Raw genomic sequence first — 144179 nt, forward strand, 5'->3', positions numbered from 1 at the left:
GTATACTATAATGTTTCTCATTTTTTTCATTATCACCTCTGACATGGAGATTTCTAAAATATTTATTTCTCTTTTAAACATTTTTCCCAATTACTCCCCATTATATTTCAGTTCTGCAGCTATATTATATTTGTTATGTAATGCATGGATATTTGTGCTTTATAAATGTTCGAAAAGTAAGATTTCTCCTCTTTCCCCTGAGAACAAATTTCATTCTCTTGGGAGTGATATTGTACCATTAAGAATACATGACATACCTCATTGAAAGCAAACAATGTGTGATACTGTGGTGAAATAGTGTTATTAAGAAGGCTGCTAACATTCGTCTGTATCCATAACAGTGTTTTCTAAGGAGCCAAGTCCCTTTAGAGGCATTTAGAGTATACCTTGATCACAGTATGCTAGAAAATAATAAAGACCAAAGCAGAGCTGTTTCCTGACTTGGATCTGACTTGGATTTTGGATTTTTTTTTTTTTTTTTTAAGTGCAGTGCACTCCATGAGCTGGTATCTGGGCCAATTCTTCCTCCCTTCCAACCCCCCCCCCCCACCAAAGATTTATTAATTTATTTGAAAGACAGAGTTACAGAGAGGCAGAGGCAAAGAGAGAGAGAGGTCTTCCACTGTTGATTCACTCCCCAGATTATCACAACTGCTGGAGCTGTGCCCATTCAAGGCAGGAGCCAGGAGCCAGGAGCCAGGAGCTTCTTCCGGGTCTCTCAGGTATGTGCAGGGGCCCAAGCACTTGGGCCATCTTCTACTGCTTTCCCAGGCCACAGCAGAGAGCTGGATCAGAAGAGGAACAGCCGGGATTTGAACCAGCACCCAAATGGAATGCTAGCACTGCAGGCGGTTTTACCCGCTGTGCCATAGCACCAGCCCCTGGATATGTTGTTTTACGTATTTCTTGAATCTGATGTATAACTGAAATGGAAAATGTTAAAAATCTAACCATATTTGCAGTTTAAACACATAATTATATATACCTTTTATAAACATGAGAGGTCTAAAATAAAAGAAGCAATTAATTTGGCCAAAAATTATCAAGCATTAAGGATTCTTTATGGGCCAAAATAAAAACAAATCCGACCTCAGAGAAACTATTCTATAACATCTGAAAGAATCATCCAAATCAGCCTACTAGAGGCCACACTGAATAGCACAGGAAACTCCGAAGATTTGAATTGAAAATGTCCACAGGCAAAGCAGCTGGCACAAGGGACAGTTGGCAAACTGTAACAAGTCTATGGGCATGACAGATTTTGGATCCTGGGGTACCAGAAGTAAAGAGATGCAGGCCTAAAATCTGTTCCATGTAGGGGAACAGTTGGCAAATGTCACACTAGAGCAGCAAGTAGTGAAGATTCCAACAAGGCAGCCTGGATATCATATCAGTTTTCGTTTTCTTAAGGGGCAAAGACAGGGGAACCAGGACTAGTATGTGAAAGAGAAATGAATCAAGCCACAGCTTGACAACTAAGGCATTTGATCCAGGCAAATAAACCTAAACTAATAGATATTGGGACCTAAAGGAAAAGAGCTTAGGTATCGGATGTCTACAAACTAATGACACACGAGAGACAAAAAGGAAACATACATGTAGCATTAACAACAGCATAACAACCACCGATAGAGGATTACAGAGCTTCTTCCCTCACTTTTTGTTTTATGTTCTCTGGAACATTGCACCCACGAACAGCGATAGAGTGACAGATAACCTGAAAGGTAGACAGTTGATTATGGATTTTTACTTTAGAAGAAAACTTTCCAGGGACTCCAAAATTCAGTTTCTTTTCATTCCCCATCGCTGAGTCATTTCTTTTGTTTTCTCTGTATTTTCTCTTAAGTCAAACAGAATTGTTGGACAAATTCCATTTGCCCCAGATATAATAAATTCCTTTATTTCCTTGCTCCCCACATATAAGTCAGTCTACAGTGAGAAACTCATTCAGATTCTCCAGAGTACCCTGTTATTTCACAGTTTTGTTATAATCTAGCAAACACATCATGTCTGCCTTCTCCAATGAATTATTAGCCTCTTGAGGATGGGAACAGCATCTCCTGGTTCCACTACTCCCCCAATGCCTAGTAGAATACCTGGAGCACACAAATAATTACTTTGGAGTGACAGAGTGTACAAAACTACAAGAAACAAACTTTGGGGGAAGGAGGAAAAGAGCCTGAAGAAAGGGAGGAGAGAAGGAGAAAAGAAGTTTCATTTGTTCCTCACAGTTGGTGGCTAAAGGAGCTATTCTCAGCTGAGGTTTCAAATAGAAACATGTTAAAGTAAATATTTGTACTAATTTATTTTTATTATTTTTTAAAAGATTATTTATTTTATTTGAGAGGTAGAGTTACAGACAGTGAGAGAGAGAGACAGAGAGAGATCTTCCTTCTGTTGTTTTACTCCCCAATTGGCCACAAAAGTCAGAGCTGGGCCTATTGGAAGCTAGGGGCCAGGAGCTTCTTCCAGGTCTCCCACATGAGTACAGGGGCCCAAGGATGTGGGCATCTTCCATTGCTTTCCCAGGCCATAGCAGTGAGCTGGATTGGAAGTGGATCAGCTGGGACTAGAACCTGTGCACATATGGGATGCTGGCACTGCAGGCGGAGGATTAACCTGCGCCATGGCACCAGCCCACTAATTTATTTTTATGCATTCTACATTTTCTATTTGGAGATCTGCATTACAAAGAATGAGTTATTTTATCATATCAGCACATGGAAAAACTATTAGAAAATTACGGAGGGCCGGCACCGCGGCTCACTAGGCTAATCCTCTGCCTTGTGGTGCCGGCACACCCGGTTCTATTCCCGGTCGGGGCGCCGGATTCTGTCCCGGTTGCCCCTCTTCCAGGCCAGCTCTCTGCTGTGGCCAGGGAGTGCAGTGGAGGATGGCCCAAGTCCTTGGACCCTGCACCCCATGGGAGACCAGGATAAGTACCTGGCTCCTGCCATCGGATCAGCGCAGTGCGCCGGCCGTGGCGGCCATTGGAGGATGAACCAACGGCAAAGGAAGACCTTTCTTTCCGTCTCTTTCTTACTGTCCACTCTGCCTGTCAAAAAAAAAAAAAAAAAAAAAGAATTACGGAAAACATTTGGACAGATGTTATGGTTTTCTTCTCAATTTTAAAGATCTTATGAAACATTCCCAAGTATATAATGATTTAATGAACATAAGAAACTTCCAAAGCAGTGTTTGATGCTATTGCAAAAAACTAAATAATACAAAACCAAAATTAAAATATCTCTAAGAACACCTAAAGGAGAATAAACATCTGATTGGAGAAGAATCAATTAAATAGTAATGTTTCTGGATTATAATCCTAGTGAATAAGACTATTCCAGATATTTTAGTTAAATTATTTATAAAATGTTATAAATATATTTTTTTCTACAAAGAAAGCTAACTTTAATAAACTGTTGGATGGGGGGAGGCATGTTGTGGCCCAGGGACACCGGCATCTCATATTGGCCTGCTGGTTCAAGCCTGGCTGTTCCACTTCTGATCCAGTCCCCTACTCATGTACCAAGGACAACAGAAGAAGATGGCCTAACTACTTGGGCCCTGCCAACCACGTGGGAGACAGGGAATGAGTTCTGGGCTCCAGGCATTAGCCTGGACCTGCTCTGGCCATTGTGGCCAATTTTGGACTGAACCAGAGGATAGAAAACCTCTCTCTGTCTTTCCCAATCTCTCTGGCACTCAGCCTGCCAAATAAATAAATACATCTTAAACAAACAAAATACCTCTTGAAGGATTCATCGTGCTTGATTTTGTTAAAGACCCCAACCTACCCCGGCTCACCATCACTACAACAAGCAGGATCCAGTGCTTCATTTTAACTTCAGTTAAACTTCAGCATCCTTTCTTGGAACTTAGAATAAAGTTCTACCATACAAAAATAGCTGGTAGATTAAACCTATACATTAATCAATACAGTATTTCAAGTATTTTAGGAGGTATTCTTGGATAAACTTTGCCACATGAATCACTATTACCTATTTTGAGAAATATATACAGAGTTACAATGATCAATCTACAATGAATTTTTGGCAGAAAACTGCGTGTCAACTGAGCTATATGCATAGTTTCCTAAAATACATATTTCTTCACATGTTGCTTACAAGCAGCCTTGTTAAACCTAAGCATACTACTGCTACTTCAAAGAAGACTGATTCTCTCAGTGATTTTGCAATGGCTTTTCGGAGTTCTAAAGCAGCTAGCAAAGCCTGAAAAGAGTACACATATCTATGCTTGGGAAGCTTTAACTTAGATCCCTTAAACTTGTTTCAGACTATTTATTCTGCTCTGACTCAGAGTGCACTTAGCAAGAAACAAAATCCCTGGTTGAGTCTGGGCATCACTGTTTTAGAGTTTCCTTCTTTAGCCATCCTATCAATCTCTACGATATCCAGGTGCTTTCATGAGTGCTTCACACAAAAGGTTTTAGAAAAGTGTTACTAGCCTTACCAGTTTTTTATAGGACACCATCTGCCTTTATGTTTTGTTTTTATTGGCCTGGTTGATAACACTTTCTAAAAACAAATAAGTAACCTCTTTTACATGTAGTTTTATGAGGGAAGGGAAACGAAGAGCAGACGTAATAGTCTGATTATCCTTTAGGAACATGAAGCAATGTTTTCACCTGTGGTATGAACAAACATAATACACTGGTCACTTTTCTTTAAGCGTTACTTTTTTTTTTTTTTAAAGATTTGTTTATTTATTTGAGAGATAGAGTTACAGACAGAGAGAGGGAGAGACAGAGAGAAAGGTCTTCCATCCACTGGTTCACTCAGCAAATGGCCAGTCCGAAGCCAGGAGTCCGCGCTGATCCGATGGCAGGAGCCCTCAAACATTACTTTAACATAAAATTGTGCCTATCATAGAAACAAATGTTAGAAACTGAAAATCTAATGGATGCCATTATTTTTATGCATTTTTGATTATAAAACAGTTCACAACATTTCTGGTAAATTTGCTTAAGGACAAAGCTATTTTTAAAATTTAACCTTAAATTTTAAGAGAAAATATGAAGTCTGAATTAGGGGAACTCAGATTATATAACAATCATGTTTTATGTGATGTCCAAATATTTCTAAATGTTTACCATAAATGACAGAAATCCGATGGTCTTTTGTTTAAGAAAATGTCAGAAATTCCTTATAAATATATTATTAGAGAATGTGCCTAGATAAAAAAACTAGAAATGGATTAACAGTATTATAGCTCTAGATCAACAGTATTATACTTGGTATAACTCTTTGGTATGATAAATTCCCTTTGAAACCTACAATTAGGAAGGATAAAAATGGTTGTATATATTTAAATATGCAACTGTTGGTACCAAGAGGTGGTGCTGGTGAATAAAATGAGCCTTGGGCTGACATTCAGTTGTTGCTTGTCATGGCCAGCATCCCATATAGAAGTGCTTGTTGAAGTCCTAGCTGCTCTATTTCTTTTTAAAACAACAAAAAACTTTTATTTAATAAATACAAAGTATAACTTTTGGATTATAGCGGCTTTTCCCCCCATAACCTCCCTCCCACCCATAACCACCCCATCTCCCACTTCCTCTTCCATCCCATTCTTCATCATGATTCATTTTCAATTATCTTTATATACAGAAGATCAACTTGTATAAAATAAGTAAAGATTTCAACAGTTTGCACCAACAAAGACAGATAAAGTATAGAGTACTGTTTGAGTAGTAGCTTTACCATTGATTCGCATAGTACAACACATTAAGGACAGAGATCCTATATGAGTAGCAACTGTATAGTGACTCCCATTGTTGATTTACCAATTACAACTCTTATTTATGATGTCAGTAATCACCTGAGACTCTTGTCATGAGTTGCCAAGGTTATGGAAGCCTCTTGAGTTCATAAACTCCAACCTTATTTAGACAAGGCCATGATCAAAGTGGAAGTTCTCTCCTCCCTTCAGAGAAAGGTGCCTCCTTCTTTGATGGCCCATTCTTTCCGCTAGGATCACACTCACAGTGATCTTTCATTTAGGTCATTTTTTTTTTTTGGACAGTGTCTTGGCTTTCCATGCCTGTGAAACTATCATGGGCTTTTTAGCTGGATCCGAATGTCTTTTGGGTTGATTCTGAGGCCAGAGTGCTGTTTAGGCCATCTGCCATTCTATGAGTCTGCTGTGTATCCCACTTCCCATGTAGAATCATTCTCTCCTTTTTAATTCTATCAGTTAGTATTAGCAGACACTAGTCTTGTTTATGTGATCCCTTTGACACTTAATCCTATCATTATGATCAATTCTGAACTGAAACTGATCACTTTGACTAGTGGGATAGCATTGGTACATGCCACCTTGATGGGATTGATTTGGAATCTCCTGGCACGTTTCTAGCTCTACCATTAGGGGTAAATCTGAGTGAGCATGTGCTGAACTATACATCTCCTCCCTCTCTTATTCCCACTCTTATATTTAACAGGGATCACTTTTCAGTTAAATTTCAACACCTAAGAATAATTGTGTGTTAATTAAAGAGTTTAACAAATGATATTAAGTAGAACAAAAAATACTAAAAGGAATAGAATAGTAAGTTGTTTCTTGACAGTCAGGACAAGGGCTTATCAAGTCATTGTTTCTCATAGTGTCTATTTCACTTCTACAGGTTTCCTTTTATGTGCACAGTTGCTGTCACAGATCAGGGAGAACATATGATATTTGTCCCTTCGGGACTGGCTTATGTCACTCAGCATGATGTTTTCCAGATTCCTCCATTGTGTTGCAAATGACCGGATTTCATTTTTTTTTACTGCTGTATAGTATTCTATAGAGTACATATCCCATAATTTCTTTATCCAGTCTAGTGTTGATGGGCATTTAGGTTGATTCCAGGTCTTAGCTATTGTGAATTGAGCTGCAATAAACATTAAGGTGCAGACTGTTTTTTTGTTTGCCAATTTAATTTCCTTTGGGTAAATTCCAAGGAGTGGGATGGCTGGGTTGTATGGTAGGGCTATATTCAGGTTTCTGAGGAATCTCCAAACTGTCTTCCATAGTGGCTTTACCAGTTTTCATTCCCACCAACAGTGGATTAGTGAGTCTTTTTCCCCACATCCTTGCCAGCATCTGTTGTTATTTGATTTCTATATGTAAGCCATTCTAACTGTGGTGAGGTGAAACCTCATTGTGGTTTTGATTTGCATTTTCCTGATGGCTAGTATCCTGAACATTTTTTCATATGTCTGTTGGCCATTTGGTTTTCCTTTTTTGAAAAATGTCTATTGAGGTCCTTGGCCCATCTCTTAAATATGTTGTTTGTTTTGTTGTTGTGGAGTTTCTTGATCTCTTTGTAGATTCTGGTTATTAATCCTTTATCAGTTACATAATTTGCAAATATTTTTCCCATTCTGTCGGTTGTCTCTTCACTCTCCTGACTGTTTCTTTTGCAGTACAGAAACTTCTCAATTTGATGCATTCCCAATTGTTAATTTTGACTTTGACTGCTAGTGCTTCTGGGGTCTTTTCCAAGAAGTCTTTGCCTGTGCCTATATCTTGCTGGGTTTCTCTGATGTTCTCTAATAATTTGATGGTATTGGGTCATAGGCTTAGATCTTTAATCCATGTTGAGTGGATGTTTGTGTAAGGTGTAAGTTAGGGGTCTTGCTTCATGCTTCTGCATGTGAAAATCCAATTTTCCCAGCACCATTTGTTGAATAGACTGTCCTTGCTCCAGGAGTTGGTTTTAGATCCTTGATCAAGTATAAGTTGGCTGTAGACATTTGGGTTGATTTCTGGTGTTTCTATTCTGTTCCATTGGTCTATCCATCTGTTTGTTTTTGTTTTTGTTTTTGTTTTTGTTTTGTTTCGTTTGGACAGGCAGAGTTAGTGGGAGAGAGAGACAGAGAGAAAAAAGTCTTCTTTTTTCCGTTGGTTCACCTCCCAAGTGGCCACTACGGCCGGCATGTTGTGGTCGGTGTGCTGCACCAATCCAAAGCCAGGAACCAGGTGCTTCCTCCTGGTCTCACATGTGGGTGCAGGGCCCAAGGACCTGTGCCACCCTCCACTGTCCTACTAGGCACAGCAGAGAGCTGGACTGCAAGAGGAGCAACCCGGACAGAATCCGGTGCCCCAACTGGGTTTAAAACCCGGGGTGCCGGCGCCTCAGGTGGAGGATTAACCTAGTGAGCCATGACGCCAGCCCCATATGTTTTTGTACCATTACCATGCTGTTTAATTATAACTTCCCTGTAGTAAGTCTTGAAATCTGATATTGTAATGTCTCCGCCTTTGTTTTTGTTGTACAGTATTGCTTTAGCTATTCTAGGTCTCCTGTGCCTCCATATGAATTTCAGCATCATTTTTTCTAGCTCTGAGACTGGCTGCTCCACTTCTGATCCAGCTTCCTGCTAATGTACCTGGGAAAGCTGTTGTAGGTGATTCAAGTACTTGTGCCTCAGTCACTCTTTTGGGAACTTTCATTGAGTTCTTGCCCCTGTCTTCACCCTTGCCCAAACTTGTTTTGATCAGTGAATTAGCAGAAGAAAGATCTTTCTCCGTCTCTCCCTTTCTCTGTCACTATGATTTTCAAATAAATAGATAAATAAATAGACCCTTTAAAATGAGTTTTAATTGTGGAATACTCTGCATTTATGTCTAATCACTGCATAAGTTTTTAAATTTTAATTTCCATATCTATATAATGTTCTTCATGATTTATTACAAACTGATTGAGAGGTGTCATTTGAAACAACCAACACTAGTGATGCCTCTGATTAATGTGGAGTAAATGCTAGCCTCCAATTTCTGCTGAAATTGTTAACTCATTTGTTATCATGCTGTGTATATTAATTTGCTAGTAGTAAACTGCAAGCCAAGGAAATTTTATTTGCTTGTTCATGTATACATCCTCTCTAAGCAGTTACAGGAATTCCCATTCCTTGTTACAGTGTTGGGAATGATGTTCACCTTATGTTCCTCATTGTGTGTTCTTTCTTACCCAGAGAAACAATAATTTCTTAATTTTAACTTAGTGATTCATCAAATGAAGAAATTAACTTCATCTCTAGCTTCCATACATTTTGAATGCTATTAGTGTTCAAATGTAGGAGGAAGAATTGTGGCCATTATTTTATATTGGACTTGTTGAAATATCCTGATGTGTTTGAAATAAGGATGGATAGTACTTTGAGATTTCTATTGCCCAATTTTATCAAATTTTGGAGTTGCATCTGGTAAGCAATAACAAAGAAATTTTTGTACTAGAAAACTAGGTGATAAATGGCCATAGAAGATGTGATATACTTATTAAGGCAATAAGTGATCATACAGTCTGCTTTATGAATTGCTTTTATAGGACTATAAAAGATTGCTTCCCAGAGCCGTGACTTTGTGTGTGTGTGTGTGTGTGTGTATGCCTCTTCATGGTTCTATTGACATCATGGCGCTCAGGCCTTGACCCCGTGCTTCTGCAGAGGGTCTCCTTCCTGCTCCTTCCACAGCTGTTGCTTGGTCTTCAAGTTTTCCTCATGCTTGTTGAGCCGGTGAATCATGGTGTGTCTTCTTGGACCACAAGACCAGGGGCTCATACTTCTTGCTTGTGTAGAATTTCCGGAGGTGTTCTATCTGGATCTGGTTAGGGTTGGTGGAACATGACCGTGGATTTGCGAGAAGCTCGGTTCTTGGAGAGCTCAGAGTCTGTACCACCTGTTAACTGGGACAACTCCACCTTCAGGCCGTCCAGTGTTTCAGCAGCCCCTCTTTCTTGCTATTACGGTTCTAAGCCTTGATTTTAGCGATTACTGCTCAAGTCCTGTCCCCATGACTACTTGGTCCCTGACCTTTTAAGGTGTACCATATATTAAAAAAAAAAAAACTTTCCTAAAATATGCATTTAGGAAATTTAAGAAGCATATCAAATTTAACATGTACTTCATCTGAATTGGTTTGCCCTGACACAGAATTCAGAGGGGAAATTTTTGAAGGCAGCAGTGGCTTAAGGAAGTGTGAATGGACTTTACTCAAACAGAATCCTTGACATGGAGAGGGTTAGTCAAGGAGGGGATTGACAGTCTATGCCTTGAGAAACTTCAGATCTAATATCTAAAAATGAGGAGGACAACTGAACTAGAGTAATCATAGTGTGAAAGTTTTCCAGTTTAGATCATGATATATGCGCAGTAGCTCAGTAGTGCTAACTTTTGTGAAGCTACTTATTCTAAAGTTCTGTGAAAAGTCTGCACACCAGCCTTTTATTTATTTTTATTTTTTAAAAAAGATTTATTTATTTGAAAGTCAAAGTTACACAGAGAGAGGAGAGGTAGAGAGAGAGAAAGAGAAAGAAAGAGAGAGAGGTCTTCCATCCATTGGTTCACTCCCCAGTTGGCTGCAACTGCTGGAGCTGCGCCAATCCGAAGACAAGAGCCAGGAGCTTCTTCTGGGTCACCCATGTGGGTGCAGGGGCCCAAAGACTTGGGCCATCTTCTACTGCTTTCCCAGGCTGTAGCTGAGAGCTGGATTGGAAGTGGAGCAGCCGGGTCTCGAACCGGTGCCCATATGGGATGCCAGCGCTTTAGGCTAGGGCATTAACCCGCTGCGCCACAGCGATGGCCCCCATCCTTTTATTCTTAAAATATTCATTAATTGGGTGATTTTGAATAAAGAAAGACATTAAGGGCAAAGTGAACATACATATGACAGAATAAGGCATTTTATGAAGAAACTAAGAACAAAGGATAAACTATCTAGCATACATCAGTAATACATACAAAGAAAAAATAACGAGAAAACTCAATACAAAAATGAACAGCAGATACATGTTTTGAATCCTATGTAAAGTTTTTTTTAATAATATACATGTTGATGTATTTCTTTATGAACTCACATATGCATGAATTTTAACATTTTAGGACCAAAATGAAGTTTTAATTCTATTTTCAAGAGACTTTTTAAAATTTCACTTATTTGCTAGATGGAAAGAGAGAGACAGGTAAAGAGATATCATCCACCAGTTCATCACCTGTATACCTCTAACAGCCCAGCTATGGCTGAAGATGGGAGCCCGGAACTGAATCCAGGTCTCCCACATGGTAGGTAGCAGGAGCCAAACTATTTGAGCCATCACTGCTGCCTACTAGAGTCTGTGCTAGAAGAAACTTAGCGTCAGCACCTGGGGCCAGGAATCAAAACCAGGCACTTCAATGTAGGAAGCAGGCATCCTACCTGGCATTTTAAACACTGGACCAAAAGCCTGCACCTCCATGAACTTTTGGAAATAACTTTGAATATTCAGAAAACAAACTCAAAAGTCCGATTAGCATAGGATGTGGTGTATAAACACACATTGAGGATGCAAATTAATCTGATATATGATTTTATACCTGTTGGTCTGGAAATATATTTAAACTAGAATATGCAAACAATCAAGGAATATTTGCTGGTGGAAGTGCAAAATTGCAAAATGCTGCTAATTAGTCAAACCAAATATACATGAACAGAGTGGACTTATTGAATACTAATAATGTACTACTTGTGTCATTTTATATTTAAAGATATATATAATAATGCATACATATGCATATATATATGTCATTAGTTTGAGGATGAAGAGGGAAGGCCTTGTTTTTTCTTGAGAATATTTTGACTACTGATTTCCTGTCTCACCTTTATACTTTTATCTGTCCTGCCACTTGGTAGCTACATGTATAATTATACTATGTGTAATTCTTGAACATACATCCTGAAAAATATTTTCTTGTTCTGTTCACTGCTTGTCACATGTCCTTCAGATAGAGATGATTATCTTATTTCAAATCTCTGCTCTAACATGACACCCTGCCTAGGTAATCTCAATAGCTAGTGACCTGCGTTTAGTCATGTGTTGATGGCTATAGCATTATTTATTGGGAACATACAAAGAGACTGTACATAAGTACATTCATATGAGTGACTCAGACCAGGGTTGCCTATTTGGAATCATCAGCTTAGAGTTGCAGCCATAAATTATAAAACAAGACATGGCAATCAAGTGAGATGTCAATATGCTATAACTCTACCACTTCTGTGAAGTATAAATGAATTATAAATGAATAGAAGAAGTTCCAGGTTTAAGAAGCCAAATATTGAAAATTCTGGTTGCTTTCTTTAAAAAAAAGGACATAAAATTCAAGAACACATAGTACCTGACTTAGATTTGTTTAATTTACAATATTTCAACTTGATAACTATACAAAAGTGATATACATTCAGTAGAAATTGTATTTCAAAATTTGAATTTTAATTTTTCTTCCATGATAGCAAAATGAGCTTGTAATCCTGGACAATGGAAGTGAGCCATAGTTCCCAGTCAGCCATGAGAACTCCATAGCAGATAACTGATAGTCCACAGTGTCCTGTGTTGCTTAAATAATATGCTCACTGGGTTAAGTGCCTTACAGGTATTTTCAACTTGTGATATTTTCACTTTGACATATGTATCATGAGATAACCCCATTGTAAGTCAAGGAGTATCTCTAAGCTACTGTATATCAGGGAAAACATCAGAAGAGTAAAGACATGACCTATAGGCTGAGAGAGAGTATTTTCAGGGTACACATCTAATAAGTGGTTAATAATCAGAATATTATAAGTAACTCAATAGATTAAATTGCACTTTAAAAAAAAAAACTAAGTAATCTAAACAGATACTTCTTGAAGAAATACATATAAATAGCCAGCAGGTACATGGAAAGAATGCCCAACATCACTATACTTCAGGGAAATGCAAATAAAAACTACAATGACATATCATCTCCCATTAAATTGGCTATGATCAAAACGGCAAAAGATACAACATATTGGCAAGGAGGTGGAGAAAACACAGCACTGGTATACTGCTGTTGGGAATGTAAATTAGTACATACGTTATGGAAAACAGTAAGGAGGCTCATAAAAAAACTAAAATAGACCACATTATAATTAAACAACCCCACATGTAGTTATATATTCAAGGGAAATGAAATAATTATTTTGAACAGATATCTGCACTTCCATGTTTATTAAAGCATTGTAAACAATAACCAAGGAGTATAAACAAATTAAGCATCCGAACCCTGATGAATGGATATAGAAAAACACAGTACTCATCACAGTGAGGTATTATCCAGTCCTAAAAAAGGATGCAATTGCAAGTCAATATATTGAGAAATAAACAAGGCAAAAAAAAAGACAAGTACCATATGGCCTTACTCATATGTGGACCCTTAAAAAATTGATCCTTGGAAAGTGAGAGTATGATGTCTGTGATGCTGTGGAGAGATGGAAGAAAGAAGGAATGAGGAAAGGTTGATGAATAGATTTTAAGTATCATTGGATAAGAGAAAGAAAATCTGTCATAGTAAAGTAACTATCAATAATTACAATATTACATTTATTTTTCTTAACAAAAAAGAAGGAAAGATTATGAATGTTTACACCATAATATTTGAGCAGACAGATATGTGTACCTGAATTTGCATATCACATAATGTATATATGTATGAAAACGTTACATGTTATCCATAAATCTGTATATTTTTAATGTATCAGTTAAACATAATTTGTTAAAAAATGAATGAAATGGTAAAAAATAGCTATGTATCAGTTTTTTTTTAAAAAGTGTATCTACCAGAAACTTTAAAATATTCAGAAAAATAGCATAATGTTTGAAATAGTTAACTGCTTAACACCACTCAAACACTTTTTTTCCCTAAAGGTTTGGATGCTTGATGTTTGATCACTTCCTCAAATATTCTTGACAGGAGAGAACTTCTGATCTGGGTATACTTTAAAGAGAACCAAGTCTTCTTGCTCTTTTATGCAAGTGATTACTGAATGAATATCCCAAAGACTAGCTTCTGGCTTTGCACAAAAATCAAGATTTTTTTAAGCTCATATATTTAAATTTGGGTACAACAGAACACTTTTATATTTAGTAGAATCTCTGACTAGAGATTCTAAGCTATCTCTTAAATCTTTGTATTTATCCAAATTGCTGTCTCTGTTTTTGGTGACCCCTAGGAAATCAATATATGCCACAACCCCTCAGTACCATGAAACATGGAAAGAAGAAGCTAGATCCTTTAGAGATAGATGGAAATCTGGGGTATTTCTTCTGTTCTCATGGTGAAACTGAAAGCAGGCATATTCTCATTTTGTCTGCACTAAAATAAGGAGAGGATCTGTGGCAGATGTCTGCTCTCATGTTCAGATTGCACATTCTAATCTCAGAAAAAGACCCACTGGAACTGGCCTGATCTATGTACTCCTTTTTGTGTTTTGTGATCTTAAGAGTCTCAGGAATGCATAGGCCCATTAGATCCAGACCTTAGGTGGTAAAGGAAGCAGTCCATTGGGTATAAGCAATGGAACTTGTAACACTTATTGTATGAAGAAGCCACTTCCAGGAAGACTGGGTAGACCTGGATTGTCACTGGAGGGGGCCAAGAATGAAGGCTTGAGACCTGCCAAGCTCTGGTTCAGATTGACAGATGTGGCCTGTTAATCTGCTAATACAAGATAGTTAGAAACCAAACCTGGTAAAACCACTATAGAAGTCTGTCTGGAGATTCCTCAGAAACCTGAATATAACCCTACCATACAACCCAGCCATCCCACTCCTTGGAATTTATCCAAAGGAAATTAAATTGGGAAACAAAAAAATGGTCTGCACCTTAATGTTTATTGCAGCTCAATTCACAATCGCTAAGACCTGGAATCAACCTAAATGCCCATCAACACTAGACTGGATAAAGAAATTATGGGATATGTACTCTATAGAATACTATACAGCAGTAAAAAAAAAAATGAAATCCGGTCATTTGCAACACAATGGAGGAATCTGGAACACATCATGCTGAGTGAAATAAGCGAGTCCCAAAGGGACAAATATCATATGTTCTCCCTGATTGGTGGCAACTGACTGAACACCAAAAAGGAAACCTGTTAAAGTGAAATGAACACTATGAGAAATGGTGACTTGATCAGCCCTTGCCCTGACTGTTGATGAACAACTTAATAACTTATCCTTCTTAGTATTTTTTTGTTTGTTCTACTTAATACTATTGGTTGAATTCTGTAATTAATAAACAGTTATTCTTAGATGTTGAAACTTAACTGAATACTGATCCCTGTTAAAGATAAGAGTGGGAATAAGAGAGGGAAGAGATGTACAATTTGGGACATGTTCAAGCTGACTTGCCCCAAATGGTAGAGTTAGAAACATACCAGGGGATTCCAAATCAATCCCATCAAGGTGGCATGTACCAATGCCATCTCACTAGTCCCAGTGATCAATTTCTGTTCACAATTGATCATAATGATAGGACTAAGAACCAAAGGGATCACATAAACAAGACTAGTGTCAGCAAATACTAATTGATAGAATCAAAAAGGGAGAGAATGATCCAACATGGGAAGCGAGATACACAGCAGACCCATGGCAGATGTCCTAAACAGCACTCTGGCCTCAGAATCAGCCTTAAAGGCATTCAGATCTGGCTGAAAAGCCCATGAGAGTATTTCAGGCCTGGAAAGCCAAGACACTCTGTCCAAAAAAAAAAAATGATCTAAATGAAAGATCTCTGCTAGTGAGATCCCAGTGGAAAGAACAGGTCATCTAAGAAGGAGGTACCTTTCTCTGAAGGGAGGAGAGAACTTCCACTTTGACTATGACCTTGTCTAAATATGATCAGAGTCAGTGAACTCAAAAGGCTTCCATAGCCTTGGCAACTCATGACAAGAGCCTAGGGTGATTACTGATGCCATAAATAAGAGTGTCAATTTGTTAAGTCAACAACAGGAGTCACTGTGCACTTACTCCTCATGTAGGATCTCTGTCCTTAATGTGCTGTACATTGTGATTTAATGCTATAATGAGTACTCAAACAGTATTTTTCACTTTGTGTTTCTATGTGGGTTCAAACTGTTGAAATCTTTATTTAATATATGCTAAACTGATCTGCTGTATATAAAGTGAATTGAAAATGAATCTTGATGTGAATGGAAGGGAAGAGGGAGCGGGAAAGGGGAGGGTTGCGGGTGGGAGGGAAGCTATGGGGGGGAAGCCATTGTAATCCATAAGCTGTACTTTGGAAATTTATATTCATTAAATAAAAGTTCAAAAAAAAAAAAAAAAAAAGAAACCAAGCCTTCAAGTAGCCACTGCAGGAGTATGCAGTAAGCCTTTTCCAGAGAGAAACACAAACTGCAGTCTAGACCTGCCCTTTCTGCACTGCTCTCGAGAGATAGAGGCCTTGGAAGTATTTGCACATTTGTTTACAATCACCTATCTTTTCTGTAGTCTAATAACCAAAATACATAGTAACATAAACAACCCAATAGCATGATTGAAACAATCTATTTAAAAACAGGCAGACAGCTTAAATAGACATTTCTCTAAAGAAGACATAAGTCATAAAGTCATTAAATAAAATTATGCATAAAAATGCTCAGAAATGCCCAACAGCACTTAATCAGGGTAATCCAAATGAAAACCACAATGAAGTATTAAACAATCTATTAAAATGACTGTTATCAAACAGACAAATGGAAAAAGTATTGATGAAGATGTGGAGAAAAGGAAAACTTTGTATATTGTTGGTGAACATGTAAATTAGTATAGCCATTATTATAAATTAGTACAGCCATTCCTCAAAAAAAGCAGAATGCTATATTCATATTATACAGCTATCCTATTTCTGATTTATAACCAAAGGGTTTAAAATCTCACGTTCCTTGCAGCATTATTTATTATCAACAAGATAGAAAAATAATTAAATATCCTGTCAAAGTATCAATGGGATGAAAAAGGCTATATATTTTAAGCTTTTAAGCATGATCTCAGGTATATTTGAAGAACTAACAATTTTCTTAAATACCCTTAAAAATGGATGAATAAACAAGGCATATCCTTTATCTTTTGCAAGATTATTTCTTCTTTTTCTGATCATACAGGATATACATTTCCACTGCAGAATAATTCATGACATAGAAATAAGTATAAAGAATCATCTTTTATACATCAACCCTATCCTTTGTTTTTAATTCTTCCCATAATAAAGGAATTTTTTTTTTAAATTTCGGTATCAAGATGGTCATTTCTTCTAAACTTTGCATCCCTTAATTTCTTGCTTCCCTAGTAAATTTAGGCTATCAGTTAGTCTTGGATCTTTAAATCTTTGTATCACTTGTTTTCTTTTCACTAGGAAATGACACTGGCTGAACCAGATAAATGGGCATCAGAGACACTGATAAAGTTAAATCAATCATTTATTGATCCATTTAGATAAAATAACAAAAGCTCATTTTTCTTTTATTTGGCTGTTATTGTTTATCTTGCTGCAATTATTTGAATAATTTCAGGAATGGTACAGGTCTGAAAGAACCTGAAGGTTCCTTAAATTTCATTCTTCTATTTTCAAGCAGGATGGCTTCAATGTCCCTCCAGAAGGACAGGATTCCTGGTTATCATTGTCATTCACCAGGAGTTTCAGTCAAAATACTCATTTTTGCACAACTAAATGTTAGAAACTTCTATTGTATAAGTATATATAGATACTAATAAAGAAATAGAAGACAAAATCTTGAAATCTATAGTTTTATCATGTGATTTTATGAACACTTTGAAGATATATCATGTATTTTTCTATCTCCATTTGGTTTATCTGAAAAACCTTGAGTAATATAGCAAAGCAGCTGCATTTTATTTTATTAAAATATTTCTTAAGTTATAACTATAAAGGAGGCACTGTGCTCCATATTTTAAATATAAAGATAGATAGGTAAAATTTATAGTATTTAAACAGCTCATAACAATCATGGTGTCCGGTGCCGCGGCTCACTTGGCCACCTGCAGCGCCAGCACTCCAGGTTCTAGTCCCGGTTGGGGCGCCGGATTCTGTCCTGGTTGCTCTTCTTCCAGTCCAGGTCTCTGCTGTGGCCCGGGAGTGCAGTGGAGGATGGCCCACCCTGCACCCACATGGGAGACCAGGAAAAGCACCTGGCTCCTGGCTTTGGATCGGCACAGTGCGCCAGCCGTAGCGGCCATTTGAGGGGTGAACCAATGGAAAAGGAAGACCTTTCTCTCTGTGTCTCTCTCTCTAACTCTGCCTGTCAAAAAAAAAAAAAAAATGATGGGGAAGCGTGTAAAAATAATTTGAAGAATGTACTTTAATGCTACCAAAGAAGATTGCACATAAAACCGGAGCACTACCAAAAGGGAAATAACTTTAATTTGGAATAAATGAAAAGGGGCAGGTAGTATTCCAGAGTAGTATTAAATAACAGCCTATGTTTAAAAATATTATTGGAAACTACCTAGAGAATTCTACCTCATCTTGTGGTTATGAGTAGGCTCTAGAGTCATGCTGTTTGACCTCCAATTCTGGCTTATTCAAAGGTAGTCAAGCTAAGAGGAGGTTAGCGCCCACCAAGATGGTGGGGGTGCTAATGGTTAAAAATTAGTTAATTAGCATATTAACTACCTTGCCAAAGGTCATCCAGTTAGGATATGACAGAACCAATATTTGATCATAATCTTTTCAATTATTCTGAAGAAGAAAAGCAAAAATCAATTAAAGCAGGAGAAACAGGATTGTATCATTTCTCAGAGGGAGTTAGACACATCGAATTAATTTTACTTTATACTGTGGCTTGGAGGAATACGAATATTTTTGGAAAATGATGTGTTGAAAATTATACAAGAAAAGATTAATTTTGTGGAAGGATCCAGTACAAATGGATTTGCAAACAATGGGTTTATCAATGACATCCCTGGAAGAAACAGAAGGCACACCCTGGAGAGAAGAGTAAAATGGTACAGCTATCGGAAGAGCTTTGTTTGTAGGGGCAGAGACACAGCCAGCCAATGACAACCTCAGGGAGAGAACTCAGAGAATGAATATCCTCTCTCACACTCCTTCCTTTCTCAGATCTCCTTCCCAGTTGGCAGAACTGAATCTAAAGGACAAGACAGCCAATGAGGTCTTGTTCCTATAGCCTCGTGAATTAGGGAGTGGACTCTATGAGGCTCACCTCATATGGATATACTGCAGTTGTCCAGATAGAAATAATACTGTAGTTGTAGAAGTGACACCATAACTAGAGTGAAAGAACTGGTATAAAAATGGTCTGGACAGTTCTTGAATATGATATAAAATTCAGGATGAAAAGGAGATGAAATGTAGGATTAACACCAAAGTGACTTGAAAAACATGCTTTTTAAAAAGGTTTTTCCTTCTTTGTTTTTCAGTATTCTCTGTTTTTTAAATTTTATTTAACTTACAGAAGTTTCGTGTATTTCATATACACAGATCTAGGTACACAGTGATAACCCCCAACCCTAGCCCACCCATGCTCCAAACCTTCTCCCACCTCCTTCTGCCATTCCCATTCTTAATTTTTTCAGAGATCTATTTTCAGTTTACCTAACACTCACATGGTTAACTGTACACTATGTAAAGAGTTCAACAAATAGTATAAAGAAAAAAACACTGTTCCTCAACAGAAGAGACAAGGACTGTAAACAAAAATCAAATTTCAAAATGTCCTTTTCACTCAAACATTACATTTTAGGTATGCTATTAGTTAACCCAGATCGGGGAAAACATAAGTCTTTTTGGGACTAACTTATTTCCCTAATTATAATGGTTTCCAGTTGCATCCATTTTGTTGCAAAAAAAAAATTAAGCTTCCTTCCTTCCTTCCTTCCTTCCTTTTTTTTCTGCTGAGTAGCACTCCATGGTGTATATATAGTTTAATTTCTTTATCCAGTCATCAGTGGATGGAAATCTGGGTTGATTCCATATATTAGCTATTGTGAGTTGAAGTGCAGTGAACATGGGGATACAGATTACACTTTCACATGCCAACTTCTTTTCATTTGGGTAAATTCCCAGGAGTGGGATGGTTGGGTCATACAGTAGGTCTATATTCAAATTTCTGAGGTATCTCCATACTGTCTTCCACAGTGGCTGCACTATTTCACATACCCACCAACAGAGGATTAGGGTACCTTTTTCCCCAAATTCTTGCCAGCATATGTTGTTTGTTGATTTCTGTATGAGAACTATTTTAACTGCGATGAGGGAAAAACATATGATTTTTTATGGCCTGGGAAACCAGCAGAGGATGGCCCAAGTCCTTGGGCCCCTGCACTTGCATGGAAGACCAGGAAGAAGCTCCTGGCTCCTGGCTTTGGATGGGCTCAGCTCCAGCCATTGCAGCCATTTAGGGAGTGAATCAACAGATGGAAGACCTTTCTCTTTCTCTTTCTCTTTCTCTGTCTCTGTCTCTTTCTCTGTCTCTCTCTCTCTGCAACTATATCTCTCAAAATTAAAAAAAAAAAAAGTTCTTAGACTTTTTTAAGTCCACACAAAGGCCCACAATCTCTATTTTAAGAATCCTTATCAGGAATGATACTAAAGAAGATTGGGGCTAGGTACTGATTTATGGTTAACTTGTATTAAATATGAAACAAATTTCTGTGACTGAAATGGATGAATGCATCAAACAATTTGGTTAGGTTCTGATTTCAGTAGGGCATGAAATTCAATCTCTCTATAGCTCAAAAGTCAAAAGACCCAGGCCATATTTATATTGCACTAAGAATGTCAGAGGGTCTCCTTGTTGATTAACTGAATAGATGGTAGAAAGTATTAAGAAGAAAGGAGGGGCTGATGCTGTGGCAAAGTGGGTAAGGTTGCCACCTGCCATGCTAGCATCCCATATGGGCCCTGATTCAAATCCTGGCTGCTCCACTTCTAATGCAGCTCTCTGTTATGGCCTGGGAAAGCAGTGGAACATACTTGTGCCCATACACCCACGCAGAGACCTGGAAGAGGCTCCCAGCTCCTTGCCTTGGATCAGCCCAGCTTTGGCCATTGCAGTCATTTGGGGAGTGAGCCAGCAGATTGAAGACCCCTCTCTTTCTCTTTGCCTTTGCCTCTCTCTATAAAGAAAAAAAAATATTCATTAAAATATAGTGGCTCTAAATCATTACATAACAAAATTCAGGATCTTTGAATAGAAATGGGTACAGGAGGTCAAATATTCTACCAGGTACATTTTAGATGCGTTATTTTTAAATGTTGTTGTATTGATTTCCCTTCAAATAAATATAACCCGTTTTGAAAAATATTCATAGAAAATTAACTGAAACTGCCATATAATTTTTCCAAAAATTCAGTGCTACAAACATGATTTCATTTAAAAGGACTTAAATTGTTTTAAATCACAGAGAAAAGAATAAATATAGAATCACTAGACTTCACAAATTACAATTAGGAGGCTACCTAGAAACTTAAAATAGATTTTATGTCAAATATAATTTAAGCCAATTTACAATATTCTAGACATGGAACTCATTACCAAGAAAAGCAGTATAGTCTGAGCGTGGAGCAGGCAGGGTGGGAGCATGGGCCGGAGGGAGGGCAGGGTGGGAAGTATCATTATACTCTTAAATCTGTATATATGAACTACATGACATTTTTTTACCTTATATAAATTTTAAAAAATTAAAAAAAAAAAAACAGTTTGCTATGTGTCCAAGGTAGGGAGCATTTAAAATGGTAATGGATGGTCTCTTTATTTGGGAGGCTTGGTACACAATGCCATCACATGAATTTAGAATCATTGTGAGAAATGTTTAGCAAAATACTTTCTGCACACACAATTAAAACTAATATGACAAATTTAATGCCATTCATATGCCACATTTGCCCTTTCTTATATTATTTTTTAACGTGCTATCATTACAGTAGAATTGAAATGGCATTATGAACAACTGATACACAATGTCTTTAGGGGCAGTGGCAGGATTTTAATGTAAATTTGCCAATGGTTACTTGAGTACTTAATTTACTCTTTATCCGCTATCGATGCCTCTATAACAGTAATTAGTAGGTTCTTGTGAAATGCCTTTATGAATCTTGGATAAGATTATATAAAAATAAAAACAACTGGGCTCAATTTTGTTCCTCCAGTCTTTTAAAATTTCCAAAACCTCTGCTCAGTATTTCTTCCTATCAGCTACTGTGTTAGCTCTCTCTCTCTCTCTCTCTTTTTTTTTTTTTTTTGACAATTTTCATCATTCTTACATTTCTTGAGATTTCCTGTTTGCTAGCATTGGAATTTTGAATCATTATTCCTTTGAGAGCTATTGAAAGTCATCCAAGAGATTTTGTTTAAAAATTCTGTACAGCTAAAATCATTCTCAGTATTAGGACTGGTCTTCAAAAATCTTGTCATCTATTAATAAAAATCAGCATTTGTTTTTTTAGATTTACTTGCTTGTAGATAATGCATAATTGTGTTTAGAAACCAGTTAGACTTTTATCTTCCTCTATATATTTCTGGTCTCAAGGAGCTTGTAGTTTTTGAAATTTCATAAGTTTATCAGTTCAACTTGTTTTTTTGGAGAAAAAAACTGGTCTGCATATCATTTAAATGAATTTCTCTCCAGTCCTACTTTGATATCATCAAAAATTGATATGATTATGTTCTCAGAGTAGAAGTAGACTCCAGTGAAGAGACACAACTAAGGAGATAATTACAGTGTTGACATATTAGAGTGAGCTGGCAATCTGCTATTACATGGTTTACATATTGGAGTGAGCTGGTGATCCACTGTCACATGGTCATTTTCTGGAAGTATGTAACTGTGGGTGCTATACCCAGAACACTGTCATTTGATACTGTAAGCATAAGTAATTTGGAGGAAAGGACTTTACAGATAGAAAACCAAACTCAGTATGGATAATTATTATTATAATTATATTGTTATATTATTTTGATTTTGTTATATTTATTTTAATTTATTAATTTAAATTGATTTAATTTATTAATTTATTTAATTATATTATTATAATTATTTTGAAAAGAAATTCCAATGTACTTTATAAATACTTAATATGTCAAATTTATTTGCTTAGATTTATCTTACTGCACCTTGAATAAAACTGGTATTTATCCAGATATTTTTACCTTGAAGGGAAACACATGGAATTCATAAAATCATTGCATATGGTTGGTTGTGAAACAAAAATAAGAGTGATATCTATTTTTAAAATTTTGGTTTAAAATAGCCCCCTGATCTTTAAAGTGGTATTTATAAGTATTTTCCGTGGCTTATTCTGATAAATTAATTTCAGTTGATTATATTACTTAAGGCTTGACCTATATTTTGAATTTGCAATGAATAAATAAAAATAAAATATGAATAACTGAGTGACATTAGATATAATACAGCAAATTAAAATGAATTTATGGCCACTGGATGTATATGCTGGAGTATTCTCACTTCCTACACAGGTCATACTCAGCCTTGTTGCCCAGAAAATCACTATACATAAAGCCTTTTGGGTGGAAACACAAACTTCTGGGTATCTAGGTCTCTTCCTCTTAATCCAGCTGGGAGGCTTTTTATGCCTAGGTTGTTTCCTTAAAATAATATGTAATGTTGTATGTAGGGCGAGATTGCAAGCTGATGATAGTTATAACTACGTAAGTAGTGCAAAGTGAGGGAAAAAGACTGTGGTGTCGTAATAAGAACTCAAGTTGTATAGATTAGCATTGGTCTTCATGTTACCAAATGGTTCTTTCTCTTAATTTTAGTGCTTTTCAGATGTCCTGCTAGGAGAGATTTAACTAATATTGGCCTTATCTGTGGGGAGAGACAACATTTGAAGTAGAGTAATAAATAATCCTTGGAGCATTAACTTATAAACATGAAACAAATTCTCTTCATTATGTCTAAAATTTTCTTTGGGAATTTATTTTTCTTGATTTACAAAAATGTACGCATGAATGTACACATATAGCTTTCTTCATATTCATTGTCTTTATTCCATCATTCAACTTAATAATGGTCAGCTTTAATTTGAATGGAAAAATCTTTGGCATCTAAAAATTGGACAACTCTATCAAGTGCGTAAATGGAAAACACTTGGATTTTGTTATGATAAAGGCTTGTGAAAGCACTTTAATATACAGCTACAGTAGAAATTTAAAATTCTATGCTGGTGTAAAGGTTTAATATAATTTCCACTTCTCTACATGCCTAAAGTTTTCCTAAATTGTAAGAAAATCTCAAAAAAGTTTATAAATGTTGAGCTGATATTTTATTTTTTTGGAAGGTGACTATAGATAACATCATTTTATGTATATTTCTCTGTTAAAAGATTGGAGAGAGCAGTTTGAAAGCTTTCACCATAAAGAAATCTTAATTTATTTAAAATTTATTTTATGTATGAATTTATGTATATATGTATATATGTAAGGGAGCACCAGGGATAAAAAGATGTAGCAGACAGGGCTCCCATGTCCTGGATTACATTTGAAATACGTACCAAGGCCTTGAATCATGGATGAAGCCAGGAGCCATAACTACATCTACATCTCCCACATGGATAACTGGAACATAAACACGGGAGCCATCACTACTGCCTCCCAGGGTCTGCACTGTGAAGAAGCTGGAGTCAGGAGCTGGATGTAGGTATCAAACTCCATCCTGACTTTTATTGTTTCTTGTTTTTTTTTTTTTTATTTTGGATGTGGGGAGTGTTTAAAATAATTTTTTTAGAGACAGAGGGAAACGCTCTCATTCCACAGGTTCCCTCCTAAATGCCTGCAATGACTAAGGATGGGCCAACTTCAAAGCTGGGACCTGGGAACTCCGTCTAGGTCTCCCAGGTGAGTGGCCAGTAATTGGATCATTTCAGCCATTGCTGCTGTATCCCTGGGTGTGGTTTAGTAGGAACAGAGTCAAGAATCAGAACACAAACAAACAAAAACAAAAAATAAAATTAATGTATATGATTAGATTATTGTTTACAGTCCTTGTTTATATTCCTGTGGAATATTAAAAAGTCTTGCTACTTCTTACTTGTTGAACATATGGTTAGTGGTTCATTAAGCCTGTGATTATAAAGTAAATTGAAAATATGTTTTTGCAAACCTTAAAGGAGAAAAGGAAGGAAGGAAGGAGGGGGAATTTAGGGAGTAGGGAGAGAAGGAGGAATGTATGGTTATCTTCTTAGTATTACATCTATGAAATATATGAAATTTTTTATATTAATAAAATTTTGTTTTGTTTTGCTTTTTAGTGGCCCATATGGGGATCAAACCTGTGGCAATTTTTTTTTAAAAAAGCCAGAGCATCGAACCCAGACATTTCTATATGAAATGCAGATATCTTAACCACTAGGCCAAACACCTAGCCTCACATCATAATGCTCTTCAGTTTAAATTGAGATCAGCTACTTTTTTTTAACTTTCACATATGAAAGTGTGTCTGTGTCTGTGTCTGTGTCTGTGTCTGTGTCTGACTTACATCACTTAACATAATGATCTCCAGTGCCATCCATTTTCTGCAAATATCACCTGTTGAGAGACCCAGATTGAATTCTGACTCACTCCCTTCTCCCTGTCCTGGCTATGTCTATTGCAGATATTTGGGGAGTACACCAGTGGAAGAAGGATCTCTCTGTTTGTATTTGTCTCTTTCTCTGTGTCTCTGCTTTTCAAATAAATGAAAAAATGAGATACACAATGTGACAATAAATAAATTCTCTCTTTTTTTTTTTTTTTTTTTTGACAGGCAGAGTTAGACAGTGAGAGAGAGAGACAGAGAGAAAGGTCTTCCTTTTTCCGTTGGTTCACCCCTGAAATGGCCGCTATGGCTGGCGTGCTGCGCCGACCCGAAGCCAGGAGCCAGGTGCTCCTCCTGGTCTCCCATGCGGGTGCAGGGCCCAAGCACTTGGGCCATCCTCCACTGCCCTCCGGGGCTACAGCAGAGAGCTCGACTGGAAGAGGAGCAACCGTGACAGAATCTGGCGCCCACCCAGGACTAGAATCCGGGGTGCTGGCGCCACAGGCCAAGGATTAGCCTAGTGAGCCGTGGCTCCTGCAATAAATACTCTTGAAACCTGTCAGGATTTTATTCTTTTTCTGGCTGAAAAATGTTTTCCTTATCCACTCATCCATAGACGGACACATAGGTTGATTTCATATCTTGTGAAGAATTTTGCAGTGAACGTGGGATAGCTGTTATCTCATTCACATGCTGATTTCATTTCCTTCAAATATATATACAGAAGTGGTCTAGCTAAGTAATAGAGATCTTCATGACGTATGAATGGGAGCTTATAGTAAAAGTAATATTTGTTTCAGTTACTCTTACTTCTGACACCATGGTAATAAACTTTGGACTTTGCTTTCTTTCTAGAAAACCTGTCTAATATGTGAGTGGAGTTTACAATATATGCAATAGTGGTTAGATAGATAAGAGATAGATACATGAGTAATATGTCTATGATTTTGTATTCATACAAATTTTTGAATATTATGTATTCAAGGAATATGTACCTTGTATGTATATATGTGGGAGCTTGTAGTAGATTACTAGTCAAAAAACCTACCTTCACTTTTTCTTTCATCTATTTGGAAAATATAAATTAAAAATGTAATGTTAGATGATTCATAAGCCTGATGAACTTATTCACTGTTGTTATTTTCAACTGTCATAAAATATAGATAATTTATCACTGATTAAGTTTCCAGTTGGCAACAGGTTTTGATTTAGAACAACAAAATGGAACCAGCAGATGCAAACTCATTGATTTTTGGCAGCTGAAAGTTGCACAGCTGAAAGACATGACATTTTGAAACACGGAAAGAATGGCAAGGGTACCTGGCATATCCTGAACAGTTTATAACAGCATTATTGCTCTCCGGGTCACTAGCGCATAGTATAATCACAATATTAGGGTTAGTGGTGGACAAAAAAAAGCTATTTTCAATGTTAACCTTGGAGTTTAAATTCAACATCTCACAAAATCATAGACTATTTGAGTGTGCCTTCTAAATGAATTTTAGAACTTGAATAAAAAAGTGCAATCCCATATGGGCGTCAGGTTCTAGTCCCAAGTTGCTCCTCTTCCAGTCCAACTCTCTGCTGTGGCGGAGGAAGGCAGTGAGGATGGCTTAAGTACTTGGGCCCCTGTACCTGCATGGGAGACTGGGAGGAGCCATGGTACCGGCCCCAGGTGCTAATATTTATTTAGCAATAATTTGTTGCATATAGTGGAAAAGAATGTTAGTAGCCTCACCTATTTTACAGTTTGGGATAAGGTACATACCTGTGTATATGAATGTGTTCATATGTGCATACATTTGTACAATGTGCATGTGTGTTAATTAGATGAAAGTATAAATTTCAGTAGAGGAATAAGTAAATATAATAACACAGATAAATTAGGATACTTCTGAATAGGGGCCAGAGTAAATAAAAGTTATTATGACTTGCAAAAAAAAATGATTAAAATGCTCCAGCCATTGCAGAATCTGGGGAGTGAACCAGCAGATGGAAGTCCTCTCTCTCTGCCTCTGCCTCTGCCTCTGCCTCTGTAACTCTGATTTCAAATAAATAAATCTTTAAAAAAATGTATTTTCTTTTTAAATCACTTTCCTAACAACATCTGGGTAAATCTGCCCACCCCCCCTATGAGAAAAAGTGAGATTATTAAGTTATTCTCTAATTTCTTGCCTAAACATCCATTAATATTTTTACTAGCAGAGGCCAACACCCGTGACTCTAAAATCACATTGAATTTCATTATGCTTTTATTTATTTTAGCTTTTTAATTTTTTTTTTAATTTAGCCTTTATGGGTATGCTTGGAGCATTATACAAACTTCAGCTTTGTGTGTGTTGTACGTTTGCATTTTTTTCTTTTAAGATACTGCCTCACCAATCTGTCTAAGACACTGTAATATTTTACCATTAGATGGCAATCCTGGTCACCCTAAGGACTGGGGCTTAGAAACCAATATTTCACCAAGGCCACGTAAAGATAATCCATTTTAGGTTTAAACATTAATGCATTTCAATTCTTTCTAAAATAAAGTCATATCAATCATCTTTTCTGTCACCTTCCTCACTCCATTTAGCTTCATATTGCCATGCACAATTATTTTCCTTTTCTGACATCCATCTTTTGATGCTTGCTTTTTCCTCTCTTTGAGAGCAATGTCTAACTGAAGGCCATTAAGCGTGCTTTTGTGTAGTGAACCAAAGTGCTCATCCAAGGGAGAATATATTGGTAGGCCTAAGATCCACCCTTCACTGAGCCATTTGCTTTTTCTATCAGTTTCTACCAAAATGGCATACTTTGGAGTTTACTCTAAAGGTATTTTAAGATTTTCACGGAGGCCCTGTATGTGTTAATGGCCCCGACCTGTTCAAACCTCTGACTTCTGGCTTGCACCTCACGGCTCCTTCAAGACCACTTCAGTGCCTGGCAAAGTACTTAGAGTGTTTAGTTAAGTGAATGAGATAATTATATTGGCTCCTGATGTGCTTTAGCTATATGTTATTATAAGTAAGGAAATAGTTGATGCAATGTGAAAATAATGTATTTGAAATCCTTGAATTTATTATTCCATTTCCACCATTTAACAACTGTGTGACCCCAGGGAAATTACTTGACATCTCTGATTTTCAGTTCCATCATCTGTTAAATGGGGAGTTGAATAGTAATTATTCCATATAATAACTTTGGGAATTAAATGAGTTGTAACATATAATGTGCTTGGGACAATGCTTGGCACATAAGAATGTTTTTTAAATGTTGGCTAGTATTTTTGCTGTCAGAGACTTGGTAAATTTCACTGTTTCCTTGAAGAGTGTTGTAAATCGCATCTTTCAAAAATAACCTGACCTTTTCTAAAGGGGGGATTTTCCCAGGTATCTGTTCTGGCAACAGTGTTGCTTCTCCTCAGAAATGAGTTGCTTGCTGTTGATCATGCTCCTGACATTGTATTGCTGCTTGCATATTCACGGTGAAACATGCCACCTACTCTGTAATAAACTAATAAAACTTAGAACATGCTACACATGCTGACTTACATGGTTCTGTTGTAGAACTCAAAACATAGATGTGTTCACTGACATGCACTGACCCCATCACTGACATTGAAGTAGCTATTTTTTTTTTTTTTTTTTTATCAAAGCAAAGAGTAAGGAGTATGGGCAAGTATCACTTAATTCCAGGACTCCCTGAGAGAGAAAAGATAGTGAGTCTTGTAGATTATACTTGAAATTAAATAATGCATTATCAGCTCCTGTGTTTATTTCTGGTTGGTCTATAGAACTCACGGAATTGTTCAGGGATAAGATAGTTTGCATGTTCTTCTGAGAATACTTGTGATGACAAGTTGGTCTCTAGTCTGTATTAGAGTAGATTGTTACTACTTTCTTTGATCAGGGCCTGGAGTTCTTATGAAATACCTCAAAATAGGGTCTAGTGTTAAGATGTTAATTATAGAAGTGATAATTGAATGACATTTCTTGTTAATTGGGATTCTGTGGGGACCTGCCCGACTCCATGCATTTCTCTTTTATTTAGTGAAGAGTTGACTTGCATTCATCAAAGTGCAGACAGAAGTACTGCAAGCTAAGGCAGAAACACTGAAGTGGGATAAAGACTACACTAAAATATTAGGGTTAAGAATTAGGTTTCAAGTCTTGTTTATATTTCACCTTCAAGTTGAGCTTTTTATCACCTCAAATCAATTTAGGAAATTGATGTTTGATATCAAATAACCAATTAGCAAAACATGAGAAAAGAAAATGACCTTCAGTTTGTATGTAATTATCAGAAGTCTCTTCATTATTTAGTATAGTTTCCACTTTTATCTTCCTAATAGAATAAATTTTTCTCATTTTCAGATATGAAAATACAAAATATTTTGCATAATATGCTGTCTGCATGTGAAATGTTTTCATTTAAATTTTTATTCCCAGAGAATTCTATAATAGGTATATCAAAAGATGATTAATTTAGTTCCATTTATATGCTTCCATAAAGTGTTTAATTTCATACTGTGTCTCTTTGAATACATTTTCTGGAGGAGAAATTATTTATTTATATGAAAGGAAAAGATTTCCTATCTATAATTTTAAGAATGTAATGATAATTCCCACCTTCCCTCCCTTCCTCCTTCTTCCTATCTTATTTTTCTTTTAATTTTTGCAATGACATATTTTCAACTTACTTGATAATCACAAGCTTAATCCTCCACTAAAAAGAGAATTCAACATGTTTTAAGTAGAAAGTCCACTATTCCTCAGGAGAATAGTCAAGGGCTGTAAACAATACTCAAATATCAAGGTGTCAGTTTTACTCATATATATTATATTTATAAACAGTAGAAGAATGAAATTAGATTCAAATGGTATATATTAATAAAATAAACACTGTTCTGAGGTTAAAAAAGCATAAAAACATTCATGACTATTCTACAACTACATTGAACTCTTAAATATTTGATTCAATATCAGAAACACTTATATCAACTAGAGATGTTGTTCCGGACTGTCATTAGGTGGGAACTGGAATAATTGCTACTTCCCTGGTTCTTAAACAATTGCTTAATCTTCTTTTTAAACAACCTCTAATTCACAATGATTTAAATATATTTTTGACGGGGTTCTGATACAATTGTGATATGAGTTACAAATGCAGTGCTTAAAAATTCTGAATTTGAAATTTTATTTTAATTAGGTTAGAAAATTATGATTCTAAGAGACATACTTTGGATTTTTCCATTCAATTATATGACTTCAAAATTAGCCCTCAGTACAAAATTGTCTTAAAGACAAATACTTATGCCGTTATATTTTTCAGAAATTTCTAGAGAAATGCCATATGAGATTGATATTAATCATTTTAAAGTAAATTTACCCAAGAGATCTTAAAGTCCTTCCAGAATGCTTGTATTAGACAGTGAGGGTTATAAACTTTGCTCTTTACTACCATATATTATCAAAAATGCTCACACAGATATCCACAGGCAATAGTCAAAATAACACTTTAATGACCCAGACAACTAGAACACAAGATAAAGTGCTTGAAGGAGTAGCCATTAAATCATTTTCCCCCCAAAACCTTCTAAGAAAAAAGTAACAAACCCCCTGAAAGTATTGTAGAAACAATATACCTGATGCTATAACTTCCTAAATCTTCAGATTTATTAGAGAAAAATGACCAAAAAGAAAATATATATGCTGCCAAGTCCCTTTGCCAAAGGAACAGGAAGTTGCTTCTCCAATTGATTGACCAAATAACTGTTATTGTAGACTACATGGTTGGCCCAAGGTCACAAAGCTAGTTATATTTAAAGTTTCATAATAAGAATGTGACATCCTTTCCTCTTACACAGATGATGGCATTTCTCTGCAAGTGATTTGGACAGATATTCCAGTTAGCTAGGTTAAGTGACTATTCTCAGAGTTTGGAATTAGTGAAACCCTCCAATATGCAAAGTGAAAGAATCTGGTTTAAATCCTAAAATGGATATGGTGATGAGAGGATGAATGGAGAGAACAGACTAATGAAGAGGCTATTATCCAGGAGGGAACTTGAAAATTTCTCCCATGATAGTTGAGGGTAATTTTGATATAGTTTAAAATGAGAGATCCGTATTCATTTGGGAAATGAAAGCCATGGTTTGTGAAGAAGTACAAAGCCTTGAGAATGCTACTGAAGACCTTCTGTCCGGTTTGAAAAGAAATGACCATAAAGGCTGTCCTTGATATCCTTAGCATCTCCCCAAGTTCTGCTCAACTTCGAACAGTCTTCCTTCTGCGTCCACTGTCAGCACACCATACAGAATCCAGAAAGATTGACCACAGAATTCTGTGCCCTCTCCCTTTGCTCAGAGCACTTATTTTTGTCAACTTGTAATTGTAACCTCTTTATCTAATCCTTCAGATGTAAATAATTTTTAAAGCATTGCCATCTCACAGACCCAAGATAGTCTTTCTTCAGGACCTGGGAATATTCTCTCTGAAATGTAATCATCAAGGAACTTAGTGCCACTATCTCTAGTTCTTTTGGGAGCACAGAAATATAACCTTCGGTGGTGGTGTCTTGCTCCAAATTACACAACCCCTTGTGTAATAAAAACAAGAAATGTTTATTTTCCTCTGGATGCTGTCAGTTAGCTAACATAGTCACCCAAGTTGTTAGATTTTGATTTTGTTCTTTCCTTTCTCTCAGTTCTACCTTGACATTAACAACTCTTAAATTGATTTTTATCTCTAGATTACAGCATGAACTAACAACTTAGTCAAAATATTTCTTTGGGGGAATTCAGTTAGGTCTAACTGTTCCATAAATCCTTGTCTTCTCAACATCAGCATCTAACTGGTTATGTAGCACAAACACTTTTAATTTGAATGGGAAATTTTATTGGTTTCCTAAGGCTATGTAACAAGATACCTCAAACTGGGTGACTTAAAAACAACTGAAATATATTTCTTACAGGTTTGTAGGCCAGAAGGCAGCAGGGCTTTCTGAATCCCTACTAGAAGAATCTTCCCTTGCCTCTTCTAGCTTCTGTTGTTTGCCAGTTTCTAGCTTCTTAATATTCCTTGGCTTGCAGATACATCACTCCAGTCGCTGCCTTTATCTTCATATAGCCATCCTTTTCTTAAGTATCTTCACATCATCTTCTGTCTGTGCCCAAATTCTCCTCTTTTCATAAGGACAACACTCATATGGAGTCAGGGACCACTCAATTCCAATATGACCTCATTTTAACTAATTATATCTACAAAGACTCTATTTCTAAGTAAAGTCATATTCTGAGGTTCTGAGGATTAGGAATTTAACATGTTTTTTTAAGGGACAGATTTCAACCCTCAATAGGGATTAAGGGAGAGAATAAGATACCATGCTTTCAAATTCAAAGCCATTAATAATGCTTTCCAATCTTAATCACCTTAAGTTTATCTTGGCTATTTAGAAACTTGATGGAATTTCAATCAAATGAATTGGGAAGTATGAATATCAAATCCTTTTTATCACAGACAATTCTTACTATGAGAATTTTCAGGAAGGCATGTATTATGAACTACTCCCATTTTAATTTCACAACTGCTCTGATGATTTCTATCAAAGATGATATAAGTGGTATACTGTGAAAATATAACGGAGTCCTGCAATGCAATTCAGAAGCTACCACTTGGTGGCAAGATAATGCTGCTATTAATGTGCCTAAAAATGACCTAAATATTTACTCTCTTGAATTATAAATCCTTGATAAAATTGAAATAGCTTTGTAAAGGGCGTCAAGCTAAATTACTGATATTCATTTAAAAATATTTAATTTACATAATAAAAGTGACTCCAGTAAAACACACATGTAAAATCCAATTCAAACAATGAGTTAATTCTTCTACTGCCTATCATTAGTAAAATACTACAATGAAACATGGAACTGAATGAGAAAATAGTTATTCAGTAGATATATGGGATTTTATGTCTGTATGTTTCTTTAAAAATCCTAGCCTGAGGTGTACTGTAATAAAGCTTTTTTCTCAGTTCTAACCCATTTATTTGAGCATGACTATTTAATGTAATATTTACATTTATTTCCTGGTAGAACTTGAGAAAAATGTCTCCCTGTGTTATTGAACTGCTGTTCCTTTTATAAGAATTAATGAAGCTTCTGGCAGAGCAAATGGATTCCTTACTTACCTTATCACTGGAGTGGTATCAACAGTGAAATGCTTAGAAAATATGTAGGATTTGCCTAATGAATCCATGTTCGTTCTAAAACACCAAAGGAATTAAAATGCTTCCAAAGATTTTCTGTTTGAGAGGAAATGCCATAACAATAGGAAATACCTTCTTATATTTGTGAATGAAAAAGGAAAATGAACATTAAAAGTAAGTTTGCAGGAAGAAAACTCTCTGGTTGTAAAGAATTCCCAAGATTTAATGTTATTTTTGAGCAAGGTGTTTGATATAAATTAGCTAAATGATTCCTTCTGTAACAATTAACTTCTTTCAGTACTTAAACCAGGTTTGTCATAGTAGTCATTCTAGGGAAATTTGAAGTAAAGAGTAGTTTCTCATTGACATGAGACATTTATGGGTTTGAATTGTATTTTGGTGTTATTCTGAAGCAACATACTATAATAGGTAGGAATGCAAGCTTTGACATTGGGTTACTTAGTTTGAGCTCCATCTCTATAATCTATTAGTTATATAATCTTGACCAAGTAGTTGACTTCCTTTCACCTCAGTTTTATCATTTGTAAATGAAGAAAAATAATAGTATCCCCTTTATAGTGTTAGTGTGAGAATAAGACAGATTATACATTTTAGTACTTGACATTGTACCTCTTACACAGTAAACACAGTCCTTGGCTTACTATTTTCCCCAGGCATCCGTGGATAAACATTTCTCTGATAGTTGATGAACAATGAGACTCCTGGAAGAATTTCAGGAAAGAGGATTCTACCAGGTTCCTCTTTTCCCAAGACTTTTCACAGCTTACTAACAATTTTCAAGTAGGGAAAGATTATGGGGTCATTTTGGTTGCTGACAGAAGATCAATTTTTCTTGCTCTCTCTGGCCTTTGGTGCTCTACTTTGGCTGGCAATCTGAAATCAAAGAGTGCCTCGAGGTGTCGCATTTTCTGGGAAAGTGCTAGAGCCCTGTAGTGTAATGCTGACTGCAGCTCAAGATGAGATTTTCAAACTTCAATGCTATGCCCTTTAATGAATATTGCCAAAGGCTGCAACTTCTAAACTTTTCTTTATGCTTAGATCTTTTACTCTCTTAACATATTCCCAAAGCTGATAGAGAGGCACTGCAAAGTCACTGAGGGTACTGAAGGAGTCCACTCCATGTTTATTGTCATTGGCAAATGGATAGGACTATAACTAAGCAATATACTTTATCATTCAACTGATATAAATGTGTCATGCCATTTTGATCTTAGAGGAATGCTTCTTAGTTCTGTTGGTTGTCTATTAATTTAACAATATACTATTACCATAAACAATCAAGGAATGCATAAGTAAGTCACCTGAGGAAGTTAAATTTAAATCTCAAGAAATAATATTTTATAGAAATATCTAGCATTTTAGGACTTCAAAGTTTGTTTGCATATGTTTATAGATTTTATATTAGTGAAAGATCTTTTAAAAATAATTTTTACAAAGTCACCTCCTATCACAAACAGTGTCAGCAAAAGATGGAGGGAACCGAAGAGCATAGAAACCTTTCTAAAAAACATAAAGACACGTAAGAATTAGACACTATTTTGGGGATCCAGAACAGCACTTCTTTACCTCTTTCAATTCTATACACACAAAAGTGGAAAACCATGGTGATGCTTAGCTGTTGGTTCTTGTAGTTGAAACAGGCACATTTCAACTTCATAAAAATAAAATAAAATAATTTGAAAATAGTAAAGGTATAGATTAGAATATCATGGAAAATGAAAAATTTATAGTTTTCTATTGTATCTTGAGGTATCTTCTCATAGTTTCTAGAAAAAGTACCCCCAAGAATCAATAAAGCAAATAAGCAATGGGCAGCCTGGTTTATCAAACATGGTAGTTCATTTCCCTTTCCTGTGCAAACCTTTATATGTCACTTGTCATCAGTATTTAATAGGTAAATAACCATACCATAAATGAATTTTTCATTAAAACAAAATAAACAGAGGTGAAAGCCAAAAATATTTGACATGAAGCACCAAAACCTTAAGTCATATGATAATAGAGATAGTTTCAATCATTATTTAGATAATAGAGAACACTTTTATTTGCAACTAGGGTGACAGAGATTGCATCCCATGGATGATTAAAATTTTGTCATTTCCAAAAAAAAGAGAAATTTGAGATATTTTAGAGGAATATGTGCATAGAAAAAATGTAAGATTTCTAGGGGGCATAGACTTGCTACAGAAAAGGAGGTGGATTATTGACTTGGCACCATATGTGTCTCATTTGCATATGATATGGATGTAAATATATAACCTTGAATTATTTGACTCATTTTATTTATCTACTTATATCTGAGTATTCTATTTCGAATTCCATCAAAACAAATATCTTGGGATTTCTTTGTATTTACTACCCTCTCCTTTGCACAGGATAAGTTGCATTAAATTTATGACCACAGAGCTTCCTAGTACTGTGTGCCAAATGTCATATCTTTGGCATATAAGGTTGAAGTAAATTCAGGGATATTCCATAGCCCATAACATGTTTGTTGTAGAGATATAGAGTGAAAAATTGGCTGGCCTTTTCTACATGGCTTATTAGGATAGAAGTAATTAGCCATATGTCTCAAAGTATCATTGTCATCAATAAAAGCAAAAACAACTGAACTTCTTAACGCAGCTTGAATGCCAAGAGGAAAACACCAGTCACATCCAACTAGTTAAAATCATAGAATAATTATGGATACATTTAACGATCAATATGCTAAGTTTTCATTAGATAATGTACCCTTAGAATTACTGAAATGTTGCTCTATATTTAGGAAATCTCATTTCTATAACTGAAATAGTTTTAGTGATCCATGTAGCTTTTAAAAATGAAGTACGACTTTTTAGGTAAAATGAGCCAACTATATCTCATAACAGAAGAAGAGGCCACCACCTCAAACTGCACGATTTTGGATACTGTCATATTGTCATTCTGTTATCTCCCTGTTTTCTAAGTGTTTCAGTTCAACATCTTTGCTGTAGAAACATGATATTTTTCAAATATAGTAAGTAGTACCATTGGCTACATTAAGGCTTCCTTCTTATCCAATTACCTTTGATTGGCCACTAAGGATTAATGCTTTCTGTTTTCAACAAGTAGATTTCCATTCTTGTCTTTATAGTTTTACATGCAGGTCTTATCCTTCTGTTCGTTTTTCAATTTTTCTCTTTTTTTTTTTTAAATAAAGATGTTGAGGCATATCCCTGTAATTTGCTTTGTCTATGCTAATTATGAATGTTTAGGAAGTTACTTACTTAAAAGAAACTATAATAAGACTTTAAATGAATTATAAAAGATATGAAATTTTAAGAGCTAGAAGTAAATCAGAAATGCATATGTTTAGGAATGCACCAAAACTAAAAAGTAATGAAGTAATTAACATTGTGAGGAAAATTTTTATCATGTTTTCTCATCAGATGTTAATAACATGAGGGAATAACCTTCATAATGTGATATGTATGGCTTTCTTATTGTTATTTAGGATTTTATAAAGCTTCACTATTGTAAAGACGTTAGTCAATGACTATTGTAAAGATGTTAGTCAATGACAAAAAAATACACTTAGATTGAATAATTTCAAGAGATCTGGTGCTATAGCACAGTGACTATGGTTAATAGTGATATATTTTATTCTTGAAAAATAGATACCTTACCACACACACAAAAAATGATTATATATGTGGTAATGAATGCTAATTTGTTTGATTTAGCCACTTACAATGTATATATACGTCAATATATCATGTTGCACACAATAAATAGATATTATTTTATCTGCAAGTTAAAAATTGAATTAATGCCTAATATTAAAAATCTTACTATTAAATCATCAATATCAAAAAATAATGACTTTTTCTCATCAATTCAGACAGAGATAAATTATCAGTGTAATTTTGTATTTTCATGACATTTTAGAAATAAAATGAAACTTTACTAAAACATGGTTCCTATGTGAGCCCATGTAAATTACAGAAATCAATATATACATTTTACCCATGCTTTGAAATTATAAAATGATAGCATGGAGATTTTAGGAATGATTCATTTCTAAATAGAGGAAGGCTGTGAATGAATAACATAGATTTTATTGTTTCAGACAGAGATATAAAAAGGGCTAAAAAATTTATACTGTTATATTTGTTGAATGTCTACTTTTTTCCTCAAAAACTCTAGAGAGAAATCTATGAATGCATTATATGCCTCAATATGGATAAAATCCTGGTCTGAATGACAAGAAATTTGGGAAAAGCTGTGTTATCTCTGAAAAATAAAATTATCCTGGAGTTTAATACAATCAGCCATTATTGGGTCTTTTTTTTAAAGATTTATTTATTTTTATTTGAAAATCAGAGTTACAGAGAGAAGAGAGGCAAAGAGAGACAGAGAGGTCTTCCATCTGATGGTTCACTCCCCAGATGGCCGCAAGGGCCAGAGAGGCACCAATACAAAGCCAAATGCAATAGAACTGAATGACACTCATTAGAACTAAATTATTATTGATTTTAAAATACTATACATGAGATGGCATGAGAATCAAATTGATGATAACCACAACAAAATCATTATCAATAACAGGAAATATAAATTGTTAAATCACCAGTATGTAGTACTTTACATGTTTTTAAAGATACTTCTAAAACCTCAAAAAAGTTAGCATTGTTATTTTTATACATATCTATTACTTTACTTGTATTCCTTAATTACAGAGGCCTTATCCAAATATTGAATAGAATTTTCCTTGAAGATTTTATAAATTGACTTAATTTTTCTGATCCATAAAATAATAAATGAGATGCCTTAAATAATTTTCCTTCTCTATTCTCCCTTGCTCTGCTTAGCTAGCATAACAGCAAGTATATTTTCAAATGTGTCTGTTTGATTTTCCTATATCTATTTCACACATGAATATCTTGAGAGGTACTAGTGGCAAGTAGATTCAGCACTAATGCTATATTTATGATTTTTATTTATTTATTTATTTATTTATTTATTTTTTTTTTTTGATAGGCAGAGTGGACAGTGAGAGAGAGAGACAGAGAGAGAAAGGTCTTCCTTTGCCATTGGTTCACCCTCCAATGGCCGCCGCTGCAGCCGGCGCACCGCGCTGATCCGATGGCAGGAGCCAGGAGCCAGGTGCTTTTCCTGGTCTCCCATGGGGTGCAGGGCCCAAGCACCTGGGCCATCCTCCACTGCACTCCCTGGCCATAGCAGAGAGCTGGCCTGGAAGAGGGGCTACCGGGACAGAATCCGGTGCCCCGACGGGGACTAGAACCCGGTGTGCCGGCGCTGCAAGGTGGAGGATTAGCCTATTGAGCCACGGCGCCGGCTCTATATTTATGATTTTTAAAAGGAAATGAAGCACCATACAGAAATAGTGCTATATACTGAATCCACTTATCTATTTAGAAAATAGTCGAAACATAATAAACATTCTAACTAACTCTCCATAACTTCTTCTAGAATTGGAATTTATGTAAGCTAAAAATAGATGCTTCCATTTTCAAACTTTTTTTCTCTTGTATTTACTTCATTATGTGATCTCACATAGTTTTTAAGTTTATATGAAAACATCAGAATGTGTCTAATAGAAAAATCAATATTTAAACTTGAACATTAGCTAAAGCATGTACACTCTTAATACTGCCTCATTTTTATAGGAAATTTTATTTATACTTAAAGGATTTACTAGTTGGTGACGTAAAGACCTTCATTGCCTATGTTAGGGTAAGCTAATTTATTCAGCCCCCCCAAAATAAAACTACAAAGAACTGAGGCTTCTAAAATAAATGAAAATATATCACTGTAGACTCAAAGTATTCCAGTAAAATGTCTTCAAGGAAAACTTGAACTTTAGAATATAATTTAAAAAATTGTCAAAGAACCTGAGAAACAAGCACCATTGGTTTAACTCACTTTTTAAAAACTATACACAGGGACCGGTGCTGTGGCCTAGTGGGTAAAGCCGCCACCTGCAGTGCTGGTAACCCATATGGATGCTGGTTTGAGTCCGGTCTGCTCCATTCCTGATCCAGATCTCTGCTATGGCCTGGGAAAGCAGTAGAAGATGGCGCAAGCCCTCAGGCACCTGTACCTGCATGGGAGACCCAGAAGAAGCTCCTGGCTCCTGGCTCCGGATCTACGCAGCTCCGGCCGTTGCAGCCAGTTGGGAAGTGAACCAGTGGATGGAAGACCTCTCTCTCTCTCTTTCTTTCTCTCTCTCTCTGCCTCTCCTTTTCTCTCTGTGTAACTCTGACTTTCAAATAAATAAATCATAAAAAAGTAGTCATAGATGTGCCAATTCTTACATATCAGAATTATCAGATACAAAGAAAAAAACTCTGCTCTCTTTGATCAAATCTTCTTTCAAAAAATCTTTGAAAGGTCTATAGAACATAGAAACCATACTCATTGACTTAGCAGATTTAAAATAAAAAGTGAACAGAAATTGAATATTTTAATACAGAATAATCTTAAATATAGGCTAACTAAATACAGTTAGTACATGAAAGGAGCAGGAGATAGAATAGCAAAAACATTCAAGATACAACACATGGTAACAAAGACAGGAAAGGTAGAGAAGTTAAGCAACACCGTCAATAGAGCAAGACATTCTAGTTGTGATTCCAAAAGGAGGGCAGCAAGAATGGGCTTCAGGCAACACTGAAGATACAGCAGATGAGCATTTTCAGAATGGGAGGGCACAAGTCACAGATCCAAAATGTCCAAGGAAATTGAAAGAGAAAAATGGAAGAAACATATACCTAAGCAATGAACAAAATCAAAACTTTAAAACCAATTAGAGGAGGAAAAAAAAAATCAAATGAAAAAGAGTAACTTATGGTAAGGACAGTAACCATGGAAGCCATGATAATGAGTAAAAAATTCAGCCTAGAAATCTGTATCCTAAAAGGTGGGTTCAGACCTATAGAGTTTGCTATTATTAAAAGTGATTTGGAAGGATATAATCATTAGAGTTTTATAAATCAAATAAATATCTTGTCACCATTGTATATTTGTTAACTGTGGAAATATGTAAATGTATTTTCTATTTTAAAAATTGTGTTAATCTCTTCCCACACACAAAAACAAAGATAATAATAAATGCTAGAGAATCCATAATGTGTGATTAGTCCTACTAGATAAATTCTCTCATCTAGGGATATTTGTTTAGTCCTTGAGGAGCAAATATAAAAATAAATGTTTCCTTGAATATATATCACCTATTTTCTTCAAAAAATTGTATGCAAACAAAAGAAAGTACATTTGAGTAATGATTAAACATTTTAAAAACTGATCTATAATTACAGTTTTTAGTCTTCTATTGTTAGTGATGAATTATGAGCTTATATGCAATTATAAGCAAAGCATTAGATGTGTGTGACTACATATGAAAAAATTTCAAAATAATTAAAAAAAGCATTTCTCTAATAGAAGATAAAAAGTCTAAAATAGTCTATTAGTATATAGTACTTATAATTTTTATTCATTTTATCATAATGCTAAAATAATAAATTTGCTCACAATGGCCTAAATCATGAGAAATTAATGTCAGATTTACTATATGTTATTAATAGAAATAAGAATCTTTTCTTTTTGAAATTAAAACTGATTATAGCTTCCTCTGCCTTGTAATGATAGTGTATGGTTAATTTACATAGAAGATATTTTGTTTCCTTCCACTAATGATTAGTAGAGAAAATCAGTGAAATCTTGAATACATGATCATCCACTTGGGAAAATGTGAGTATGACGTTTGGTTATTTTCAGGGAAACTAAGAACTGCTCTAAAGGAGAATTGATGAAGGGGTCCACAGGGATGGGCTGAGGGGAGAGAGAGGGAGGTGGAGAGGCAGAGCTACAGGGAGAGGCAGTCACGAGGGAGAGGGAGCGTTTAAATGCATTTGGAGAGTTAAATCCATTTGGCTCAAGTTAGGAAGCACAATTCAAACCTGCAAACATAACTATGTCAAATGAGAAGCTCAACATTTTTAATCTTACCAACCAGCCTACACAAATTTTAAGGATATTTCCAAAAAGAATTTTTAGAAAAAAATTTTAAAAAGATTTTTTTAAAATTCTATGAAAATCAAATTTCTCTCTCCTCCATTTCCTCTTTCCTCTTATTTTTATTTCTTTTACCTCATTATTCCAGTCCAGGGTCAAGGGACGGCATCAGTGATGATGACCCTCCTGGCTAGCAGAGTCCTGAGGCAACACAGAGATCATTGGGTGAGGCAGGGAGCACACAAGAGATGTAGCCAACCTGGCCATGCTGTATGCATTTGTTCGATATCTAAGTTATCTCTGAACCATTATTATATGAGTGGAACAGAAGCAGTGAAGAGAGGCATATTCAATATGTACTTTAAAGTCAGACCGGTCTTTAAAGTGGTTCATGCTCCTCTTTGAATAATCTTGAGTATATTACTTAATTTCACTTACCTGCAGCTTATCTGTAAAATACACATATAATATACCAGAATAGAAAAACTAATTCAAATAACAATCGTGAAAAGTAAAAACAAATGATTACTTGGTGTATACTTATAGGCATATTTCCTTTCCTGTGTGTTCATGGAGTTAAAAAAAATAAAGTAATAGGTGCATCACAATGATTGCTGAAATAATACAGACTTTAGAGTCCTTTGGCAGGTTCTGCTTTAACCCACGTTGTCTCTCGCCACATGTCCCCACTGATTTTCATTGGTGCTTCATGAGCTTGGTGTGCACAGTTGGCACAGTAACTAATACACATTAATTATGTAGGAATTTATTAAGCAGTGGCTATGTGTTCAGCATTACAATGCGCTATAGGAAGAATGCTGAATAAGCTCTTCTGTTATTTTTCTATTCCTCAGAGTACTAAAAAAAAAAAAAAAACTGCAGGGGCTCAGGAAATACTTTAATTATAGAACAAATTAGAATCTGATTACATTACAAAGGTGATGACATCCTCTGCTTCATTCTACTTCCATTTGGCTCAAGTTAGAAAGCTGCACAATTTTAACCTGCAAACATAAATATTTTGAATGAGAAGCTCAAAGTTTTTGGTTATACCAACTTGCCTACAAAATTTTTAAGGATATTTCCAAAACTATTTTTTCAAATTTTCTGAGTTATTTTTATAATGAACTTTTCTTCTAGTTTCTAGAAATGTAGATGAATAAAATTAAAGGAAAAAGGAAGAGAGTATTGAGATTAATGACAGAGGCTGTGTGTTGGGACTGTGATTCTTCTGCTAATGACTGCTGTGTATTAGAGAGTAAACTATCGGGAGCAAAACAAATCAGGAAGTAAGTCTGGCAAATAAAATTTAGTATGAGCAATTATTTTCCTAGTAACAATATAATTTACTTTTTTAGCAAAAAGCTGAGTTTTATGTGCATCTAGGATGTTTTAATGTATTTTACTCAGATTATTTATTTGTAGTTTGTAACCATAAGTCAAATTATAAGAGTATTGAACAAATGACTGATTTTTTTTAAAGATATTTATTTGAAATGCAGAGTTACAGAAATAGGGAGAGAGGGAGAGAGAGAGATCAATCTGATCTTCCATCCACTGGTTCCCTCCCCAAGTGGGGAAGCCAGGAGCCTGGCACTCCATGCAGATTATTTTCTTGAGTGGCAGGGCCTGAAGCAGTTGGGCCATCTTCCGCTGCTTTTCCAGTCACATTAGCAGGGAGCTGAATAAAAATAGAGCAGCCCAGACTCCAACTGGTGCTCATATGGGATGCCAACATCACAATGCTGCCCCAGAGTGATACTTTTACATAGGGCCTGAAGGGCCTGTGAAAACACAGTGGTGGTTGCTTGAGCATTTGGCCTTGCAGCCAATATGCTGGTTAGGATACCTGTGTCCCACATTGAAATACCAGAGTTCCATGCCAACATCTTGCTCCTAACTTTGCTGACCTAACTCAGATGCTGGAAAGCAGCAGTAATGGTTTAAGTAATGGGATTCCTGCCACACACATGGGAAACCTGGTTTGAGTTTCTGGATCTGTGCTTTGACTTCATCCTTTGGCATAGTTATTGTGGACACTTTGTAAGTGAATGAACCGGTAGATGGGAGTATTCTCTGTATTTCTTCTAAGAGAGAAAGAGAGAGAGAGAAATGAACCCAATAGGCAGTGATTGTTTGTATTCCTGTACTGGATTTTGAAATAAAGCAGTTTAGTATGCCTTTGTATGGTGATGGTGAGGTTCTGTGTCTACATTAATACAGAGATAAGTAGCATAGCCCATATATTGGTAACCAACATGGCGGGGGTTTATTGGAACATTACATGGAAATTATTGTATAAATGAGTAAAACATAAGATAGTTGAAGTATTTAGGAACGAATTCATAGAGCGCCTTTACATCTAAGCTAAGGGATTTTGTCTTAATTTGATAAATCAGTAATTCTCATAGGGACATAGTATTTTGCACTATTTTTTGTCATAGATTTCTGGGAATTCTGCTACCATCAACTCTTTTCATTCTGATTCATTTGGTTTGATGGAAGACTCAGAATTTGCACTTTAAAGTTTTTCATGGGGAGAAACTGTTTCAGACATTGGAAACAACTATAAGACTCTTCGCAGAGAACTGATATTGTCAGATTTCTAGTTTTCAGTGATAATTTGAGAGAAATAAGCCCAGAATGACTAGTTAGAAAGCTGTCAGAAAAGTAACCGTGTATAGTGATGAAAGTATTGAAATATACAGAATTGGAGAGAGGAGCTGGCAGGTTCCAAACAGAGGGAAAAGATAAGGAAATGGAAAAGCCAGTTGCTGCATTTGATCAGTTTTCACTGTATACATGTGAGCCATATTGCCCTGTACCCATAAACAATGTACAAGTCATGTGTGTGTGTGTGTGTGTGTGTGTGTGTGTGTGTATGGCAAAGCAGCTATGCAGTTCATTGGGAAATGAAGGTCTTTTCAATAAATGGTTACAATAACAAAAAAGTCAATAATTGAACTTCTTTCATATTCAAAAAATATTTCACATAACATACACAGTATTCCAAGGTGTTAAAACAAACTAAATATCATAAGTAGAACAATAAATATTTAGAAAAGGCAAGTTTATAACTTTGGCTTAAGTATAATTTTTAAAATATTTATTTATTTATTTATTTGAAAAGCAGATTGATAGGAAGACACACAGAGAGAAAACATTCATCTACTGGTTCACTCCCCAAATGCCCTCAAGAGCCAGAGCTAAGCCAGGCTGAAGCCAGGAGTCAAGAACTCTAGGCTGGTTTCCCCTGTGGGTGGCAGGGACTCAGGCACTTGGACCATCACTCTGCTTCCCCACATGCATCAGCAGGAAGCTGGATAGTAATCTAAGCAGCTATGATTCATATTGACACTCAGATATGGAATGTTGGCATTCTTATGCCACAATGCTGGCTCTAGTTTAAGGGTATTTTTAAAATAGAAAATAAAAAACTTGGATGAAAAAAAATATTTAACAACACTAATAATTCTTATTCATCCAAGATAATACTTAAAATGATAAGACAACTCATAGAATACATATACCCAGGATATGTAAAGAATTCTTAGAAGGGCTAGCATTGTGGCATAGAGAGTAAAGACTCCACCTGTGATACCAGCATCCCATAATGTCACTGGTAAATATCCTGGTTTCTGCACATGTTCTCATCTATCGATGTATATGAAACCATGATAGGATAAAATCATCATAAACTCAGGTACTGGGAATTATAAATTGGCCGAGGTCACAATAGGGGTGGATTATCATTATTCATAACTTGGATCTCAGCTGGGAAGACATGAATGGTTGGGACCCAAAAGCTTCTGAAAAGTTCTTTTCTGGGATATTTGATGTCTGACTGCAATTACTCATTTGGAATATTTGTATGTAACTTGGGCTTCTCTGAGCCATTTAGCTGCATTTTTAGAAGGGAGAGTCCTGAGAGAGAGCATCTGAAGATTGAATCGTTAAGGAACCAAGGTTAAAGCTTTGGAGCTTCCTTTGACTTAGCCTTAGAAGTCACAAGTCACATCCTATTTGTTAAGTCACATCCTATTGATTACAAGAAAGTCATGCTGCTCAGCATGATTCAAGGGGAGAGAAATTGGATTCTATGTCTAGGAAGTGGCAAAGTAAATTTGCAGAAGATAATGTAGTCTGGGAGATACTGTTGTACCCATTTTTGGAAATTTTTTCTACCACAAAATGCATTGATGTGACTGACAACTATACCTATTGATATAAATTAATTTCTCAAACATATTGTTCAATTAAAGAAGACACATAGAATGTATATGCAAATATTAAAATTAGCAATGCCAATCTTTGTTGTTGAATTTAGGATGGTGATTACCTGTTGGGATAGGGACTGAAGACAGCTGCAGTATTGTTTCTGTTATTATTTATGTTATGCTTCTTTAATAACAGTTAAAAAGTGTATAAGCATGTAAAAATTTGTCTATCGTCCAATTTTGGCATATATTTTTTTTCTGTGTACCTATTACTATTCAATAAGAAGTTGAAGTAGGAAGAAAAAAAGCCTTTCAATTTACTTATACTTAATGTATGTGATCCTTATTGAGTATTTTAAGATATTTTCTAATTTTTCTCAGATTTTCTTCACTGATTGCTCTGCAGTGCCTGCGTTTCAATTATTATACATTCACACATGGCTATTACAAAGATGCACATCTTGTGTTGGGAAATAATACTTGCAAAAGTAATGCTGATGTGGCAATTTATTGTTACCTAACACAAAATAATTTCCTTCCTAAGAAAACATTCATCTCACCACTACAGTGGGGTGACTATAGTTCATAGTAACCTGTTACATATTTTATGAGCAAATAGAGGATGAACTCTGAGGCTCCGATGATAAGGTAATGTTAAAGAAGGGGAAATATTGATTATCTTTATTTGATCAATATGCATTGTATACACCATATTGACATGTCATAGGGTAGCCCATTAATAAGTAAAATTACTGTTAATAATTTTTAAAATGTTAGAGCCAACATTTGGCAAAGCAGTTAAAAAAGATATTGCCTGGGGCCGGTGTCGTGGCTCAATAGGTGGCTCAATAGGCTAATTCTCCGCCTGTGGCGCCGGCACCCTGGGTTCTATTCCCACTCAGGGTGCCGGATTCTGTCCGGGTTGCTTCTCTTCAAGTCCAGTTCTCTGCTGTGTCCCAGGAAGGCAGTGGAGGATGGCCCAAGTGCTTGGGCCCTGGACCCGCATGGGAGACCATGGGAAGCACGTGGTTCCTGGCTTTGGATCAGCGCAGTGCACTAGCCGCAGCAGCCATTGGGGGGGTGAACCAAGGGAAGGAAGACCTTTCTCTCTGTCTCTCTCTCTCACTGTCCACTGTCCACTCTGCCTGTTAAAAAAAAAAAAAATATTGCCTGGGCACCTGTATACCATACTGAATTGCCTGGGTTCAGGTCCCAGCTCTGCTTCTGATTCCAGATTCATTCTTAACTAAGTGAGCCTTAGATCATGAGGGCACTTTACCTGTGTCTGTGTGCCCCAGGACTTTTGCACTTTCTATATTCTCTTTAAAAAAACAAGCTTCTGGACTCATTGCTTTTTGTCTGGTTTTTAACTTTCATGTTTAAACTTGAATGACATATCAGCGAATTTCTTGTCTTTCTTATGTTCATTCTCCAACAAATAGGCCTTCTACCATTTATTTATTGCCTATCATATTTCAGCCTATTTCATAGGTCTTTAATATCATGTAGTTAATTGTTTATTTAATTATTAAATTGTTTGCCTTCCCAACTGTCATATATTAGCATTAAGTAAACAACTTCATTAGAGAATGAATGTGTGATAATGTTTGTCGAGCAAATTTTCACTGGACATTTTTTGACATTCTCTTTATAGATAAAGCCTATATCTGTCTTTTGAGTATAATTTTTGATCGTCTAAGTAATGACAGCTGACAACTAGGGTTTGTTTCATAATATCTTTTTCAAAATATCACTTTTTTTTTTACATTTCTACTTTGGAATTACTATTATTATCCCAAATAATATTACTATTATTTCGAAGGGTACCATATTTCTTTTATGGAATAACAGCTTACTTCATCCACAAGTCCAACGAGGAGTCTGGTAAGTTTTATGATAATCCTTAAGCCAATTAACTACAGAAGTCCTTTTGGATCCAGGATTGGGAAATAGTGGACCCTGATGCAAAAAGGTGAAAGAGAAGTTTGCTGGGGAAAAAAGAAAAATGTTTTTTGTTTCCTAAATAAAACCACCAAGAGATATTATTTTTCATCTTTATGATTTTGTCCTCTGTGATTTTTGTTCTCATGAGGGAGGTTTCCTTAGGGATAAAAACAGAGGAATTCACAGTCAGAGAAATTGTAAAGACAGAAACCAGAGTCACTGGATTTTACTAGATTGAATCAGACATAACACAGAACTTTAGTTGTGTGAGCAAATACACTTATAGATTTTACCCATTACAATTGGCTTTTCTTTATTTGCAGCCAAAACCAGCATCCATCAAGTCCTGAGTTTGATTCTTTTATTTATTGCGACAGTACTTCCTGCTGTTGTTCTCAAACGGAGGATTGTACATATCATCCATTATTTCCTGCGTGTATTAATTTGCATACCACCCTACTTCCTGGAGAGAAATCTAATGGTAGAGTGCTCATGTTTATTATCTCATGTCAGTTTAAATACAAGTAATATTTGGTAGTGAGTTTCCAAACAGAAGACCTAGTTTTTGCCATTATTTCCATTATTGATTAGTTTAGTGTCTTCTAAACAACTAAAATCAATTGCAAGTCAAAGGTAATGCCATTTTATTCTTCATTCTGCAGACTATACACTGATGGGAGTTCCTTTCAGGTAGTAAGAGAGCAATTTCAGACTTTGTCTGCTTCTTTCAAAGTTGTGTAATCTTTCAACAGTAAATATTGATTCACTTTCAGTCAGGTTGGAAATGTTTTAGAGTAACTCTCAGTACAACTAACCAGTCCTACCAGTCAGTCGCATCTACACTTTTTTGACAGTATATTGTGTAAGTTATTTGAAATTGAATATTGCATAATTTTAATAGGGAAATTAGTAATATTTCCTTCTTCAATAAAGTAGCAGGTAAAATATGTCATAATTTCACCATAATTTCATTGTATGTCCAGTTTATTTCCTAGGAACCTGTGAAACTTGTGAATATATGGAATGATATCTTTCTTTTACTTATTTTTCTTTTGTTTCAGAACAGCAAAATTCCTATTTTTCTGATTTTAGGTTACAAAGTGATAAAATTGTAATTAAAATTTAGTGTCTGGTATTTTATTTATGGAAAAATTTTTTTCCTGATAGCTTTTTTTTAAAGATTTATTTATTTATTTGAAAGTCAGAGTTACACAGAGAGAAGGAGAGGCAGAGAGAGAGAGAGGTCTTCCATCTGCTGGTTCACTTCCTAATTGGCCGCAATGGCTGGAGCTGGGCCAATCCGAAGCCAGGAGCCAGGAGCTTCTTCCGGATCTCCTAAGCAAGTCCAGGGGCCAAGGACTTGAGCCATCTTCCACTGCTTTCCCAGGCCATAGCAGAGAGCTGGGTCAGAAGTGGAGCAGACAGAAAACAAACTGGCACACATATGGGATGCCAGCACTGCAGGCAGCAGCTTTACCCGCTACCCCACAGCACTGGCCCCTCAATTGCTTTTTTTTAAAGATTTATGTATTTATTTGAAAGGCAGAGTTACAGAGAAGCAGAGGGAGAGAGAGAGAGAGAGAGAGGGAGAGAGAGAGAGGTCTTCCAGACGCTAGTTTACTCCTTAGATAGCTGCAATGGCCGGAGCTGTACCTATCTGAAGCCAGGAATCAGAATCTTCATCCAGGTCCCCACTCCAGTGCAGGGTCCCTAGCACTCCATCTTCTGCTTTCCCAGGACATAACAGAGAGCTAGACAGGAAGTGGAACAGCCAGTACTTGAACCAGTGCCCATAAGGGATGTAGGCACTGCAGGTGGCGATTTTACCCCCTACACCACAGCACCAGCACCCCACCATGACATTTTTCAAATGTTGAACTCACCTGATATTCAATTATCTCTTAAAAAGAATAATAAATAATTTGTTAAGTCAACAACAGGAGTCACTGTGCACTTACTCCTCATGTAGGATCTTTGTCCTTAGTGTGCTGTACATTGAGATTTAATGCTATAACTAGTACTCAAACAGTATTTTTCACTTTATGTTTCTGTGTAGGAGCAAGCTGTTGAAATCTTTACTTAATGTATGCTAAACTGATCTTCTGTATATAAAGAGAATCAAAAATGAATCTTGATGTGAATGGAAGGGGAGAGGGAGTGGGAAAGGGGAGGGTTGCGGGTTGGAGGGACATTATGGGGGGGAAGCCATTGTAATCCATAAGCTGTAGTTTGGAAATTTATATTCATTAAATAAGAGTTAAAAAAAAAGAATAATAAATAGAATAATGAATTCAGAAAATTTCATACTTTAAGATGTTACTCAAGAGCTAGAATTTCAAATGAGCAATATGATAATCCTGTTGAACTTAATTTTTATTGACATGTTTTTCCTGGTAATTGGTAGATTACCTAGAAAGTCAATGATGGGTCCGGTGCCATGGCTTACTTGGTTAATCCTCTGCCTGTGGTGCCGGCATCCCATGTGGGTGCTGGGTTCTAGTCCTGGTTGCTCCTCTTCTAGTCCAGCTCTCTGCTGTGGCCCGGGAGGGCAGTGGAGGATGGCCCAAGTGCTTGGGCCCTGCACCCACATGGGAGACCAGGAGGAGGCACCAGGCTCCTGGCTTCGGATTGGCACAGTGCCAGCCGTAGCAGTCATTTTGGGAGTGAACCAACAGAAGGAAGACCTTTCTCTCTGTCTCTTTCTCTCACTGTCTATAACTCTACCTGACAAATAAATAAATAAAAAAGTAATTACAAAAAAAAAAGAAAGTCCATGAACGAGAGGTTTCTGATCTTCATCTCTGTCTCAGTTTTAAAATGTGAGCTTCGTAGTCCCCTCCTTGCTGATGTCTTACAATCCAGAACTCCCTGCTGCTCTGACCCCAGTTCGCCTGTTTCCAGAGGTCCTGTCCTAATCCTTCTCAAAAAATTTATTTTTGTTTAATTAGAAGGCAACGAAATACATACTGAGAGAAAGACACAGAGCTATCTGCTGTTTCATTCCCCAAATGTGTGCAAAAGCAAAGACTGGACTAGGCAGAAGCCAGGAGCTGAGAACTCAGTCTGGGTCTCCATGTGGATAGCAGGGAGCCTAAATACTTGAGCTATCACCTGCTGCCTTCTAGGTTGCGCATTTAGCAGGAAGCTGGAATCAGATGTGGAGTTGGGACTTGAGCCCAGGCTCTCCAATGCGAGATGCAGCTATCTGAACCATGTTTTAACTGCTGCATTCATGCCTACCTCATGTGCTTATATTTCCAAAGAGGCAGATATCTTCTGGTTAAAATAAAGTCAGAACGAATGGAACTTAGAGGTTTGAGGAGAGTAGATATCATCACTGTGCTAAGTCAAGGGTGAATTGAGTAGTAGAAATTAATAAAAAATGTCAGGAAATATTTGTGTTCCTTTTGAAATTGTTTTTTTTGTTTGTTTGTTTAATGTCTATTTTTATTTTGAAACTCAGAGTTACACAGAGAAAGAGAGATCTTCCATCCGCTGGTTCTACCCAGGTGGCCACAAACAGCCAGTGTTGGCCCGGCCATATTTATCATATATATATTTCTTTATATATATATAATTTCTTTCTAATAATATGTCTACTACTGTAGGCATAGTTCATTCAAAAGTGAGGAAGTCCTAAGTCTGCAGACAGACTAGGAGATGAGCATGTGCAAACTGCAGAGTAAGCAGGATTTCCTTCCTTTTTACTTCTGAGTAGCATTCCACAGTGTATATATGCCATATTTTCTTTATCCAGTCACTGGTTGATGGGCATCTGAGTTGATTCCATATCTTAGCTATTGAGAATTGAGCTGCAATAAACATGGGGATTCAGATAACTTTTTTCATATGCTGATTTCGTTTTCTTTGAATAAATTCCCAGGAGTGGGACTGGTGTGTCTTATGGTAGATCTATTTTCTGGTTTCTGAGAAAGCTCCATGCTGTCTCCCACAATGGCTGGACTACTTTACATTCCCACTAACAGCGGATTAGGGTTCCTTTTTCCCCACATCTTCACCCAGTGTTTATTGTTTTTTGAGTTTTGGATGATAGCTGTTCTAACTGGGGTGAGATGAAACCTCAACATGGGCAATTATGATGTATAACAGGGTAAACACACACACTCAATATGGTATGGGTAAATCAAACTAATTAGCATGTGAATTATTTCACATGCATTTTGTAGTGATAACACACCTATTAAATCTCTTAAGATATGATGAAGTTTTATAGATCTGCATAGCACACATCTGTGTGCTTACTTGTCAAATACATCTTCTTAATCTCTCTTTAGAAGTAAGCACTATCACCAATAAGTAGTAACCATCTCCTTTGTATGTTTTCATAGTAATATTAATGAATGAATATCTTAAAAATATTTGATTGTGTTTTATGCTACTTCTATATTAAGATATATGTATTTAATTTCAACATTTTTTCACTTGTTCATGTGAGATTTATCCATGTCTATTTCTAAAAATTGGCAGAGTGTGAAAGATTTATTGCTGTACCAGTGGGTGAATTATTCCTATCCTGTTGATGTCACAAATGGTCATGAGATTTGTTTTAGGCAATGAAATCTACAGAAAGGGATGGATGTCAATAGTCTATACTTGTGATTCCTTCTCTTCCATAAAGACTGGTGGACTATGTAGAGGGATCTTTTCCATTTATTTCTAGACTGTAAAGGTAATAGAAGAGATTAGAGGCTAACCTATGATATACCATTTGAGAATAATAAATTTTCTTGCAGAAAGCAACCAGGAATATTTGTTACCATACAATAGTTTGAATTATTTTCATTTTATTGCTATTGAGGACAGCACATAATGTGAAAAGAAAATTAAGATTAAATGAGGTCAGAAGTCATGGTCCTAGTCCAATATAAATGATGTGCATATAAGAGAAGTTACCTAGGATCTTATGTGCAAAGTAAAACTCATAGGAGGACACAGGGTGAAGGCAGCTATTTGCTAGTCAAGTAGAGAAACCGCAGGAGAAACCAAACCTGCCAACACATTGATCTACCAACCTCAAGAATTGTGAGAAAATAAATTATTGTTTAAGCCTCCTGTATGCTATTTTGTTATAGCAGCTGTACCAAACTAATGCACTAGTAGTGAGTAGTGCTTTGAATTATTTTCCAGTATAATCACTGGTATAAAGAATGTACTGTTTTGTACACAATTTTCAAAATTTCTCTATCATTTAGGCAAGGAGTGAAAACACCAGATCAATAGAAGCTGTATCTTCATTAGATTTTGATGTTTGTTGCTTTACACTCTTACCAGATTATAGGAGAATCCCCATGTTCACATCACTTCTGTAATCTAGACTATGGGTAACGCTTCACAAATTTGAGGTGATTTTGTGAATGTAGTTAAGCTCATTTACGGTCGCTTATGTGACAGATATCATTGTTTCACTCATAACACATAAGTAATCAACTTTTTGGTGTATCTATATCTCTATCTATTTATCTATCTTTTCTATTCTGTGAGAAAAACAGTAACATGTTATTATTGTTAAACTGAATAAAAGGAAAAAACAAGGAAGGCGAGGGGATTGAGGAGGAAAGAAGGGAAGAAAGTATGGTTATCTTCTTAGAATTTTATGTATGGAATGCATGAAATCTGATCTCTATATTAATAAAAATTAAAAATAAGGAAAAAAACAACAGAAAACTGAATGTGAGCAGATAATAACTACCAGATGGAGTTTGACTAACTCTCAGATTAACTAATTACTAAAATGAATTCAACCCTGACTATTCTATATTTTATTCCAAAACTATGTATTTAAGGGATAGAGGAGATTGATGCTAGGAATTTACAATTATGTACTTTAATAAATGTTAACCCTTGATTATCAACAAAAATACCTTGTTTTCTGAGTAGTATGCATATACTTACCATTCTATTCAAAACATAGCAATCATATAATCCCAGTGTAAAATGAAAATTGCTGACCTTATATGGTGCACACTAGGAGTAATGTGCTTATTCTTTTTAAGTAGATGGTTACTTTAGAAGGACTGTTGATTGTGCCAGTAAAAATTTTTGATTAAAGTTTCATTACAGAAGTAATGAAAAGGTCTAAGAAAATTCTTTTTTCCTACATTATTACTCAAGACCTTAAAATGCAAGAATAATTCCCTGGAGGCTAGATCAGGTGATTTCAGCACTGTGCTGGTTTGGTACTTAGTGATCTGAAACTTAATGTGCATCAGACAGTGCTCCTAAAATCTGTTCAGTTCCAGGTCTCTGCCTTCCTGTTGTTTAGTGTGAGCAGAAAAGCCCAAACTGGCATATCAGGCAAATCTATGCCATTTAGATATACTAAGTAAAAAGTGATTTTCAATATATAGCATTTTATAAGTGTAAAAGTATAATTTAAATCACAGATTTAAATAACAACATGTTTTAAAGTAAACTTTCCATTACAGAAATAATGGAAAATCAGAGAAAAAGGGGCAATTGTGTTCTGAATATAAAATGCTTTGTGCAATCCCAGATGACTAATGCATTTTTTTTAACTATTATATTCTGAATAACATAAATTGGAGAATTGGCAAAAGTTAACATTTACAAATTGAAAGACGGAAGTAAAATTTAACAAAGCTGAACTAATTTAGCACTTGACTAAAAATCTCAAGTCAAAATTTCCTTCTAGTTTCCCATCTAACCATTATTTGTAGTTGTTACAAAACCTAGGAAGTACAGTAAGTACAGTTTCAGATACAAAATCACCATGGAACACTTTAACCCAACTGTTGCTAGCCAGCAACACTTCATCAGCTTATAGAATTAGGAATGAATTGTTGAGACCTAATGAAAAGGAAACTGTTAAATAATCTGTTGTTATTCTAATGGAAATATAAACAAGTTAATTCTAATGAAATCTATGTAATAATAATTATTTTAAACTAATATAGTCTCATATGATAAAAAAGGAGCATGCTTTATGGTCTTTTTTATTAAGTTAAATTTCTTAGTCAAAATATGGGAGAAAGAAAAAGTGATATTTCAAACAGAAGGAATGATAAGGCAAATGGAACATTTTACACTATCTGCACACTGTTTTGTTATTTTAACTAAATCAAAGGTGAGAATCAATGTATGTACTAGTATTTTGATTTTGTTGATGAAAATGCCTGTATTATTTCTCTAGTTAAGGAAAACGGAACAAACAAAATTATGTTTCATAATTTTGCTTAAAGTATTACCAATAATCATTCCTTTATCTAAAGTATAAGACAGATACTAAATTTTTGAGGATATAAAATGAAATCTAAACCTGGTCCATACACGCAAAGCCTTGAAAATATAGTTAACAACATAATATGCAAATATTTACATACAAATTTGACTAAATTCTAAAAAATATAGTATGAACTATAAGTATTTTTCCCAAAGTAAACTAAGTTAATTTCCAAAAATCTGTAATCTGGATTATAGATAAATTTCTGTTTATTGCAGAAGAAGGAGAATATAGACATGAAAATCATTTATAAAATTTCAGATTATGGACATGTGAGAGGAGAGCCATGGAATAGATTGATGAGAATGCCTGGTATAAGCAAGATTTCATTTAATTAGAGAAACAATCAACAGAAATTGTAAGGAAAACCTTTGAGGATAAAAACTATAATAAAAGATCACTTGATTTTCCTACTTGAGTTGGTATTAATAATATAAACAAGTATAATCTCATCAAGCTGATTCAATCAACAAAACAACAAATATCCCTTTCATTTCTCTAAGCTTAACCTATCATTAAAAATTCACAAAAAAATCAATGCATCATCATGAGAAATTCATCCTTTCAGAATATATTTGATTAAAATTACTTTTAGTATTAGGCAAACCTTAAAATGTTGAACAACATTTGAAAGTTTTAGAAAGAATTTCGGGACTGAAGCCTTGGGGAGAGATTTAGACTTAGAAGTCACATATAAAGCAATTTATAGAAAATTAGAGGTAAGCAAAGTTATAGGGAGGATTATAGTTGTTTAAAAGAGATACAAAGTCTTTGGACAAATGAAGATCTGAAATTGGATTCAGGGGTCATTATTTGCTTCTCACATAACAGTTTCAGTGGCCCATGGGGGGTTCAAATGAAATTACAGAAAGGTATACAAAAATAGAAGACCGTTTTTTTATGGAATTTGTTCACTTTTCAGTAATATCTGGGCATGAATGTAATTATCAATATTATGTTACCTTTTGTAAATATACATTGAATAGAACTTTTAAAAGTCTAGTAGAATATAACCTTAGAACAAATCCTCCATGCTAAATGCTTCATCTAGAAACTGGATTACTAACTATCCCTTTTTCTTTTTTAGTCATTCTCCCCCAGGATTACTAACGATCCCTTTTTCTTTTTTAGTCATTCTCCCCCATAAAATATAACTCTAAGTGATAAGGTTTTGTCTATCACTTCATCCATATTTACCCAGTAACAAATACATGTTGCCACGAAATTGTAGTATTTTGAATAAAGGAACTACAAATTCTATGATATGTTGGTAATAATACATTCCTATTCTCCAATGTTTTCCTTAAATAATTTCATAATCATTGAATATGTAATAATTATATGAAGTGAAATAAGCCAGGCACATGAACACAAATGCAACATGATCTCATACGGAATTTAAAAGGTAATTCATGGAAATAAAAAATTGGATGGTGGTTAGTAAGGTTGTGGGAAAACTATTCATCGAAAAGTACATCATTTCAGTTATATAAGATGAATTAATTAAAATTATCTACTGTACCACACAGTGGCTGTAGTTAATAAGAATGTATTGTATTCTTAAAAACTAGAAACAAAGTAGATTTCAAGCTTTCTTAAACACAGAAAGTGCCCAGGGAAACCATGGCTGGTAACCTGAAGCTGGGGGCCTAGAACGCTATCTGTGTCTCTCATGTAGGTGGTCAAGTCCCCAAGTACCTGAATTGTGGATATTGCAGGTGGCATCATAGTTGCCCACCCTGAATTTTGATTTTTTTTTAAATTAAACAAGGTCCAATGTTGTCACTTGCAGAGCCTGAGCCACATATCTGAGGGCTGCTTTGAGTCCTTGCTATTCTGATTCCAATCCAACTCCCTGCCAATGTGCCTAAGAAAGGCACAATGGATGATGGTCCAAGTACTTAGGCCCCTGCCACCCATGGTGGAGACCAGGAATGGAATTCCCGGCTACTAGCTTCAGCCTGGTCCAGCAATACTTGTTGTGACCATTTGGGGATGAATTAGCATATGGAGATCAATCTCTGTTACTTTCTCTTTCAAATAAATTAAATATTTTAAAAGACCTAAACCACTATTGAAAGACATTAAATACAAGTATGAAAACACAGTAACTATTAAAATCATTTATGCACTTCTTTCCAGATTTTTATATTATTCTGCATCTAAAATAGAATTTATCTCTCTCTGAATCAATGAGATTATACTAAATGATGAAATATTAACCAATGTATTAATCAATGGTCAAATTGCCAATTCCTTACCATAGTGGAGTATGTTGATTTAAGTCCATTCAAATTGTGTGTGTGTATGCGCTAGACTGGCAGGATGACTGTTCTCATTGTTGCTTCATATAAACATACACATCTGGTGTTACTATAATAGAGCAGAAGAGATAGAACTCACACACTGGCTGTTAAACCTCCCACCTGCAACTGACACAGCACCTGCCAAGTTGCTTTCATTCACCTTTTCTTCGCCAAAGCAAGATTGTGGGTGTAACTACTTCATTTGTTATCTTTTTTTTTTTTTTTTTTTTTTTTTTTTTTACCAAAATGAAATGTCTTTGATGAGCTAGTGAGGAAGGAAAGAGATGTTCATTTGACTCAAAGTTTTAGAGGCTAGATGTCCAAATGGCATAATGCAGGTTCTGGTGAAGGTCCCAAGACAGATGACAAAGCATCTGCACAGGAAGGCTGGAATGATGTCAGGAAGCAGAGAGAACCTGGGGGGGGTGGGTAATAAATACCAACTTTCCTGTCAACCCTCTGGTGAGAACTTCCTTCCAAAGCACTGCCACATGACCTAAGGCTCCTGCCAGGAGCCTTATATGTTCCACGACCTCCCAACAGTGCCACCCTGGAGACCAAGGCTTTAACCATGGGTCTTCAGGGGACATTCAACATACAAACCACAGCAACTACCTTCTCAAAAAGGTGAGGACGTGCTATCCTACCATTTTTCTGGAACATGAAGTCCTAAAATTATTTAGTAAACAGTAGTACTGAGTGCCTTGAACTTTCAGCTCACCACATGTGGAATTTATCCTAATCACAGAAAATGGACATTAAATTGATATTTACTTTTACACATCTACTTTTTATATTATCATCCATCTATGGATTTAACAGATAAATGCTTCAAATTCCAATTTTCAGGGAATATTTTATTATAGATCTTTCAATATCAATAAAATGAATTCTGATGTCATTTATCAGAAATTAGAATCAAATCCACTCATTCTATTATTTATACACTATTTATACATAATAACCCCAGCTATCATTGTAATTCATGCTTTCTAAAGTCTTCATTAAAATCTTCAAATGTTGAGAAAATCTTTAAAGAAAATATTTCAAATGCTTAATGAAAACGCTGTTTAATGTTTAAATAGTAATACTTTTTATATGACAGATTTTTTTAAAGTAGACCTGTTACAGATTTTTATGTAGGAACAAATTGTATTATACTGATTAATTTGCTTAAATAAAATTTTTGCAAGATATTCTAAATAAATTAATAATGAGGAGTCAAAGATATTCTTCATTATAATATACTTATTCAAAATCATCAGTAGTGTAAATAATGTCAAAGATGATTATAAAAGTATTCAACGTCTTAAATAAAGTTTTATTTTTTACCTAGCAAATACAATAATATATTTCCTTGATTTGACATACAAAATGAAAGTGGAGTTTACATTTCATATCTCAAGAGGGTTACACTTGCCAGCACCACAGCTCACTAGGCTAATCCTCTGCCTGCGGTGCCAGCATGGCGGGTTCTAGTCCCGGTTGCTCCTCTTTCAGTCCAGCTCTCTGCTGTGGCCCCGGGAAGGCAGTGGAGGATGGTCCAAGTGCTTGGGCCCTGCATCCACATGGGAGACCAGGAAGAGGTACCTGGCTCCTGGCTTCAGATCAGCACAGCGCACCGGCCATAGCAGCCATTTGGGGGGTGAACCAAAGGAAGGAAGACCTTTCTCTCTGTCTCTCTCTCTCACTGTCTAACTCTGCCTGTCCAAAAAAAAAAAAAAAAAAAAAAGAGGGTTACACTGTATTTAGCAGATATTTTCAGTTACTTCTATTGTTTAGCCTATGGCTAGTTTGATATTTTACTATACATCTGAGAGACAAATAGTTAATATCTCCCTCCAAGATATATTTACATACTTATTAAAAATACTCAAATATGAATACATCAAATTTACATGACATATAAATAAATCAAGGTTACTGATTTGATATTATTCTGAAAATATAGGATAATTTGTTTGTTCATGAGAAGTTCCTCTTTCTCTATATGCTATCTGAATTCCATTACTTATAAATCATATTGGACGATACATAACTTGAATTCTGAACTGCATGTTATAAACATTCTTTTTCATTAAAAATGAAAATATTTTAGTTTTCTCAGTGGTAACATGATGATTACATAGAACAGTATGTTTTTGAAAGCTCTAAATGTCATACATTTGATAATCAGTTATTAGTTCAGATAGCTAAATACAACGGATGAATTATCCACTTAGGTAAAATATGAATGTAGTGAATGTAATTGCATTTGCAGTTAAGGCCTTTTTAAAGAGGTAATTAAGGGACAGGTGTTTGGTCTGATTATCAAAATTCTGGTTAAGGTGCTGTATCTCACATCAAAAATCCCACCCCTTTTCAATATCTGGCTCTGATTCCTGACTCCAGCTTCCTGATAATGCAGATCATGGGAGGCAGCAATGATGGTGCAGGTAGTTGGGTTCTTGCCACTAAGTGGGAGGCCTGGTTCGAATTTCCAGCTCTCAGCTTCAGCCTGGTCCAGCCTAGCTGTTGAAGGCTTTTGGGGACTGAATCCATGGATAGAAACTCTCTTCTTGTATGTTTCACTCTTTCTATCTCTCTGCCTTTCATATAAATAAACAGAAATGTTTTCAAAAGACAAAGTAAAATATCATTGTTGTCTATTTCATATTCTTCCTCCTACTTTGATCTCTTATGCTACCTCCAAAAATCCAATAGTAATGTTATAGGTACTTTCCTTTTGTTTGCTTATTTGTATTTTTCCTGAATTATTCATTTACCTGTTTCCACAATTATTTAAAATAAATAGAATCAATAGATTCACATGATTTTTTCTGCTTCTTCAACATTACAATTGATAGATTATCAGAAAATTATTAATCTTACCATCTTTTAGTAATTTTACTCCAAAACATCTAAAGATCTTCTAGTTTTCAAGAAATATTACATGATATTTTATCAATAGACTTTTGATAAGAATGACTGAGACAAGAATGATTTAGAAACTACAGTTTCTACACTTGTAACATGACTATGATAACTGACAGCTATGAAGTTTCAGGGAAATTTTATCTGAATTAGATGGATGATGTCAGGAAAGTTAATATGAATAGATTACTTTCAGCAATTTACAAATTGAGTAAAATGTGGTTTATAGCTACTATCTTGAATTTTTGTGAAATGTTAATTTCTTCTATCACATAATAGGTGTTAGTCTATTAATCTACACAATTTCAAGTAAAATATATGAGTAGAATAAAAGGAAAATAGCAGTTGTTTTAAAATTCTCAGATTAAACCAATAAGAAAATATTAGCTTACTGTAAATATAATAAAATGAGATTTTAAAGAGTTTAAGATATGTGCTTACAGTTAAAAAGTTACAAGGTGGTAACTGTTCATACTGTTTAATGTTTAAACTTAGTAATGATTTTGAAGTTACTCTAAGGTGTATAAATCCTCCTTATTTCCTTACATATCACCTGTTTATCACAGATACAGATGATCTTTTTGGAACAGAGTTCCATTAAAAAAAAAAAAAACTTGAATTTGTAGACCTTATAATTATAGTCCCCATAGCAATCATGAAAAATTACTCTCAGTGATTAGTTCACTAACAAATTTAGATTCCCTTTTCCACTATGCTAAAGCAGCAAATTTGACAAGGAGATTTGGTGCCTAGACATTAAACTCATTAACTTTCTCAGTTTGGGCAAAATATTTAGAAAAACAAAGCTCTATAACATCTACAAGAGGCTCATAATTTTACTTTCCAGTCTTTTATGTCAAGCAGTAATTTTCAACAAGGGAAGATTTTGCAGCCTTGGGGATATTTTGTCACGTCTGAGGATGGTTTTGGTTATCACTACTGGAGAGAGGGTGTGGCAAGGAAATTGTGCTACTGATATCTTGTGGGTAGAAGCCATGATGTCACTAAATGTTAAGAACATTGCCCCCAGTAAAATATTATGTGGCTCATATTTTCATTTATACAGATTTTAAAAAACCTTGATTTAGAGACATCTTATAGATAAATCAAATAAATTTTATTTTATAAAAAATAAATTGAGTAATCCATTGGATGTTATTAAATCTAATATAATAATTATATTTAAATTATTGAGTAAACAATTGGATGTTATTTAATATATTTAGTAATGTAATAAAAAGTAATACATATTTAAGTAAAATTGAAAAATTTTGGTACATTTCTAAGCACTATTAATAAGAAAGGAAATGTAAGGAGAAAAGGACACTTAAGAATCATAACACATAACTTAGTTATTTTATTTCATAACAAAAAATGAATAACTTACACTTAAAACAGAATTGGAAGAGCATGATTAGTTGTAATTAACAAAACATGCCTTTATAACATGGTGGGAATTATGTCATTGATTGTATTTTTGGAAATCATACAAATATGCAACTGAGAAGCAACTGGCTCAAGAATATTCACCAAAATGTTTGTTGTTTCTAAGACTGAAGAAAGTATGTATACTCAACTTCACTTCAAGTTTATCTTTTGCAGCATGTAATTGGTATGTTACAAAGTTAATTATTCTATTTATTCGATAGATCGATGATAGACACACACTACATAAACACTTGTAGGCAAACAGAAAGTCATGATATTATGCTAGGAATTTGTCATATGAGTACAATTATTGCAAAGCCTTCAATAACTCTGATGCTGTTTGGCTTTCTCAGGGCAGTGCCATAAGGGCAATATTTACTTAGTCAATGGAAAATGGGCAGATAAAATATTTACACTGAAATATTCATCACTTTTGCAGCCTTCTGTAACAAAATATCTGAATTCAGAAAATACCAGTGTGACTTGGAAAATCTGTTGTTATAATTTTCCATGACTAAAATTATCTCTGAGTTAGGGAAAGATAGGGTGTCCTAGTTGGAATGTGGTGTATTGATCAAAGAAAGCTTTATGAATAGCAATATTTCAAATTGTCTTTTTCCTTGCTGGTTTGAAAGTTTTAACACTATGCAATGTTACTAAAATTCACGATTCATAAAAATATTTTTAAGTGGAAGAGGAAAAGTTAAAAACTTCATGATTTCTCAATGGAACATACGTGTTTGATGGATTGGTTTCAGGAAGAGAATTCACGCAAGTTGTGGATACAGCAAATAAATATTTTGAGGTTGTTAATGTAATTTTCATATGTGGAATGAATGTACATCTATAATTTTAACTGTGTCTATAGTAGTTTTGACCCTCTTTTTCTCTCCCTGAGAATTGTCTCTTCATATGTCTTCCATGGTAGATGTCCTGCTTTCTTTTTCTTGTAGACTTTCCAATGAAATGTAAGAAGATTAAGAAAAATGAAAACATCAAAATGATTAGCTGGGAAGGGGCAGGAGTTTATCCTAGTAATTAAAATGCCAGTTAAGACACTTGCATCTCATGTAATAGTAGCTGGATCTCATTCTCAGCTCTGGTTCCTTCTGGTGCTGACCCTGGCAGACAGCTATGATGGGTCAAGTGCTTGGGTTCCTCCCATTCACATGGACACCTGGACAGAGTTTATAACTTCCTGCTCAGCCCTGCTCTTCGGGGAGTGAACTGATATATGGAAGTGCTCCTTCACTCTCTTTCCCTCCCTCCCTTCAATCCTCCCTCTTCCTGTCTTTTTGAAATGGGTAACTATACACATTTCCACATAAATGTAAGGAGCATAAAAAAAGAATATTATATTCTTGTATATTATAGCATACAAGAAGGTATATGCCTTCATTAAATTTAAGTTCTTTCTACTGATTTTCAGTTTTCTTTTCTAATTTATGCAATGAAAAAGTTTTATAAATATTTTGTGAATTTGTTTCTAGCTATTTGATGATTTCTTGATGTTATTTTTCTGCTACTAGTATATAGGAATAAAAATGAGTTTTATTTCTTTATCCATCATCTTGTCTTATTCATCTGTAAATGCTATTGTTATGTAGATTCTTTTAGATTTCTTACATGTACATCATACTGTATAATCTTTGATGAGTAGGAAGAAAAGCCCAAAGATAATATTCAAATGAACCGTGAAGAGACAAAATAGTGGAAAATACAAGAGATGGAGGAGGTAATGTGGAGAAAGTGAAAATTTCTGACATAATTATACTTGAAGTTAAACATGAATAGGCAGGAGAACAATGGGAAAAAGCACTTACACATTTTGGTAAAAACTACATTTAATAAAAGGCAGTAAAATTATCATAGAAACATCCAAGGGGAAAAATAAAGTGACACTAGTTACGTTTGTTAAAGTGTCACCAATGGGGCAGGTGTTCGCTGTAGTGGTTAAGACAGCGCAATAGGATGTTCACATCCCATGTCAACGTGATGTGCATTCCTGAGACAGCAGATTATGACCCAAGTGCTTGTGTCTCTGTCACAAGAGAGAGCACTTATCTCCCAGGGTGCACATTAATGGGAAGTTAGAATGGGTATTGGACCTGGGCCTTGAGCCCTGGCACTCCATATGGGATACTTTTGTACCAAGTGGTGCCTTTACTGCAACACCTCCCCAATGTTTTCATCTTGACTTAAGATATGAAGAGTGCTCATACAAGAAGGTTCTAGTAAAGAACATATAATCTTTTACCATAGCCAAATATTATCGGTTTGCAGAGGTGGACTTGGATTATAACAGATGAATTCGTATTTCTCATATACCAGATACACGTCAGGAACACAAATATCAAATACTGAGATAAAGATGTGTGGGCTCCACCCATGAGGCCTGTGCACTGCTGAGATGGTGAGGCGAAGGCGTTCTTCAGCAAGAAGCAGCAGAGACAAGTTTCGGGGAACATGTCCATTTATTAACGAGCAAGCACACCTTTTAAAGGTCGGGCAGAGGGGGCAAAGGTCAGGCAGAAGGGGCATAACTAATTCAGGGCAACACTAATTCTATAGGATAGAACCAATTTTGGTGTTGCTTTGCTTCTCCAATCAGCTTGAAAGTCAGGTAGCTAGGATAGCGTTCCAGGTGGTCCTACTGGGCCTGGGACACACCCAGGAGAACTTTACCGGATTGGCAGTTACAGGACCCTTTAATTGGGGGTGGGGAGATCGGCCTGGGGCTCCCGCTGGCTGCCAGCAGTCAGGTTGCGGGGTCCTTCCCGGGAGGCATGGTATGCCATGCCCTCTCAGCTTCCTGCATGGGCAGGGCAGGCAGACTCACCACCATGTACAGGATCACCCACAAAGGTGTATGAAGGATTTTGAAATTTACTCATACAAAACCAGCATGTGAGTAGGAACTCTCACAATAACATTCCAAACCTTATTCATAACTTCAAAGTTCACCTCAGGACAACCAGAGGATACCAAAATGATACCTAGCTCTTCCTTTGCAGTATTTAAAATTTGGGACAATATGAAGGGTTTCTCCATGTCAAGGATGCTAAAACTGTGAAATTTCCTAGTTGTAAGAGAAATCAAAGTGGTTGATGATTTGATTATTTCTTAAATAAAGAGTTAAAATTTCCTGGGGAAAGGATCAGTTTGGGATCACAATGAGGGAAGAGTTGAAAGGATGACAAGACATATGCAACACACATGATATAACCAGACTCAAAGACAAAGGTATTAATGCCTGCAAATTAAATTTCATGCTTGATGAGAATTTATTCTTCACAATTCTAGGGACTGAAATCCAGGATCGAATCTCTGGTAGATTCAGTGTCTAGTGATGATCTGCTTCCTTGTTTGAACATATCAATTTCTCACTCTGTCCTCACCTGGTGGTGAGGACACCAGTCTCTTCTCTCAGAGCACTCATACCATTTATGAACGCCCCATCCTCTTGACTTAATAAGCCACTTAAATGCCCACCTTCTGTTAACATTCTACATTTATTTCAAGATGCAACTTTAGAAGGAGACAAACATTTAGCACATAATAAGATCAACTAAATCACTTAACTGACCTGGTTATAGTCCCACCTACATTTTCAACCGTTTCCCTTTGGAACCTTCAATTGTCAATTTGTTTTTCTGGCAATTACCCTTATCTATCCTACTTTACAGCAAGATATTTTGTAGGAATTGTTTGAATGTGCACTATCCATTTTCTAGTCATATTTCCACCAATGTAATCTGATTTTTGCTCCTTCAGTGCTACCTAAATTGTGCTCTTTTTTTTTAAAAGATCAATGCTGAATATATTCAGTGCGATAGCTGCCAGCTCATTAAGATTCCCTTAGTAAAAATTTTTTTGTATCCTTCTGATTTCTCCTGGCCAGACTGATTAAAATACATGCAGAGTCAGCTAAATCAAAGTGAACCACTCATAAATCTTTAAAAAGGATTTAAATACTTAAGTAATAAACTAGAAAAAACTAAAATTTTTTATTGATCAGTACTCCTCCAGAGAATATCTGAGATTCTGCTGCTGCAAACCTTGGAGCAACGTGTGTTCCTATCATTTTAGTTTTAGATAGAATGCTCTCATTGTACTTTGACAGATACTTTCATTGGCAGAAGACATTGTATAAACAGGACATTTTTCAGAGTTAATGGAGAGACTGTTAATCATTATGTTAAGACCACATATGTTATTAAGGCGGCTGTAGCAAACAAGAAAATATGATCGCCTTCCTTTCTTGCTTAAGTTCATTCATTTTCTGTTGTATATGACCAAAAAATCTGTTTGAATCAATTACAGCATCTTTCATGTTGCTAAATATAATGTATACTTCAGTCATCAACAGGCTTGGTTTCTCAACACCATTTGCAACCACTCTGATTGCTTTTGACTAATAGTTAACACTCTCTTACCAGAGTCTAAATTTGTTTTGTTTTTCGTCATTTCTCTTATTGCCCTTTCTTTGGAGTTTTGTATTGCTGAGAAACAGTTCCTCATGGGTTTTTCACATAGATGCACATCTTACACTTACCTGGGCTCTGTTTTGCTTTACCTTTTCAAGCATGTCTGTATGGCATATGGGTTTCGAAGATCGGGATGATGTCTCATTCTGAAACAAAGGAAAGGTATGCTTATTGCCCCATATAATAAAGATAATGTCTGTCTCCTTAACAAAGGCTGGGATGGCTTACTGCCTTTTATAAAAGACTCAGGTTCCTTAATTTCAGGGTTCTTATCCTGTAACAGGCATCCAACTAGACCCATTTGCAGTGACTGATCTGTGAGACTTTGGAGGCGTGGGGGAACGGTCACTAATAGATTCATGCTGATTGCAAAGCATGAGTAATGAAGTCTGTGATCTCCGATCTAGGAATCAGAGTCCTATTCTTCTGTTAATAAATCTGTGGCAGACTAACATTGTAGCTGCAAATACGATAAAATCTCAGATCTTTATGATTTTTTTTTCAGATTCTTTCTTTCTAAATTCATTATAGTAAGGTAGGTCAAGTTCCATTCTTCTCTCATTATGTGAATCCCTGAGTGATCCCATTCACTCATAAACCACAAAGTCTTTTCGTAATATGGACTCCCAGATTCAAATAACTCACTTTCATTCTCTTCCAAGTTCCAATGCATGTATTTATATTAAACATGGGATATTTATGAATTAATTCTTGGGTATCTTAATAAAGGTTATCTTAACCTTTATGCCCAGGTTTCTCTACACATACTTATTATAGTATTCCAAATGGTTCTTTCATCCATAGGTGTATGCCTTTGTCTCACTGTTGGAAAGATTGACTATGCCCTATATATCCTTAATGTTTTCTTGGAGAAAAACTTCCCTAATTTTCCTATATAAATCAGCTCTTTCATTTTTCACTCAGGAATTTCTCTTCATAGAATTTGTTCTTTTGTCATTACATATTTATTTGTGTGGGGAAAAAGTGTTACAGTCACCAAGCCTTCTGTCTGAATCCAGAAAATTTTCTTTCTGATTCTCTTATTTATTCTCAGGGCCAAGTAAAAATGTTTGATATATTCTAGTTATTAAATGTTTGTTGAATGAATACAAGCAATGACTCTTTACTTCATAGATGGTCTTCTGTATCAGTTTATTCTGCTTTATTTACAGAAGATGGCTCTATTGTCTAATTTGTTGCCTAATTTAAAAAGCATTTTTGTTTTATTTTCGTTGTGTGAAAGCTAGTTTTTTAATTCATAAGACTTTTTAAATAGAAAAGAAGCAAAGAAAGGCAAGCAACCTTTTCTATTTATTCAGAATGCGTATTCCTACAGATCATCACACTAAAATATGATGTATACATGTTTATAGAGTCACTGCATATCTGTATCCTTAAGATCAAAGTAAAATCACTTTAATAACAATATTAAAGTAGACATATTCATAATTTGTTTAATAAACATGTGTTATTAGAGAGTTTTTCTTTTATAATTTAAATGAACAGTTAGACTGGTAAATATTTATTTAAACCTTCAATTAGACACTTAGAGTAGTCATGAAAAATATGGTCCTAAAAAAGTTTATCTATGTCATTTTCTTTAGCAGGACAGAATAGGTCATGTAAAATAATAATATAATTCATCCATTTGTGTGCCAAGGCAGCTTATTATCTCAGTGAAACTGCATCTTAGCAAGTGCATCCCATGTTCTGTACAGTATAGGGATGTGTTCATTGAAAACTGCATTCATATTCTTAAAATTTCTGTTAAAAAAGCATCAGATACCCATTTCTGCTTGATAGCCATTACCCTGAGCAACTTACATAATTACCCCTGGTTTATAAACTTTTTAGGATGGTGAGAAAAAAGAAGAATATTTAGCAAGAGTCCTAATCATTCCAAAATTTCACTGTTATCAACTCTGCATTAATCCCACTTTTCAGAATATTACTCTGATGTGAACCTAATTACTTTCTGATGTCTCCGTTTTTATTGTGTACCTTCAAAACTCTTTTTGCCTTTGCTATCCACTCAGCCCAGAATTAACTTCCTTCATTCTCACCTATTGAAATGCCTCTCATTCCATTTCTACTTTGAAATGCTATTTCACTTGATAACCATTCTTAATTTCCCAGTCTCATTGGAGTCACAATTAAAGACTTCCTTTTATTTGGGGTTTTCACATCTTGTTCTTTCTGCAGCTCGGTAACACTTCAGAGAGCCTTGACTTGCTAGTCATTCATCTTTTATTCTCTTCTACTAGAATTAGGAACTGAATTTTATTCCTCACATAGCACAGTGAAATGAGAAGGCACAGAGTAAACATTAATTGAATCAGATCGAATAGTAATAGAAGTTACACTAAAAACTTTTTATGTGAGCTTAACCATTTAGCATTTGCTAATATTTTATTTTGACCTACAAAAATGTAACTTTCTATGGTCCAACTTCATATTTAACAGTGTTCCTATACTAGCATTAGAACTTAGTAGATCTTTAATAAAATTTTATATTTATTCTTCAAAGTTGAGAGGAGAATTGTAGTGGCTAAAGCAAAATATTTCAAAATTCAAAGTGAATAATTTGCTCATCATTACTACATTCCCTAAACTTAAATTAGATATAAATAATTAGTTGTCATAGAAATTATTAACCACTAAAATAAAAAAAAAATCCAGATATAATCAGGGCAAAATCTACACAATAAGAAATATTTTGTGTTGTCCCTGTCATTCACTTGTTATAACTGAGTATGTCTATTTGAGACATTATCTCATTTTTTGGATTACCTGATGATACCATATGTAAATTACATATTTTACATCTACAGCATTAAAGGTCTCCTATATATAGACAATAATGTGTATATTCAAAATGAAAAAACCATTATTTTTATTAATGTGTTATTTTCTCCTGCATATTTTTTATTTCTTTTTTTAAAGCAAATAAAACATAGTGTATCTGTCTTACATGGTCTAATGGATTAAATTAGTATACGTAAAAGCAAATATTTTTAGATACTTTTGCCAAACCAGACAAAATTCTACAGACTATAAAGCCATTATATGCAACCCTGTACTATTAGAGTCACAAATTGCAATTGCTTTGAAAGACGAAAAATGTGAAGATCTTATGTTACATGATTGCTCTACTCTTACACTTTCGTGAAGATTGAAAAATTAAAAACTACAAATCAGTTTAGGCTCTTAAAAGCAGATGATGTATAAGAATCACTTCAGTTGCAGAAGTGCTACCTGTCATTATATCTCCCACACCACTGAGAGAAATTAGGTGTTTGAAAAGCTGTAATGTGCATTTTACTTGGAATGCTCAGGCTTTAATTTCCTCTCTGTGGAGCAGCTCTGATGTGAATGTACCTGTCTCTGTTTAATCTGAATATGATACACTTTCTTACAAAAGCAACGTATAAAACCCAAAGAAATCTCTTTTTTTCAATTAACATTTATGCTGTTCATTAAAAATATAACACTTCCAACCATTTTCATTACACAAAAATATGCTAGCTTCCTGTATTTTAAATCTTTGCAACAGAACATTAAAAAAGACTTATTCTTTCTGTGTCTATAGAAATGTCAGTGAAACAGATTTAGACACCAAGATGGTTGTGAAACCAATTTGCATATGGAGTTTTTAGAGAAAATGATCCACCTCTTTTAAATAGTAGCACCTCCACCAAGAATATTAAAAAAAAGATGAAAATTTAGGTAGAGTTTGTAAAATAATTGTATAAAACCATTACAGCAGTAATATACTCCGAGAAAATATTAGGATATGTAAATATATTTGTGGAAATATAGACCAAAAACTCATATCAGAGAAATGTCTTAAAAAGCTATTTTGGGGGCTGGAACTGTGGTGTGGCAGGTAAGGCCACTACCTATGGGGCTGGCATCCCATATGAGCACCAGTTTGGGTCCCAGCTGCTCCAGTTCTGATCCAGCTCTCTGTTATGGCCTGGGAAAGCAATGGGGGATGGTCCAAGTGCCCAGGCCCCTGCATCCACTTGGGAGACCCAGAAGAAGCTCCTGGGTCCTGGCTTCGGAACTGCTCAGCTCCTCCCATTGTGACCATTTGAGAGTGGACCAGTGAATGGAAGATTCTCTCTCTCTATCTGCCTCTGCCTCTGCCTCTCTGTAACTCTGCCTTTCAAATAAACAAATAATTCTTTTTTAAAAAGGTTTATTTATTTATTTGAAAGTCAGATTTACACAGAGAGAGAAGGAGAGGCAGAGAGAGAAAGCACTCTTCCATCCACTAGTTCACTCCCCAATTGTTCACAATGGCTGGAGTTGTGCCGATCGGAAGCCAGGAACCATGAGCTTCTTCCAGGTCTCCAACACGGGTGCAGGGGCCAAAGGACCTGGGCCATTGCTTGCTGCTTTCCTAGGCCATCACAGAGAGCTGGATTGGAAGTGGAGCAGCCAGGACTAGAACTGGTGCTCATATGGGATGCTGGCACTGCAGGGGGCAGCTTTACCCTCTACGCCACAGCAACAGCCCCACAAATAATTCTTTTAAAAACAAAAGCTCTTCTGGAATCGTGGATGGAGATCTGAGTGTCACCCTTAAACCCATTTCCTCTGGAATTCTACAGAGGAAAAGAAATTATGTCAGGCCTACTGTTGTAGGGTTAGAGTCCTGATTGATTCCAGTGTTCCTTTGATTAATAATTGTTTTCAGTGGCTCTTTTGCCCATTGAGTGTCTGTGGACCACTTTTAATACTAATCCCTGATGGCTTGAATAAACCTTAGCCAAACAATGCTGGGCTTATTCCACCAAACACATAGTAAGTGACAAAGAATAAAAAAGTTACACCTGGGAATAAAAGATGCATCCATTCCTATACAGAAACTGCTAGAAAGAGATTCTGGTAAAAGAATCACTAAAAAATAACATGTAATATATTCATTACTGAATTAGCACAATCCTCCGCAGGCCACTAATGTACTCTAGCTTAAATGTACTAGCAGACTCAGATTTCTAGACCATCTAGTTAATTAATACTATTAATATTAATCAATATTAACAATAATTAATATATGTTAATAAATTAATACTTTCCTATCTTTTACTTTCACCCAATTATATCCTTACTGAAAGCAAAATTACTGTAGTGAGTGTAGAAGGTTTGGGTAGGGAATTTGGAAGACAAGAAACTAAACCTGCCTCAATTCCTTTTCCACTCCTGATGCATCATGCAAATGAGGTCGGAGAGGCAGAGAGTTAATCCCAAATCAATTCTTGCCATCTAGATGTAAACATACATGCAATTACTTACTTGAGCTATATATTTTGTTATGAAAATTTCTTTAATATCTATGAATTATCAGGAAAATTATTTTGTACAAGTGTACATTCAAGGGCACAGAAGATAACAACATTAAATATGTTTAGGGGACTGTAGGAGACCAAACTAAAGTTCTGCTTTATACAAATGTTCCTGTTATCATGTGTGTATATAATAAATTGCATATTTTATTTATTTTAATCACAGAAAAACTTTATTTATACTCTTTCCTATATGCCTTTCACTATTAAAATTTAGCAACATGAAGGTGAGTGTTTAGTGTAACTGTCAGGATGCTACTACACCATGAGGGAGTACCTGGGTTTAAATCTTGGCCTCTTCTGATCCTGGATTCCTGCTATTGTGCACTCTGGGAAGCAGTAGGTGATGGATGGTGCCAGTGTTCAGCTCCTGCCAGCCATGTGGGAGACTCGAATGGAATTCCTGACTCTAGGCTGCAGTCTAGGCCAGCCCTGGTTGTTCTGGGCAATTGTGGAGTGAATCAGTAGATGGGTGATATCTCTCACACTCTCTCTCGGTTCTCTCTCAGCACTCAAATAAATAAAACAAATTAAGGAAAACTAAAAAAGAAACAACAGCATAGAATCAGAAATTGTTCCAGAGTATAATCATCAGCTGATTGTCAGTCTGGTCAATGAAGGTTCCTTTATTCTTGATATGTTTTTTTAAAAGATTTTATTTATTTATTTATTTATTTGAAAGTCAGAGTTACACAGAGAGAGGAGAGGCAGAGAGAGAAAGAGAGAGAGAGAGAGAGAGAGAGAGAGAGAGAATCTTCCATCAATTGGTTCACTTCTCAGTGGCTGCAATGGCTGGAGCTGCACCCATCCAAAGCCAGGAACCAGGAGCCTTTTCCAGGTCTCCCACAAGAGTGTAGGGCCCAAGGACTTGGGCCGTCTTCCACTGCTTTCCCAGCCCACAGCAGAGAGCTGGATCAGAAGTGGAGAAGCCACGACTCAAACCTGCAACCATATGGGATGCTGGCACTGTCTAAGGTGGCTTTACTCGCTATGCCACAGCACCGACCCATTAATATGTTTTTCTAAGATACGGTATCTATGGGACTATCCATGATTAGAAAGGTCTTGAAATTATACATTTCAGTTTCTTTTCTCCCTTTTGTGTCCAATAAAGAACTTTATAGTTATATGATTGTATGCATCTTTAATATGTGTTCTAGTCTGTATTGATAGTTGGCTGTATATCTTCATTGACAAAAGAGACATAGGAGACAAAATGTATTGTACATAAAATATTTATATGTTGAAAAAATCATTAATTAGTCTTCAGTGTCTTGGGAGGAAAACAACCAGGGAAAATATTCTCATAAAAACGTTCCCTTCCTTTTATAGTATCTTTTCTTATAAGCAGATACTGAATTCAGGAGACATTGAGAAAATCAATAAAGTTTACACACTTGCATTTTTTAAATTGTAATGAAATATAGGAAGTCCTTTGAAGAATATATTCTGAAATATATCTTTATTGTTATCTATATGTGGTTTTTTCTTGCACTTTTATTTTCAAGAAGCCATGTTCATTTTAAAGGTAAAGTAATCTTTGTTTAAGAACAGTGACTTTTTGAAAAACAAAATCAAAGGCTATTCTATCTTTTTCAACAAAATGGCTGCAACCAGAGACCATTATGCTTAGTGCAATAAGCCAGTCCCCAAAAGACAAATATCATTGATTTTTCCTTATTTCTGATAACTAATATGCAGAGTTCAAAAAAATAGTGTATATGAAAAAAACTGACATTTTGAGTTTATTGTTTATAGCCCTTGTCTGTACTATTGAGGAACACTTTTTTGTTCTTTTCACTTACCGCTTATTGAATTCTTTATTTAAAAGAGGTTTAAGCTTATGATTATAAGCCAAATTGAAAGTATACCATTGCAGAAATCAAAATAAATATAAAAAAATGAGAGAGGGTGGCAGTGCATGAGGGAGGGAGGGTTATGTAGGAAGTAACAGTATGCACTGAAAATTGTATATTTTAAATACATAAAATTTGTTCCGCTTTTATAAATAAAAAGTAAAAAAAAATCTGAAAAGTAAGGATAAATATACAAATGTATCTTCCCTCTGTGATACTAAATTAACCTTGTGATGGTAGGATATGTATTTTCCCCAGAGAAGAAATGTTTATAAATAAGAAGTCATATGAAATGCTTTCCGATAAAAGGTATATGCATATAAATGTAGATACATAAAGTAATAAAAATTTATTAGAGCTACACTGCATAAGATTGCACAAAAATTTATTTCCAATTAAAAATGAGATAATTGAATTGTTATATAGGAAAAATTGATGAGTCATGGTTTAAATATTTTAGTAGTTGTTTCTTGTCTTCTCAGTATCTGAGTATCCTTTTCAAAATAAAATATAACAGAAAGTTTCCTATGTTTCCAGTTTTGTAAAATGCTATGTGACTTTGGTGTAAATGTGCATCAAGGGGCCGGTGCCATGCCTCACTTGGTTAATCCTCTGCCTGCAGCAGGGGCACCCCATATGGGCTCCGGCTTCTAGTCCGGGTTGCTCCTCTTCCAGTCCAGCTCTCTGCTGTGGCACGGGAAGGTAGTGGAGGATGGCTTAAGTGTTTGGGATCCTGCAACCGCGTGGGAGACCGGGAGGAAACACCTGGCTCCTGGCTTTGGATCAGCGTAGCTCCAGTCATGGCGGCCATTTGCGGGGTGAACCGATGGAATGAAGACCTTTCTCTCTCTCTCTCTCTCACTGTCAAACTCCGTCAAGTAAATTTTAAAAAAGCATAAAAATTGTGCATCAAACTTTGTTCTTAAGCTATCTATGGATAGTGCTGTTTTCTGGCAGCCCTTGAACCTACATTTGAAAATGCACTTGAACACTTGTTTTCATTAGGACTTTTCTGGTGCACTGTAGGATTTAGAAACTGAGCACATGACAACTGGGAACTTAAAAGAGGCAGTCGAGAAAATATTTCAATTTTGAAGTGCCAAGTAAAACTCAAATATCTATCAAATGTATTTATTTGAGAATTAGATGAAATAGAAGCATTTATTTAGTTTCTGAGAAGATAAGTTTGGTACAGTAGAGAAAAATGGGTTTTTAGAATCTGACTTATCTGAGTTTAAATTTCAACCCATCATTTAATATGTAGTGACCTAATATTTCTTAATTTCAGTTTTCCCAGTATATACTTTACAATCTGCTGAAAAAAATACATTGCAAAGAACAAATGAGGACTAATGGATCAGTAGTATACAATAAAATTTCAGTTCAAAGCCTTCTCTGATTGTAGACATAAAGGCTAAAAAATTAAAAATTAAAAATCAGAGCAGAGGGCCAGCACCATGGCTCATTTTTTAATCCTCCATCTGCGATGCCAGCATCTCATATGGGCACCAGGTTCTAGTCCCAGTTGCTCCTCTTGTAGTCCAGCTCTCCACTATGTCCCAGGAGGGTAGTGGAGGATGGCCCAAGTCCTTGGGCCCCTGCACCCGCATGGGAGACCAGGAAGAAGCACCTGGCTCCTGGCTTCGGATCGGTGCAGCGCCAGCTTTAGCGGCCATTTGGGGAGTGAACCAACGGAAGGAAGACTTTTCTCTCTGTATCTCTCTCTCACTGTTTATAACTCTACCTGTCAAATAAATTGAAAAAATCAGAGCAGAGCTCAGAGAAAATGTCTTTATGTGTCAGAAACAGAACAGACTCACACAAAACCTCAGTGAGCCTAGGTCAGATCCTATTTACATGGAGTTTAAGATCATGAATCAGGTTGTTACACAGAGATGCCAAAAATCTCTACTGGGAACAGAGCTATATTTAGAGTCAATAACTGGTGTAAAATGTAACCCAAAGCCGCATCAAAATAAGTGGAGAATAACAGGGAGAGGGGAGGCAAATTCATAGTCTTGTTATCAAAACAAATGTGTTTTGACCTGAGATGTGCTTTTAAATCTGACGATTACTTAGAACCATCCATGTAAAGCCTGGCCTTATTTGAGGTTATGGGTTCACGGGTGTAACTACCCAATAAATGACCAGGAAAAGATAAAAATTAAAAGGGGAGAGAGGCACAGATAGAAAGATAGATAGGAAAAACCATAGAGAAAGCTAGAGAAAGAGAGAGCAAATCTACTCAAAATGAGTGTGGAAATGAAGTGTCCAAAACACATGACAAAAATCTAATTCTCAGGAGGCCAGCAAAAATCTCCCATTTCAAAGAAGAATTTCTTGACAGTAAATTCCAAATAACTAATCTGAATATGTTCATAGATAGTAAGGAAGGAACTGAAATATAGTCATTGATATAAATATGAAAATGGAAAATGCCAATTGGATACACAGAGTATGTATAGGGTTCAAAACATACAAATGATTCAGAATAGAGATACAAAGTGATAATTATTACATGTGAACTAGAAATTAAGACAAACACAATAATAGATGGAGAATCTAGGGTAATATACAAAATTCCAGCAGAAGGAAATAAGAGAATGGAGCCAATCTAGTGGTTTAAAGCATACATGCTAAGAATATTTTAGAACTGAGGAAACACAGAAAATAAAAAACCTGAGTACACCTAAAAACAATTCCATGATATTACAGCATAATTTATTTCTAAAGCATAAAAATTAAAAATATAATCTTAAATGCATCCAGAGATAGAGGACAGATTACTTACAAAGAATGGCATTTGACTACAGGATGCTTATGGCTATCAAGGGACATTACAGAACAATAAAGTGATTACTTAAAATAGGGAATAAAAGTATCTATGCCTCCAAATTTTATAATAAAATAATATGTCATGGGTAAGGAAAAGAAAAAAGGCTAATATAATTTAATGCACATAGATTATCACTAAACAGATTTTAAAGAATGGGTTCCATTATTATGGAAAGGATAAAGCATGATACACAAAATGGCCCAAAACTTAATAATTCATTTTAGTAAATTATTAATTGAAAGTGATAATAATGTGGTTAATAACAATATATTTTAGACATTTACAGACAAAATAGAACATTCACTCAAAACACCCATTACATGCTCCGGGTAAATAACAAGAAGTTTAAGTATGATAAGATCCTTCTTATGATTAAGCATGATGGCAAGCATACTGATTAACTGTACATATTGTTTGATCTTTTTTTTTTTTTTTTATTTTTTGACAGGCAGAGTGGACAGTGAGAGAGAGAGACAGAGAGAAAGGTCTTCCTTTGCCGTTGGTTCACCCTCCAATGGCCGCCGCGGCTGGCGCGCTGCGGCCGGCGCACCGCGCTGATCCGATGGCAGGAGCCAGGAGCCAGGTGCTTTTCCTGGTCTCCCATGGGGTGCAGGGCCCAAGCACCTGGGCCATCCTCCACTGCACTCCCTGGCCACAGCAGAGGGCTGGCCTGGAAGAGGGGCAACCGGGACAGAATCCGGTGCCCCGACCGGGACTAGAACCCGGTGTGCCGGCGCTGCTAGGCGGAGGATTAGCCTAGTGAGCCGCGGCGCCGGCCTTGTTTGATCTTTTAAAGTTACATTTACAGCTTTAAAAAACCAATTCAAATATGGAACAACTTGAACATTAAACTGTATAACAGAACTGGTGTGTTGAATAGGATGCTGCAAGCTGTCTGCATCCGTATTGGAGTGCCTGGGTTTGAGTCCCAGTTCAACTTCCAATTCCAGTTTCCTTCTAATGAGGGTCCTCAGGGTCAGCAGGTGGTGGCTTAAGCATTTGACTTACAACTACCCATGAGGTTAGACTCGGATTGAGTCTCTAGCTCCTCACTTTAGCTTGCTCAGCCCCAGATGTTGCAGTCATTTAAACCAGTAAATAAAAAATTTATCTCTCTCATCTCTGTTCCTCTCCCTATCCCTTTCCCTTTCCCTCTCCCCTCCCCCCCCGCCAGCCCCCTGCCTTTCAAATAAAAACACATTATCTTTCTATATATATACATATATATGTTTATGTAAATATGATTTATATAAGTAAATAGTTTTGGGTTATGATGTATTTTTTCTATTCGGTTCTTAGTCATGTAAAATAGTGTCATAACTCATAGTGTTAGAGGAAATTATCTCTTCCTTTAGTAGAGTCCAAAAGCATTAATCTCTAAATATTGGATGGCTCTTTCATACATGCCTTGTTGTGATGTATGTCATGTTTTATATCCCTCCAAATACCACAAGTTTCTTGAAGGCAGGCAGATTCCTATCTTATTCATGATTTCCTCTCCCCAGTGCCTATCACAGTGCAGGTGACATGACAGTTATAAACAAACAATGGTTCAAAGACACTATAAATGGAAATACTTAATGATCATTATTATAAAGATAATATAATTTGATAAATATATTATCTGATAGGTGTTAAGTACATCAAACAGTAACCAGTGTTTCTATAAAAGGAACAGGAAAGAGCTGGTGTGTGGTGTAGTGGGAAAAACTGCTGCCTGCAATGCCAGCATCCCATTTGGGTACCAATTAAATATTTCTGAACATTATTAGATATAAAAAAATCAAAGAAGAGTTATCATATCAAGTAACTCCAAAGTGTCTTATGCATCTACATTTCCTTTTGTACCTCTTCATGTATGAACTGTACAACTAAAATTTTAATGATTTATTTCATGTGAAACGTTTAAATAGGACAAGTACATAAGAAAGACGAAAGGAAACTAAGAATCTCCGTATCATAAAATAAGCTATTACATGTGTTCAAATCTTCCTTTGAATTTATTATGGAGACTCATACTTGCTTGTAGATCACAGTTTTCAATCAAAATATTCCAAGGAGATTTTAGAGTGGTTTGTGTTATAAAATTAGAAGAAATTGGATTTGAGACCTTTATGTTGACCTACTCTTCAACACCTAATGAAATCATTTTCCTTCACATTTGGATTCCCTTATAACCTTATCATTTACTACATGGAGGTGAGATTACTCACTCATGCTCTCCATGACTTCCTGCAGGCTACTTGGCCTGTCACCTTTAGGTTATCCACTTGGTAAATGGGAATTATAGGAGAGCATGACTTCCCAGAGTGTAATGAAAGTTAATGAGGAAGAAGATGTCTCTAAACTAATTTGAACTCCTGTTGGAGAAAATTTTACTCTGCCTTGCCCCTTCTAATAGCATTTATTTTGTAGAGAATTATAGCCTTTTCCTTCTCCTTTCAGGAGAAATTTGTCTTTGAAGTGTTGAATCATGGAGAAACATTTATCTCTAGTTGAAGTATAACAAACCAAAAACTATAAACTTTAGAAGTATAAAAAATGACAAGAGAGATCGTCTAAGTCAGTTGTAAAGCAATATATGATACTTTAAACATATATGAGAAGCCGGCGCCACGGCTCACTAGGCTAATCTTCTGCCTTGTGGCGCCGGCACACCGGGTTCTAGTCCCGGTCGGGGCGCCGGATTCTGTCCTGATTGCCCTTCTTCCAGGCCAGCTCTCTGCTGTGGCCAGGGAGTGCAGTGGAGAATGGCCCAAGTGCTTGGGCCCTGCACCCCATGGGAGATCAGGAGAAGCACCTGGCTCCTGCCTTCAGATCAGCGCGCCGGCCGCGGCGGCCATTGGAGGGTGAACCAACGGCAAAAAGGAAGACCTTTCTCTCTCTCTCTCTCTCTCTCACTTTCCACTCTGCCTGTCAAAAAAATATATTTATATGAGAAAGAAATACCCAAACCAAAATCAAGTGATGCCTTTAAAGGACACGTGGAGATGTTTGTGCAGAAAATCTTAGTATTGCCAAGGGCATGAATGTTACTTTAGCTTCAATATTCATTGAAGAAGCTAAAAGGTCATGCAGAACTGGAAGACTGTTGGATGCATCTATTGGAAGAGAGGCATATAAAATAATGAAGTATATTTTAGTAGAAACTGAGTTTTAAAGCAGTTTTTTTTTTTTCTAAAGATATCTGGGTAAAATGTATATACACATATTTCAAAGTCAATTATGTTAATAATATCTTTACACAGTTTCTAATTTTGGCCTAAATTTATCACCATGCCTGTGATTAAAAATATACAATCTCTCTCTTTAAAAGAAAAAAGATTTATTATTGAAAGTCAAGGTTAGAAAGAGAGAGAGAGAGAGACAGAGATCTTCCATCTGCTGGTTCATTCCCCAGATGGTTACAAAAGCAGGGCTGACCCAAGCCAAAGCCAAGAGCAGATCTTCTGCCAAGTCTCCCATATGAGTGTGGCAGGGACTCAAACACTAGGTTCATCTTCTACTGCTTTTCCCAGGACATTGACAGAGAGCTGGTTGGGAAGTGGACAACCAGGACAGGAACCAGCAACCACATGGGATGCCATTGTTGCGGAGGAATTTTACCCACAATCCACAACACTGACCCCTAGAGTTTATTTTCAGTTTGATGCTAAGAAACTAAAATGGTCAGTGATCTGATGTGCCAGTGAGAAATTTAGGTTTCCCATACAAGTTCAATCAGTATATCAGAAATAAAAGCCGTGTTACATACTTTAGAAGTAGGGAAGCAAAGACTGTGCCTCACTGCTGGTAAGGTGTTAAAATATGTTACACACTCAAATATTCTAAGAATATTTTATTCCAGCAGAATGAACATTTGTAAATAAGGCAGTTTACACTTGAAGTCAATTTATAGTATTATCTGCCAAATTTATTTGCATACCAATCATGTGAAAGGAATAAATAACACCATGCTTTCTATTATATACTTTTTTATGTAAAGAGAAATAAAAATATTTGGAGACAAATTGCAAAATATCAAGTCACTACTTTAATAATATAATTTATTTTATCTTATCATTTCCTATTCCTAATTGAAGCAATTTCTTACCCTCAGCGTGTTCCCCCCTCACTTCTTTCATTTATTCTCTCTCTGCCTCTCTCTCCTCTCTTTCATTTATTTTCTCTCAAAGAACTCAGTGTGATATGAACAGGAGATAATAAAAGACTGTTAGAAAATATCTTCCAGTAGGAGTTTGGGTTGTAGACAATGTGGATCTCATAGGATATATTAAAACTTAGAATTTATTTTGAGGGATATAAGAAAATTGAAAACCTTTAAAGAATCTAATGAAACTTGACTTACTGTTTTACAATGCATTTTAAATATATATATATATATATATATATACATATATATATATCACATTTTCTTTATCCAATTACAGACATCTATCTTGGCTCTTATAAATAGTCCTGCAAGGGAAACAGAAGAGCCAGTATCTCTTCTACATACTGATTTCATTTCCCTCAGATAAACACCCAGAAGTGGGATAGCTGGCATTCCTGACCCAGTGCTAGCCATTGCGGCCATTGTGGCCATCTCGGGGGTGAACAGACAGATTGAAGATCTCTCTCTCTCTCTCTCTCTCTATTTACTGTAAGTCTAGCTTTCAAAATAAATACATCTTTAAAAGAAAAAAACAGAAACAATATAACAAGTAATCAAATTGTGATCTTCCATCTAGGGCAGCTAAGAGAAGTAAGGATTGGACAAGAGTTGACTATTAAAGTTTGCTTGTGGGTTAGAAGCCATCACAAATTCAGGGAAGAAATAAGTATTTGAAGAGGCCTTGTGTAGAGGGAGCTACCTAGTTACATATTAGATACCTGAACTTCACCTCTTTTATGAATCTAAGATAATGAAACAAATGTCAGCATTCAGGCAATCAGAACTTTCACTTTGGCAAAAGGCTCACTGATGAATTATTATACATAAGCTATGAATTATGATATTTCTCTTGTTTTGTCTTTCAAATTTTTGTTTTATTTATTTATTTTTCCCAGAAACCTTAGGTTTAAGAAATACAATGCTGAGCATATTTTTATTTGTTGGCCATTTGGATTTATTCTTTTGAAAAAATTCTAAATCCTTTGCCCATTTCTTCAGTGGGTTGTTTGTTTTGCTGTTGTTGTATTTATTGATCTCGTTATATATGCTGGCTATTAATGCTTTATCAGTTGCATAGTTTGCAAATAATTTCTCCCATTGTCGGTTGCCTCTTAACTTTGTGAATGTTTCTTTTTCAGTGCAAAGCTTCTCAATTTGATGTAATATCATTTGTTATTTTTGGCTTTTATTGCCTATGCCTCGGGGGTCCTTTTCAAGAATTCTTTGCCAATACCAATGTCTTGCAGGGTTTCCTCAATGTTCTCTAATAATTTGGTGGTATTGGGTGATAGATTTAGGTTTTAATCCATTTTGAGTGGGTTTTTTGTGTAAGGCATTAGGTAGGGGTCTTGGTTCACACTTCTGCATGTGGAGATCCAGTTTCCCAAAACCATTTATTGAAGAGATTGTCCTTGTTCAAGGGATTGATTTTAGCTCCTTTGTCAAGGATAAATTAGTTGAAGATATATTGATTTATTTCTAGCATTTCTATTCTGTTCCATTGGTATATCCATCTGTTTTTGCACCAGTATCAGGCTGTTTTGATCATGACTGCCCTGCAGTATCTCTTGAAATCTGGTATTGTGATGCCTCTGACTTTGTTTTTGTTGTATAAGATTGCTTTAGCTATTCAGGATCTATTATGTTTCCATATGAATTTAGCATCATTTTTTCAGATCTGAGAAGAATGTGATTGGTATTTTTATTGGTATTGCATTTGATCTATAAAGCGCTTTTGGTAGTATGGACATTTTGATGATATTGATTCTTCTAGTGCATGAATGTGGAAGGTTTTTCCATTTTTTATGTCTTCTTTTATTGCTTTCTTTAATGTTTTGTAATTCTTGTCATAGAGATCTATAACATTCATGGTTAATTTTATTCCAAGGTATTTAATTTTTTGTAGCTATTGTGAAAGGGATCAATCTTAGAAGTTCTTTCTTAGTCATGGCATTGTCTGTGCATACAAAGGATGTTAATTTTTGTGTGTTGATTTTATATCCTGCCACTTTACCAAACTCTTCTACGAGTCCCAATAGTCTCCAAGTTGAGTCTTTTGGATCCCCTATGGATAGAATTATGTTATCTGCAAAAAGCTATAATTTAGCTTCCTTCTTCTCAATTTATCCCTTTGATTGCTTTTTCTAGTCTAATGGCTCTGGCTAAAACTTCCAGGACTAAATTGAATAATTGGGGGGTGGGGCACAACAATACACAAGTTGCACTTTGTAAATTCACATTTATTAAATAAAAAATAACTATATAACAAACAAACAAAAAAGAAAAAGAAAAAAAAACTTAATACTTTATCCTTTTAGTATTTTTTATGTTCTACTTAAAACTATTGGTTGAACTCTGTAATTAATACACAATTACTCTTAGGTGTTTAATTAATGCTATAATTAGTACTCAAATAGTATTTTATACTTTGTGTTTCTGTGTGGGTGTAAACTGTGGAAATCTTTACTTAATATATGCTAAATTGATCTTCTGTATATAAAGATAATTGAAAATTAATCTTGAAGTGAATGGCAGGGGAGAGGGAGTGGGAGAGGGGAGTGTTATGGGTGGGAGGGAAGTTATGTGGGGGGAAGCTATTGTAATCCATAAGCTGTACTTTGGAAATTTATGTTCATTAAATAAAATTTTAAAAAATCACACCCCCCCCAAAAAAATAAATTGAATAGTAATGGTGAGAATGGGCATCGTTGTCTTGTTCTGTGTCTCAGTGGGAATGCTTCCAAATTTTCCCTATTCAATAGGATTCTTGTCGAGGGTTTGTCATAAATTGCCTTGATTGTGTGAGGAATGTTCCTTCTATACCAAAGTTGGTTAGAGTTTTCATCATGAAAGTGTATCGTATTTTATCAAATGCTTTCTCTGATCTATTGAGATAATCATATGGTTTTTGTTCAATTTGTTAATGTGATGTATCACATTGATTGATTTGTGAATGCTGAAGCATACCTGTATAACAGGGATAAATCCCACTTGGTTCAGGTGAATGGTCTTTCTGCTGTGTTGTTGGATTCAACTGGCTAGTATTTTGTTGTGTATTTTTGTGTCTATGTTCATCAGGGAAATTGGTCTGTAGTTCTCTTTCTCACTTGCATCTTTTTCAGATTTGGGAATTAAGGTGATGCTGCCTTCATAGAATTTTGGATGAGTGACTTCCTTTCTATTATTTTTAACAGCTTGAGAAGAATTGGAGCTATTTCTTCTATAAATCTCTGGTGGAATTCAGCAGCCACACTGTACAGTCCTTTGTTGGGAGGTTCTTTATTACTGATTCAATTCCCGTCTTGGCTATGGGTCTGTTTAGGTTTTCTAAGTCTTCATGGTTCAATTTAGTTAGGTTGTATATGTCCAAAAATATATCTTTTTCGTCTAGGTTTCCTGATTTGTTGGCATACAGCTCTTTGTAGTAATTTCTGGTGATTCTTTTTATTTCTGTGGTATCTGTTTTTACATTTCCATTTTCATCTCTAGGGTTTGTTTTGCTGTTGTTTGTCTAGATCCTTGAGATTCATTGATAGACCATTTATTTGGTTCCTTTCAAATTTCTTAATGTAGGCACCAATGGCTATAAACTTTCCTCTTAACACTGCTTTGGCTGTATCCCATAAGTTTTTGATATTTTGTATTGTCATCCTCATTTGTTTCCAGAAAGTTTTTGATTTTTCTTTTGATTTTTTTCTACTTCTGTCTCCATGGGCTTGCACATATCCTAGAGATTCCTGATTTGCTAATTTCCAGCTTCATTCAATTGTGGTCTGAGAAGATGCATGGTATGATTTCAATTATTTTGAATTTGTTGAGACTTGCTTTATGGCCCAATATCATCAAAATGTCCATACTACCAAAAGCACTTTATAGATCAAATGCAATACCAATAAAAATACCACTTACATTCTTCTCAGATCTGAAAAAATGATGCTAAATTCATATGGAAACATAATAGATCCTGAATAGCTAAAGCAATCTTATACAACAAAAACAAAGTCAGAGGCATCACAATACCATCGTAGAGAAAGTCCCATACCCTAGAGAGAAGAATGTGTGTTCTGTGATAGTAGGATGGAAAATTCTATAGATATCTTTTAGGTCCATTTGGTCTATAGTATAGATCAATTCTGTTGTTTCCTTGCTGATTTTCTGTCTGGTTGATACGTCCATAGCTGAGAGTGGGTTATTGAATTCCTCAGTTAATATTGTATTGAAGTATATGTCTCCCTTCAGATTCATTTTCATTTCTTTTAAATAGCCAGGTCCCCTGTAATTAGGTGTATATATGTTTATAATAGCTACATCTTCCTGTTGAATTGATCCCTTAACCATTACATAGTGCTCTTCTTTGTCTCTTTTAACAGTTTTTGTGGTAAAGTCTATTTTGCCTGGTATTAGGATGGCTACACCAGCACTTTTTTTGGTTTCTGATAGCATGGAATATCTTTTTCCATCCTTTCACTTTCAGTCTGTGGGCATCTTTGTTGGTGAGATATGTTTCTGTAGGCTGAAAATATATGGGTTTTGCTTAATCCATTCAGCCAGTGGTTCTCTTATTTTTTAAAGATTTATTTTATTTATTTGGAGTCACAGAGAGAGGCAGAGCTAGAGTGAGAGAGGTCATCCATTCTTTGGTTCACTCCCCAAAACTGCAATGGCCAAAGCTGAACTGATCTGAAGCCAGGAGCCAGGAGCCAGGAGCCAGGAGCCAGGAGCCAGGAGCCTCTTCCAGGTCTCCACACAGGTAGAAAGACTTCAGCCATCTTCTGCTGCTTTCCCAGGCCATAGCAGAGAACTAGATCAGAAGTGTAGCAACTGGGACTCGAACCGGTACCCATTTGGGATACTGGCACTGCAGGCCATGGCTTTAACCTGCTGCACCACAGCACTGTCCCCCAGCCTGTATCTTTTTTAACTGTAGCATTGAGGCCATTTACATTTAAGGTGATAATTAAGGTCTTGGCCCTGTCATTTTCCCATAAATATTACTATTTTTTACTTTGGATTTCCTTGGAATTTTACTGGGATATATTTTGCCTTCACCTTCTTTCACAGTATGGCCATGTTTCTGTGTTTTTTGTGTAGCACATCCTTAAGCATCTTTTGTAAGGCTAGATAAGTCAAGACAAATTCATTAAAAGGGAAAAATCAAAACAAAAAAGAAACCAGTAATTATCACTAAAAATGTAGTAATTCAATAAATGACTCTAAGGGAGAAAATTTGACATCCCCAAATGAACACAATACATGAATACTAGAATGTGAAACTGAAGAGACTGAACAAATAACAGAAATGGAATTCAAAAATTGATCATAGGATTACTTATAGGTAATCAGATGCAAATCTATGAGCAAATGAAATCCATACATGTTATGAAAGAAAATTTCTCCCATGAAATTGGGATCTTAAAGAGAAATCAAAATGAAATCATGGAAATGTAGAATTCAATAGCACAAACACAAAATGCAGTGGAAAGCCTTTTTTTTTTTTTTTTGACAGATAGAGTTATAGACAGTGAGAGAGACAGAGAGAAAGGTCTTCCTTCCATTGGTTCACTCCCCAAATGGCCGCTACAGCTGGCGCTGCACTGATCCGAAGCCAGGAGCCAGGTGCTTCCTCCTGGTCTCCTGTGCAAGTGCAGGGGCCCAAGCACTTGGGCCATCCTCCACTGTCCTCCCTGGCCACAGCAGAGACCTGGACAGGAAGAGGAGCAAGTGGGACTAGAACCCAGCAGCCATATAGCATGCCAGTGCTGCAGGCGGAGGATTAACCAAGTGAGCCACAGTGCCAGCCCCTACTGGAAAGCCTTAAAAACAGACTCAGTGAATCAGAAGAAAGAATAGCTGAGTTGGAGGACAAATCTCTGGAAATTTTACAGTGAGATAAAAAAACAAGAAGAAATTAGAAAACTAAAAAACACTATTGGAGATCTGCAGGTTACTTACTAACAAACGACCAAACATACAGATCTTAGGATTTCCTGAAGGCCTGGACAGAAAGAATGGATCTGATGGCCTATTTAGTGAAATGATTGCAGAAAACTTCCCTAATTTCGAGAAAGAGACATCCAAGTACAAGCAGCAAATAGAACTCCTAATAGACATGACCATAAAAGATCTTCATCATGACACATTGTTGTCAAAGTCTCCACAATAAAACATAAAGAAAATATTTCAAAATGTACACAATAGAAACTCCAGATTACTTTCAGTGGATCTCCAATTAGACTCAGAGCTAACTTGTCATCAGAAACTATACAGTCTACTGGAGAATGGGGAGATACGTTCCAAGTCTTAAGACAAAAAATAATCTGTGAACCCAAAATACTGTACTCTGCAAAGCTCTTATTTATGAATGAAGGCGAAATAAATACCTTCCATAACAGAAATTGAAAGAATTTGTCACCACTGGTTTAGCCTTAGAAAAAGGCACTTAAGAATGTGTTACATGCAGAAACACAGAAACATGGTCATCACTATGAAAGAATGTGAAGGCAAAAAATCTGAACTCTCCAGACTGGGGGCCAGTGCCATGGCTCACTTGGTTGATCCTCCGCCTTCGGCACCAGCATCCCATGTGGACACCGGGTTCTAGTCCCAGTTGCTCCTCTTCCAGTCCAGCTCTCTGCTGTGGTCCTGGAGGGCAGTGGAGGATGGCCCAAGTGCTTGAGTCCCTGCACCCACATGGGAGACCAGGAGGAAGCACCTGGCTCCTGGCTTCGGATCAGTGCAGTGCTGGCCATGGAGGCCATTTGGGGAGTGAACCAATGAAAGTAAGACCTTTCTCTCTGTCCTTATCTCTCACTGTCTGTAACTCTACCTGTCAAATAAATTAAAAAAAAAAAAAAGAAAGGCTTCGACTGGCTGAATGGAGCAAAAAATAAAAGTCATCTCTTTGCTGCCTACAAGGCACTATTTCTTAATAGTTCACACTTATCTTTATAGCATGTCAAAATAACTAGTAAATAAAGAAAAATAAGTAAAAGAGTTTTTGTTCGAGGGGAAATATATTAATAGAAAATGCTACATTATATATATGTGTGTGTGTCTGTATGTGTGTGTAGCTTATTTGTCATTACCTTCTAGTAAATCCAGATATTTTCTAAAACTCAAAAAGGAACTCAGTTGGAAAACTCAACAAAGTTTGATCTCATCTAAGTATTCATTTTACTTTGTCTTATCTTTTATTTTTATAAAGTTCTGTCCAAGCCCATGTGTCCCTTGTGTCGTTAAATACCAAAAAATGTGATTAATGGATATGAGAAATGCCACATGGGCAGAGATTTGGATAGCAGTTTTTTAAATAAATGTGATAGTAGGTTAAACACTTTGAAAAAATACAGTGTTTAATGTTAAAGGTTCCTAAGAATAATTGTTAAGTTGAGCTCTGAAAAATATCATATATTCTATTCTTATTAGTTTCATAGAACAGAATAGTGGCTCTGAATATATAAATGTTCTCCATCTGAAATGTTTTGTTAAAATATTTTTTCTAACTTTTTTATATTCATCTGTGCCATTTTAATTTACAAATATATTTTACAGAGAAACTATGGGCATGGGTCTCTGTGAAGGCATATAAATTGTAAAATGTTCTTTTTAACAAAAGAGCTTCATAATCTAGTAGAGGAATGAGATATGATAATATAAAGTAGCATTATGAAGTCATTATTCTTCATAAAGCATGCAAAAATTTTCTAATGTGGTTCTTTAGAGATTGTAAATGATACTTGGGATCCCTGGTTACTGTGATTTGTAAGAACATTAATATTAGTGAAGTCTCAAGAGACAGAATTTTAAGAAAGTCATCTGATTTGCTAAAACAATACACATAGTATAAGAAGTAAATACATTTGAATCCAGTTTTTTTTTTTTGTAGCATGAAATAGTAGCAGTTGTTTTTATTAGAAATTCCATTATATTATAACAGAGAGTGATATTACTTCATAAAGAAATTAGTAAAATCTGTAAGAACCATCTCCAAAGAAATAGAAGCCAAATCAAAACCAAAATCCATTAATAGGTCACTGGGATTCCAAAACAGGGTGCATGTTCAACTTCACACAGTGGCAGAAGGGACTCCAAAGATTTTGCCAGCCAAAAAGTTTTACCCTTTGTGTGAGTTGACTGATAACCTGAGAAAACTACTGGAAATGACTCAAGAGGAAAACAAAGGAGACACAAAGATCGGTTTTCAGCTAAAGTTCTGAAATAGTTATGACATAATGAATGTATTTTTGAGCAATGTTTTAATTGCTTTACTCATTACAAAGAGGAAAAAACTCAGCTGACTTTTTTATTTATATAAAGAGAACATATTTCACATAATTTTAAGAACATAATGGTACTCTCCACCTTTTCTGTTTTCCTTTTAATTTTTGCTATAGCATATATTCAAATTACTTAATAATTAGAGGCTTAATCTTCCACTATATAAAGAATTCAATAGAAGGTAGGAAGACCACAGTTTTTCAGGAATGTAGACAAGGGCTATAAAAAATAATCAAATCCTAAAAAGTCAATTTTACTCATGTACATTAATTTTTGTAATCTATATATTAACTAGCATAATCTTTAGTATGGCTTATTTCACTAAGTATGATGGTCTCCAGCTGCATCCATTTTACTGTAATGATGAAATTTCATTCATTTTTAGGACTATGTCATATTCTATGGTGTATATATACCACATTTTCGTTTTCCAGTCATCAGCTGACGGACATCAGGGTTGATTCCAATCTTAGCTACTGTGAATTGAGCTGTAGATACTGATAATTTTCATATGCTGATTTCAATTTCTTTAGTATTAACTTTGAGGATCATTTATATGCTAGTGTGTTAGCTCAGCAATAACTATGATTTTCTTAGGCAAAGGAGAGTACCTTTAAAAACTCTCTTCTTCAAAATAAAAAAAGAAAAAATAAAGCTATTATATAACCACCAAAAAAAAAGAAAGGACGCTACTAAAAAAAAAGAGAGATAATAATTAATGCTTCCATAATACTTATTATGTACTCAGTAGCTAATTGCTTCAACTTATCTTGTAGGTGCTCTGCTAACTGTTCATATGATTCTCACAGCAAATAAATGAAGTGGGTATCCTTATTATTCACATTAATCAGGTGAGAAAACTGATTAAAGACAAGTGAAGTAATCTGATAATTTTTTTTTAAACTTTTATTTAATGCATATAATTTTCCAAAGTACGACTTATGGATTACAATGGCTTCCCCCCCATACCGTACCTCCCACCCACAACCCTCCCCTTTCCCACTCCCTCTCCCCTTCCATTCACATCATGATTCATTTTCGATTATCTTAATATACAGAAGATCAGCTTAGTATACATTAAGTATGGATTTCAACAGTTTGCTCCCACACAAAACATAAAGTGAAAAATAATAGATGATTTTTTTAAATGATGATGAAATCAGAGCAGACCTATTGTCATGTTTAATCCCAGTGAGAGTCAAGTTGGGAATTGATAATTTCTTTTTTTTTTTTTTTTTTTTTACAGAGGATCAGTTTAGTATGCATTAAGTAAGGATTTCAACAGTTTGCACCCCCATAGAAACACAAAGTGAAATATATTGTTTGAGTACTCGTTATAGCATTAAATCTCAATGTACAGCACATTAAGGATAGAGATCCTACATGAGGAGTAAGTGCACAGTGACTCCTGTTGTTGACTTTACCAATTGACACTCCTGTCTATGGCATCAGTAATCTCCCTATGCTCCAGTCATGAGTTTCCAAGGCTATGGAAGCCCTCTGAGTTCTCCGACTCTTATCTTGTTTAGACAAGGTCATAGTCAAAGTGGAGGTTCTCTCCTCCCTTCAGAGAAAGGTACCTCCTTCTTTGATGACCTGTTCTTTCCACTGGGATCTCACTCGCAGAGATCTTTTGCCAGAGTGTCTTGGCTTTCCATGCCTGAAATACTCTCATGAGCTTTTCAGCCAGCTCCGAATGCCTTTAGGGCTGATTCTGAGGCCAGAGTGCTATTTAGGACATCTGCCATTCTATGAGTCTGCTGAGTATCTCACTTCCCATGTTGGATCACTCTCCCCATATGTTCTCCCTGATCGGTGACGACTGACTGAACACCAAGAGGGAAACCTGTTGGAGTGAGGTGGACACTATGGGAAATGGTGGCTTGATCAGCATAGCCCTGACTGTTAATGAACAACTTAATACATTATCCCTCTTAGTAGTTTTTTTTATCTGTTCTACTTAATATGACTGGTTTAGATCTGTAATTGATGCACAGTTATTCTTAAGTGTTGAAAATTAACTGAAATGTGATCCCTGTTGAACATGGTGGTGGGAATGGGAGAGGGAAGAGATGTATAATTTGGGACATGCTCAGGCTGACTTGCCCCAAGTGGTGGAGTTGGAAGCATACCAGGGGATTCCAATTCAATCCCATCGAGGTGGCATGTACCAATGCCATCTCACTGTTCCAGGTGATCAGTTTCAGTTCACAGTTGGTCATGGTGAAGGGACTGGGAGTCAAAGGGAACACATAGACAAGTCTAGTACCTGCTAACGTAATCTGATAATTTTTAACACAGCAGAGAAAGTATTGGATTCCAATCACTGTGGCTCCAAAATCCCTGCCCTTAGTTATTTGTGTCTATTGCTTCTAGGAAAACAAAAGAAGGTAACTGATCAGCAAAACAAAGAAAAGAAAACATTTGGGCCCTGAATTGTAGCATTGCAGATTGGGCAGCACTCTGCAGTGTTGGCATACCATGTGGGTGCCAGTTCCTGTCTGGCTGCTCCATTTACAATCCAGCTCTGTACAGGTGGCCTGGGGGAAGCAGCAGAAGATGGCCCAAGTGGTTGGGCCCCTACTACACATGTGGTAGACCTGGAAGAAGATCCAGGCTTCTGGCCCAGCCCTGGGCATTGTGGCCACTGGGAGAATGAACCAATGGAGGGAATCTCTCTCTGTCTCTCTCTCTTTCTGTAACTCTGACTTTCAAATAAATTAAATAATTTTTTCTTTAAAACAACTGAACCACTACATATATGAGATATTCATCAAAGACAATGAGAACCAGAAGGGCTGTTGCTGAAAATGCATATCCAATGCCATGGAGAACAGGCTGACAAAAGTCATACAAAGAAATAAATTTGTTCTATAGAAGAATGTCAAAAAAAAGAAGACTCAAATCATGTACAGAGGGTGTTCTTGAAAATACTAACTGAAAATGAAACAAAATATATTAAAGATATAGGTAAATGAAACTTTACCTAAATAAAGCCATAAATATGCTTGATGGCATTAAATACCATGTTCTGACTGGCACTGTGGCTCACTAGGTTAATCCTCCACCTGCATCGCTGGCACCCCAGGTTCTCGTCCTGGTTGGGATGCCAGATTCTGTCCCGGTTGCTCCTCTTCCATTCTAGCTCTCTGCTGTGTCCCGGGAAGGCAGTGGAGGATGGCCCAAGTGATTGGGCCCTGCACCCGCATGGGAGACCAGGAGGAGCACCTGGCTCCTGGCTTCAGATCGGCACGGCACCAACAGAAAAGGAAGACCTTTCTCTCTGTCTCTCTTTCTCTCACTGTCTAATTCTGCCTGTCTAAATAAATAAATACCATGTTCTAAGAATAATTCATGTGGAATGATAATTGTAGGCAATCAAAAGAAAAAATCATCAATGGGATTTTATCAAGCTATGAAGCTTCTGCACTGCAAAGGAAACACTCAATAAAGGGAAGAGGCAAATGTCAGAAAGGGAAAAATATTTGCAAACTATGCAACTGATAATGAATTAAAATACAGAATCTATAAAGAGCTCAAGAAACTCAACAGAAACAAAACAATATAGTTAGGAATTGGGCAAGGGACTTGAACAGGCATTTTTCAGAAGAGGAAATTCCAAGGGCCAACAGACATGTGAAAAAATGCTCAGGATCACTAGTCATTAGAGAAATGCAAATAAAAACGAGAATGAGGCTTCACCTTACCCCAGTTAAAATGGCTCTATAGAAATAAAAAAATACTAAATGCTGGTGAAGATATGGAGAAAAAGGTTCACTAATCCACTGTTGGTGGGAATGTAAACTGGTACAACCTTTGGGGAAGACAATATGGAGATTCCTCAGAAATATGAAAATATATCCACCCTATGACCCAGCTATCCCATGTCTGGGAGTATGCCCAAATTAAATGAAATAAGCTTATAGAGTTGTCTGTTCCCCCATGTTCATTGCAGCTCAATTCACAATATTGATATGGAATCAACCCAGATGCCCTTCAACTGATAACTGGATAAAGAAAACAGAGCATGTATATATACTACAGAACACTACTCAGCAGTTAAAAAAATAAACAAAATGGATGCAAATGGAAACCATAATACTTAGTAAAATATGACAGTCCCAAAAAGACAAATGTGATATATTTTTCCTGATCTGTGTTAACTATTTAATAGAATACAAAAATGTAATGTAATATTTCTAAGCAAAATTGACATTTTGAGAATTGATTATTGTTACAGCCCTTGTCTCTGCTATTGAGGAACAATGTTTATTTCTTGTATTTTGTTGAATTCTTTCCATAGTATAGGATCAAACATTTGATTATTAACCTGCCACAGGTTATTAAGATTATTAAGTTTCATGAAGACTTCTTTTTTTCCTTGAAACATTGGACTTCTTGCTGCCTTTGAGATTAGGTTCTAAAAGGAGGAGGAAAGCAAAATGTTTATTTTCCTGAATTTCTTGATAGGAGAGAGATGCAGGATCTCTATGTGGATGTGTGGCTTTGGAGCTATTGTGATGAGTTATTGGAGCTGTTTCTGGATTATGTGACCCTGTGGGTGGAAATAGTTCCAGAAGGAGCAGACAGAACCTGAAGGAAGACCCAATACAATACTTGTCGACCACAGTGTGGTGTAGTGCTCTCCCTACCTTCCTGTATTCCACTTCCTAACCAGCAGACCTATGGGGGTTCCCAACACCCATGAGACATTCTCTCTGAAGACTACCACGTTCCTCAGCACTCATAAAGAAAGACATGTTGAATTTCAAAAGTACCCATCAAACTTTCAGACAGAAAGTATGAAAACTGTGAGAGGAACTAATGAAGAGAAATAAATATCAACTTTGACTCAGGTGTCTCAATAGTGACCATCAGTTCCTAATTACAGTAATGTAATGACAGCTGAATTCTAAGTAATGCAAAAGGCCAATGAACTTTTAAATGGAAGACAAGCTTTCATTATGCACACATATGGAAGACAGACCTTTAGACACAGTGCAAATGCTTAGAAAATATAGCATTCTCAGTGACTATGGAAAGGTATGATTTGAGGATGATATACTGTCAACAAATTGATTCCATGAAATAAGTCATAAAGCATAGAAACCAGGTCATCAGCTGCTGCTGAGCAATGGATCCAGTTGCATGTGGAAAAACATTACAACAGCAAGAACTATGGTGCACAAAGAAGCAATAATATTATAAACTATGAGAATGCAAGATAATGTTGTATCATTATACAGTATTAAACTAACAACAACTTTGAGACAATGTGGGAAAGAAAATGTGGGAAGAAATATGTTTACAAAATAAATTATATTATTTAATTTTATGAAGATAACTTCAAAAATAAATTAAAAATCACTCATTCTTCAAATATACATAGGTAATCACATCCACATGATTACATATTCAATGAAAAGATATTGAAAATAAACGAAAAAATATTATCAATGGTTACCTCAAAGCAGTGAAGTTGGATTGTGCATTAGAAGTGGTGTTGGCAAAACCTTTATAGATTTCTTTTGCCTTTTTTGTTTAAATTTTTCCTAAAATCAGTATGTATTTTTTGCTTTAATGTTTGAAAAGCTATATGTTGAAAATGCTGTAACTATAATGTTAATTCATGTTCAAGCACCAACAATTTGCATCCTGAAATTGCTTGAATCCAAGCCCTAGCTCTTAGTTGAAGCCTGCCTATGAGCATTAACTTGCCACACCTCTTGTGGTTGGCATTTGCTGATGTCATACTTATTCTTCAAATTGGGATGATTCATCTTACATCCCATCAAAACACTCTTGTGTTTGTGCTTTTATTAAAATTTGTAGGTTTCCTGTGATTGCTTGAGCCCATGACAATTTATTTAAGGTCTGGCACTATGCATTTAAAGACTGTTGATAATCAATAAAAATAGTTGTTCACCGGGGGAATAAAGATTCAAAAAGCTGCAATCTGCAACCAAGAGATACTTTGTGGTCTCCTAAGTGGGTTCAGGGGTCCAAGGACTTGGGCCATCTTCCACTGCTTTCCCAGGCCATAGCAGAGAGCTAGATTGGAACTGGAGCAGCCAGGATCCGAACTGACACCCATATGGGATTCCGGCAATGCGGGCAGCGGCCTTACCCACTACACCATACTGCTGGCCTCTGATCAGATCTTTCTATAATTTGGCGGCCTAGAAAAGAATAAAATAAAGCCAGCCTGTAATTTGACATGATGGGATCTCATGTCTTTTGTATTTCTTCTCCAAATCATGTTTTCTCCAAATGTCAATGTCCCTTTAATCCCTTTGCAGATAATTTCCTCTATTCTAAAAAACACACAACCTCTCTTACACCTCATGAACTATGTTAAACAGAAGAAAGGCCTTTTTTTAAAAAAAAGGTTTTATTTATTTATTTGAGAGGTAGAGCTGAGAGAGAGAGAGAGACAGACAGACAGACAGACAGTGTGAGAGAGAGAAATCGTCCGTTAGTTCACTCCTGAAATGGCCACAATGGCAGGAGCTAAGCCAATCTGAAGCTAAGAATCAGGAGGTTCTTCCAGGTCTCCCATATGGGTGCAGGGCCCCAAGCCCTTGGGCTATCTTGCACTGCTCTCCCAGGCCTTAAGAAGAGAGCTGGATCAGAAGAGGAGCGGCTGGGACACAAGCCTGCACCCATATGGGATGCCAGCACCGTAGGTGGAAGCTTAGCCTACTATGTCACAGTGTTGGTCATAGAAAGATCTCTTGATATTACTAAAAACATTCCAAATATGTCATTCTTTTTATTGACAAAGACACATTTCTTTCCTATCTCAAAACCATTAAAATGATCCAAAAAGTAACTATATTGTAAATTAAGAATGTCTCATAAAATTCCTCTAAAACTTTCACTTGTCATGAAAATAGGAATGAAGAATATTTTTATAAGGAAAGAAAAAAATGATGAGTGACATTGAGCAGTGTGCATGCTGAAAACCAATTGGCCGGTTGTAATCAGTCCTCCAGAAGGGAATTAAGAAGTACAAATAGTGTAAGAGATAAGAATGGCTTATCCCTTTACCTTAGAGTGCAAATAATGCAACACTTCTTAATTTTCTTATTGTAAGGTTCTAGCTTTAATGTACCCAGATTGGTTGAGAGTCTGCTGTCAATATTTTGGATCTCAGAGAAAGTCTAGATAAAAGTCCCAAGAATTCTCATTTTTGATGTGCCATGAAGTGTCCTGGTTCAATCTCCTATCTAGGCATACGTCTGTGGTGACTCAGATGACTTTGTACTAAATAGAAGCCCAAGGGTAACTGTTAACCATGGTTTCTTTCAAATGCTTGTGTAATAGGGAATATAAACTCTACACATACCCTAACTTTTTACTACGTTATATTAAATACTCAGTAAGTTAATGTTGTGAGTCAGCTTTTTTATTTTTCTCACAAATTGAATAAGAAACTTAGTGACCAAAAATCTTATATAAGTCTAAGATTTGCTTTTATGAGATATGATAATCCATAGTTAGGAAGTATTATTATGCTTATTTGTTTTTTCAAATACTCATAATTATTATGGAATATTTGTTAGACCTTTTTTCTCATCATTTTTTATGAAATGCCTCTCTGTACAAAAGGGACTGAAAATTCCAGTGATTTATTCTCCTTAGCAATCTACATGTCTGTGCTTTTATGTAATGAAAAATCTATTATTTAAATTTTAAATATGTTAGGTTATATTTATATTCCAAATTTATCTGAACCTAAATTAGATTGATAAAATAATAAAGTGAAATACAATAGCTTTTCCTCAAACACTGAATAATGAAAGAAAAGATCTTGAAAATCATTACTCTTTACACATATGTATAGAAACTTATTCTGGTCTTTAGTTGTGTCATTTTAGACCAGTTTCCTATGATGTGGGATATTTTCCTTTGTGTGATGACTTACTTTATATTCTAATTCACTGAGATTGGTGTAGGTTTACAGATTTAATGTTTGGTAATTGCATTAGTTAAATATGAAGATTTCACCATTTCTTGAAGGCTAACTCTTCCTCACTAAATAATGAGTCAAAATTGGAATCCTAAATTTAGTGTTTTCTATTATTTGTGTTCCTTGTGAATGTGTTAACAAATTATTCATTCCCTAGTCACCTGAATGAAAATTTTCAAATAAGAAGAAATTGCCCCCAATGGCACAGAGTAATAACTGTTATGTAGAAGCAAGCTTTGATATGAAGAGTGCATAGATTGGTGAACCCTCGAGGCCGCTTAGGACGGGCTGCTGACTTCACATGGTGTGTAAGGTTAGATCTTTCTCACATGCGATTGGAATTGCCCTTCAGGATCCCACGTGGACTCGGAAATGGTATAGAATGGAATACCAAAACTTAACCCATTATCTGTTATTCTCTTCAAAGAACAAAGCATTTTGTTCTTATGTGAGAGGGGTTAACACTATTAGTTTTCCCCAGGAGAGGAAAGCTTCTATTTCCTCCTTGCAAAGCAAAACATTCCTACGGGCTCTTTTCCTTTATTTTTGAGAATAGAGTTGAAATGGCCTGCTGGAGTGCGTCCACACAGTGAGGCTCTTGGTGTTGAGTGGTCCTCCCTCTGTAGCTATGGAAGGTGTGATTCTGCCAGGCATCCAGTTTGATAAAAGTGAAACGTAAAATAGAATTTGGCATAGCCACTTTCAAAATAGTTTTCATATAAAAATGAAATCAGAGAGAAGAATTTGTATGTATAGTGCACTATAAATATTTCATCATATATAAGCGAATACTTCAAACAGTTTTTAGAAATTGGAATTCAAAGATAAGTTCCTTATGTTGAAAAAGAAAACTTTGAGAAATTTATGTGTGAAGGAGGTCTTCAAAAAGTCCATGGAAAATGCTTGTTATGGAAAAATATGCATGGATTTCAGAAATTTTTTGACCCAAAACTAAATTAAACTTATCTTTTAATTTAATTTTTCCTCAAACTTTTTGAAGTACTCTTGTATACTACAGTCTTGGACATGTTTTTTTTTTTTTTTTTCCCCTGTTTATTATAAATATTGGTTTAGGTGCGACTGTCCTTAAACCTAATTGGAGATTTCCCGCACTTCGGCCTTGTCATGTACTGTGCTGTGTACATAGCATAAAGGGACACGTGCCAGCTTCTGCGTGGAATCACTCGCCATCTGCTGCCCTGTGGCTCTGCTCCACGTAGAACTTTATTAGCCTTAGCCCTCTGCCAGCATTAGCACCTGCATGTAGTTTAACTCCAGTCATGAGGCTGTATTTTAGGCAGAAACCTGACAGGAAGGGAGAAAAACATTGTGGGGAAGTGCACAGTTATTTCATTTTTCTTTTATGCTGCAGAGGGTGGTAACTAAAAGCTTCACTTGCCAAGAATTTGACCTCCAACATAAACACAGGATTTTCTGTGGTTTTTGTCCATGTAATAGCCACCCCTTAGAACAAAATCTTCTCGTTATATAGTATTTACGGATGTTGCTCAGCTCTCTGCAGTGGGTGGTTGAGCAGTCAAATAGCTCCCCAAGGGTGGCTTGCAGACTTGGCAGGGGTTAGTCATGACACTGACCCTGGTGAGCTGAGTCAGGCTCATCTCTCTCTCCTGCTCCATTACGAAGAGCCTCAGCTTTGCAAGTTCTAACTTCTAATGCTACTACCTTGAGGATACACATGCAGGAAGCTTTTTGTTCTCTGTGGACAATTTGTCCCTTGTTTAGATATGCAGACAGATTTAACCTGAACATTTAAGTGCACGGTCCCAAGAAGGCATTTTTGCAGGATTCATCCCTAAGGCTTTTACACAGGGTGACTTTTTTCAGCAAACACTGGCATCAGTGCAGTTTGAAGCCAGAAACCAAGAGCTTCCTCCAGGTCTCCCACACAGGTGCAGGGAACCAAGCACTTGGGCCATCTTCTATTTTTACTGCTTCCCTAGGCCACAGCAGAAAGCTGGGTCAGAAGAGAAGCAGATGGAACGTGAACCTGCGCCCATATGGGACACCTCAGGCAGGGGCTTAGCCTACTATGCCATGGTGCTGGCCCCACCACTACCTTTCTTTCTTTCTTTTTTTTTTTTTTTTAAAGGAAATTGAACCCTTGACTCTTTTATTTTTTATTTGACAGATAGAGTTAGACAGTGAGAGGGAGACAGAGAGAAAGGTCTTCCTTCCCTTGGTTCACTCCCCAAATGGCCGCTACGTCCAGCGCTGCAACGACCCGAAGCCAGGAGCCAGGTACTCCATCCTGGTCTCCCACACAGGTGCAGGCGCCCAAGCACTTGGGCCATCCTCCATTGCCTTCCTGCGCCACAGCAGAGAGCTGAACTGGAAGAGGAGCAACTGGGACTAGAACCTGGCACACATATGGGATGCTGGCTCCATAGGCGGAGGATTAACCTAGTGCACCACCGTGTCAGCCCACCACTACCTTTCTTAATCTCCTTTTTTCCCCCTCTCTTTTTTGCTCATTTCTTGTCCTTGAATATTTTCTACTATATAGAAGAAAGGAAAAATATCCCCCCCCCCTTTTTTTTTTTTGCATTTTACATTTTGATTGAATAGGTAGTTTTTTTCTTTTCTTTTTTTTTTTTACTTTTATTTAATAAATATAAATTTCCTAAGTACAGCTTATGGATTACAATGTCTTTTTCCCCCCATAACTTCCCTCCCACCTGCAACCATCCCATCTCCTGCTCCCTCTCCCATTCCATTCACATCAAGATTCATTTTCAATTCTCTTTGTATACTGAAGATCAATTTAGTGTATATTAAGTAAAGATTTCAACAGTTTGCACCTACACAGAACATAAAGTGTAAAATACTGTTTGAGTACTAATTATAGCATTAATTCACATTGGACAACACATTAAGAACAGAGATCCCACATGAGAAGTAAGTACACAGTGACTCCAGTTGTTGACTTAACAAATTGACACTCTTGTTTCTGGCGTCAGTAATCTCCCTAGGCTCTTGTCATGAGTTGCCAAGGCTATGGAAGCCTTTTGAGTTTGCTGACTCCAATCTTATTTAGACAAGGTCATAGTCAAAGTGGAAATTCTCTCCTCCCTTCAGAGAAAGGTACCTCCTTCTTTGATGGCCCTTTCTTTCTACTGGGATATCACTCACAGAAATCTTTCATGTAGGTTTTTTTTTTTTTTTTTTTTTTGCCAGGGTGTCTTGGCTTTCCATGCCTAAAATACTCTCATGGGCTCTTCAGCCAGATCCGAATGCCTTAAGGGCTGATTCTGAGGCCAGAGTGCTGTTTAGGACATCTGCCATTCTATGAGTCTGCTGTGTATCCTGCTTCCCATGTTGGATCATTCTCTTCCTTTTTAATTCTGTCAGTTAGTATTAACAAACGCTAATCTTGTTTATGTGATCCCTTTGACTCTTAGACCTATCAGTGTGATCAATTGTGAACTGAAATTGATGACTTGTACTAGTGAGATGGTATCGGGTAGTTTTAAATAAATGGAGAAAGCACATTCCAGAAGCTACATTAGCAGGAAAAGATTCCATCAAGCATTTAAATAATACATTTCTGTCATTTTACAAAGATTGTTGATCTTTACTTGAAGCCCCCTCCGGTAGGTGTTCTCTGCTTGCAGAAGCAAACTAAAGGACCTAAAATCAGAGGCAAGCCTAGGATGCTATGAAAGAGGGAAGAGAAATGACACGGGGCAGTTCCAAAGTTCCATGTCTACTTTAAGATATTTGTCCATTAATGATTCTTACATAAGTATTTTAGGGAAAATTACCACCCTTAAAACCTCCAGTGCTGTACTTCAGAAGTATGTATCTGAATACCTTGTGCTGCTGGATGTCACAAGACAGTACATGGCCTCATCTATGAGATTTGAACAGACATATACTTAAGAGGAATTCTCTATACCCCCTACTTTGGCTTTCTGAATGAAGCACGGAGGGGCTTCGTTGCTATCCTCCAAGCAGTGGAATAGTCAAGGGAAAGGGGAACAGCACTGGATCACTTCTTAGACACTAATCAGCTGGAGAAAGAGTGCATTGGCAAATGTTTCCTCTCAAGAATGGTTTACACCAAGGGTTAGGACGTGGTGCCGAAGGAGGAAGGGGAGCCCTCATATCCACAGTCACCATAGGCAACCAACTGGCAGAAAGAGGGCTTCAGGCAGTTGCTGGATGAAAATAGATTTGAGATGCCCAGCTCTGGAATGAAGTCATCTTCTCTAGGCTCTTCCTTCACTGAGACAGTGAATTCAGGGTGATCATTTTCTGAGGGGCTGAGAGCTGCTTCCTTGATTTTCACTATCACATTTGACTGGCTGTCTGTCACAGAGGGTATCTGTGAGACTAAAAGCTTGGTATAGACATGGTGGTCAAAATGAATTAGTTCATTAATGGCTTTCAGCTTAGCTGATGACGTCCCCATTGAAAGAGAAAGGGAGGCTGGTGAGGAACTGTGTCCTTCTGCATAGACTTCTGGGAGCTCCTGCAGGCTGGCAGCTTCTGGGGAAGGACATTTGAAGACCAAGACCACCTGCTGCAGGGGTGCACTGTGCTCTCTCTGCTGAGAACTCCATTCCCCTTGGCCTCCGCCTCTGCTTCCTCTTCAGTAACCACAGCATCCATCCCCACGCGTTGTCCTAACTCCTGTTCCTCAAAGGCAAAGCCATGAGTTCTCTCTCGTAAAAGCTGGTTTTCTAGTAGAAGTTTATTGGTTCAGTTCTTCCAAATCCACCACATGTTGCTCCATGTCAGTCATTTGAGCTTTCTTTTGCTTTCTGGCAGTCTGAGCTGCTACTCCTTTTTCAGTGTCCTCCTCAGCGCCTTGTCCTTGGGTGTCAGGTACTCAAGGCTCTGTTGCTTGCATACCTGGGGCTGTTCTGCTGGTACCTCTCTGGCCCAGTACCCTGAGCAGCGGGGCCCTGCCTGCTGGGGCTCTGGTGGCAGTGGCTGGCTGACCCAGCAGAAGTGGTACTTTGGGGGCCCAGGCAGCCAGACTCAAGATGGCTGCCATTACCACCATGGCCCCAGACTGTCTACGGGGAAAGATATCTTTTGAAAGATACTTTATTATGATTTTATGTATTCTTATATTAATGAAATACATGCTTCTGAAACTATGCCTTCACCTTCATGTGGAAATTGTTTCTCTAAGAGCTAGTACTTTATTTATTAAAGAAAAAGTTGGAGGAATTAAAGATGCTTTGTTTTCCATAGTAAACAGTGTAAAAAAAAATCAGGTATACATATAGAAAATGTGTATAGTAATATAGCAGTACATGATCTTTGGAGGCTTTTTGTAAAAGAACATAAATGAGATAATAAAATCAAGATAGTGATTATTAAGGATGGTAATTCTAGTATTCTGAGCCAAAATGAAAAAATAAGGAAAAGATCAGAGAGATGAAAGAAATAGGTAAAGAAGAAATATAAAGGGATGCAAGAGAGAGGAAAGAAAAAAGGCAAGACTAAAGAGAAAGTGCTAAAGTCAAGTGCTAGTTGCATAAGAACATGCTTGTCTTTAAAAGGGATGTGCAGTTTTTTAAATGATGAAATTAACTTGTGCTATCAAATATTATTGACATGATCCCATTCTAAATTAAGCTTAGAGATAGCAAACAGGAAACTGGCAATATGAAGAAAAGTAGTGGTATCTGTAAGAAATTGATCAGTGCATTATTTAATGCATAGCTCCACGATTACTATACCACATAGTACAAGGAAATCTATTGTGGAGTCATCAAATTACATACACATTTTAAGATGAGCAGAAATTCAATTTCAATGTACCAAAGTTGCTTTTAGGACTGATTTACATTAGTTGTATTATAATAAGATACTACATTTTAGATATAAGTATTACCTTGCAAAATTTATAGCTTTATCCAAATTACTTTTCTGTTTGTTTTCTTGGTGACCTGTAATTATTTTTGCAGTGGTTCAACCTTAAATATTGTATACCACATAAGGAAAAATATTTTGATATTTTCATTTCTTCCCTGAAGCTAAAATATAGTGACCTAAATTATCATCTCCTAGGTACCTCCAGGCCTCTTAAATTATGTTTTTTTTGTATATTGTCATTCATGAATGAAAGCATATAAATGAGCAACACATATATGAAAAGATGCTCAGCTATACTTATTGTCACAGAAATGAAAATCAAAACCTCAATGAGCGCTTACTTCCTGGGTTGTTATTAAGAAGACAAATGAAAATTATTGACAAGGATGTAAAAAAAAAAGGGAATGATGTACACTCTTGGTGGTAATATATATTACTACAACAGTTGTGGAAAATAGTATGGAGATACCTCAAGAAACTAACAGTAGAACTACCATACAATTCAGAAATGCCACTACTTGATATAAACCTAAGGGAAATAAAATCATTCTTTTGAAGGGATATCTACACTTCCATTTTTACTGTAGCACTATTCAAAAGAGCCAAAAAATGAAAGAGATCTATGTCTATCCACTGATGAATGGATAAAGGAAATATGGAAAATGTGAAACATAGACATACTAAATTTTTATTAATCCCTACAACTACTGAAATATTGTCATTTGCAACAACAAGGATGGGACTGGGGGTCATTATGCTAAGTGAAATAAGCCAGATACAGAATACAAGGACTGCATGATCTCATACATATATAAATCTTTTTTTTTAACTTTTATTTAATGAATATAAATTTCCAAAGTACGGCTTATGGATTACAATGGCTTCACCCCCATATCATCTCTCCCACACGCAACACTCCCCTTTCCCACTCCCTCTCCCCTTCCATTCACATGAGGATTCATTTTCGATTCTCTTTATATACAGAATATCAGTTTAGCATACATTAAGTAAAGATTTCAACAGTTTGCTCCCACACAAACATAAAGTGAAAAATAATAGATGATTTTTTAAATGATGATGAAATCAGATCAGACCTATTGTCATGTTTAATCCCAGTGAGACTCAAGTTGGGAATTGATAATTTCTTCTTTTTTTTTTTTAACAGAAGATCAGTTTAGTATACATTAAGTAAAGATTTCAACAGTTTGCACCCCCATAGAAACACAAAGCGAAATATATTGTTTGAGTACTCATTATAGCATTAAGTCTCAATGTACAGCACATTAAGGACAGAGATCCTACATGAGGAGTAAGTGCACAGTGATTCCTGTTGTTGACTTTACAAATTGACACTACTGTTTATGGCATCAGTAATCTCCCTATGCTCCAGTCATGAGTTTCCAAGGCTATAGAAGCCTTTTGAGTTCACCGACTCTAATCTTGTTTAGACAAGGTGATATTCAAAGTGGAGGTTCTCTCCTCCCTTCAGAGAAAGGTACCTCCTTCTTTGAAGACCTGTTCTTTCCACTGGGATCTCACTCACAGAGATCTTTCATTTAGGGTTGGTTGTTTTGTTTTTTGTTTTTTTTTTTTTTTTTTTTTTTTTTTTTTTGCCAGAGTGTCTTGGCTTTCCATGCCTGAAATGCTCTCATGGGCTTTTCAGCCAGATCCGAATGCCTTTAGGGCTGATTCTGAGGCCAGAGTGCTGTTTAGGACATCCACCATTCTATTAGTCTTCTGAGTATCTCGCTTCCCATGTTGGATCACTCTCCCCTTTATTTATTCTATCAGTTAGTATTAGCAGGTACTAGACTTGTTTATGTGCTTCCTTTGACTCTTAGTCCTTTCATTATGATCAATTGTGAACTGAAATTGATCACTTGGACTGGTGAGATGGCATTGGTACATGCCACCTTGATGGGATTAAATTGGAGTCCCCTGGTATGTTTCTAACTCTACCATTTGGGGCAAGTCAGCTTGAGCATGTCCCAAATTGTACATCTCTTCCCTCTCTTATTCCTACTCTTATGTTTAACAGGGATCACATTTCAGTTAAATTTCAACACTTAAGAATAACTGTGTATTAATTACAGAATTAAACCAGTCATATTAAGTAGAACAGACAAAAATACTACTAAGAGGGATAATGTATTAAGTTGTTTGTCACCCCCCCTCTTCGTGGAGGAACGACACAGGACCCTGCGCTGTTCTTTTGTCTGCTCGGCCCTCCCCGGGTTTGCTGCTGGTTCTTCCCGGGCTGGTTACCGTCCCTTCCACCTCTGTGGAAGGGCGGTTCCCCCTGCCACTTTCCCCACTTCTGCGGGGGAGCGGCACACCGCCGGACGGCTCTCTCGGGGGCTGCACAGGTGTTCCTTCAGATAGATGTTCCTGGTGCATGTTGTCTCTCTCCTCCTTTATAGTCCTCTTCCACCAATCCCATCTCTGCTACCCACACACTGAGTACGCTGCTCTCCTCCAATCAGGAGCAGGTCCCACAGTTTATTGGTTGAACTGGAGGCAGCTGTGTAGAAGCTGTTTCCTCCTCTCCCAGCGCCATATTGTGGGAGAGCAGATGCATAGAAGAAGTCTTAATTCCGGTAACTTAGTCTAGTCCGAGTTGCTCCCAGTTGCTCCCCACAGATCCCCCTTTCTTTTTATTTTTGGCGTTGATACGCGCCTGTCTTCAGTGCCCCACGGCACACACTCTGCTCTGCTTGCTAGAGTTGCCCACAGGTGCTTACAAGCCCTATCAATCAGGCAAACTGAATCCGGGTCCTCTCTTCGCCATGTTATGAGGAGGTTTTTAGGTGCTGATGCGTGCCTGTGTTCGGTGCCCTGCAGCGCATGCTCTGCTCTGCTAGAACTGCCTGCAGGTGCTTACAAGCCCTACCAATCAGGCAAACCGAATCCGAGCCTTCTCATTGCCGTATTGTGGGGAGACTTATTGGTGTTGATAACGTGCCTGTCTTCGGTGACCTGCAGCCGCCCACAGGTGCTTATTGTCTTACTAATCAGGCAGACAGAATCCAAGCTCTCTCATTGCCCTGTTGTGGGGAGGCCTTATTTTTCTCTATTTCTCTATGTCCGGGCATTCCTATTTCTCCTATTTTACTTCTATCTACCAGCATTCCTATTTCTCTCATTTTACTTCTAAAGTTCTGTTTCTCTTTTTATTATTATTATTTTTTTTAACTTTTATTTAATGAATATAAATTTCCAAAGTACGACTTATGGATTACAATGGCTTCCCCCCCATACCGTCCTTCCCACCCACAACCCTCCCCTTTCCCACTCCCTCTCCCCTTCCATTCACATCAAGATTCATTTTCGATTATCTTAATATACAGAAGATCAGCTTAGTATACATTAAGTATGGATTTCAACAGTTTGCTCCCACACAGAAACATAAAGTGAAAAATAATAGATGATTTTTTTTAAATGATGATGAAATCAGATCAGACCAATTGTCATGTTTAATCCCAGTGAGAGTCAAGTTGGGAATTGATAATCTCTTTCTTTCTTTCTTCTTCTTTTTTTTTTTTTTTTTTTTTTTTTACAGAGGAGGATCAGTTTAGTATGCATTAAGTAAAGATTTCAACAGTTTGCACCCCCATAGAAACACAAAGTGAAATATATTGTTTGAGTACTCGTTATAGCATTAAATCTCAATGTACGGCACATTAAGGATAGAGATCCTACATGAGGAGTAAGTGCACAGTGACTCCTGTTGTTGACTTTACCAATTGACACTCCTGTCTATGGCATCAGTAATCTCCCTATGCTCCAGTCATGAGTTTCCAAGGCTATGGAAGCCCTCTGAGTTCTCCGACTCTTATCTTGTTTAGACAAGGTCATAGTCAAAGTGGAGGTTCTCTCCTCCCTTCAGAGAAAGGTACCTCCTTCTTTGAGGACCTGTTCTTTCCACTGGGGTCTCACTCACAGAGATCTTTTGCCAGAGTGTCTTGGCTTTCCATGCCTGAAATACTCTCATGGGCTTTTCAGCCAGCTCCGAATGCCTTTAGGGCTGATTCTGAGGCCAGAGTGCTATTTAGGACATCTGCCATTCTATGAGTCTGCTGAGTATCTCACTTCCCATGTTGGATCACTCTCCCCTTTATTTATTCCATCAGTTAGCGTTAGCAGGTACTAGACTTGTCTATGTGCTCCCTTTGACTCCCAGTCCCTCCACCATGACCAACTGTGAACTGAAATTGATCACCTGGAACAGTGAGATGGCATTGGTACATGCCACCTCAATGGGATTGAATTGGAATCCCCTGGTATGCTTCCAACTCCACCACTTGGGGCAAGTCAGCCTGAGCATGTCCCAAATTATACATCTCTTCCCTCTCCCATTCCCACTCCCATGTTCAACAGGGATCACATTTCAGTTAATTTTCAACACTTAAGAATAACTGTGCATCAATTACAAAACTAAACCAGTCATATTAAGTAGAACAGATAAAAAAATTACTAAGAGGGATAATGTATTAAGTTGTTCATTAACAGTCAGGGCTATGTTTCTCTTAACCCCGCGGCTTCCCGGCGCCCGCCCTGAGGCTGCTTCTCGGCGCCTCACCCGCGGCGGCTTCTGCGTGCTCTGCGGTCTCCGCGCCCTTTGCGCCCGCACCACGTCCTTCGCGCTAGCCCCACGTTTCCTACTTACGCCCCGTGCGCTCTCCCCGTTTGTGCCCCGCGCACTCTCTCTGCACGCGGCAGCTTCCACGAGTCACACAGCCTAGCTCACGTTTCCGCCACTGGTATTCAGTCTAAGTTCCCCAGGCTAACCTGGCGAATTCAACCTAGCTCACGTCTGCGCCTTTTGGTTTGGCTTCCAGTCTTTTGCTCCCCGGGCTAATCTGACGGATTCCAACCTGGCCCAAGTCTCTGCCTCTGGTTCCAGATTTTCGCCCCTTATTCCCCGGGCTGACTCGACGAATCCCAAGGTAGCTTACGTCTCCGCCTCAGCCTGCCCCCGCAGCTTCATCCTCCCTAACATTTTTCTCTACCCGGTATGTTTCCCTAAGTTTTCTTCCAACAATATTCCCCTCTCATTTCTCCTGGCTTCTCCCCACAGTCCGTATCTGAGTCTAAGTTTCTTCTAGGTTTCACTTTCGCTTTCAACCTTAGAGATTTCTCCTAACTTCTTTCCCACAGTCCGTATCCTAGTCTATGCCTAGGCTTTCAATAGCTTCTTCCGGCACCTTTTCCGTCCGGCTTTCCCTAAGCTCTTTGCTAGTCTCTCTCTCCGGTATTTTCCCACTTCTTCCCGTTTCTTCCCTCCTAGGTTTCCTATCCGAGTCACGGCACCATTATGTCGCTCCCCGTCTTCATGGAGGAATGACACTAGACCCTGCCTAGGTTTCCTATCTGAGTCACGGCACCATTATGTCACTCCCCCTCTTCGTGGAGGAACGACACAGGACCCTGCGCTGTTCTTTCGTCTGCTCGGCCCTCCCCGGGTTTGCTGCTGGTTCTTCTCGGGTTGGCTACCGTCCCTTCCACCTCTGTGGAAGGGCAGTTCCCCCTGCCACTTTCCCCACTTCCGCGGGGGAGCGGCACACCGCCGGACGGCTCTCTCGGGGTCAGCACAGGTGTTCCTTCAGATAGATGTTCCTGGTGCATGTTGTCTCTCTCCTCCTTTATAGTCCTCTTCCACCAATCCCAACTCTGCTACCCACATGCCGAGTACACTTCTCTCCTCCAATCAGGAGCAGGTCCTACAGTTTATTGGTTGAACTGGAGGCAGCTGTGTAGAAGCTGTTTCCTCCTCTCCCAGCGCCATATTGTGGGAGAGCAGATGCATAGAAGAAGTCTTAATTCCAGTAACTTAGTCTAGTCCGAGTTGCTCCCCGTTGCTCCCCACAGATGTTCATTAACAGTTAGGGCTATGCTGATCAAGTCACCGTTTCCAATAGTGTCCATTTCAATTCAACAGGTTTCTTTTTTGGTGTTCAGTCAGTTGTCACCAATCAGGGAGAACATATGGTATTTGTCCGTTTGGGACTGGCTTATTTCACTCAGCATGATGTGTTCCAGATTCCTCCATTTCGTTGCAAATGACTTGATTTCGTTGTTTCTTACTGCGGTATAGTATTCTAAAGAGTACATATCCCATAATTTCTATATCCAGTCTACCATTGATGGGCATTTAGGTTGGTTCCAGGTCTTGGCTATTGTGAATTGAGCTGCAATAAACATTAGGGTGCAGACCGCTTTTTTGTTTGCCAGTTTAAATTCCTTTGGGTAAATTCCAAGGAGTGGGATGGCTGGGTCGAACGGTAGGGTTATCTTCAGGTTTCTGAGGAATCTCCAGACTGAATTCCATAGTGGCTTGACCAGTTTGCATTCCCACCAACAGTGGGTTAGTGTCCCTTTTTCCCCACATCCTCGCCAGCATCTGTTGTTGGTAGATTTCTGCATGTGAGCCATTCTAACCGGGGTGAGGTGAAACCTCATTGTGGTTTTGATTTGCATTTCCCTGATTGCTAGTGATCTTGAACATTTTTTTCATGTGTCTGTTTGCCATTTGGATTTCCTCTTTTGAAAAATGTCTATTGACGTCCTTGGCCCATCTCTTAAGTGGGTTGTTGGTTTTGTTTTTGTGGAGTTTCTTGATCTCTTTGTAGATTCTGGCTATTAACCCTTTATCTGTTTCATAGTTTGCAAATATTTTTTCCCATTCTGTCGGTTGCCTCTTCACTCTCCTGACTGTTTCTTTTGCAGTACAGAAACTTCTCAATTTGATGCAATCCCAATAGTTGATTTTGGCTTTGACTGCCTTTGCCTCCCGGGTCTTTTCCAGAAATTCTTTGCCTGTGCCAATATATTGAAGGGTTTCTCCAATGTTCTCTAGTAACTTGATGGTGTCAGGTCATAGATTTAGGTCTTTAATCCATGTTGAGTGGATTTTTGTGTAAGGTGTAACGTAGGGGTCTTGCTTCATGATTCTGCACGTGGAAATCCAATTTTCCCAGCACCATTTATTGAATAGACAGTCCTTACTCCAGGAATTGGTTTTAGATCCTTGATCAAATATAAGTTGGCTGTAGATGTTTGGGTTGATTTCTGGTGTTTCAATTCTGTTCCATTGGTCTATCCATCTGTTTCTGTACCAGTACCATGCTGTTTTGATTACAACTGCCCTGTAGTATGTCCTGAAATCTGGTATTGTGATGCCTCCGACTTTGTTTTTGTTGTACAAGATAGCTTTAGCTATTCGAGGTCTCTCGTGCCTCCATATGAATTTCAGCACCATTTTTTCCAGATCTGAGAAGAAGGTCTTCGGTATCTTGGTTGGTATTGCATTGAATCTATAAATTGCTTTTGGGAGAATGGACATTTCGATGATATTGATTCTTCCAATCCATGAGCGTGGAAGATTTTTCCATTTCTTGGTATCCTCTTCTATTTCTTTCTTTAAGGTTTTGTAATTTTCATCGTAGAGATCTTGAACGTCCTTGGTTAAGTTTATTCCAAGGTATTTGATTGTTTTTGTAGCTATTGTGAATGGGATTGATCTTAGAAGTTCTTCCTCAGCCATGGCATTGTCTGTGTATACAAAGGTTGTTGATTTTTGTGCATTGATTTTATACCCTGCTACGTTGCCAAAATCTTCTATGAGTTCCAATAGTATCTTAGTAGAGTTCTTTGGGTCCCCTAAATAAAGAATCATATCATCTGCAAAGAGGGATAGTTTGAGTTCTTCCTTCCCAATTTGTATCCCTTTAATTTCTTTTTCTTGCCTAATAGCTCTGGCTAGAACCTCCAGAACTATATTGAATAGCAGTGGTGACAGTGGGCATCCCTGTCTGGTACCAGATCTCAGTGGAAATGCTTCCAACTTTTCCCCATTCAATAGGATGTTAGCTGTGGGTTTTTCATAGATTGCTTTGATTGTATTGAGGAATGTTCCTTCCAAACCCAGTTTGCTTAGAGTTTTCATCATGAACGGGTGTTGCATTTTATCAAATGCTTTCTCTGCATCTATTGAGATAATCATATGGTTTTTCTTCTGCAGTCTGTTAATGTGGTGTATCACATTGATTGTTTTGAGCACATTAAACCAACCCTGCATACCAGGGATAAATCCTACTTGGTCTGGGTGGATGATCTTTCTGATGTGTTGTTGCATTCTCTTGGTGAGAATTTTATTGAGGATTTTTGCATCTATGTTCATCAGGGATATTGGTCTGTAATTCTCTTTCAGTGCTGCATCTTTTTCCGGCTTAGGAATTAAGGTGATGCTGGCTTCATAGAAAGAATTTGGGAGGATTCCCTCTTCTTCGATTGTTCTGAATAGTTTGAGAAGAATTGGATTTAGTTCTTCTTTAAATGTCTGGTAGAATTCAGCAGTGAATCCATCTGGTCCTGGGCTTTTCTTTGTTGCGAGGGCCTTTATTACTGTTTCAATTTCTGTCTCAGTTATGGGTCTGTTTAGGTTTTCGATGGTTTCCTGGTTCAATTTAGGTAGGTTGCATATGTCCAGGAATCTATCCATTTCTGATAGGTTTCCCTGTTTGCTGGCATACAAGTCCTTGTAGTAATTTCTGATGATTCTTTTTATTTCTGTGGTGTCTGTTGTTACATGTCCTTTCTCATCTCTGATTTTATTGATTTGGGTCTTTTCTCTTCTTTTTTTAGTTAGTTGGGCCAATGGGGTGTCAATTTTGTTTATTTTTTCAAAAAACCAGGTCCTCGTTTGGCTGATTTTTTGGAATGTTTTTCTTGATTCAATCCTGTTGATTTCTTCTCTGATTTTAATTATTTCTCTTCTCCTACTAGATTTGGGTCTGGTTTGCTGTAGGTTTTCTAGATCCTTGAGGTGAATTGAAAGCTCATCTATTTGGTGCCTTTCCAATTTCTTGATGTAGGCACCTATTGATATAAACTTTCCTCTTAACACTGCTTTTGCTGTGTCCCATAAGTTTTGGTATGTTGTGCTGCTATCCTCATTTACTTCCAGAAAGTTTTTGATTTCTCTTTTGATTTCTTCTATGACCCATTGTTCATTCAGGAGCATGTTGTTCAATCTCCATGTGTTTGCGTATGCTCTAGGGATTCCTGAGTTGCTAATTTCCAACTTCATTCCTTTATGTTCTGAGAAGCTGCATGGGATGATTCTAATTCTTTTGAATTTGCTGAGACTTGCTTTATGGCCTACTATGTGGTCAATCCTAGAGAAGGTTCCATGTACTGCTGAGAAGAATGTAAAATCTTTAGCTGTAGGATTGAAAGTTCTGCAGATATCTGTTAGATCCATTTGGGCTATAGTATCATTTAAATCTACTGTATCCTTGTTGATCTTCTGTCCTATTGATCTGTCTATTTCTGAGAGTGGAGTATTGAAGTCCCCCAGTACTATTGTATTGGGGTCTAAGTCTCCCTTTAAGTCCGTTAAAAATCTTTTAGATAAACTGGTGCCCTGTAGTTAGGTGCATATACATTGATAATTGTTATATCTTCTTGTTGTATTGATCCCTTAATCATTATATAGTGCCCTATTGTCTCTCTTAACAGTTTTTGTGGTAAACTTTATGTTGTCCGATATTAAGATGGCTACGCCCGCTCTTTTTTCATTTCTGTTGGCATGGTATATCTTTTTCCAGCCTTTCACTTTCAGTCTGTATGGATCTTTGTTGGAAAGATGTGTTTCTTGTAAGCAGCAAATGGATGGGTTTTGTTCCTTAACCCAATCAGCCAATCGGTGTCTTTTAACTGGACAGTTCAGGCCATTCACGTTCAATGTGACTAATGAAAAGTGGTAACTTTGCCCTGCCATTTGCCAAAGATAAGTTCTAATGTATGCTTTGAATTCCCTGTGATCTTTTGCTGTGAGCTTTCCTTCCTTTACCTTCTTTCATATTGATGACCGTGTTTCTGTGTTTCTGTGTGCAACACATCTTTAAGCACCTTTTGCAGGGCTGGACGAGTGACAACAAATTCTTTCAATTTCTGTTTGCTATGAAAAGTCTTTATTTCACCTTCATTCACAAATGATAGCTTTGCAGGATATAATATTCTGGGCTGGCAGTTGTTCTCTCTTAGTACCTGGGCTATATCTCGCCATTCCCTCCTAGCTTGTAGGGTTTCTGATGAGAAGTCAGCTGTGAGTCTGATTGGAGATCCTCTGGGAGTAATTTGACGTTTCTCTCTTGCACATTTTAGGATCTTTTCTTTATGTTTCACTGTGGAGAGTTTAATTACAATGTGTCGTGGTGAGGATCTCTTTTGGTCGTGTTTATTAGGGGTTCTGTGAGCTTCCTGTACTAGGATTTCTCTGTCCTTCTCCAAACCTGGGAAATTTTCTGCTAATATCTCACTAAAAAGGCCTTCTAATCCTTTCTCTCTCTCCATGCCTTCAGGAACTCCTAGAACCCGAATGTTGGGTTTTTTAATAGTATCCTGCAGATTCCTAACAATATGTTTTAGATTTCTAATTTCCTCTTCTTTTTTTTTGGTCTGACTGTATCCTTTCCTGTTCTCTGTCTTCTAAGTCCGATATTCTCTCTTCTGCTTCACCCATTCTGTTTGTAAGGCTCTCTATTGTGTTTTTCATTTGATCTATTGAATTCTTCACTGCAGTCACTATCCCAGTTTCCTGTTGTACTAGTTGTTTTGTTTCATTTTGATTCCTCCTTAATATTTCATTTTCACAAGAGAGATTTTCTATCTTGTCCATTAAGGATTTCTGTAGTTCAAGAATTTGTTTTTGAGAACTTCTTAATGTTCTTATCAATTTTTTGAGATCTGCTTCTTGCATTTCTTCTATGTCATCATCTTCATAATCTTGAATTGGGGTGTCTTTTTCATTTGAGGGTGTCATGGTGACTTCCTTGTTTTTATTACCTCGGTTTTTGCATTTGTTATTTGGCATATTGGAGATATTTGGTTTCTTCACTGTGGTGCTTTTTCCTGTTATACTATGACTCTAGATTAAGTGGACTATCTGTTTTTGATGGAGCCTTAGGGCTTGAGATGGGTGTGGCCTGAGAGCTCTGTTTGGTGTGCCAAAGGTGACACTCCCAGGTTAGGCGTGGTAAATCTCTCTCTCTCTCTCTCTCTCTCTCTCTCTCTCTCTCTTTCTTTTTTAGATTCAAAAGGGAAGTAATTCTGCACAGCTGAACGAAGTTGGAGGTAGTTAGCAGGCAAATGATATACCCACAGGAGCCAGAGATCGGAAGCTCTTTCCCAAGGACCACACAGGGAATCTGTTCGGCCCTCAGAGTGGGGTCAAAGTCTCCTTCAGTCTCCCACTGGGTTGCCAAAGTTACGGAATTGTAGCGTCTCTGGAGAGTACTCACGTGAATTCCGTGAGTTCTCTCCCCCACCGTGTCTTTTTTCACAGTCTCAGTTCAGTAGCACCACAAATTTACTAGGTCCTAATCCCCTGTTAATTCGCCCCGCCCAGAGTCAGGTTTTTCTCCTAGGCTCAGGGCTGATGCAGACCTGAGGTCGCTCTGCTTATGACGTATGTCCAAGATGGCGCCTGCTCTTTGTCTTGCTCGCCCTTGAGAGTTGAGGAGAGAGAGAGAAACCCGTGTCCGTACCAGTCACTTTTTTTTTTTTTCTCTCTCTCTCTCTCTTCCAGTTAGCCTGGTGAACTCCCCCCCTCCCCCGGGGTCGTTCCCTCTAGTCTCCTCTCTCCACTTGCCTGCCAGTGTCTCAGGCTATTGAGGTTCGGCTCACCTCGGGTTCCAGAGCTGGTGTGTTGAGTCTGCCGCTGGTGTCCCGAACTGTGGGCTCCCACGCTCTCCACGCAGGTCCGCTGTGAATCACGCATTCCGGAAGAGTTTCTTCTGCTGTTTCCTCCCCTACTCTTCCTTGAACCTGCAGTATCTCCACTTTTATTAAACTATCTCTCCCCAGACTATCAGTGTGCTCCCTTCCTATTCCGCCATCTTGCCTCCTCCCCATCACATATATAAATCTTAAAAAGTTGTTCTCATAGAAGTTGTGAATAGAATAATGGTTACCAAAGGCAGGGGAGAGTAGGGCAGAGTAACGTATAAGGAAAAGTTGGTTACAGGATCTGAGTTGAAGTTTCACAGGTGTAAGAAGTTCTGCTATCCTAGACAATAAAGTGATTATATAATAATAATCATAATAATCTAATGGGTTTAGAAAATTTCACCCTAAATAAATGATAAATGTTTGAGGAGAGATATATATTTACCATAGTTTTAATACTATACTATATATAAATAAAATATCACATAGTACCCCATTTATATGTATAGTTTTGATATATCACTTAAAAATAAAATTAGTGTTTAAAAATCATAACATTGTTTATGGGAAATCCTGTTATTTTGCTACTACCAAAAAGTGAACTTGTTAAGTATTTTAATATATATTTGTGTGCATGTGTGTCTGTATATGAGAGATAGAGAAAATAATATATTTTACAGTCATTAATTATAGGACATGACAAATAATATATACCAAAATAAACAAAATCTGTAAGAGTCAACTAAAGTCTCTATTATTTTCTGTTTCTAAACAAAGCAGCGGCCGGTGCCGCGGCTCACTAAGCTAATCCTCTGCCTTGCTGCGCCGGCACACCAGGTTCTAGTCCCAGTCGGGGTTCCAGATTCTGTCCCGGTTGCCTCTCTTCCAGGCCAGCTCTCTGCTATGGCCAGGGAGTGCAGTGGAGGATGGCCCAAGTGCTTGGGGCCTGCACCCCATGGGAGACCAGGAGGAAGCACCTGGCTCCTGCTATCGGATCAGCGCGGTGCGCCGGCCGCGGCGGCCATTGGAGGGTGAACCAACGGCAAAGGAAGACCTTTCTCTCTGTATCTCTCTCTCACTGTCCACTCTGCCTGTCAAAAAATAAAAAATAAATAAAAAATAAAAAAAACAAAGCAGCAACTTGTCTTTTTCAACACCTAGAAAAATTTCTGTCATTTAAAATGCTATAAAAATACGTTTAGTAGATAAATATATAATATTTCTTATTGATTTCAAATTAATAGTCGATGCCATATATTTTATTTAAATACAAAAGTATTGAGAAAAATATGGAATTGCTTTCTCACAAACGTTATTTGAGGCTCTCAGCTTTACTTATTTCAAACAAATTCATTTATAAATCCTGGAAGATTACAAATTATAGGGCATTATAATCTCTGAAATTATGAAGGGGAAACCTCTTCCCATGTGAATGTGCTTCTGAACAAAATATTTGTCTACAGGAGTAAGCAACCCTAGGAGTTACCAGCTAACAGGACATGTTGGTACAGACATCCAGAAATGATGATTTTGTAATGTGACTAGGCAATGCATTGTGTGGAAAGCACTCTCTGGGTAAGTCTGTTTCACAGTCCAAAGCAAATCCCTTAGTTCCAACATCTACCAAGAAATTTCCCATATATTTCATTTGTTAAAGCTTATAATCCAAGGATATAGTGGTGGTTAAAGTATAGTCCTTAGTCTCAAGGACTGGAAGGTATAGTGGGGAAAAGAGAAAAGAGATCACATTAAGGCTGTATTAAGCATCTAGGTAGAGCAAGAGGAAATATAAAGAAACAGTTTAAGAAACTCTGACAAAGGACATCAAGAACCTGTGAAAGTGCTTTCCTGGGCCAGTGAAATGGTGCGTCAATTCTGTAATACACTGGAGATGAAGACAGATGCATCAATTCTGTTATACACTGGAAAGCAAAGACAGAATGCTGGCTCTCCAAAATCGAATGTCACAATTTTATGTATAATGCGGAAAAGGAGTTCAGTTTTTCTGGTTTCCATCACACCATGCCATCATGCAGGGTGATTGGAAATGAATAGAGATAGCAAAATACTGTAAGTTATTTTTGTCTTTGTGTTTGCTGCTTCCAAAATTATGTTTTCTGAAAATGTCACTTACAAATTAAGTCAATTACTCTTACCATCGAAAACCAAAAGGCATTTTTGTGTTTTTTATCTGAAAAGTTATTCTCTTAAAAGTGAATCTTGGGAAGTTAAATTTTCCATCTATTTTCTATACTAACACAGCTTTTTATTCTGTTCTCACCTTATTTATTTTATAGCCTGCTTCCAACTTATGCTCCTATGCATATGTACTTCCTTTCTGATATCTGCAACCTGATATTCCCATGCTTCTTTCCTGCCATACCCTAATTCTGTCTGACATGCAATCGCTGTCACTCACACTTCTCATAGATGCAGTTATCTTTTAAAAGAGCCTATTTCTTAGAGTTCTTCTCTTCTATATATTTCTTCTCTGCCACTACATATACATCCTCACTTAACTTTCTCTCATACATATTCCCAGTCATACATCTAAATCACGCTGGTGAAATGGTATTGCAATGTACCACTTCTCTACCACATATTTATGCCATCAAATAGTGACTGAGAAACACTCATCTTAACTTTTTAGAGAATTAAATTCAATTAATTTTATTTATTTATTTATTTGTAGGAGTTGCACAGAGAGAAGAGACAGAGATGACAGAAAGATAGAAGAGAGAGAGAGAGAGAGAGAGAGAGAAATTTTCCATCCACTGATTTATTCCCCAAATAACCACAAGAGCTGGAGCTGGGCCAGACCAAAGCCAGGATCCAGGAGCTTCATCCAGGTCTCTCAAATGGATGCAGTAACCCAAGAACTTGGGCCATCTTCCACTGCTTTCCCAGGCACATCAGAAGGGAGCTGGATCGTTAAGTGGAGCAACCAGGACTTGAACCTGTGCCATATGAGATACTGCTGTTGCAGAAGGTTGGCTTAACCTGTCAAGCCACAATGCTGACCACCATAAAGGCAATTAATTTAAACCATAACCCATGTCTCTTATACTGAGTGCACATATAATTTTTAGTACTATATTGCTTAGGTCCTATTATTCTCTCTAGGTTCACCTATCTCAGTGACTCCAACTGTTAGTGGTGCTAGAGGCATAGAAAACACAGAGTAGTGCATACAGGATAAAGAATAGAGGATGATGCTGGAAAGACTCTTAGTTTCTGAATCCAATATCTTTGGGGATAAGATGAATGAAAAGATGTTTGTGTGACCTTGAAATCAAGAATTATTGGTGAGTGGAATGAAAACTCTATCCATACATATTTTGTATTACTATTTCTTATTTCTATTAAGAAGACTAGGAGATGTCATCAAGCTTCATTCTTATTCTTATTCAACAGAGATTGCCAGAATTACTTTTTGCAGGCAAAAGATCCAAGAGAAAACTCTAATTTGTTTCTTACTCTCTCTATGGCTCTATATTTCAAATAAATAAATACTTTGTCAGAAAGGGAAGCATGTGGCCGGCACCGCGGCTCACTTGGCTAATCCTCCATCTGCGGCGCCGGCACCCGGGGTTCTAGTCCTGGTTGGGGCGCCAGATTCTGTCCCAGTTGCTCCTCTTCCAGTCCAACTCTCTGCTGCGGCCCGGGAAGGCAGTGGAGGATGGCCCAAGTTCTTGGGCCCTGCACCTGCATGGGAAACCAGGAGGAAGCACCTGGCTCCTGGCTTCGGATCGGCGCAGTGCGCTGGCCGTAGTGACCATTTGGGGGGCGAACCAGTGGAAGGAAGACCTTTCTCTCTCTCTCTCTCTCTCTAACTCTGCCTGTCAAAAAAAAAGGGAGGGGGGAAGCATGTGACTTGCCAGAATTCCTCACTAATTACCTCTAGTACTCATAGTACTCATAGAACTCTTTTTGTTAAAAAAAAAGTAAGATCTAATTTTATGAAATATAACAGTTGTAATAAATATTCATCACACATAAGTGGCAGAGGCCCAAGCACTTGAGCCATCTTCTTCTACTTTCCCAGGCGTATTAGCAGGGGCCTGATCAGACGTGGAGCAGCTGCGATGTGAACATGTGCTCTGATGCAGGCTCCCCGTGTTTCAAGGAGGAGCTTCACCTGCTATGCCACACCAGGAGCCCCAGGTTAACTTTCTAGGTTATATTATGGTGCTGCTTTGTAAGAGAGTATTGTGAACCTCATTCACATATCCTCATGTAAGAGTCATGTTTTGGAGAAGCTATTGGTCTGCCCGCAAGTAAGAGTATTTGCATCATTTTAGAATAGTTTGATGTCTTCTTGTCAAGATAGTTTCACAAAGATCAATTTCAAGCTCAGAAAACTGTTTATAAATAGCAAGGAATTTTTGTCATTGAAATCAATGATTAATTAAACAGTGGAAGTGGCAGAAGAGTACAAGGGGAGTATGTTTCCAAAAACAATTGTAGGTACATTTTTATGAAACTGAAAGCAACATAATATGCCTATAAATGCCATTAAAATGTCAAGAAAAATGGAACTTGGACAGGATAAACAGTTCTCAAAAGACATGGCAAAAGTTATTATATTGAATTATAATTACCAAAATGGCAATAGTTAATGTTTCCCACATTTAGAAAGGCGTGACTCTTTTTTAAATGAGTAATTGTCATTTTCTGAAGTCTAATAAGTATCAATTACATTCTTATTTTATTTAAGTTGATAAACCTGCTAGTCACTGAAGCACCAAATAGCAATAAACAGACATAATTTCAAACTAAGAAACATCCATTTACCCTACACTAATTAGTAGAGGGAACATGATTTCCCTAGGGCATCACTTGGTAGGCACCATCTGAACTAGCAAAGCACGATGTCATGGTTTATGAACAGATCCACTACTGCCTGTGGTCCTATGGGCATTTCAGTACAGGCACCTGTATTCTCATTACCATTTACTAACGAAGAAAGTAACAAATAAGAAATCAGTCCAAACGAGAAGAAAAATCCTTAGTTGTCTCATAGTAATCCAATTTGCTAAACATACATTAATTAATACTGAGCCAGTTAAAACTTAAGGCATCAATGGTTTTTAGAATCACTGATTTATTTGATTTTCCCTCATTTTGAAATAACTCAGTGACTGGAAAACTTATTTGTAGAGGATGGGGAAAATGTTAGGAAATGTAGAACCATTTGTCCTAATTGAACAACTCTTTGCCAATATGCAGTTTCAATGGAACCACAGGCTTAACCAATACATAATTAAAACAATTTTCAGCAATTTTTGTGTTAATCCTAAGGTGTTAAATTATAATAACCATATTTATTTTTGAACAAAGAAACCACAGAAAAAGAATCTACTGAGTCAAACCTAATTATGAATTATTGGCTTAGATAATGCTAAATTCTAACAACTTTTTGAATTATATGGCAACCTCTCATGATTAGAGAAACAAAATGGCAAAATATATTTGCTCTTTTTTATTGAACTAAATTTATAGTTCTCTCATTTTAACATTTATCATTATTTTAATTTCTGACCTTTCTTTACAGACCTATTACCATGCATAAGTCAAACCCATCATATTTAATTATGATAGTAGTAAATTCTCTGTAGAGGCCTGTGACAATGTAACTAGCCCTATTTGCAATGTCCATAATCTCACAGCTTCACAATGTCACATTATAATACAAAATTACTGAAAGTATGAAATAGAAATTAAATGTATAAATCAGCATGAAGTTCTTTTTAGAGTCACTCATAAAAAAACAAAGTAAGCGATTATAATTGGAGTTATTTAAGTGTTTCAGAATTTTTATTTTTGAGTCAGAATATAGTGGAAAACTTCTCTATTGCCAAAGTTATCATAATCAATTTTATAAATGGAACGAAATGTGATTCCACACTGAATGCAATGGCTTTAAATAACCCAACAATGTTTTAAATATATACTCTGGTATTTTTTCTATAGATAAAATATTTACATTATATATTTTCTGTTAGTTAAATAGTACACTAATGTGTGGAATAAGTTTTGACTTCTAGATCTCTGTCTCATCTTCTACCTCTTCTATTGAATTGCCCCTTTTCTTTCAGAACAAGATGGGCAGGGGAGTGCACTGTCTTTCAATATATCACAGGATCATATCTTGGTAATTGTTGCAAAAACATTCACCACTTTTGACAGTGACCTATTTTACAAATCCTTTCAACATTTAATGGTCCCTGGAGACTCTTGAGATTTTTTCAGTGTTACTGTCATTATTAATAATTTAGATCCTCTCTACATAGAAAAGTGTTGAAAACATTGGGACTGGCAAATAAAGAAAAATAAGAACAAAGATGCAATAAAATTTGCAGGAAGTTCAGAAATTTTATGACAGTATCATGTGTGCATTTATCTATGTCAAAACTTAAAGGAAAACAAAAAGAGGACAGGGCGATTATAGTTTTATGTTTCTGTTGTTAAGAAAAATAACAGTTGTTTAGGGCATAAAGAATCATTTTTAAAAAGATCTTAAATTTTCTGAGGAATGTATTCTGTGGCTTTATTATGTATTTCATTTATTCCTGCATTCTTAAAACATCGATTAACTGGTTTTGCCTTATTATAGGTCTTGTTATTTATGTCAGCTTAAGGTTTAGTGTAAGTACTTGGGTAAATTAGTCTAAACATGACACAGTACAATTTCATAGGAACAGTGTGGATCTGGGACTCCATAGAAGTAAAAAAAGGGGATAACAGTTCCCTGCTACCTGGCATTCAGTCTCATTGAAGGAGAGTTGAGGACTTAACTCCTTTATTTCCAAGTGTGCATGCAGAACACTTCCCCAGTCTTGAGACTTCATGCCTGAACAATGAGAGGGGTGCCCCATCTGAAGGCAAAAGGCAGAAGGAACATTCCAGCGAGGTAAGAGTCTGTAAAGTGTGCATGGAAGCAAGGAGATAGTGAACAATGACCTCAAAGGCTCCTCAGTGGATTGCAGTAGCTGTGACAGTACCACCAGCATCATCTCCTCCAGTGTCATCAAGAATCCCACAGGTTTATGCTAGAGCAGATCAGATCACACAAGAAGGCTAGTGTGAAGATCTGGAATTATCCAAAATGAATTGTATACATGGTGCCTGTGTTTAGTCTTGAAAAGTAACTGAGTGTTCAGCAAACCCACAGGGAAAATGTATATGCAGCCAGAGGGACAGCATAAGGAAGATACACAATCATGGGCAACCATGTCTATATTCCTCTTGAATCTATTCATGTGATTTCTCTACTGGCAAAGCCACAATACTGGCCCAGGTCTTTCAATCAATAGCATTTTAAACATCAATGTTTGTGGCAGGTGATTGGTGCAGTCTTTAGGCTGCCACCTGGAACATTTGTGTCCCACATTGGAGAGACTGAGTCCAGTCCTGGCTCTGCTCTTCATTCTAGTTTCTTGACACCCTGGGAGGCAAGACATGATGGTGCAAGTACCTGGGTCCCTGCCACCCACAATGGAGACCTGAATGGAGTTTCTGGCTTCAGGCAGTTAGGGAGTGAACCCGTGAAAGGGAGTGCACTTGCTTGCTTTCATTCTTGCTCTCTCTCTCTGCCTTTCAGATAAGTGAAATAAGTAAAATTTGCATGTTTTCCTCTTCCAATTCATAGATCCATTTTTAATCATCCAGTGGAAATATCACCACATAATTTCAAATCTTAAAAAAAATCAATGAATTTTTTTTTTACTTAGGATAAAATTCTCAGTCCTCAATATGATCTACCAAAATTGTCTGACACCATCCAGCTTCCTGTTAGCCCCAGATGTAATTCTTATCTTTTACTGTCATGTACCAAGATCTGCCTGTTGTTCTATCCCCAGTGCCTAGCAGTGTCTGGCACATACTTGTATAAATTGCCATGACATAAATGAGTACAGTATTGCCTCTTTGAGCCTCCATTGAGCAGGAGAGGCAGATTGATTGATATGACAAAAATTAGAATAGAATCTACATAAAATAGTCATGGAAACATCCCCCCCCCCCTTGGAATGAGGAATGGCAGTAGAAAACCCTTGCAAACTTGGCACTGAAAATAAAACAATAATATTCTTCTAGGACCTAAAGATTGACTAATTGTATGCTAGAAGAAAAATGACAGTAGTACTAATGTATGAAGTTGTGAGAGCCTGTGGGATGATCAGAAGGGAAGGAATCTTCGTCAGAGGCAGAGAAGATGTGGGAGGGAAATGCCAGAGATGAGTCTGGGAGGGAAAACTTGAGGTAGCATCTTTCACTCTTCACTGTTTGATTTGTGCATTCACATACAAGTAAGTATCTCAATGACAATCTACTCTTTACTTCCTCAAACCCATTTGTATCTTATAATGTAGAGACTTACTATGAGATGTTTCAGTTGTAAGTTTCATTATTCCAACCTTATTGTTACTGTAAGAATATATTTACCTCTTTGTGTTAAAAAATATCCAAGTCATTTCGTTTCTTATTCAAATCTGACTTTTGACCCATCAGCATCTGAAGTCAAAATCACTACCATTTATTTCCCTTTGATTTTTCCTGATTAATGCAGTAATCTTCTATGTCAAAGTATTTACACTCTAGAGTATCTCTTTTACACTTTAATGAGGCCTTAATAATTGGTCAGGTAATCTCATACCAAAAGTGTGGCCCTAGAAATATTCCTCTAGTTATAGACTTATTTTTTTTTCATTTTCAACAGCTATTTTTCCTGATATCATAAGCAAGAAACTAAAAAAAAAGGAACTGTTCTCTGAAACTTTCCATAAATGCATATTCATCCCTGCTCAACTCTGCTTTTCTTTGAAAGGCTTATTACTCTTTCAATAAAAATAAAATTATATTAATGATATTTTTAAAATTTTTTAAATTTTTATTTTTTAACTTTTATTTAATGAATATAAATTTCTAAAGTACATCTTATGGATTACAATGGCTTCCCCCTCAATTACCTCCCTCCCACCCACAACCATCCTCTTTCCCTCTCCCTCTCCCCTTCCATTCACATCAAGATTCATTTTCAATTCTCTTTATAAACAGAAGATCAGTTTAGCATATATTAAGTACAGATTTCAACAGTTTGCACCCACACAGAAACATAAAGTGAAAAATACTGTTTGAGTACTAGTTATAGCATAAAATCACAATGTACAGCACATTAAGGACAGAGATCCTACATGAGGAGTAAGTGCACAATGACTCCTGTTGTTGACTTACCAAATTGACACTCTTGTTTATGGCCTCAGTAATCACCCTAGGCTCTTGTTATGAGTTTCCAAGGCTATGGAAGCCTGTTGAGTTCACCGACTCTGATCATATTTCGACAAGGTCGTAGTCAGAGTGGAAGTTCTCTCCTCCCTTCAGAGAAAGGTACCTCCTTCTTTGATGACCGTTCTTTCCACTGGGATCTCACTCGTGGAAATCTTTCATTTAGGTGTTTGTTTGTTTGTTTGTTTGTTTTGCCAGAGTGTCTTGGCTTTCCATGCCTGAAATACTCTCATGGGCTCTTCAGCTGGATCCGCATGCTTTAAGGGCTGATTCTGAGGCCAGAGGGCTGTTTAGGACATCTGCCATTCTATGGGTCTGCTGTGTATCTCGCTTCCCATGTTGGATCGTTCTCTCCCTTTTTTGTTCTATCAGTTAGTATTTGCAGACACTAGTCTTGTTTATGTGGTCCCTTTGGTTCTTAGTCCTATCATTATGATCAGTTGTGAACAGAAATTGATCACTGGGACTAGTGAGATGGCATTGGTACATGTCACCTTGATGGGGTTGAATTGGAATCCCCTGGTTTGTTTCTAACTCTACCATTTGGGGTAAGTCAGCTTGAGCATGTCCTGAATTGCACATCTCTTCCCTCTCTTATTCCCACTCTTATATTTAACAGTGATCACTTTCAGTTAAGTTTCAACACTTAAGAATAACTGTGTATTGATTACAGTATTCAACCAAAAGTATTAAGTAGAACAAACAAAAAAAAATGCTAAGAGGGATAATGTATTAAGTTGTTCATCAACAGTCAGGGCAAGGGCTGATCAAGTCACCGTTTCTCATAGTGTTCATTTCACTTTAACAGGTTTCCTTTTTGGTGCTCAGTTAGTTATCACCGATTAGGGAGAACAAGTGGTATTTGTCCCTTTGGGACTGGCTTATTTCACTCAGCATAATGTTTTCCAAATTCCTAACAGGGATCACTTTTCAGTTAAAATTTAGTTCAACCAATAGTACTAGAACAAAAAAAAATACTAAAATGGATAAAATATTACATTGTACATCAACCGTCAGGACAAGAGCTGATCAAGTCACTGTTTCTCATAGTGCCCATTTCACTTCAACAAGTTTCCCCTTTGGTGCTCAGTTAGTTGTCGCCAATCAGGGAGAAAATATGATATTTGTCCCTTTGGGACTGGCTTAATTCACTCAGCATGATGTTTTCCAAATTCCTCCATCTTGTTTCTTTTTTTTTTTTTTTTTTTTTTTTTTTTTTTTTTTTTGACAGGCAGAGTGGACAGTGAGAGAGGGAGACAGAGAGAGAAAGGTCTTCCTTTGCCGTTGATTCACCCTCCAATGGCCGCCGCTGCAGCCGGCGCACCGCGCTGATCCGATGGCAGGAGCCAGGATCCAGGTGCTTTTCCTGGTCTCCCATGGGGTGCAGGGCCCAAGCACCTGGGCCATCCTCCACTGCACTCCCTGGCCATAGCAGAGAGCTGGCCTGGAAGAGGGGCAACCGGGACAGAATCCGGCACCCCAACCGGGACTAGAACCCGGTGTGCCGGCGCCGCAAGGTGGAGGATTAACCTATTGAGCCACGGCGCCGGCCGTTGTTGCAAATGACCGGGTTTCATTGTTTTTGACTGCTGTATAGTATTCGATAGAGTACATGTCCCATAATTTCTTTATCCAGTCTACTGTTGATGGGCATTTGGGTTGGTTCCAGGTCTTACCTATTGTGAATTGAGCTGCAATAAACATTAATGTGCAGACAGCTTTTTTGTTTGCCAATTTAATTTCCTTTGATCTTTTAAATAAGGCCTTAAATTTAGATACTGTTCCACTGCTCAATATAAAATACATTTATTTTGTCCCTTATATGGATAATATATAAGGATTCAAAGTGACTAGAAATAAACAGCAGGTTTCATAGGTAATGACAAGTTGGAGATGATCAAATGTTGCGTGAAAGTAATAATTATGTAATGGTAATGCTGATAATAGTCAGTATCTATAGATAACTTGTATGATGTAGACAGCATGACACTTTCTGCATTAAATTAGTAGCCATGCATTTAGAGAGATCTTTAAGAGAAAAATAAGTGATTTTCTTACCAAATTATGTAAGTACAGTCTGCAGGTAGTAATAATGTTATGTGAATACAAATTGCCAGTTTATATATTGATTTATCTCTAACTAGGATTAATAATCATTTCCACCATCAAATTGTCCTAGTTTATCTCAGATCTCAGATACATTTTTAAACAAGTATTTGAGAAAATATCAATCTTGCTGGGTCTCTGAGTACTGGTGTATAATGGCTGTGTGGTATAGTAAGTCACTTCTCTATATGTGAGCAGTCACCCCCATTGTGTAAGTGAATATAAACAGAAATCTTAATGCTTTAGGAAATATAAAGATCCAGATGTAATCCTTTGTGTGACTTTAATTATTTACATATGTTCCTTATGCCTTTGGGTACTGAGACAGATAAAAAATGTAGTTATAATACATTTTGCATACAATAGTAAAACCATTTATGAACAATACAACTTAATATTCAACTTCTGTTAGACATTCATTAAATCTAAAAACTTAAAATTTGTTTATTTTAAAAAATCACAAAAAGTTTTAAAATGTATCATCATTATACAGTAATGGCTTTTGAAATACCTGATTTCAAGTCAGAATACAAAAGAAATAATGTGATGTTTATTAAGCATTTTATCCTTCAGTTGTTTTTGCTAATAATTTTTCATTTACCCTCAAACAAATTAATGCAAATAAAAATACTGTTGCATTTGAAGTAATAAAAAAGGTAGATCAACATGGGGCCACTTACCATTAGTCCATAATGTGGTACTTTTCCCAGTAATAGAACTCAGGTTATTTGTCTCCAAATTGCATACTCTCCCTGGTAGCAATGTATCCTTACTTAGGTTTTTTCATAGATGCTTCTTGGAATATATTTTAAGACCCATTTGGTTATCTTAGGAAATGTGCCATGTCTCCACTATTGTCTGAATATACATTTTTTTCAATGAAGAAATCCAAAGTAAATAGCTGCTTTTGTTCATTTGTGTGTAAATTTCCCCATCAAAATCATTTCTCAATTAAAACTCATTAATATCATTCGGAATTTATAGAGTTCTATGGTTATACTATCTTTAAAATAATTTTAATTATGCCCACTTTTAGCTTTGAATTTTGATTTGCCAAATTGTACATTCCATCTCCTGTATAGCGTTTGGTGCAAATAAAATGATTCAATTCAATATTTCAGTTTCTCAGCAACCAAGAAAACTAACAGTAATAATCGATACCTATGGGCTGGCGCTGCAGCTCACTAGGCTAATCCTCCACCTGCGGCGCTGGCACCCTGGGTTCTAGTCCTGGTTGGGGTTTCAGATTCTGTCCTGGTTGCTCCTCTTCCAGTCCAGCTCTCTGCTGTGGCCCAGGAAGGCAGTGGGTGATGGCCTAAGTACTTGGGCCCTGCACCCACATGGAAGACCAGGAGGAAACACCTGGCTCCTGGCTTTGGATCAGCGCAGCACCACAGCGGCCATTTGGGAGGTGAACCAACAGAAAAGGAAGACCTTTCTCTCTGTTTCTCTCTCTCTCACTGTCTAACACTGACTGTCAAGAAAAAAAATAATAAATACCTATGTAAGTTTGCATAAATGTCATAATCATTTCTAAAATAAAGGTAAATGTAATTACTAAAATGAATTTTAAAGATGAAAGTGGTGTTTCTTGCATAATTGCAAATTAATAAATACTTTTAAATTAAATGTAATTTAGTCATTCAGATTTTAATTAAGTTTTCAAAATGAAAATTTAAAGTTATAATGGAAAATGTGGCTTAAATATTAGCAACTAAATGGGATGGTTGGAAAAGGATACAAAAACTAATTTACCATACCTGTTTTATTCACTTCTATATTACCTGTATTTCTATTAATGTATTACATCTGAGAGATAAAATTGTTCAATAACTGAACAAAAACATTGATAAAATGCTGACACCAACCCCATTTTATCATTTTCAATTGTAATATAAAACCACAGTTCAGAAATCAAATTTGTTTAATCTCTCTATTTTCAAATGACATTTATTCAGAAAAGCATATTGCATCATAATTGAGAAAATTTAATAATTTGTTTGGCCTTCATTTTCTCTATTTATTTAGATATCAAATTGATTAATTACTTTCCTTTATCATAACTCTAGTAGATATTGATGCTTATATTAGTGCTTAGGTTCATTTTTCACCAGCTTTCTTGAGAGATAAGTGATAAAAATGTATTTACTGAAGGTATACAATGTTAGTATATGTATAATATGTAATATTTATATAATATATATTTTTTACATTTTATACCTTCAGTAAATACATTACATATATATATATAAATCAAAAAGTCTATGAAAATGGAACTGAAACACAATGTGCATTTCTTTGAACTTTTTGAAGCTCTCACATGTGTGGGTGCTTGAACATGTTTATAGAAAAAGTTATGCCTGTATTATGAAAATATCTTTTATGTATTTTAAGTACAACAAAATAATCTTGCATTTTAATTTCATATTCCAGGAACTTTTTCTATGTATGCATATGGCGGGTACAAATATGTGATGAAATGATTACTGCAGTCTAGCTAACTGGCAGCTCCATCACCTCAGAGTGAGAGGATAGTGAGAACATTTAAGATATACTCTATCAGCAAATTTCAAGATTGCAGTAGAGTATTAACTATAGTCACCATGCTGTGTATTAGTTTTCCACATTATACTCATCCTGCATAACTGAAAGTTCATACCTTTTGGCCAAAATCCCTACATTACACCTAACTACAAATCCTGACAACCTCTGCTTATATTGTTTGACTTTTTAAAATTACATACACCCAAATGAGATAATACAGTATTTTTCTTTCTGTGCCTAGTTTATTTTACTTAACCTAATGTTCAAAGATTCATCTATGTTATTACAAATGACAGGATTTCCTTCTTTAAGACTGAATAGTATTCCTTTGTCTTCGCATGCACTCATCCATCAATGGACACTAGGATAATATACTAACAAATTGGAAAAGCTGCAAGAAATGGATACATTTCTGGACAAATTTAACATATCAAGATTAAATGAGGAAAATGTAGAAAAATCTAAACAGACTTCTTCTAGGCAATGACATTAAAACCATAATTAAGTTGATCAAAGATGAAATTTCTGGGTCTGTTGTCTTTACTCTGGAATTGTATAATGCATTTTAAGAAGAATTAACCTCAGTGTTTTTCAGACTATTCTAAAATATGAAAAAGGATGGAACTCTGTCAAACTCTTGACAAGGCCAGCATCTGATACCAAAACCAAGAAAAACACAGCCCAAGAAAGAAAACTATATGCCAATATCCATGCAGAAATTCTCAGCAAAATATTAGCAAACTGAATCAAACACTATATACTGAAGATCATCCATCATGACTACATGGATTTATTCCAAAAATGCAAGTGTGTTTCAACATTCAAAAATCAATAAAACATCATTAATCACATCTATTGAATGAAGAACAAAAACTGTATCATCATCTCAGTAGATACAGAGAAGGCATTTGATAAGATTCAACCTAATTCATTATAAAAATCCTCCACAAATTGAGTAGAAGGAATATATCTCAAAATTATAAATGCCATCTCACTAGTCCAAGTGATCAATTTCAGTTCACAATTGATCACACTGACAGGTCAAAGAGTCAAAGGGATCACATAAACAAGAATAGTTTCTGGGAATAATAACTGATAGAATAAAAAAGGGAGAGAATGATCCAATATGGGAAGTGGGATACACAGCAGACTCATAGAATGGCAGATGTCCTAAACAGCACTCTGGCCTCAGAATCAGCCCTTAAGGCATTCAGATATGGCTGAAGAGCCCATGAGAGTATTTTAAGCATGGAAAGCCAAGACATTCTGGCAAAAAAAAAAAAAAAAAAAAAAAAAAAAAAAAAAACAACAACAACAACAACTAAATATAAGGTCTCTGCAAGTGAGATCCCAGTAGAAAGAACGGGCCATCAAAGAAGGAGGTACCTTTCTCTGAAGGGAGGAGAGAACTTCCACTTTGACTATGACCTTGTCTAAATAAGATCAAAGTCAGCGAACTCAAGGGGCTTCCATAGCCTTGGCAACTCATGACTAGAGCCTAGGGAGATTTCTGACGCCATAAACAAGAGTGTCAAATTGTTTAGTCAACAACAGGAGTCACTGTGTACTTACTCCTTATGTGGGATCTCTGTCCTTAATGTGTTGTTCAATGTGAATTAATGCTATAATTAGTACTCAAACAGTATTTTACACTTTATGTTCTGTGTGGGTGCAAACTGATGAAATCTTTACTTAATATATACTAAATCAATCTTCTGTATATAAAAGTAATTGAAAATGAATCTTGATGTGAATGGAATGGGAGAGGGAGCGAGAGATGGGATGGTTGCGGGTGGGAGGGAAGTTATGGGGGGGGAGCCATTGTAATCCATAAACTGTACTTTGGAAAATTATATTTACTAAATAAAAGTTTTAAAAAATTATAAAAGTTATATATGACAAACAGCCAATATCATACTGAATGGGGTAAAGTGGAAAGCATTTGCCCTCAGATCTAGAAGACAAGGATGTCCACTTTTATCACTTTTGTTCAACATCCTACTAGAAATATTAGCAAGAACAATTAGGGAGGAAAAAGAAATGGCACTGAAATTACAAAGGAGGATATCAAAATATCCATATTTACAGCTGACATAATGATGCACGTGGAAACTCAAACAGTTGACCAAAATGCTTTTAGAACCGATAAGCCAATTCAGTAAAGTTGCGGAATACAAAATCAACATACAAAAAACAGTCCCAATACTTTTTAAATTTAATGTTTTAATGTCTTCTTAGATTCACTAGATGTCCTGAAGTCTGTGTCTCATTTCCGTTTATATGAAGGAAGTTCCTGTTCTTCTCTTTTTTTAGATTTAAAAAAAATTTAAAAGAAATTTATTAATACATTAGATTCTCAGGGTCACAGCAAATGTATGATAATTACTACCATAAAATTCTCATCAATTCTCATATTAATGTAATATTAATGCAAAGAAAACAGACTCAGTGTAGTACATAGTCAGTTCTAAGAATATAATGATACTTTTCTTCCTCCCTCCTTCTCACTCTCTCCCAACCTCCCACTCTCTCCCTCCTTACCTTCCTTTCTTTCTCTTTCCTTTTTTATTCCTTTTTAAATTTTTTGAGATAATAAAAATTTTAATGATAATCAAAACTTAATGTTCCATAAATAAAGAGTTCAATAAATAAAAATTTTAAAAGATCAAATTTCAGTAGGAAAATAGGCACAGGCTATAAACAATAACCACAGGAAAAGATGTTCATTTCATTCATATACAGTAAATTTCAAGGTAATCACAGAGCATTAACATTATAGTAGTATGATAGCAGTATAGTAGTATGATATTCTAAACCATTGATTTTACAGATATAAAATAAAGTTCAACAAAACTATATTTGCAGCCATACTGATACACACAGGCATTTCTTTCTTTTTTTATTTTTTATATTTTTCTTTTAATTTCAGCTCCCATAGAGAACCTGTGGTGTTTGTCTTTCTGTGTCTAGAATGTTTCTCTGAACATAATGTCCTCTAGTTTCATCCATTTAGATGCAAATGGCAGAATTTCATTTTTTATAGCTGAATAATATTCCATTGTGTGTGTATGTGTGTGTATTTGTGTATATATCACTCTATTTTTTTATTCATCTGATGATGGACACCTGATTTGATTCTATATTTTGTCTATTGTGAACAGTGCTGGTATAAACATAGTGGTGCAGGTACATCTTTGATATACTGGGTTCAAGCCTTTGGGTTATACCCAGTAGTGGGACTGTTCTACCATATGGCAAGTCTATTTCTATTTTTTTAAGGAACCTCTATGCTGTTTTTAACAATGGCTGTACTAAGTTACATTCCCACCAACAATATATAAGAGTCTCCTTCCCCCATGTCCTCTCCACCCTTTCTTACCTTCTGTCTTTGTGAATAGCCACTCTGACAGGAGTGAGGTAATATCTCATTGTGGTTTTGATATGCATTTCCCTAATGACTAGTGATGTGGAGTATTTTTGCATGTATTGTTGGCCATTTGCATTTGTTCTTTTGAGAACTGTCTTTTATTGAATTTATCCATTTCTTAACTGGATTGGTTATTTTGTTGTTGTTGAGGTTCTTTCTTTTTGGTTTCTTATATATTCTGGATATTAAGTTCTTGTTTTCTTTGTGTTATTGATTTCTTTTTTACACAATCTTCTTAATTTTGTTAATAGTTATTTTGTGGAATAGCATATAACTATGAAGAATGTTTCATGTACACTTGAAAATAATGTGTATTCTGCTGCTGTCAGGTCTGTTTGTTCCATAGTTATGTTCAACTCTACTGTTTTCTTATTGATTTTCTATCAGATGATCTGTTCTTGAAAGTGGAGTGTTGATGTTGCCAACTATTATTGTATTTCTGACTATTTCTCCTATTGGATGTTTCAATATTTGCTTTATATATTTAGGCACAGTGATATTGGTGCATATATATTTACAATTGTGGTCTTCTCTTGATGATGCTTGAAGCATTATATATAACCTTCTTTGTCTAGTCTTAGAGTTTTTGACAGTTTATTTAGTCTGGTAAAAGTACTTTTACTATCTTTTGGTTTCCATTGCATGACATTTCATTTTTTCAATTCTTTCACTTTTAGCCTTTGTATGTATTTAAAACCTAAAATTAGTCTTCTGTTGCCATCATTTGATATGAATCCTGTTTTTATATACAGTAAGCTACTCATGTGATATTAACCAGATAATTTGATTGATATATCTTTAAAGTAGTTATTGGTAGGGAAGGAATATTGACACTTTGTTCTGACTGTATTGTTGATCCATTGTTCCCTTTGCTCTTGATCACCTCTTTGCAATTTGTTAAAATGCTTTAGTAGTACAACACATCAGAAAGATCATCCACCGAGACCAAGTGGGATTTATCCCTGGTATGCAGGGATGGTTTAATGTGCGCAAAACAATCAATGTGATACACCACATTAACAGACTGCAGAAGAAAAACCATATGATTATCTCAATAGACGCCGAGAAAGCATTTGATTAAACACAACACCCTTTCATGATGAAAACTCTAAGCAAACTGGGTATGGAAGGAACATTTCTCAATACAATCAAAGCAATCTATGAAAAACCCACGGCCAGCATCCTATTGAATGAGGAAAAGTTGGAAGCATTTCCACTGAGATCTGGTACCAGACAGGGATGCCCACTCTCACCACTGCTATTCAATATAGTTCTGGAAGTTCTAGCCAGAGCTATTAGGCAAGAAAAAGAAATTAAATGGATACAAATTGGGAAGGAAGAACTCAAACTATCCCTCTTTGCAGATGATATGATTCTTTATTTAGGGGATCCAAAGAACTCTACTAAGAGATTATTGGAACTCATAGAAGATTTTTGCAAAGTAGCAGGGTATAAAATCAATGCACAAAAATCAACAGCCTTTGTATACACAGGCAATGCCACAGCTGAAGAAGAACTTCTAAGATCAATCCCATTCACAATAGCTACAAAAACAATCAAATACCTTGGAATAAACTTAACCAAGGACGTTAAGGAACTCTACGATGAAAATTACAAAACCTTAAAGAAAGAAATAGAAGAGGATACCAAGAATTGGAAAAGTCTTCCATGCTCATGGATTGGAAGAAACAATATCATCAAAATATCCATTCTCCCACTGCTGTGGCCAGGGAGTGCAGTGGAGGATGGCCCAGGTGCTTGGGCCCTGCACCCCATGGGAGACCAGGAAAAGCACCTGGCTCCTGGCTCCTGCCATCGGATCAGCGCGGTGCGCCGGCCGCAGCGCGCCGGCCGCGGCGGCCATTGGAGGGTGAACCAACGGCAAAGGAAGACCTTTCTCTCTGTCTCTCTCTCTCACTGTCCACTCTGCCTGTCAAAAAAAAAAAAAAAAAAAAAAAAAAAAAAAAAAAAAATATCCATTCTCCCAAAAGCAATTTATAGATTCAATGCAATACCAATCAAGATACCGAAGACCTTCTACTCAGATCTGGAAAAAATAATGCTGAAATTCATATGGAGACACAGGAGACCTCGAATAGCTAAAGCAATCTTGTACAACAAAAACAAAGCTGGAGGCATCACAATACCAGATTTCAGGACATATTACAGGGCAGTTGTATTCAAAACAGCATGGTACTGGTACAGAAACAGATGGATAGACCAATGGAACAGAATTGAAACACCAGAAATCAACCCAAACATCTACAGCCGACTTATATTTGATCAAGGATCTAAAACTAATTCCTGGAGCAAGGACAGTCTATTCAATAAATGGTGCTGGGAAAATTGGATTTCCACTTGCAGAATCATGAAGCAAGACCCCTACCTTTCACCTTACACAAAAATTCACTCAACATGGATTAAAGACTTAAATCTACGACCTGAAACCATCAAATTATTAGAGAGCATCGGAAAAACCCTGTAAGATATAGGTACCGGCAATGATTCTTGGAAAACACCCCAGAAGCACAGGCAGTCAATGCCAAAATTAACATTTGGGATTGCATCAAATTGAGAAGTTTCTGTACTGCAAAAGAAACAGTCAGGAAAGTGAAGAGACAACCGACAGAATGGGAAAATATATTTGCAAACTATGCAACAGATAAAGGGTTGATAACCAGAATCTACAAAGAAATCAAGAAACTCCACAAGATCAAAACAAACAACCCACTTAAGAGATGGGCCAAGGACCTCAATAGACATTTTTCAAAAGAGGAAATCCAAATGGCCAACAGACACATGAAAAATGTTCAAGATCACTAGCAATCAGGGAAATGCAAATCAAAACCATAATGAAGTTTCACCTCACCCCCATTAGAATGGCTCACATTCAGAAATCTACCAACAATAGATGCTGGAGAGGATGTGGGAAAAAGGGACACTAACCCACTGTTGGTGGGAATGCAAACTGGTCAAGCCACTATGGAAGTCAGTCTGGAGATTCCTCAGAAACCTGAATATAACCCTACCATTCAACCTAGCCATCCCACTCCTTGGAATTTACCCAAAGGAAATGAATTTGGCAGACAAACAAGCTGTCTGCACCTTAATGTTTATTGCAGCTCAATTCACAATAGCTAAGACCTGGAACCAACCCAAATGCCCATAAACAGTAGACTGGATAAAGAAATTATGGGACATGTACTCTATAGAATACTATACAGCAGTCAAAAACAATGAAACCCGGTCATTTGCAACAAGATGGAGGAATTTGGAAAACATCATGCTGAGTGAATTAAGCCAGTCCCAAAGGGACAAATACCATATGTTCTCCCTGATTGGCGACAACTAACTGAGCACCAAAGGGGAAACTTGTTGAAGTGAAATGGGCACTATGAGAAACAGTGACTTGATCAGCTCTTGTCCTGATGGTTGATGTACAATGTAATATTTTATCCATTTTAGTATTTTTTTTGTTCTAGTACCATTGGTTGAACTTTGTAATTAACAAACAATTATTCTTAGGTGTTTAAATTTTAACTGAAAAGTGATCCCTGTTAGGAATTTGGAAAACATTATGCTGAGTGAAATAAGCCAATCCCAAAGGGACAAATACCACTTGTTCTCCCTGATAGGTGACAACTAACTGAGCACCAAAAAGGAAACCTGTTAAAGTGAAATGAACACTATGAGAAACGGTGACTTGATCAGCCCTTGCCCTGACTGTTGATGAACAACTTAATACATTATCCCTCTTAGCATTTTTTTTGTTTGTTCTACTTAATACTTTTGGTTGAATACTGTAATCAATACACAGTTATTCTTAAATGCTGAAACGTAACTGAAAAGTGATCGCTGTTAAATATAAGAGTGGGAATCAGAGAGGGAAGAGATGTGCAATTCAGGACATGCTCAAGCTGACTCACCTCAAACAGTAGAGTTAGAAACAAACCAGGGGATTCCAATTCAATCCCATCAAAGTGGCATGTACCAATGCCATCTCACTAGTCCCAGTGATCAATTTCTGTTCACAATTGATCATAATGATAGGACTAAGAACCAAAGGGATCACATAAACAAGACTAGTGTCTGCAAATACTAGCTGATAGAATCAAAAAGGGAGAGAACGATCCAACATGGGAAGTGAGATACACAGCAGACCCATAGAATGGCAGATGTCCTAAACAGCACTCTGGCCTCAGAATCAGCCCTGAAGGCATGCTGATCCGTCTGAAAAGCCCATGAGAGTATTTCATGCATAGAAAGCCAAGACACTCTGGCAAAAAACAACAACAACAAAACAACCTAAACGACTAAATGAAAGATCTCCGCTAGTGAGATCCCAGTGGAAAGAACGGGTCATCAAAGAAGGAGGTACCTTTCTCTGAAGGGAGGAGAGAACCTCCACTTTGACCATGGCCTTGTCTAAATATGATCAGAGTCGGTGAACTCAGGGGGCTTCCATAGCCTTGGCAGCTCATGACAAGAGCCTAGGGTGATTACTGAGGCCATAAACAAGAGTGTCAATTTGTTAAGTCAACAATAGGAGTCACTGTGCACTTACTCCTCATGTAGGATCTTTGTCCTTAGTGTGCTGTACATTGAGATTTAATGCTATAACTAGTACTCAAACAGTATTTTTCACTTTATGTTTCTGTGTGGGAGCAAACTGTAGAAATCTTTACTTAATGTATGCTAAACTGATCTTCTGTATATAAAGAGAATCGAAAATGAATCTTGATGTGAATGGAAGGGGAGAGGGAGTGGGAAAGGGGAGGGTTGTGGGTGGGAGGGACATTATGGGGGGGGGAAGCCATTGTAATCCATAAGCTGTACTTTGGAAATTTATATTCATTAAATAAAAGTCAAAAAAATGCTTTAGTAGTATGCTTTAGTACAATTATTTTGTGTACTATGCACATTTTTCTTTGATGTAACATGAAGGTTACAAAAGATATCTTAAAGTTATAACAGTTTATATTAAGCAGGTACTATTTCATTTCCATCAAATATGAAAACTGTACTTTCTTCCTTCACTTCTATCTTATTGCTGTCAAAATGTACATATTTATATATTGTATATCAAATTCCAAGTTAATTTAGCTATAGCTTTTATTGTTTCTGATTTTTAACTTATATAAAAATTGTACAAATTTAAAAAATACCATGTGACATTTTGATTCATGTATACATTGTAAAATATCTAATCAGGGTAAGCATATCCATTTCCACAAACATTTATCATTACTTTAGAGTAAAAAAATTCAAAGTAGTTATTTTAATGCTTATGTTTTCATCTCGATGCTAGATTTAAAAATGATTTATTTATGATCTTTATAATAGCATAATAATCTAAATTTGACAATATTATTACCTCTACAATGAGTTTTTCATACTTCCTTGTGTTTTCATGTTGTTAGCATCCTTTCATTTCAACCAGAAAAACTCCCTTTAGTGGTTTTTTTTTTTTTTTTTTTTTTTTTGGTAAGGTAGCTTTAGTGCAGATAAATTCCCTCAACTTTTGCTTGTCTAAAATAATTTTATTTCTCTTACATTGCAGATACACTATCCTTGGTTGACAGTGCTTTTCTTTCAGCACTTACAATACATCACTCTTTTCTGGCCAATAAGATTTTTGCCAAGAAATCCACTGATAGTTCTTTAAATGATTCCTTTTGTGTGTTATATATTTATGCATTCTCTTGTACCAATCTAGATTTTTTACATATATATGAAAATTTTCCTATTGTGAAGTCTACTCTCTATTTAATTTGGTTGTTAACAATTTGTATGGTGCATCAAGTGTATCTTTTCCTGGAAAGTCTAATGTGACTTGAAAAGTCATAAATATCCTCTCAACCATATGGAGTCACATTTGTATTTGTAACATGAGTCTTAATGACCAGAGCTTAATTTGTTACATACCTGTTTTTCAGGGAAAATGAAGAAATGCTTTGGTGCCTTAAAAAAAAAAAAAGTAAAATTAAGTTTGAAAGCATTTATTATGTTTCAAGCAATTTAACACTATTTTCTTCTGTGTACTCAATTTTTCCTAACCAGAAGTTTATGATGCCATAGTAAATACTGGATTAGTATTATCACTTGTTATATGTGAACATTGTCCAATTGCTTTTAAGATACACAAACATTGTACTTATTGGATGTATAATTCTTGATGAGTTTTAGGACAAATGCATGCACCCAACCATCAACAAAATCAAAGTGCTAAACATGTCTCCAAAATTTTTCTTAGGTGTCTGTATATGAAGAATACTTAACATATGTACCCAAACTTTTAAGACTTGTTTATTTATTTGATTGGCCAACTGACAGAAGGAGAGCAAGAGAGAGAAAGAGATCTTGTATCTGCTAATTCACTTTCTAATTAGCCACAACAGCCAGGCCTGGGCTAAGCAGAATCCAGGAGCCAGGAACTCTATCCAGATCTCCCACTCAATTGACAGAAGCTGACTTACCTGGACCATCATGAGCTGTTTTCCTAAGTACATTAGCAGGTGCTTGGTTCTGAAGTGGAGCAGCCAGACTCAGATTAGTGCTCTAAGATGAGATGGCAGTGTGGTAGGTGGTGGCGTAACCCATTTCACCACAAACTCTGCCCCCAGAGATCTGTCCTCTAAAATGTTTTACAGTGCATGATACCACATTGTTAACTATAGGGATTATGTTATTGAACAGGTCTCTATAAATTATTCATCTTATATAACTAAAACTTTTTAACCATAAGCAATGTCCGTCCCATCCAAACCCTGGCAAACACCTTTCTTATAATCTTCTGTGAAGATTGCTATTTTAGATACCTCTAAGAATTAGAATCTTGCAGTATTGGTTCTTCTGAGATGGGTTTATTACCAAATTGTTTTGTGTATATAATTTAATTTATACTCATTACAATGCTATGAGGGAAGCACTGATGTTATTTCCATTTTTCAGTTGATGAAATGGGGAAAAAACTCAATCTAAGTCATTTTCTTAAAGTCACATAGCTGGATCCTTCACCTCTGAATCTATGTTTAAATAAAGAATTATTACTACCTCATTTGGTGAAAGGCAGACAAACATCTTTTACTGTCACCAAAACACTTTGAAAGAATGGAAAATGTATGGTGGATTTGGTGATTGACATCTGAGTTTGAATCCTAATCCAAGAGAATATAATTAATTTACCTCTTTGATGTCAGTTTGCTCATCCATAAATTGCACATTTTTTCTGAGAACAGGAAAATTATGTATGAGTTAAGAATGCTTTGTAAATACTCGTTATTATGTCATTAACGATTGTAAAAAAATACTATTCAATGGAATATTACTCAGCCATCAAAAAGAATAAGACCTAATAACATCTGCAACAAAATGGATGTAATTGGAGATGCTAAGTGAAATAAATCAGGCACAGAAAGACAAATGCCACATATTTTCTTTCATATGTGAAATTTAATACAGATATATAAGCAATATTAATTAGTATAATAACCACTGGATTTATTTGGGGTATTAGGATTAAGAATAGTCATTTCAGGGAAAACAGATTAGAGTAAAATGAAGTATTGTGTTACTTACTATGAAAAAGACATTTCATTTTGTAATTCATGTACAGTACAAGGTTTCACAAGGGGTTATTTTAGCCCTGCCAAAGTTAAGCTTCCTCTGTTTCCCATATTATTTTGGAGAAAGTCCATGGATAACTTACTGAAAACTAAAAATGACTTGGTTTACTCAAATATAAATATACTATTTCATTTTCTTTTATGAAAATTTTATTTATTTATTTGAGAGGCAGAGTTAAAGATAGAGAGAGGGAGAGACAGAGAGAAAGATCTTCCATTCACAGTTTTTTCCCATAATGGCTGCAGTGGTCGGAGCTGGACTGATCCAAAGCCAGGAGCCACAAGTTTCTTCCGGGTCTCCCATGAGGATGAAGGAACCCGAGTACTTAGGCCATCTTCTACTGATTTCCCAGTCCATAGCAGAGAGCTTCATTGGAAGAGGAGCAGCGGGAATGGAAGCAGTGGTCATATCCGGCACCACAGGCGGAGGCTTAGCCCACTATGTCACAGCGTTGGCCCCATGATTTCATTCTCTTTGTTCTCCATGGAATGAGAACTATTTGACCATTTTTACTGATTGTGTCTGTATATTTTAAACTCCATTTTTCCTAGTATTCAAACCACAAATATTACTGACATACTAAGATAGATTTTTCAATGTTGTAACAGCCAAGATAGAAATCCATCTTTGATGGGGCTAATCAAGCTAACATAGCTTTATTCTTAGCAATAGTTCCCAGGTTGTAGTTATCTAATTATCTAGTTATAGTTATCTAGTTATCAGTCATTCTTAGTTTTGCAAGATTGTTAGACAGGAGCTTCTCATTTGAAACTTTGTCCCTTACATATGCATCCACATTTTAAAACTCTTATTTTCCACAGAGATAAGCGTGAGACAATGTCTTTCCTAAAACAATATATTGACTGAAAGAAACAAATGTCAAACACAACATATATTTGTAAATAAAGTAGTATTTCTATTTTCTGTATGTACTTAAATTTGATTTCTCTCATCTCTAATCACCCTGAAAATCTTCTAAATTCACTTTTAACTTTTTTACCATTTTACACATCTTCTTTAGTTCTTATTTGCAAATGGCTCTATAGAACTGACCAAAGAGCCATTATTAAGTGGTGGATTTAAGTAATTATGTGAACAAACTATCTGGATTTTTAAAACTAACCAAAAGTTCGCTAAGTCATTATGTCAAAATAATTTTCCTTGACCTTAAATTATGTAGATAATTATCCAGATTGCTTCTTGATATGAAATATAAAAATTGATGTTGCTTTCAGAATTTTAATAGAATACATGAATATTAGGCCGGCGCCGTGGCTCAATAGGCTAATCCTCCACCTTGCGGCACCGGCACACCGGGTTCTAGTCCCGGTCAGGGCGCCGGATTCTGTCCCGGTTGCCCCTCTTCCAGGCCAGCTCTCTGCTATGGCCAGGGAGTGCAGTGGAGGATGGCCCAGGTGCTTGGGCCCTGCACCCCATGGGAGACCAGGAAAAGCACCTGGCTCCTGGCTCCTGCCATCGGATCAGCGCGGTGCGCCGGCTGCAGCGGCGGCCATTGGAGGGTGAACCAACGGCAAAGGAAGACCTTTCTCTCTCTGTCTCTCTCTCTCACTGTCCACTCTGCCTGTCAAAAAAAAAAAAAAAAAAAAAAAAAAAGAATACATGAATATTTATGAAATATTTGAATAAGCAAAATCTCCTTTTTAAAATGAATATTCCTTTTTGTATGAAACTTTCAACATAAAGTTTTGCTAATACCATGGCTATGAAAGCAGTCTGGAATATAGTACATGTATTATTTATTAACCCAAATATCTTACAATTTTATATATTTTGGATACTTTAAAGATTCTAAGTTGAGCTCATTTCATATTGCAATTTTTAAAACTGTTTTGGTATAAATTAGAGAATTTTGTCCTGTGCAAACAATTATATAACTCTTGGCTCTTCTCTCTTGCTCTCTGCTCTCTCCTACTCACTCTCTCTTCTCTCCTCGCTAGCTCCTCTCCTCTGTCTTTCTCTTATACTCTCCTTCTCTCCCTTTTTCCCACTTTGCCCCTTCCCTCCGGTCTGCTGGGTTTTCCCCAATAAACCTTTACCCTTAAAAAAATTATATAAAATAATTACCAAATTTTGGTTTTTATTAAAAGTGAGTTTTTGAAAATATTTTTTACATGTTTGATGTCAATTTCTTGCAACTTTTTTTTAAACTTTTATTTAGTAAATATAATTTTCCAAAGTACAGTTTATGGATTACAATGGCTTCCCCCCCATAACTTCCCTCCCACCAGCAACCATCCCATCTCTCACTCCCTCTCCCATTCCATTCACATCAAGATTCATTTTCGTTTCTCTTTATATATAGAAGATCAGTTTAGCATACATTAAGTAAAGATTTCATCAGTTTGCACCCACACAAAACATAAAGTGTAAAATACTGTTTGAGTACTAGTTACAGCATTAATTCACATTGAACAACACATTAAGGACAGAGATCCCACATAAGGAGTAAGTACACAGTGACTCCTGTTGTTGACTAAACAATTTGACACTCTTGTTTATGGCGTCAGAAATCTCCCTAGGCTCTAGTCATGAGTTGCCAAGGCTATGGAAACCTCTTGAGTTCGCTGACTTTGATCTTATTTAGACAAGGTCATAGTCAAAGTGGAAATTCTCTCCTCCCTTCAGAGAAAGGTACCTCCTTCTTTGATGGCCCGTTCTTTCTACTTGGGTCTCACTTGCAGAGACTTTTCATTTAGGGTGTTTGTTTGTGGTTTTGGTTTTTTTTTTTGATTTTTTTTTTTTTTTTGCCAGAATGTCTTGGCTTTCCATGCCTAAAGTACTCTCATGGGCTCTTCATCCAGATCCGAGTGTCTTAAAGGCTGATTCTGAGACCAGAGTGCTGTTTAGGACATCTGCCATTCTATGAGTCTGCTGTGTATCCCACTTCCCATGTTGGATTGTTCTCTCCCTTCCTTATTCTATCAGTTACTATTCACAGACACTAGTCTTGTTTCACCAAACTTCGATGATATCTACCACAGAAAATGGTTTTCTAGTATTGTTAAATATGAGAGTCATGTGATGAATTTGGTTAACAATGTATAAATACAACCTTATATGAAACCTGCTAAATAAAATGTCAAAGGGAAAAGCCTGAAAATCGTATTTATATAATATAAGTTACGTGTATTTCTGACATACAGTGTAACTTGGAAATGTTTGCTATAGAAAATTTATTGGCTTTGAAGTTTATACTGAAGCTTCAATTATTTACAAAAATCCAAAATACATAAGATTCTTTTCATTGAATGTTTTCTTTCCTTTTAAATTGAATTGAGTCATACAATGCACTTAAGTAGGAGAAGTATAAGTCATTTTTGACTATATATATTTCCATTACAATGGGAGGGTAGATAATGTTATCATTCCCATCACTTTACCTATCTGTATACATAGTATTTTCAATCTGACATTTCAGTTCCTTTCACAAGAGGTGGTATATATGTCCCTGTCTCATTGACCTTAGCTGTATGATTTATTTGAACTTAAAGAAAGTGATCCATTCTGGATTGTTAAAGGCATTGTGTGTACTAGCTGTCATATCAATATTTCTGCCTCCTTCACAAGAAAATCACTCTCCTAGTAGTCGGTGTCCCTGCAGTCCAGACCCCAGGATGGCATATATAAAGTAAAGCCATCCTATTCAATGAGCAAAGACATGTGTAAAGAAAAGCTTATTGTCACACACTGCTGAGATTTTACAGTTGTTCATTATGTAAGACAATAATGGCCAGAAGTAACCAATATGTGTATCTGAAATAGTATGTTCAGAATCTAGCATTTAGTGTCTCAAAAAAAAAAATGAAATAAGCCCATCTAAGACCACAGAACAGTAATATGCTTAAATTTTCTTAGTGCATTGGTGATTTGGAAAAATATATTCTATATAAAACAGAGATGACTTTTATTTACAATAAGCCACCTTTATCACTTTTTATCTTCTTATACTGGGATCCAGCATTGGCTTAGAAGCAGGATTAACAACTAAAGATGTTAAGTAAATTAATTAAAATAGAGAATGGTTGATTTTAACTAATGAATTTGCCCTTGTTTTCTAGAAACATGTTATCTTACTGGTGAAAGATTCAAAATATATCTGCTTTCAGTGAAATATGTTTGCACCATTTATAATTTTTTTTTGTTATAAGTAAATAAAACTACTCAAAGTTAACTCTGTAATATTAATCTAAAACTTCCAGAACAAAAATGCCATTTGTACTTGAATCTATTTTATAGTTTATTATGTACTTATTAGGATTCATTCATTACCAATTTCATAAATACTTTATTTTTGTCATTTTGATAGCCAGTGAGCCACAAGTTCCAGGTGAATGGCATTTGAAGTTTATGTAAGAGTATACTGACTATGATTACCTCTGTTAATGACTTACATGGTGTTGAATGTAAATATCTTATTACAGCAAGAATAGATCATTATGATTCCAAGCAAGTTTAATCTACAAGCACCACTAATATTCATGTATTTTTTTCTTATGGATGGACGCTTGGATTTATTTGAGTGTGTTTGATATTTTACAATGCCAGTGGCGAAGTTCAGTTAATGGACAGGCATTATAAAAATGATAGAATAGTATATCTTTATTATCTCAGACTGAAAAAAAGTACATTTTGTAATGCACAGCAAGTTACTACTTTTTAAATGGATCTTTATTTTGATTCTGTAAGTCAAAGAATAAACATACAGTGCACTCGAGTGTGAGTCACTTACATTTAAGTTTATAATTGCCTGCTGAAAAATCCTTGTTATGAATAAATACCCTTATAAGTTTGTGTTTTTCATCCAGTATGCAACTTCTCACTGATTGTAATCTTTCAATACTTGCTATGTCTTTTCTTTTTTTTTTTTTGACAGGCAGAGTTAGACAGAGAGACAGAAAGAAAGGTCTTCCTTTTTCCCTTGGTTCACCCTCCAAGTGGCTGCTACGGTCGGCGCACCGCGCTGATCCGAAGCCAGGAGCCAGATGCTTCCTCCTGGTCTCCCATGCGGGTGCAGGGCCCA

The 144179-nt window shown here is 36.5% G+C and overlaps 2 pseudogenes; both read right to left on the minus strand.

The window, feature by feature from the left end:
* Nucleotides 1–9425: 9425 nt before the first annotated feature.
* LOC127483856 (large ribosomal subunit protein uL29-like) lies at nt 9426–64106 on the minus strand (annotated as a pseudogene).
* A 36480-nt stretch (nt 64107–100586) lies between these two features.
* On the minus strand, nt 100587–101599 carry LOC100351439 (uncharacterized; annotated as a pseudogene).
* Between the last annotated feature and the right edge of the window lie 42580 nt (nt 101600–144179).

The sequence above is a fragment of the Oryctolagus cuniculus genome, chromosome 12 (genome assembly GCF_964237555.1).
Source record: "Oryctolagus cuniculus chromosome 12, mOryCun1.1, whole genome shotgun sequence".
NCBI lineage: Eukaryota > Metazoa > Chordata > Mammalia > Lagomorpha > Leporidae > Oryctolagus > Oryctolagus cuniculus.